Source organism: Heptranchias perlo, chromosome 1 (genome assembly GCF_035084215.1).
Source record: "Heptranchias perlo isolate sHepPer1 chromosome 1, sHepPer1.hap1, whole genome shotgun sequence".
Classification (NCBI taxonomy): domain Eukaryota; kingdom Metazoa; phylum Chordata; class Chondrichthyes; order Hexanchiformes; family Hexanchidae; genus Heptranchias; species Heptranchias perlo.
The window spans coordinates 27,743,548-27,887,726 of record NC_090325.1 but is presented as its reverse complement, the minus strand read 5'-3'; the positions used below and the strand labels follow the sequence as shown (position 1 = coordinate 27,887,726).

Sequence of the window (144,179 nt, the reverse complement as noted above, 5' to 3'; positions counted from 1 at the left end):
CACCCCCTCAAAAAATTCAATCAAATTAGTCAGACATGATCTTCCCTTGACAAAGCCATGTTGACTATCCCTGATTAATCCTTGCTTCTCCAAGTGGAGACTAATTTTGTCCTTCAGAATTTTTTCCAATAATTTTCCTACCACTGATGTTAGGCTCACTGGCCTGTAGTTCCCCAGTTTTTCCCTACTCCCCTTCTTGAATAATGGTATTACATTAGCGGTTCTCCAGTCCTCTGGCACATCCCCTGTGGCCAGAGAGGTTCTGAATATATGTGTCAGAGCCCCCGCAATCTCCTCCTTTGCCTCACACAGTAGCCTGGGATACATTTAGTCCGGGCCTGGGGATTTATCCATTTTTAGGCCTGCTAAAACCGCCAATACCTCCTCCCGCTCAATGTTAATATGTTCGAGTATATCACAGTCCCCCTGCCGTATTTCTATGTCTACATCGTCCTTCTCCATAGTGAAAACAGATGCAAAAAATTCATTTAGAACCCCTCCTACATCTGCCGGCTCCACACACAGATTGCCATTTTTGTCCCTAATGGGCCCTATTTTTTCCCTAGTCATCCTCTTACCCTTAATATACTTATAAAACATCTTAGGATTTTCCTTTATTTTGCTCGCCAGTGTTATTTCATGGCCCCTCCTTGATCTCCTAATTTCTTTTTTAAGTATCCCCCTGCACTTTTTGTACTCCTCTAGGGCTTCCTCCATCTTTAGCCTTTTGTATCTGCCAAAAGCCCTCCTTTTTTTCCTAATCCATTCTCGTATATCCCCTGACATCCAAGGTTCCCTGGAGTTCTTGGAACCACCCTTGACCTTTACGGGAACATGTTGCCATTGTATGGTCTCAATCTCCCTTCTGAAAGGCTCCCATTGCTCCGATGCGGATTTTCCTACAAGCAGCTGGTCCCAGTCCATTTTGGCCAGATCCTGCCTTATCCTATTAAAATCGGCCTTCCCCCAATTTAGAACCTTTATTTCCGGCCCCTCCCTTTCCTTTTCCATGACCATCTTAAATCTCACTGAATTATGGTCACTCTCACCAAAGTGCTCACCTACTAGCACTTCTTCCACTTGGCCGGCCACATTCCCTAGAATTAGGTCCAGTACCGCCCCCTCTCTTGTAGGACTTTCTACATGCTGGCTCAAAAAGCTCTCCTGGATTCACGTTAAGAATTTTGTACCCTCTAAGCCTTTTACACTCTGAGTATCCCAGTTAATATTGGGGAAGTTGAAATCCCCCACTATTATTACCCTATTATTTGCACAATTTTCTGAGATTTGCCTACATACCTGTTCCTCTATCTCCCCCTGACTGTTTGGGGGCCTATAGTACACTCCCATCAAAGTGCTTGCCCCCTTTTTGTTTTTAAGCTCCACCCATATGGCCTCATTAGAGGAACCTGCTAATATATCATCCCTCCTTATGGCAGTAATGGATTCTTTAATTAATATTGCGACCCCCCCTCCTCTTATACCTCCTCCTCTGTCTCGCCTGAAGATTCTGTACCCCGGAATATTGAGCTGCCAGTCTTTCCCCTCCCTCAACCATGTCTCTGTGACAGCAACAATATCATACTCCCATGTGTTTATCAACACCTTCAGTTCATCCACCTTATTCGCAAGACTCCTTGCATTAAAATAGATGCCATCCAGCCTTGCCCTCACATATTTGCCCTGTCTTCCAAGCTGACTTGTTTTTTTCTCTATATTTGGCTGCACATCACCCCCTATTGTAGCTCCACTCTGTATCCCATCCCCCTGCCAAGTTAGTTTAAACCCCCCCCCAACAGTGCTAGCAAACCTCCCCGCAAGGATATTTGTCCCGCTCTGGTTCAGGTGCAACCCGTCCGACTTGTACAAGTCCCACCTTCCCCAGAAGCAGGCCCAGTGATCCAGGAAACTGAAACCCTCCCTCCTGCACCAACTCTTTAGCCACGCATTCATCTGTTCTATCCTCCTATTTCTATACTCACTAGCCCGTGGCACTGGGACAATGCAGGGATTGTAATTAAGGAGGGATGATGCAGGGATTGTAATTAAGGAGGAGGAGTGTGAAATATTGGATGGGATAAACTCAGTGAGAGAGGAAGTATTAAGAGGTTTAGCATCTTTGAAAGTAAATAAATCGCCAGGCCCGGATGAAATGTATCGCAGGCTGTTAAAAGAAGCAAGGGAGGAAATAACGGAGGCTCTGACCATCATTTTCCGATCCTCCCTGGCTAAAGGCGTAGTGCTGGAGGATTGGAGGACTGCTAATGTTGTATCGTTCTTTAAAAAGGGAGAAAGGGATAGACATCGTAATTACAGGCCAGTCAGTCAAATTATTGGAATCAATTCTGAGAGACAGTATAAACCGTCATTTAGAAAGGCACAGATTAATCAAGGACAGTCAACATGGATTTGTTAAGGGAAGGTCGTGTCTGACTAACTTGATTGAATTTTTTGAGGAGGTAACAAGGAGGGTCGATGAGGGTAGTGCTTTTGATGTAGTCTACATGGATTTTAGCAAGGCTTTTGACAAGATCCCACATGGCAGACCGGTCAAAAAAGTAAAAGCCCATGGGATCGACGGGAAAGTGGCAGATTGGATCCAAAATTAGCTCAATGGCAAGAAGCAAAGAGCAATGGTCGACGGGTGTTTTTATGAGTGGAAGGATGTTTCCAGTGGGATTCCGCAGGGCTCAGTATTAGGCCCCTTGCTTTTTGTGGTATATATAGGGATGGGCAATAAATGCCGGCCTCGCCAGCGACGCCCACATCCCATGAACGAATAAAAAAAATTAATGATTTAGACTTAAATGTAGGGGGCGTGATTAAGAAGTTTGCAGATGATACAAAAATTGGCTGTGTGGTTGATAGTGAGGAGGAAAGCTGTAGACTGCAGGAAGATATCAATGGACTGGTCAGGTGGGCAGAAAAGTGACAAATGGAATTCAATCTGGAGAAGTGTGAGATAATGCATTTGGGGAGGGCAAACAAGGCAAAGGAGTACACAATAAATGGGAGGATACTGAGAAGTGTAGAGGAACAAAGGGACCTTGGAGTGCATGTCCACAGATCCCTGAAGGTAGCAGGACAGGTAGATAAGGTGGTTAAGAAGGCATATGGGATACGTTCATTTATTAGCTGAGGCATAGAAAATAAGAGCAGGGAAGTTATGCTAGAACTGTATAAAACACTAGTTAGGCCACAGCTTGAGTACTGCATACAGTTCTGGTCACACATTACATGAAATATGCGATTGCACTAGAGAGGGTACAGAGGAGATTTATGAGGATGTTGCCAGGGCTGGAGAATTTTAGCTATGAGGAAGGATTGGATAGGCTGGGGTTGTATTCTTTGGAACAGAGGAGGCTGAGGGGTGATTTAATTGAGGTGTATAAAATTATGAGGGGCCTAGATAGAGTGAATAGGGAGGACCTATTTCCCTTAGGAGAGAGGTCAATAACCAGGGGTCATAGATTTAAATTAATTGGTAGAAGGATTAGAGGGGAGCTGAGGAAAAATGTTTTCACCCAGAGGGTGGTGGGGGTCTGGAACTCACTGCCTGAAATGGTGGTAGAGGCAGAAACCCTCAACTCATTTAAAAAGTCCTTGGATATGCACTTGAAGTGCCGTAACCTACAAGGCTATGGACCAATTGCTGGAAAGTGGAATTAGGCTGGCTAGCTCTTTTTCGACCAGCACAGACATGATGGGCCGAATGGCTTCCTTCTGTGCCGTAATTTTTTTATGTTTCTATGCTTCTAATATACATGTGTTGTTCTGTTGGGACCCCAGCAGATTTTGAACTTTGCCATCTACGTTACAGCTCTTTTATAGAAGAATCGGTGCTTTATTTTGTAGATTCCTATCAGAAAGAAGTAAAAGAATTACAGGTTTGAGATGTAGCCGTTATACATAATGGCTGAACCATCAAAAAAATTACCTGGCCGCGGAATTCCACGCAGCAAGTTGCGGCAGATTTGCGCCAGGGAGTCTGGAGTTGTGCGGAGCTGTATCGACAATGTTTGCGGGACCAGCTCAATTAAATATTGGCTTTTCTCTAGTGCAGATCCTGTGTAAAATAGCACTACCTCGGTGGGGTGGTGGTGGGGGGCCCAGGGAGGGGGGTTTGGGGGGAGTTGGAAATAAGATTGCAGCCTTCAGAAGGCCAGGTTTGGATGTAATTGCAGCAGCAGACTGGAAAGTGTTTGGCTCACTGCGTTGATAGTCAGGTAACTGCACTGGATGGCTCATGTGTGATTTTTTTTCCTAGTCGAAGAGAGAAGGGCATCGCAAGGAGGAACAAAAATGAGCTCACAATTTCAATGAGACAACAACAACAACAACAACTTATATTTATATAGCATCTTTAATGTAGTAAAATGTCCCAAGGCGCTTTACAGGACCGTTATCAAACACAATTTGACACCTAGCCACGTAAAGCGATATTAGGACAGGTGACCAAAAGTTTGGTCAAAGAGGTAGGTTTTAAGGAGCGTCTTAAAGGAGGAGAGAGAGGCGGAGAGGTTTAGGGAGGGAATTCCAGAGTTTAGGGCCTAGACCAGCTGAAGGTACGGCCGCCAATGATGGAGCAATGAAATTTGGGGATGCGCAAGAGGCCAGAATTGGAGGAGCGCAGAGATCTCAGAGGGTTGTAGGAGATTACAAGTTAGGGAGGGGCAAGGCCATGGAGAGATTTGAAGACAAGGATGCGAATCTTAAATTGAGGCGTTGCTGGACCGGGAGCCAATGGAGGTCAGTGAGCACAGGGAGCGACGGGTGAACGGGGCTTGGGATCCGGCAGCAGACCAACTTCCAAATGTTCCATGCAGAGATTGAGCAGGGGAGTAATAGATTATTGGGTCTCTATGGGATGAAGCTGCAAAAAATGTCTCTCATGCCACATGAAGAGATGTGCCACTGGCACTGAATGCCAACTCTCCACATCATGAACTGTAGACCAGTGCTGCAAGAAGTTCAATGCCCTGACCAGGCCAGGCAAGATAACACACAACCCAATCTCTCACTTCTGCCTTTGTGCTTAATGCCGAAAAATGGCTTTAAAAAAATCATTCCCAGCTGCAGTAGATGCCTTATGTTTCCCTTTCTAACTTACCCCTAGTGCGCTGTGAGTATAAATACAAGAAATGCAGGGTTGCAGTGCAACTGTCAATTAAATATATTTAAATCAGCTGCATGGGGACTTGGCAGGTGGATCACAGGAAGAGCCAAACTGCATTTGGAAATTCAGGTACTTTGTTTTTAGGGTGGAAAACCAGTGTAAGCAACTTCTGCCCCAATTTGCTGGCTACTCAAGTAAATTGTTCCTGATTTCAGGCCCTAGAAACTCTGAAAATGGCATTGACTTTCAGGGCCCCTTTTGTTTTACTTACACAGGCCAGAGGAATTAATCTGGTAATCAATCAGATGGAGGGAGGGGGGCAGCAGTTCATTTTGATTTTAATTAATTGAAAACCTGTTTACCTAAAAGAAAAGGATTGGGGACTTGTTCAAAGAAATTCACTTAGTGAGGAAAGACAATAAGAACATTATGGCCCGGAAATTGCTCTGAGTGGTGAACAGACCTCGCCCACCGCTTGTTAGTTATAAACTCACCCACAAACTATTCGTGGGCTTTTGGGCAGCAACCTTCTTCACTGGAGACCTGCAAAACATGCAGCAATCTTTCCCAGGCTTCTGTGGGCTGTGAGAGTGGGGAAAGGATCTCTGTTTCCCCTCAACGCTTTTGACAAGGTCCCACATGGCAGATTGGTCAGTAAAGTAAGGGAGAGTGGCAAGTTGGATTCAAAATTGGCTCAGTAGCAGGAAGCAAAGGGTAATGGTTGACGGGTGTTTTTGTGACTGGAAGGCTGTTTCCAGTGGGGTTCTGCAGGGCTCAGTACTAGGTCCCTTGCTTTTTGTGGTATATATTAATGAATTAGAAGTTTGTAGATGATTCAAAAATTGGCCTTGTAGTTGATAATGAGGAAGAAAGCAGTAGACTGCAGGAAGATATCAATGGACTGGTCAGGTGGGCAGAAAAGTGGCAAATGGAATTATGAGGTAATGCATTTGGGGAGGGCAAACAAGGCAAGGCAATACACAATAAATGGGAGGATACTGAGAAGTGTAGAGGAAGAGAGGGACCTTGGAGTGAAATCCACAGATCCCCGAAGATAGCAGGACAGTTAGATAAGGTGGTTAAGAAGGCAAACGGGATACTTTCCTTTATTAGCCGAGGCTAAGAATATTAGAGCAGGGAGGTTATGCTGGAACTGTATAAAACATTAGTTCGGCCACAGCTAGAGTGCTGCATACAGTTCTGGTCACCGCATTACAGGACAGATGTGATTGCACTAGAGAGGGTACAGAGGAGATTTACGAGGATGTTATCAAGACTGGAGAATTTTAGCTATGAGGAAAGATTGGATAGGCTGGGGTTGTTTTCTTTGGAACAGAGGAGGCTGAGGGGTGATTTAATTGAGGTGTATAAAATTATGAGGGGCCTAGATAGAGTGGATAGGGAGGACCTATATCCCTTAGCAGAAATGTCAATAACCAGGGGGCATAGATTGAAATTAATTGGTAGAAGGATTAGAGGGGAGTTGAGGAGAAATTTTTGCACCCAGAGGATGGTGGGGGTCTGGAACTCATTACCTGAAAGGGTGGTAGAGGCAGAAACCCTCATCACATTTAAAAAGTACTTGTATATGTACTTGAAGTGCCATAACCTACAATGCTACGGACCAAGAGCTGGAAAGTGGGATTAGGCTGGATAGCTCTTTTTCAGCCGGCACAGATACGATGGGCCAAATGGCCTCCTTCTGTGCCGTAAATTTCTATAATTTAACCAATCAGCCTGAAGCATCCTTGACAAGCCGCGCAGAGGCAGAAGCAGGAAGTGAAAGCTACAACAGTGAATTCACTGTAAAATCAGCTAGAGAAAGCAAAATAAAGAAAGGGTAAGAAATATCAAATTAAAAGACAGGGTTAAAAGAGACAGACAGAAAAAGTAAAAAGAACATTACATTAAAAAAATTTCTTTTTAAACAACAATTTAAATGGGAAGTAATGAGACGCCACATTTTTAACAGTTAATTTTCAGTGCCAGCGAGGTTGTTCGGCAGTCATTAAGACTTACCACACCATTAAAAGTTAGCTTAGATCAAAAAAACCCAGCGTACCTTTTTTATGGAGAGATTAGTTCATTTCCAGCTGGACAGGAGAGCAAGTTGGCGCTGGTCCATTCATTCAGCCGGCGAGCTGTCCTTCCCATGAAGCTTTCAAACGAGCCGGGCAAATGGTAGAGCAATTACCAGATTTCCGCATTTGACCGCACATGTGCGCTCACCGGAACTTGCTGTTCCATCTGCCCTGAAATATCAGTGAGCCCTGTTAGCATCGCCATTATTTTATGTACAATTTTTGGGCTATAATGAAATATGATAAGAAGTTGAAGACATTGTGCGGGAATTTGTTGGAACGGGGCATCTCGCAGCATGCCTGGTTAGTTAGACTTTTCCCTGCACCCTTGAGCTCAACATTTTTTTGCCATGTAAGTTGCTGGAAGTGTGAGCTTATAACAACGCAGTAAGGGCAAGGAGGCTTCTGGGAACTTGGTGAACAACGGGACCAACAATGCATCGCAATAACCAATGAGATTTAAGGATTGAGAAATAAAGAGAGGAAGGACTGAGAAGCAGGGTAATTAGAGCGGGTGAATTCATAGTATCGTAGTATCATAGTAGGTACAGCACAGGGGGAGGCCATTCAGCCAATCATACCTCTGCCGGCTCTTTGAAAGAGCTATCCAAATAGTCCCATTCCCCTGCTCTTTCCCCATAGCCCTGTAAATTTTTTCCCTTCAAGTATTTATCTAATTCCCTTATGAAAGTTACTATTGAATCTGCTTCCACCACCCTTTCAGGCAGTGAATTCCAGATCATTACAACTCACTGTGTAAAAAAATGTTTCCTCATGTCACCTCTGGCTCTTTTGCCGATCACCTTAAATCTGTGCCCTCTGGTTACTGACCCTTCTGCCACTGGAAACAGTTTCTTCTGATTTACTCTATCAAAACTGTTCATGATTTTGAACATCTCTATCAAATCTCCCCTTAACCTTCTCTGTTCTAGGGAGAACAGCTCCAGCTTCTCCAGTCTCTCCACATAACTGAAGTCCCTCATCCCTGGCACCATTCTAGTAAATCTCTTCTGCTCCTTCTCTAAGGCCTTGATATCCTTCTTAAAGTGTGGTGCCCAGAATTGAACACAATACTCCAGCTGAGGTCTAACAGTGTTTTATAAAGGTTTATCATCACTTCCTTGCTTTTGTACTCTATGCCCCTATTAATAAAGCCCAGAATCCCATATGCTTTTTAGCAGCCTTCTCAACTTGTCCTACCACTTTCAAAGATTTGTGCATGTGCACCCCCAGGTCTCTCTGTTCCTGCAGCCCCTTTAAAATTGTACCATTTAATTTATATTGCCTCTCCTCATTCTTCCTACCAAATGTAATACTTCATACTTCACTGCTTTACATTTCATCTGCCATGTGTCTGCCCATTTCACCAGTCTGTCTATGTCCTCTTGAAGTCCGTTACTATCCTCTACATTGTTTACTACATTTCCGAGTTTCGTGTCATCTGCAAACTTTGAAATTATACTCTCTATACCCAAGTCCAGGTCATTAATATATATCAAAAAGAGCAGTGGTCCTAATACTGACCCCTGGGGGACACCACTGTATACTTCCCTCCAGTCTGAAAAACAACCGTTCACCACTACTCTCTGCTTTCTGTCCCTTAGCCAATTTTGTGTAATGCTGCCACTGTCCCTTTAATCCCACAGGCTTTAATTTTGCTAACAAGTCTATTATGTGATACTTTATCAAACACCTTTTGAAATCCATATACACAACATCAACCGCACTACCCTCAACAACCCTTTCCGTTACTTCATCAAAGAACGGAATCAATTTAGTCAAACACGATTTTCCTTCAACAAATCCATGCTGACTTTGATTTATTAGTCCATACTTTTCCAAGTGCCAATTAATTTTGTCCCAGATTAGTGTGTCTAAAAGTCTCCCCACCACCAACGTTAGCCTGACTGGCCTGTAATTGCTGGGTTTATCCCTCTCCCCTTTTTTGAACAGGTATGTAACATTTGCAATTCTCGAGTCCTTCAGCACTGTCCCCATATCTAAGGAGGATTGGAAGATTGTGGCCAGAGCCTCTGCAATTTCCGCCCTTACTTCCCTCAATATCCTAGGATGCATCCCATCTGGTCCGGGTGACTTTTCTACTTTGAGTACTGCCAATCTTTTAGGTACTTCCTCTTTATCTATTTTTATCCAATTCAATATCACTACTACCTCCTCCTTTACTGCTACAATAGCAGCATCCTCTTCTCTAGTGAAGATGGATGTGAAGTATTCATTTAGTACCTCAGCCATGCCCTCTGCCTCCACAATAAGATCTTTTTTGTCCCTAATCAGTCCTACTCTTCCTTTGACGACCCCTTTACGATTTATATATTTGAAAAAACTTTTGGATTCCCTTTTATTTTAGCCACTAATCTATTCTCATACTCTCTCTTTGCCCCTCTTATTCCATTTTTTACATCTCCTCTGTACTTTCTGCATTCAGCCTTGTTCTCTACTGTATTATGAACCTTACATTCGACATAAGCCTCCTTTTTCTGTTCCATTTTAATCTCAATGGGCACTAAATTGGGCTGTGTGGTGCCCGTTGTGTTGGCACTACATGGCCTCTCCGACATCCAAGATGGGGTCTTGGATGCGCACGCACGTTTCCAGCGTGACGTGCGCCAGACGCCATCTTGGTATAGGAGTTAGCGCAGGCGCAGATAACAAACGCTGGAATCATAGAATCATAGAAGTTACAACATGGAAACAGGCCCTTCGGCCCAACATGTCCATGTCATCCAGTTTATACCACTAAGCTAGTCCCAATTGCCTGCACTTGGCCCATATCCCTCTATACCCATCTTACCCATGTAACTGTCCAAATGCTTTTTAAAAGACAAAATTGTACCCGCCTCTACTACTGCCTCTGGCAGCTCGTTCCAGACACTCACCACCCTTTGAGTGAAAAAATTGCCCCTCTGGACCCTTTTGTATCTCTCCCCGCTCACCTTAAATCTATGTCCCCTCGTTATAGACTCCCCTACCTTTGGGAAAAGATTTTGACTATCTACCTTATCTATGCCCCTCATTATTTTATAGACTTCTATAAGATCACCCCTTAACCTCCTACTCTCCAGGGAAAAAAGTCCCAGTCTATCTAACCTCTCCCTATAAGTCAAACCATCAAGTCCCAGTAGCATCCTAGTAAATCTTTTCTGCACTCTTTCTAGTTTAATAATATCCTTTCAATAATAGGGTGACCAGAACTGTACACAGTATTCCAAGTGTGGCCTAACTAATGTCTTGTACAACTTCAACAAGACATCCCAACTCCGGTATTCAATGTTCTGACCAATGAAACCAAGCATGCCGAATGCCTTCTTCACCACCCTATCCACCTGTGACTCCACTTTCAAGGAGCTATGAACCTGTGCTCCTAGATCTCTTTGTTCTATAACTCTCCCCAACGCCCTACCATTAACGGAGTAGGTCCTGGCCCGATTCGATCTCCCAAAATGCATCACCTCACATTTATCTAAATTAAACTCCATCTGCCATTCATCGGCCCACTGGCCCAATTTATCAAGATCCCGTTGCAATCCTAGATAACCTTCTTCACTGTCCACAATGCCACCAATCTTGGTGTCATCTGCAAACTTACTAACCATGCCTCCTAAATTCTCATCCAAATCATTAATATAAATAACAAATAACAGCGGACCCAGCACCGATCCCTGAGGCACACCGCTGGACACAGGCCTCCGATTTGAAAAACAACCCTCTACAAACACCCTCTGTCTTCTGTTGTCAAGCCAATTTTGTATCCAATTGGCTACCTCACCTTAGATCCCGTGAGATTTAACCTTATGTAACAACCTACCATGCGGTACCTTGTCAAAGGCTTTGCTGAAGTCCATGGAGACCACGTCTACTGCACAGCCCTCATCTATCTTCTTGGTTACCCCTTCAAAAAACTCAATCAAATTCGTGAGACATGATTTTCCTCTCACAAAACCATGCTGACTGTTCCGAATCAGTCCCTGCCTCTCCAAATGCCTGTAGATCCTGTCTCTCAGAATACCCTCTAACAACTTACCCACTACAGATGTCAGGCTCACCGGTCTGTAGTTCCCAGACTTTTCCCTGCCGCCCTTCTTAAACAAAGGCACAACATTTGCTACCCTCCAATCTTCAGGCACCTCACCTGTAGCTGTCGATGATTCAAATATCTCTGCTAGGGGACCCGCAATTTCCTCCCTAACCTCCCATAACGTCCTGGGATACATTTCATCAGGTCCCGGAGATTTATCTACCTTGATGCGCGTTAAGACTTCCAGCACCTCCCTCTCTGTAATATGTACACTCCTCAAGACATCACTATTTATTTCCCCAAGTTCCCTAACATCCATGCCTTTCTCAACCGTAAATACCGATGTGAAATATTCATTCAGGATCTCACCCATCTCTTGTGGTTCCGCACATAGATGACCTTGTTGATCCTTAAGAGGCCCTACTCTCTCCCTAGTTACTCTTTTGCCCTTTATGTATTTGTAGAAGCTCTTTGGATTCACCTTTGCCTTATCTGCCAAAACAATCTCATGTCCCCTCCTGATTTCTCTCTTAACTCTACTCCGGCAATCACTATACTCTTCAAGGGATCCACTTGATCCCAGCTGCCTATGCATGTCATATGCCTCCTTCTTCTTTTTGACTAGGGCCTCAATCTCCCAAGTCATCCAAGGTTCCCTACTTCTACCAGCCTTGCCCTTCACTTTATGAAGAATGTGCTTACCCTGAACCCTGGTTAACATACTTTTGAAGGCCTCCCACTTACCAGACGTCCCTTTGCCTGCCAACAGACTCTCCCAATCAACTTCTGAAAGTTCCTGTCTAATACCATCAAAATTGGCCTTTCCCCAATTTAGAATTTTAACTTTTGGGCCAGACCTATCATTCTCCATAGCTATCTTAAAACTAATGGAATTATGATCACTGGTCCCAAAGTGATCCCTCACTAACACTTCTGTCACCTGCCCTTCCTTATTTCCCAAGAGGAGGTAAAGTTTTGCCCCCTCTCTAGTCGGGCCATCCACATACTGAATGAGAAATTCCTCCTGAATACACTCAACAAATTTCTCTCCATCCAAGCCCCTAATGCTATGGCTGTCCCAGTCAATGTTGGGAAAGTTAAAGTCCCCTGCTATTACCACCCTATTTTTCTTGCAGCTGTCTTTAATCTCCTTACATATTTGCTCCTCAATTTCCCGTTGACTATTTGGGGGTCTGTAGTACAATCCTATCAAAGTGATCTCTCCCTTCTTATTTTTCAGTTCTACCCATATAGACTCAGTGGGCGAACCCTCGGATATATCCCCTCTCACTACTGCCGTGATGTTCTCCCTAATCAAGAACGCAACTCCTCCTCCTCTCTTACCTCCTGCTCTATCTTTCCTATAGCATCTGTACCCTGGAACATTGAGCTGCCAGTCCTGCCCCTCCCTTAGCCATGTTTCAGTAATAGCTATAACATCCCAGTCCCATGTACCCATCCATGCCCTGAGTTCATCTGCCTTGCCCATCAGACTTCTTGCATTGAAATAAATGCAGTTTAATCTAGACTTCCCTTGGTCTTTGCCCTGCTTTCTCAGACCATCTGTCCGGTCATGTTCTGTACACTCTCCCTTACTGCCTTTTGTTTCTGTCACCGCTTTACTTCCCACTGACTTACTGCATCGGTTCCCATCCCCCTGCCACATTAGTTTAAACCCACCCCAACAGCACTAGCAAACACTCCCCCTAGGACATTGGTTCCAGTCCTGCCCAGATGCAGACCGTCCAATTTGTACTGGTCCCACCTCCCCCAGAACCGGTTCCAATGGCCCAGGAATTTGAATCCCTCCCTCTTGCACCATCTCTCAAGCCATGTATTCATCCTAGCTATCCTGTCATTCCTACTCTGACTAGCCCGTGGCACTGGTAGCAATCCTGAGATTACTACCTTTGAGGTCCTACTCTTCAGTTTAACTCCTAACTCCCTAAATTCAGCTTGTAGGACCTCATCCTGTTTTTTACCTATATCGTTGGTGCCTATATGCACCACGACAACTGGCTGTTCACCCTCCCCCTCCAGAATGTCCTGCAGCCGCTCCGAGACATCCTTGACCCTTGCACCAGGGAGGCAACATACCATCCTGGAGTCTCGGTTGCGTCCGCAGAAACGCCTGTCTATTCCCCTTACAATCGAGTCCCCTATCACTATTGCTCTGCCACTCTTTTTCCTGCCCTCCTGTGCAGCAGAGCCAGCCACGGTGCCATGAACCTGGCCACTGCCACCTTCCCCTGGTGAGCCATCTCCCCCAACAGTATCCAAAACGGTATACCTGTTTTGGAGGGAGATGACCGCAGGGGACCCCTGCACTGCCTTCCTACTCTTCCTCTGTCTATTGGTCACCCATTCACTATCTCCCTCAGTAATTTTTATCTGTGGTGTGACCAACTCACTGAACGTGCTATCCATGACTTTCTCAGCATCGCGGATGCTCCAAAGTGAGTCCATCCGCAGCTCCAGAGCCGTCAAGCGGTCAAACAGTAGCTGCAGCTGGACACACTTCCCGCAGGTGAAGGAATCAGGGACACAGGAAGGATCCCTGAATTCCCACATCCCACAAGAGGAACATGACACGGTCCTGGGATCTCCTGCCATGACTTAACCCTTAAGTTAGCTTAACAACAACTACAATGTCAAGAGAAAAAAAAGGAAAGAAAAACTACTTACCACTCCCTTTAAGGAGTTTACTCCTTTAAATTGTTCTTAATTTAGAGAATGTTAACTACACTAGGGACCTTGATTCACTAGAAAACGCTACTTGCTATAAGACCTGTAGACCTTCCCTTTCTTTTTACTTTAGTTACTGTAGATAAGTAGAAATACTCACCTGAACCTACTCACCAATCAGGCGCCTCCCCTGTGTCGCGTCCCTTTCTGATTCCTGACGTCACTTCGAACTCGGTCGCAGCTCCCTCTGAATCCCGCCTTTTTATGGGATGCTCCCTCTGCTCCGATCCGCTTCTCTCAGCTGTTCTCAGCGCTCTGAAATCCCGCCTTTTTATGGGATGCTCCCTCTGCTCCGATCCGCTTCTCTCAGCTGTAGGTAAAGTAGGGAGAAAATGGCTTCAATCAGTGTGCAACGCTGATTTAAAGTGATTGGATCCATTTTGGGACTTAACGCTCAACTCAATACAGAGTCTTAACCCTGCCCCCACCAGCACTATTTAAAGGGACCATGCAGGATTTATAGGTTAGTGACTGGATTATTGCTTCTGGCTGCCGAGACATTTGTAACTAATTTTGAAGGTCTCCTACACTTGAATACTAGGATGCGGGGGCATAGCCTAACATTTAGAGCCAGGACGTGCAGGAGTGAAGTTAGGAAATGCTTCCACAAGCAAAGAGTGGGAGATGTTTGGAATGCTCTTCTGCAGACGGCAGTTGATGCTAGCTCACTTGTGAATGTTAAATCTGAGATTGATAGATTTCTGTGAACCAGGGCATTAAGGGATATGGGACTAAGGCGGATATATGGAGTTATGTCACAGGTCCGCCATGATCTCATTGAATGGTGGAACAGGCTCGAGGGGCTAAAGGCCACTGCCAGTTGCAGCCTCCTGATATGCGCCACCTTCTCCTGCAAGAAAGTGGGACATGTCTCTGGGTGATGTGCCTGCCATGGTTTAATAGCTGCCAGTGTGTGTGGCCTGTGAATTGTGGGTGGGCGGCTTGAAACAGTGGTAATGTGTAAGGGTGAGAGGAAGCATCTGGTTGGAAGAGTTGAGCACTGATGGAAAAAGTGAATTTGTTGGTATGTGGGTGATGGGGGGGTGTACTGTGTGGTGTAGTTGGTAGGAGACGCCACTTGACAGTTGACCTCACTGACCTTGACCACTCATGTCAAAGCATTGAACTTCTTCCTGCACTGCATCCATGTTCATGATGCTGTGCGCCTGGCATTGACTTTGTCCCCCCGCTGCCTCCCACTGCCTTTTGGATATATGTCTGGAGGGCCTCTTGCCCCCCCCAACCCCCATGCGGATATAGGATGTCCCTCCTTCTGTCCACCTCTTGCACCAAGGTCTCTAGCGCATCAGCAGAGCAGGCCTGGTACCAACTCAGATCGGCAAATTGGTGAGGTCTGGAGTGCAGACTGGAGGATGTAGGATTTAGTAGTGTGCAACCTTTATTCAATGTTTTACCAAAACTCATCAGTGCGTAAACATAGGGATGGGTCCTGCATCTATGTTTTATGTGTGTGATATCTGATCTCTGTACAGACTCCGTCCAGACAGTAGGCTGTTATTTTCAGCAAATAACAGGTACTAGCTACCTTTAAGAGATTTCTAAGAAACATCCTCCCTTTAAGAGATTGAGCTCCCTTTGGTGGTGGAAAGTGCAAATTGCATTGATTCCATGTGCAAGGCCCAGAATGGAACGCTGATTGCAGGTAAGTCCTCGGGTGGGCTGAAACTTGCATCCTGCCTGTGCAGGGGTCATTGGGCGCAGGGTAATAGCACATCACGCTACCTACGCCCAGAAATGGCCTCAATCCAATTTTTCCCTAATATCTTTAGTCATCCAGGGAGCTCTAGCTTTGGATGCCCTTCCTTTCCCTCTTGTAGGAATGTGTCTACTATGTACCTGAAGTAACTCATCCTTGAAGGCCTCCCATTTGATTCCAATCCACCTGGGCAAGATCCCTTTTTAACTCACTGAAATTTGCCCTCCTCCAGTTAAGCATTTTTCACATTTGATTGTTCCTTGACCTTTTCCATAACTATTCTAAACCTAATGATATTATGATCACTGTTCCCCAAATGCTCCCCCACTAAAACATGCTCCACCTGCCCCATTTCATTCCTTGTTAGGCTGCAAACACACTGTTCCAAAAAGTTCTCTCGAACACATTTCAGGAATTCCTTCCCCTCTTTGCCCTTTACACTCTTACTGTACCAATCTATATTGGGATAATTGAAGACCCCTATTATCATTACTCTATAGTTAGAAGCATAGAACCATAGAAAAGATACAGCACAGAAGGGGGCCATTCGGCCCATCGTGTTCCTGCCGAGTTCTTGCATATTTCTGTAATTCACCTGCAAACTTGCTCCTCTATCACCTTCCCACTATTTGGTGGCCTATAGTGTACACCCAGTAGCGTAATAGCTCCTGTGTTGTTCCTTAATTCTAACCAAATAGATTCTGTCTTTGACCCCTCAACTACATCATCCCTTTCCAGTGCTATAATAGTTTATTTGATCAATACTGCAATCACCCCACCCCCAGCCACCTTTCTTTCCTTCCCTATCTTTCCTGAATACCTGTTAGCCAGGAATATTCAGTACCCAATCCTCCCATGCTTTGAGCCAGGTATCTGTTATTGCCACTATATCATAGTCCCGTGTGGCAACTTGAGCCTCTAGCTCACCATCCTTATTTATCACGCTACGTGCATTTATGCACATGCACTCCGATCTCAGCTTAGATTGACTTGCATTTGCCCCCTGTCTGATCCCTCCTATTTCTGAACTATTCTAGTGCTCCTTGTCCCTCCCAGTCCTCTGCGCACCTTGTTTCGTCTCTCTAATGTTTCATCCTGGTGCCCATTCCGCTGCCAAATTAGTTTAAACTCGCCCCCGCAGCACTAGTTAAACTTGCCGCGAGGACGTTGGTCCCAGCTCTGTTGAGGTGCAACTCGTCCATATTGAACAGATCCCTCCTGCCCTAGAACTGGTCCTCACTTGCGGCGGCGACCAGAACTAGGGACCATAAAGTTAAGATAGCCATTAATAAATCCAATAGGGAATTCAGGAGAAACCTCTTTACCCAGAGAGTGGTTAGAATGTGGAAGTCGACACCACAAAGAGTAGTTGAAGAGACAAGCATAGATACATTTAAGAGGCAGCTAGATAAACACATGTGGGAGAAAGGAATAGAAGGATATGTTGACGGGGTTAGATGAAGAAGGGTGGGAGAAGGCTTGTGTGGAGCATGAATAACAGCATGGATCTGTTGGGCCAAATGGCCTGTTTCTGTGCTGTACATTCTATGTAATTCTATGTAATCTGTCTTTAATGGGCCCACATTCCTCTTTACAACTCTCTTTCTCTTAATATATTCATAAAAAAACCTTTGCTGTTACTTTTGATATCTGTTGCAATTTTTTTCCCCATATTTCCTTTTTGCACCTCTTATTACTTTCTTTGTATCCCTTTCTTGATTTTTATAGCTATCCCAGTCTGCTGGATTTCTACTTTGCTTTGCATTTGTGTATACATAGGAACATAGGAACAGGAGGAGGCCATTCAGCCCCTCGAGCCTGTTCCGCCATTCAATTAGATCATGGCTGATCTGTATCTTAATTCCATCTACCGCCTTGGTTCCATAACCCTTAATACCCTCGCCTAAAATAAAAATCTATCATTCTCAGTTTTGAAATTTTCAATTGACCCCCAGCCTCAACAGCTTTTTGGGGGAGAGAGTTCTAGATTTCTCCTACCCTTTGTGTGAAGAAGTGCTTCCTGACGTCATCCTTGAACAGTTTAGCTCTAATTTTAAGGTAATGCCCCCTTGTTCTGGACTCCCCCACCAGAGGAAATAGTTTCTCTCTATCTACCCTATCAAATCCTTTAATCATAAGAACATAAGAACATAAGAACATAAGAAATTGGAGCAGGAGTAGGCCAATCGGCCCCTCGAGCCTGCTCCGCCATTCAATAAGATCATGGCTGATCTGATCCCAACCACAAATCTAAAGAACACAAGAAGTAGGAGCAGGACCCGACCACACAGCCCCTGGGCCCTCTGCGCCACCCACAGGGCATTGACCGATCCGAACTCAGCTTCATGTCCAATTTCCTGCCCGCTCCCCATAACCCCTAATTCCCTTTACTTCTAGAAAACTGTCTATTTCTGTTTTAAATTTATCTAATGATGTAGCTTCCACAGCTTCCTGGGGCAGCAAATTCCACAGACCTACCACCCTCTGAGTGAAGAAGTTTCTCCTCATCTCAGTTTTGAAAGAGCAGCCCCTTATTCTAAGATTATACTTCCCCTTCGTAAAGCCATGAAAATGCTTGAAGGGGAAAAGTTTGCAGGGCTATGGGGAAAGGGCAGGGATGTGGGACTAATTGGATAGTTCTTTCAAAGAGCCGGCACAGGTACGATGGGCCGATGGTCTTCTGTGCTGTATCATTCTATGATTCTATGATTAGTGTACAGAACTTTTAACTGGGTAATGGACCCTATCATGCCCTTATGCCCTGATGTTTTTAACAAACATTTTAACTTATCATACTCCTTTTTTTTTAGCACTTCTATTATATATTTATTAGTTATTTTGTTGTTATTACCTATATTTGTTTCTGAACCTGAAGTATTTATATTACCTTTAACACTATTGATGACTTGGACTTCGCTCTTAACCCTTTTTTTTAACCTTTTGGCTATTTTTAGTTCTAGTTTCACCCATCTTTGGGAACATCCTTACTGCATCCACCCGATCAAGCCCCTTCACAATCTTATATGTTTCAATAAGATCGCCTCTCATTCTTCTGAACTCCAATGAGTAGAGTCCCAATCTACTCAACCTCTCCTCATATGTCCGCCTCCTCATCCCCGGGATTAACCGAGTGAACCTTCTTTGTACTGCCTCGAGAGCAAGTATGTCTTTTCTTAAGTATGGAGACCAAAACTGTATGCAGTATTCCAGGTGTGGTCTCACCAATACCTTATATAACTGCAGCAATACCTCCCTGTTTTTATATTCTATCCCCCGAGCAATAAAAGCCAACATTCCGTTGGCCTTCTTGATCACCTGTTGCACCTGCATACTAACTTTTTGATTTTCTTGCACGAGGACCCCCAGATCCCTTTGTACTGCAGTACTTTCCAGTTTCTCACCATTAAGATAATAACTTGCTCTCTGATTTTTCCTGCCAAAGTGCATAACCTCACATTTTCCAATATTGTATTGCATCTGCCAAATCTCCGCCCACTCACCCAGCCTGTCTATATCCCCCTGTAGGTTTTTTATATCCTCCTCACTCTCCACCTTCCCTCCCATCTTTGTATCATCTGCAAACTTTGATACGTTACACTCGGTCCCCTCCTCCAAATCGTTAATATAGATTGTAAAGAGTTGGGGACCCAGCACCGACCCCTGTGGAACACCACTGGCTACTGGTTGCCAGTCCGAGAATGAACCATTTATCCCAACTCTCTGCTTCCTGTTAGATAACCAATCCTCCACCCATGCCAGAATATTACCCCCAATCCAGTGATTCTTTATCTTGAGCAATAATCTTTTATGTGGCACCTTGTCGAATGCCTTCTGGAAGTCTAAATACACTACGTCCACTGGTTCCCCTTTATCCACCCTGTACGTTATGTCCTCAAAGAACTCAAGCAAATTTGTCAGACATGACTTCCCCTTCGTAAAGCCATGAAAATGCTTGAAGGGGAAAAGTTTGCAGGGCTATGGGGAAAGGGCAGGGATGTGGGACTAATTGGATAGTTCTTTCAAAGAGCCGGCACAGGTACGATGGGCCGATGGTCTTCTGTGCTGTATCATTCTATGATTCTATGATTAGTGTACAGAACTTTTAACTGGGTAATGGACCCTATCATGCCCTTATGCCCTGATGTTTTTAACAAACATTTTAACTTATCATACTCCTTTTTTTTTAGCACTTCTATTATATATTTATTAGTTATTTTGTTGTTATTACCTATATTTGTTTCTGAACCTGAAGTATTTATATTACCTTTAACACTATTGATGACTTGGACTTCGCTCTTAACCCTTTTTTTTAACCTTTTGGCTATTTTTAGTTCTAGTTTCACCCATCTTTGGGAACATCCTTACTGCATCCACCCGATCAAGCCCCTTCACAATCTTATATGTTTCAATAAGATCGCCTCTCATTCTTCTGAACTCCAATGAGTAGAGTCCCAATCTACTCAACCTCTCCTCATATGTCCGCCCCCTCATCCCCGGGATTAACCGAGTGAACCTTCTTTGTACTGCCTCGAGAGCAAGTATGTCTTTTCTTAAGTATGGAGACCAAAACTGTATGCAGTATTCCAGGTGTGGTCTCACCAATACCTTATATAACTGCAGCAATACCTCCCTGTTTTTATATTCTATCCCCCGAGCAATAAAAGCCAACATTCCGTTGGCCTTCTTGATCACCTGTTGCACCTGCATACTAACTTTTTGATTTTCTTGCACGAGGACCCCCAGATCCCTTTGTACTGCAGTACTTTCCAGTTTCTCACCATTAAGATAATAACTTGCTCTCTGATTTTTCCTGCCAAAGTGCATAACCTCACATTTTCCAATATTGTATTGCATCTGCCAAATCTCCGCCCACTCACCCAGCCTGTCTATATCCCCCTGTAGGTTTTTTATATCCTCCTCACTCTCCACCTTCCCTCCCATCTTTGTATCATCTGCAAACTTTGATACGTTACACTCGGTCCCCTCCTCCAAATCGTTAATATAGATTGTAAAGAGTTGGGGACCCAGCACCGACCCCTGTGGAACACCACTGGCTACTGGTTGCCAGTCCGAGAATGAACCATTTATCCCAACTCTCTGCTTCCTGTTAGATAACCAATCCTCCACCCATGCCAGAATATTACCCCCAATCCAGTGATTCTTTATCTTGAGCAATAATCTTTTATGTGGCACCTTGTCGAATGCCTTCTGGAAGTCTAAATACACTACGTCCACTGGTTCCCCTTTATCCACCCTGTACGTTATGTCCTCAAAAAACTCAAGCAAATTTGTCAGACATGACTTCCCCTTCGTAAAGCCATGAAAATGCTTGAAGGGGAAAAGTTTGCAGGGCTATGGGGAAAGGGCAGGGATGTGGGACTAATTGGATAGTTCTTTCAAAGAGCCGGCACAGGTACGATGGGCCGATGGTCTTCTGTGCTGTATCATTCTATGATTCTATGATTAGTGTACAGAACTTTTAACTGGGTAATGGACCCTATCATGCCCTTATGCCCTGATGTTTTTAACAAACATTTTAACATTTTAACTTATCATACTCCTTTTTTTTTAGCACTTCTATTAGTTATTTTGTTGTTATTACCTATATTTGTTTCTGAACCTGAAGTATTTATATTACCTTTAACACTATTGATGACTTGGACTTCGCTCTTAACCCTTTTTTTTAACCTTTTGGCTATTTTTATTTCTGCCCCCTCCCTCACTTTATTGGTTTAAAGTCCTTTCTACAGCCCTATTTATCCTTCCAGCTAGGACTTTTTCTTTTAGCTTGATACTGTCTCTTACCTCTTTTGTTGACCATGTTACTTAACTACACAAGTGGAACATTTGCCTTTTAAGGGTATGTACTGGTTTTGTATCATACCAAATAATTCTTTGTATACTTCCCACTGTTTGTCTGTAGGTTTATCCATTAACAGTTCATCCCAGTTTACTGTGGTCAATTCATTTCTCATCCCTTCGGAGTTCGCTCTACTTAAATTTAAAACCTTGGTTTGCGACTTTCCCTTCTCCCTCTCAAACCTAATATCAAATTCAATCATATTATGGTCACTATTTGCAAGCTGCTCCCTTACCATCAGATTGTTAACTAATTCCGGTTTATTACTCATAACTAAATCCAGTGTGGCCTGTTCTCTTGTCGATTTTAAAACATACTGTTCTAGAAAACGGTTCTGAATACAGTCTAGAAATTCATTGCCTTTACTACTTGAGCTGTTCTGCTTCTCCCAGTCTACGTGAAAATTGAAATCTCTCATTATAACCACGCTGATTTCGTAATTTAACAAGAAATATATGGTCTTTCAGTATGGTGCTTTCTCCCCTAAAGGAGATTTGGTGTGGGGATCTTCTTCTACCTCTGGTGTAATCCAATAGCAAATGGTTATTGTTGTTCACCCAAGGCATGCCACAGCCCAATCACTACATGCAAAAGATTAGACTTCAGTTCATAAGAGGTGTGAACCTGCTCACAGCAGCTTCCTTTTGTGCTGGACACAAGTAAAGTATTGGGAGGCAGCCCAAATGTAACACGGCAATCAAGTAAGAGATCAGAGTATTGAATAATAGAACTGTTTCTTCCTAAATTTGTGTTCTATGAAAATACAATGTCACTGAAATTACACTGTGCAATATTAGTGGGTGAAATCTTAATGTATTGGCATTATTTTTTTGTCTGCCATTTTAATGAAGGTGGTAATACATTTAAAATAATGAGTTCAAACCTCAGTTAAAGTAACAAAGAAATTCTATACAAATGCATTAAGCTTCACAATGAAAGGCCAATCATTTAATTTTAATTGATGTTTTTTCCTTTTTAATGAAACATGAAAGTATTAAAATGCCCTGTCTCAGTGTGTATCAGGCTGTTTGTAACTGTGTTAAAACAGGGATCAACTTGGGGGCCATAGGTTCACTATCTTCTCTTTCCTCAGTGAGTTCAACTGCCTATTGATGCTATCATTGGAATACAATATTGTGGTGTCATTGCAGTGGAATTCTATCTTTTCTTTAGGTGTCTCTGATTCGCCCTTTCAAACCAGAGAATAGAGAAAGCGGTGTTAAAAGTTTACAGATATCGCTGTTTCATAGCAATTAGGTCTGTGTGGCCATTCAGACAAATGCAATGTATCTTTAAGAATTCTCTTATAAGCTTTTACCATAATTGACATGAGATGGCTTGCTCTGGAGCTTGCGATTAAGCAGAAAGCCTCCTTTTTGGCAGCAATACTGTGATGTTTCTCCTTCACTGCTTGGGCGCCTCATTGTTTTCGATGACATGCTGGCATATCTCATGGATAGTTTGCTGAATGAGTGCCCTACCATTTTTCAGCTGTGATTGACTAGCCACATCCTGCTGCTTTGCCACTTTCTCAATGACTTTCTTTGCATTATCTCGCAGGATTGGTCCAGTGTTGATCGGCATGTCACTGCAGGCTGGCTCAGGGTGGAAGGCTCTTGTGAGGTATCCAGCATTCAGTAGCTCAGAGATGTAGTGAGTGCCAAAGTGTTTACTTGAGATGTTGATTTGCTGGCTATCTCACCTCTTCACTTGGACTATTTTATATTAATTCTTTGTCTAAAGTGTGCATATATTTATTAATATTAGAAAACATTTACACCATAATCTTTAAAAGTACTTTAAAAACACATGCACATGAACCCAAGACTCATCACCAGTTCTCAGAAATATATACACGGTATAGTTCCTTTATCAGAATCCTGTAGGCAATTCAGAATACTCTAGACAATGAAACTCTAGATACAATCTCTTAAACATAACCAAACTGTTTGTTTCTTGAGAGTTACACTGAACAGTTATAGGAACATAGACCATTATTAAAGCCTTGAAAATAAAACAAGATTATTCGGAAATTAGTACATCGTCGCAAAATTGCCCATACTCTCCGCTCACCACCAACAAAAGAACACTGTCACACCTCTGTTCTTGCAATGGGGTGATATTAGTCCAACTTGTTCAAACATTTCTTAGGAGATGTACATTACTAGGATTTAAGCCAGTTCCTAGGTAGAAGCTGACTTCTGTGGTGAGCTGCTGAACTGTGTACATGACCCCCCTTGAATGATTTAAAAATCGACTTATTCATCACAACACTGGTACAGGGCATCTCAGTGTGCTTGTGGCAGAAATCTATCACCTCTCCATTAATGACGTGACAGATGCTATCAAAACTGATGCTGTTCACTTTGCTGATGACATTACCCTTGACATGTACCCAGAGCAGAAGAGTCTCCATCTGAAGGACAAGCACAGACCAAAATCACTGCAGCCAAAAATACACAGAATTTGATAGGGGGTGGTTACTGGTGTGTCATCTTCAGTGCTGAGAAGACCAAGTCAGTGAATCTATTAAGAAAGACTGACCACCATGTTACCGACCTCCACTTTATAAAGAGATGTGAATTCTCTTCAGTTTCAAACATTCAGCTTCTTTGTAATCGCATCGAGTCGATGCTGGATCAAACAAATGGTGACAATCACTGGAAAAAGAGTGAAACTTCTCAACAAAAAAAAAACTCAGCTCTACTTGTAACCATTGGCAACTTGAGTGCCTTACAAAGCCCACTTCTGCCCAGAGATGGAATGTTATAGTCCAGTTTGGCAGGCAGCAGAGAACACCCATCTCGTGTCTCAGACAGATTCCCAAACTAACAGAGAACAGATGCTTTGAATACATAACCATTAGATTACAAAGTAAACTGAATACTCCCTAATATAAATTGCAAATTGGTTTTAGTTTGTTGCAAACACTTATATGCCATATGGCTGGCATGGTAAGTGTGGCAAAACAGAAGTGAAGTCATAATGAATCTGATAGTGAAGTAGGAGCTGGACTTTCTCTTTCTGTGCACTTGTAGATAAGTTAGGTGCAGGACGACAGGGTCACAGTCAGAAAGAGCTCTAATAAGGCTTGTCATGTAGGATCTGAACACGTATTATAAAATAAAACTAGAGGGTCTCTAATTTTTTGGGGGGAGAGCAGATTGCTGGTGAATGAACTTTTCAGTATACTTTAAAGGAAGGATAATGAGCTTTTCTTCATGTCCTTGTCAACATTTGCTGACGCTAAACTTCCATTGAAGTTTTATTGGCATCATTACAGTTTAGGAGTGTAGTAAGTCGATAACCAGTTGTCATTTTACTACATGCACTTGTAACAGTGCATGTGAGAACTCTAGCAGTAGTTTATAGCAGAGGGTCTACAGCCTCCAAGCCTATTACTGCTATGATGAGGGGCTCCATCTACTGCAAGCATCTCAGAGAGCACCACACAGTAGCCCTGGATTAACTGGCACCAGTTTTTTCTTTTAGGAATAATTAAAATCATTTTTCTAAGTACCACTCTCTTAAACATGATGTTTTACAAAAGAACTCCCCTTAGGAAATGGTAATTTAATGAAAATTGGATTATTTGTGACACTGAGTGACATTTCATTCACTCTGCTGCACCTGTCGTTTAAATTACTTGCATTTCCTGTGTTGCTGCATTTTTTGCTGTCTTTAAATAGACATACAGATTTTGGCCCAATAAGCTTTCCTTTTGATGATGCAGGCTCCATCTTTTTAAAGGTATTTTCTGACTTTCGCCTTTCTTGGTCAGCTGTGGCACAAACCAATCCCAGAGTGGCTAGAACCCTCATTAGAGATGCTCGGCTAGTACCACCAGAAGTCCATGGCCACGTTCTCTCCATTCCTGCGGGAAAGTGCCAGCTATCCGTCTGTTACTTTGCCATGGCAGCATGACTGATACTGGAACCTTGTCATACATAAACCACTCCCAGCCGTTCCATGGTGCAGAGTATCACCTTTAGCCCACTAAAGTTTTAATGCTCTTGGTCCATTTGGATCAAAGTACTCACAGTGACATCTGTAAATATATAAACACTTTGATGTTCTGCAGAGTTTACCTGAGGTGTGTTCAGCTAGATTATTCCTGATTGCAGGAGGTCCATTGCTACTAGCTGACTCAAATGGGACATTGAGACCTGGTGGGGTGCTTTGTGGTGCAGTGAAGTTCCTGGCACTGCAAGGGATCACCTGAATTATTTAAAGATGGAGGTCCTCACCGGATCTGAAATCACAGTAAAATAATAAATCAGAGATCAAACCTGGTGGTGAATGGTGTCTGTCTAGGTTGCAGAACTTTCTTAGTTACTTTGGCACATTTGGTACCAACACTTACTTTGATTTGGTTTGGCGGCTTTCTGGGAGCATTTAAATAGAATCATGGAAGCTTACAGCTCACAAGGAGACCTTTTGGCCCATCATGTCTGCATCGGCTGCTAGAGCAATCCAAACTAATTTCACTGCACAGCGTTCTCCCCATGGCCCTATGTCTTCCAATGTGTAAAATATTTATCCAATTTTCTCTTAAAAGATGAAATGGTTCCTACCTTAATCATGGTGCAAAGCTCTCCATGCTTCAACAGCCCTTTGCACAAAGAAATTTCTCCTCACATCTCTCCTCACTCTCTTAGTGACAATTTTTAATTAATGAACACTCGTCACTGACTCCCCAACCAGAGGACATAGTCTATCCCTGTTCACTCTATCAAAAGCTTTCATAATTTTAAAAACCTTAATTAAATTTCATCTTAGCCTTCTCAGTAAAAATAGTTCCAATATCTTAATTCTCTGCTCAAAACTACAGTTTGTAATCCTTGGCATCATTGAGGTGAATCAGTGTACAGTCTCAATGGCTTTAAAGTCCTTTCCATAATGAGGCACCCAAAACTGCACACACGACTCTAACTGGGGCCTAACCATTACCATGTGACCATTTATCAGCACCACTCAGCTCTTGTACTCTTATTTCTGAAACACAGTTTGAAAAAACTCTCACCAAGGGCAGCTTAGAATGTGGACATCTTTGTGGGACTATAGCATTTTTCCTTGGTTGGGCAGCTAGAACTTAAGAGTGCTTGGATTAAGAATAGGCCCTTTAGTGCATCAAGGCCATCCCTTTCACAGATCATGTACAATTGATTCTAACACGCTTGTTCAATATGCTGAGGAAAATGACTTCCTGATCTTGAAAGGTAATCAAGGAAAAATCCCAAATGTTCATCCGTCCTTACATTACCATTATTCAGTTCTGGCCGGCCCTCTGCAGCTAACAATCTCTTGTTCTTCCCTATCCCAGCAGCGAAGAAACCATTGTGTCCTATGGAGTATTTGATCATCTCAGTCTATACTTATCCCTAAATTCTCCAATTCCATTCCCAATCAAATATTTAACCTATTCCTTTTTGAAGGGTTTAATAGACACAGCATTGGGCAGTTTTGATGGCTATCTGTTCCACATATCCACTAAAGAAAGAATTTGTATTTATATAGTGCCTTTCACAATCTCAGGATGTCCCAAAGCGCTTTACAGCCAATGAAGTATTTTGAAGTGTAGTCATTGTTGTAATGTAGGGAACTGTTTGCTCTGCTTTACTCTGTCAAATTGTTGTTTTTATAATTGCATGAGGCTAGCTGATTTTAAACCTGTGACATCTAGTTCGGGGCTCGGAGTTTAAGACAAACTGCCTGGTTAAATCTATCATCAATCTGGTTGAGATCAACTAACTCAGCACAGATCAAGGACGGGACCTGAAACTATCCTGCCCTGTATTCCATGTCATGCTGGTATTATAGCTGAGCAGTGGGAAAGAAATAATGTGTCATCACAAAGAAAAGTTCCACTGGACCATTCCTTTACCAGTCAAGCAGCCTCCAAACAAAATTTAAAATAGCCCGAATCAACTAAAGCCCTTGGGAACCAAAGATTTTTTTTTATTAATAGTGGCATAGCTTTGGTGCTGTGTTGGCTTCAAGGTGGCCTGATGATTAGGGCAAGTGATTTGGAATGGCATTAAACCTGGTCACAGGTGCTGGAAAATTCGACACACATAGTGCAATTTGAGGAGTCCCAGAGGCAGGGAACACGCTGGTCTCTGAACAGATCTGAGTGATAACGAGCTGTGTGCTGAATCAGTTCACTTGTTTTATCGATGATGATGTGGCACTTAAAAATACATTATAACACCAGAAAAATGAATGATGGCAGGACCTTGTCTGATACTGTCACGTTACTGCCCCCATCCCCTCCACTGTGAATCATTAATCAGAGATAATGCAGCACATAATTTGAATGTCACTAAACGCCAACATGTCTTTGCAATTTGGCACTAATGTTGTTGAGTGGTAGCGCTAGTTACTATATAAAACCTTAACTCTCGTTACATGGGTCATGACTGAAATGGATACAGGAGTCAGGCGAAATGAAACACGCATCTATGCTTAACTACAAATCTAACTTTATTGGCCTCAACTCAACCTTCTCACAAAGTCTCCAGTATTTCTAAGTAAACTGTAGTCTAACAGACTGCTGGTACAAAGGTGATTCATGATATTTATAGACTAAGTCATAAAAACTGGCAATGGAATTAGTCATTAAAAGCTGGCACTAAAAATTAGCTGGTACTAAAATGCAAACTGAATTTCTCACTCTGGTAACATGGAAATTTTATATCTTTTTTTTTAAAGAAGGTTCAGCAGAATTGACTCTTGTAGATTTTGTTTTTGAAACGTTTTAAGGCAGGTCAAATGGAAGAGGCCAAGGTGCTTATAATGAGTTTGCAAAATCTCTCTGTCATGCTGTGAACTGACTGCTCATTCCCATTATTGCAGAGTTCGAATTCAGGCTGTGTCTAGGACTCAGTGCAATTTATATGCTCAGTACATCAGACACGTGGACTATTTTTGCAGTATCAAATTTGAGTCTAAAAAACAACTAGCAATAAAAATAATCAACTTCATGAATCTAGTGTGATATCAATGAATATTTATTTGGCCATGAAAGTACTAAAGTGAAACTTATTTCAGGAATGTTTCATAGCATGGAGGGGGGTGGAGAGGGGGAAGGGGGTCACTTTCCATGACCCTACAGCACTTTACATGGTTCAAAACAGGGCGATAGTGGGACCAAACTGGTTGTAACGCTGACTTACAACTTGCTTCTTGCCCATTCTGATCTCGGTGGACCTCAATCCAGGCGGCTGGAGACGTAGTGACGACCCCCCTCGATGCCATCGTCGTTTCTGTCTGTCGGATTGCCACCGGTTCCTGCTCCTGCCGACCAAGCATGGGCAGTAGAAGTCGGGAGGTGACCATTTTGAGGATACATGAATGGGATCCTCAGCTACAGTCAAGAGGAAGCTTGACGTAGGTATGGCACACTTTTTTATGCCGGTTGCCTGTGGGTTTTGAGACTTAAAGGCTTCCGCAATTGATATCCTCGCCGCTGTAGATGCTGCAAATATTTTGCCAGTTCCTCAAAAACTGGTGCTTCCTTTCACTCTTGATGCTTCCACCTCTCCCTTTTAAGGCCCTTCAAAATCGACCGCACCGTCGGATTTCCTGCTGAGAGCGAGTTATCTAATCTGAGCTGGACAGCACCAAAAGCAGTACAGTTGGCACCAGGTTCGGAATGGGAAAAAAAATCAGCCAACGTTTCTGCTCCTGATCACTACCTGGTGACCACCTGCTGGAAAGTGTGCAGGTGTGGGCGTGGCATTAGGGCAGCTTTGGGCTTACCTGAAATGTCACTCCAACATCCCTTCCTCCCACCCATCATTGCCAAATAGACCACCAGCATTCACTGCCTAGGTTCACAGATGGAGAAAAGCCACTTGGTTGAGGTACTGAAGGGCAATTGATACCTTCAGGTGAGGAGGGGAGAAAAGGGTTAAAAAACAATTACAATCAAGTCTTGTGGCTCTTCTCCCAACACAAACAAAGGCTGCCACACACTTTCAGAAGATATTATGGGGTAGGTTTTCCACTGGGGTTCCCTGGCATAACTCCAAGTGGGTGGGGGTGGAAAATTGGGCAGGGCGCCATTCTGCTGGATCTCTCCCATCCACTGGCATTCCTGGCAATTCCGGCTGGAGGCCTTCAGCGGTGACTTCCCTCCTCCGAGGCAGGCTTCCTGACACAGATCCCGACTGGGATCTTGCTGAATTTATGAGCTGAGAAATCCCCTGGGGTCAGGGACACAGAGTTGGAGCAGGTGGAAGCCCCATTCCGCTGACAGTGAACTGGTGTAAGGGCTGGGAGTAAAACCGTTCCATACGTCATTAAAATGGACAAGTGGTTCTCCCCCCCTGCCATTTACAGGGTAGAGTACATGAATTCATACTCCCAGCATAAAGCTTTGCATGCTGGAAGCACATTCTGGAAGACGGATAGTGAGCCCCATGGGATTTTCTGTTGATTCATTTTAATGGATGAAACTTCCACGGAACCTGCTGATCTCATGCCTGAGTTCCTGATAACTGCTCCTGGAGTGCTAAACTCCACACTGCACAACCCCTCCATTTCAAAATTCTCATCTTCGTGTTCAAACCCTTCCATGGCCTCTCCCCTCCCTATCTCTGTAACGCCCTCCAGCCCTACAACCCTCCATCATTTCTGCGCTCCTCCAATTCTGGCCTCTTGCGCATTCCCAATTTTAATCGCTCCACCCTTGGCGGCCGTGCCTTCAGCTGCCTAGGCTCTAAGCTCTGGAATTCCCTCCCTAAACCTCTCTGCCTCTCTACCCTGCTTGCCTCCCTTAAGGCGCTGCTTAAAACCTACCTCTTTGACCAAGCTTTTGGTCACCTGTCCTAATACCTCCTCATGTGGCTCGGTGTCAAATTTTGTTTGATAATCGCTCCCGTGAAATGCCTTGGGACATTTTACTATGTTAAAGGCGCTATATAAATACAAGTTGTTATTGTTGTACAGAATGGTGAGACATTAATTGAACAGCTTTATAGCACAAAAGGAATTCAAAAGGCAGCACAATGAAAATGGAGGTATGGGGTCTACATGTGTAATCTATTTATAAACTATTTCTCCAGTACGTCTAGGTAATGTGACCCTCGCCCAGTGAAATCTCCCCCACCGCCTTTCTCCTCTGTCCCACTGCTCAAGTTATTAAAGGTAAATAAATACCTTAATTACTGGGACTGCATGGGGCAGATTCTCTCCTCCCTTCTCTATATCCTGTAGTATAGAACTCACTAGAGTTCTTTTATTGAAGACATTCTCAAGCTGGTATTTTAATAGCCTACGTTCCAGGTATGTATACAGAGATGACACATTAGGAATCAGGTTTATAAAAACTAAAATGCGCCAACTACATAGAATCCCATGTGCTGTGGGAATTTGAATTTGGATGGATTCGTCAGCACGGATTTAATGAGAAGCCTTTTAAAAGGCTCATTCTGAAAGTGTTAAACGTGTTAAAATGAATGAGTTCAGGAGCGAGTGGTTTGCACAAAGTTAAACTATTTTCGTCGCAGTGGGTTACGAAACAGATTTTGTTGGTGGCCCTGTGGAGGCATAAACCACTAGCGCATATCAAAGAATTCACCATGGACTAAGGACTCTCCTGGGCACTATGTATAGTGACACGATTTCAGCTTGGAGCTGGGAATCCAGCGCATCCACAGATATTCACGTGGGGAACCCGGAAGTGAAGTGAGTGCGTCGCAATCTGCGATCGCAACTCAATTGAAGGTAAGTATTTGTGCTTCCAGGATTCCCACGGCTGGCTGAAGGAGAGAGAGACCATGGGCCGTGGAAGAAATAGGAGGGGTGGGGGGAGGTGGGGCACGTGGACGACACGGATGGGTCTTGGAGAAGATCGGGGATCCACCATTGGGGGGGGGGGGGGGGGGGCGGGATTCGGCCGATCGCTAGGGTCTGATCACACCAGGTGAGCTTATTGGGCCTGGATGAAGCACTACTGCTCCTCCGGGCCCACAAACAGTGCGATAAAGGCTCACCTCATGGATCCGGCCCCTCCCGCCTGCTTTCACCTGACGTGAATCAGAAGCGATGGGAAACCCGAACAGGTTAAGGTTAAATTCGTTCGACATTTGTAATACACAAAAAATTAAGTGCCTCAACTATCGCAATGAGGTACATTGCCCCTTTAAGTATCGGCCCGCTGGCTTTAAGTGGGGGCGGGACTTCCAGGTTTCTGTTGCACGTGCATCCTAATGCACCTGGGTTAAACCTGAACACGTTGGAGCCGTGTGCAGTCCCGCTCCAAAAATCAACTTTTTTTTGTTACAGCCCACCTGCCCCCAACCCACCTGTTCTTTGGGGTTAAAATTACCCCCAATGCTGTTGTGAAGATTTGTCCTGTTCGGTATTTATGGCAATATCAAGAATCTGTCTTTTTCGAACATGCTTAAAACTTAGCTGGACAAAGACAAAGGCTTAGGCTTTCCAAGTGGGAGGGCGGTGGGAATTACCAGTGGGACAGGCCTTCCACCTGCACCAGGCATGCCTACTTGAACCCAGCGGTGCTTCTGGCCCCCTGGGATATCTGCACACCGAACGAGTCAGACTGGGGGCGGAGGCTTTGTTTGGCAGGCCTCGAGGGAATGTCTCAGAGAGAGGAAGAAGTCAACTGCTGAGCTACCATAGTATACTATGAGCATTTCCACAGGCTCCTCTTTGATTGAACCTCCCCAAGGCTCCCTGTAATGTATCATACTATATCATAGTAGATACAGCACAGGAGGCCATTTGGCCTGTCATGCCTGTGCTGGCTCTTTGAAAGAACTATCCAATTTGTCCCATTCTCCTGCTCTTTCCCCATAGCCCTGTAATTTTTTTTTCCCTTCAAGAATTTATCCAATTCCCTTTTGAAAGTTATTGTTAAATCTGTTACCACCACCCTTTCAGGCAGTGCATTCCAGATCATAACAACACGCTGCGTAAAAAAATGTTTCCTCATGTCGCCTCTGGCTCTTTTGATGATCACCTTAAATCTGTGTCCTCTGGTTATTGACCCTTCTGCCACTGGAAACAGTTTCTCCTTATTTACTCTATCAAAACCGTTGATGATTTTGAACACCTCTATCAAATCTCCTCTTAACCTTCTCTGTTCTAAGGAGAACAACCCAGCTTCACCAGTCTCTCCACATAACTGAAGTCTTTCACCACTGGTACCAGGTGCCTGAAGATAATAATTCTTCAGATTTTGAGCTGAGATGTTCCTTCTTGCTGACAGAACCTGTGCGTGCCCATTGCTCTGAGAGCATTTCCACAGGCTCCTCTTTGATTGAACCCTCCCCAAGGCTCCCTACGCTGTCCTTAGAACAAAGTACCCCCTGTGCCTAATAGGTTGTTCCTGCGCCCATTGCTTAATCAGGGCAAATGGCAGGAACCATGGTGGATGCCATGTTTCACTCATTTTAATTTCATAAGCATGAACCTGTCCATATGCGGGTGGGGGGGCATTTTAGCTCTGCGGAAAAGGGGGGAGGCAGAGATGTGGCAGAGTTCATCCCTGAGCACATATCTGGCCCTGTCCACTCCAGATCCACTAGAAAACTGGTGGGACAAGGCCAGAAAATCTAGCCCAAGGTCTTCACTATGTTTACAACATCCCTGTAGGGACCAGAGGAAATCTTTCCCCTTAGTGGCTGCTCCAGTAATCTTACTGCTGATCAGATTGACAAAATTCCTTCCACACAAAAAAAATTGTACAGCATAGCATTTTTTGATCATCAAAAACAGAACGCAATTTAACAATCTGTATCAGCATTTGAAGAGAAATCAGGCATCCGATAATGCGATTCAGATTCCTGGGTATAAATAGGATCCGGCAAAGACCAGAATGACCCCCGTCCCCCCTCCCCCCCCACACACACATATCTTGTCTGTGAGCTTCCATATCATGTATTGTAATTTGTAAAGTTACAGCTTGTTTGCTATGATCCAGCTTAACCCGTGATGCAAAGTCCTTTGGTAAACATGTGCTAATATTAGTTCTGGCCGCTGCCTAAGACTGTTTTGTGAAGAATAGTAGCTCAATTCATAACTGTGCCCAGTAGGAACCTGGAAAGGTAAAATACTGATCTCCTTATACCAGGCTTTATGAACTCCGATGGCAGCAATTTGTATCAGCAGTATATTATCGTAAATGAATGTGTGTGTGTTTTGGCAGTTTAGTGTGACTTGGGGAGGGTAGGGGGAGGGGGTGGATAGAGAAGGAGAAAGATGCTGTATGGAAAATGTCTGAGATCATTTTTCATAGCCCACTTCCTGCATTTCTGATTTACGTGCAGCTGGAACATTTACCAAATTAAACGGTGCTGTTAGTTCCAAGGCCTACAGGTTTGGCCGTTTGAGTTTCTAACCTCACTTTAAGTTGCAGACAATAATCTTTATGCAGGTTTTTAAATCCTTGCGAATCATGCATTTTAATTTGATGATCTGACCCGCATTTACTGATGGAAAATACAGTTCTATAAACGACGGAGGTTTTTCTTTTGCGTTTTCTTACCATTTCTCTCCATCAATCTTTACCATCCTCCCCGCCCGCCCTCTCCTCACTTCTGAAAGCAACGAATGCTTGCTAGGAGATGATTCTACGAGTGATTGCATTCTCTGATACCTTGCCCAAGTAGATATTATTCACATATGAGTTATTCACAAGGTTATTTGACTGTGCAGCAGGGCATAAAGGAAATAGAAAGACTTACATTGATTTAGTGCCTTTCACGTCCTCAGGGTGTCCCAAAGCAATTTACAGCCAATGAAGTACTTTTGAAGTGCAGTCACTGTTGTAATGTAGGAAACGTAGCAGCCAATTTGCGCACAGCAAGCTCCAAAAAACAGCAATAAAAACGGTGATAATGACTAGATAATGTGTTTTTAATGATGTTCATTGAGGGATAAATATTGGCCAGAACACCGGGGAGAATTCCCCTGCTCTTCTTCGAAATAGTGCCATGGGCTCTTTCACGTCCACCTGAGAGAGCAGATGGGGCCTCGGTTTAGCATCTCATCCGAAAGATGGCACCTCCGACAGTACAGCACTCCCTCAGTACTGCACTGGAATGTCAGCCTAGATTTTGTGCTCAAGTCACATAAGTCAATGAAAAGGAAAACCATGGCTGGTTGTATAATGGGCGGCCATTCTGCTAGCGCTTGTTTTGCATCCCTGTCGAAGTTGAATTTTACCCCCAATGCTTTCGGAAGAGCAGGGGAAGGGAGGGGTGTTAATTAGAAAGAGAAAAAAATACATATTTAAAACAGGATGAAAAAAGGAATGTGTAGGGATCATTTCTAAAAAAAATCAGTTCAAATCAAAGCTGCTTGGTTTACTTTGGTGAGCATAACAAGTCACCTCTATATTATTAACCTCTGCAGTGTAATAGTTGGCTGGCTCAAGCCATGCATTCTAATGGGGATTTAATGGAATTTTTCTCAAAGGCTCAGAAAGCATTACAGGTTCAGAATTCATGTTTGTTTCATCTAAACTCAAAGTCACTTGGTCTTGTAGTTAAGCCCCTGGAACTGCGATATCTGACAATATTTTAAGTGATATTGATTGAGGCTGTTATGTAGTTACCAAGGACTGAATTTTTCATTATTGAATGTGTTTGATCACTGCTGTCCATATAATTATGTGAATAACCGTAAATACTCTCCCTTTCAGTGGAGAGGGGTGGTGGTGGTGGTGGGGGTGGAGAAATGGCCTGGGCTGTGGAACTAATGCTCTGAAAGTCTCCACATGCAGAAAAAAAAGAACTTGCATTTATAAAGCACCTTTCATGACTTCAGGATGTTCCAAAGGGCTTCAGTGCCAACAAATTACTTGTGAAGTGTAGCCACATGCAGCAAAATCTCACAAACAGCAAATGAGATGAAAACCAATTCATTTAAAAGAAATGTATTCTTGGGATGTGGGCATCGCTGGCAAGGCTGGCATTTATTGCCCATTCCTAACAACTTTTTTTTATTCGTTCATGGGATGTGGGCATCGCTGGCGAGGCTGGCATTTATTGCCCATCCCTAATTGCCCTCGAGAAGGTGGTGGTGAGCCGCCTTCTTGAACTACTGCAGTCCGTGTGGTGATGGTTCTCCCACAGTGCTGTTAGGAAGGGAGTTCCAGGATTTTGACCCAGCGATGATGAAGGAACGGCGATATATTTCCAAGTCGGGATGGTGTGTGACCTGAAGGGGAACGTGCAGGTGGTGTTGTTCCCATGTGCCTGCTGCTCTTGTCCTTCTAAGTGGTAGAGGTTGCGGGTTTGGAAGGTGCTGTCGAAGAAGCCTTGGCAAGTTGCTGCAGTGCATCCTGTGGATGGTACACACTGCAGCCACAGTGCGCCGGTGGTGAAGGGAGTGAATGTTTAGGGTGGTGGATGGGGTGCCAATCAAGCGGGCTGCTTTGTCCTGGATAGTGTCGAGCTTCCTGAGTGTTGTTGGAGCTGCACTCATCCAGGCAACTGGAGGGTATTCCATCACACTCCTGACTTGTGCCTTGTAGATGGTGGAAAGGCTTTGGGGAATCAGGAGGTGAGTCACTCGCTGCAGAATACCCAGCCTCTGACCTGCTCTTGTAGCCACAGTATTTATGTGGCTGGTCCAGTTCAGTTTCCGGTCAATGGTGACCCCCAGGATGTTGATGGTGGGGGATTCGACAATGGTAATGCTGTTGAATGTCAAGGGGAGGTGGTTAGACTCTCTCTTGTTGGAGATGGTCATTGCCTGGCGCGAATGTTACTTGCCACTTATCAGCCCAAGCCTGGATGGGTGGGTTGCTAGGCCACTTCTGAGGGCAGTTAAGAGTCAAACACGTTGGTGTGGGTCTGGAGTCACATATAGGCCAGACCGGGTAAGGAAGGCAGATTTCTTTCCCTAAAGGACACGAGTGAGCCAGTTGAGTTTTTACGATAATCCAACATCTTCATGGTCACTTTTACTGATAGCAGCTTTTTATTTCCAGATTTTTTTGAACTGAATTCAAATTCTCAAATGATCATGGTGGGATTTGAACTCACGATCTCTAGGTTACTAGTTCAGTAACAGAACCATTACAATACCATACTGTACTGTTTTAGTGATATTGGTTGAGAGATTAATGTTGTCCAGGTCACCAGGAAAATTCCCTTGCTCTTCTTCGAATAGTATCGTGGGATCTTGTACATCCACCCGATAGGGCAGAGGGGCCTCGGTTTAACATCTCATCCGAATGACGGCACCCTCCGACAGTGCGGAACTTCCTTGTAGTGTTAACGTAGATTATGCAATTAAGTCTTGGAATGAGGCTAGCACCCACGACCTTTTGACTCAGCTGATACTATATTACTCTCACCAGTTTTTCCTATATTTGGCTACTGGAGCATTTCATCTGCTGACCTGGCAAAGAATTGGCAAAACTGGTGACAGGCAAATTGAGCTGTCAGCTGCGTCTGGGAGTTGAAATAGGAGCTTATGGCTGAGACTCCAACATATTCTCAGATGCAAATGCAGTATAATGTGGATAAATGTGAAGTTATCCACTTCGGAAGGAAAAACAGAAAGGCAGAGTATTATTTAAATGGTGATAGATTGGGAAATGTTGATTTACAAAGGGACCCGGGTGTCCTTATACACCAGTCATTGAAAGCAAACATGCAGGTGCAGCAAGCAGTTCGGAAGGCAAATGGTATGTTGGCCTTCATTGCAAGAGGATTTGAGTACAGGAGCAAGGATGTCTTCCTGCAGTTACACTGGGCCTTAGTGAGACCACACCTGGAGTATTGTGTGCAGTTCTGGTCTCCTTACCTAAGAAAGGATATACTTACCATAGAGGGAGTGCAACGAAAGTTCACCAGACTGATTCCTGGGATGGCAGGACTGTCATATGAGGAGAGATTGGGTCGACTCGGCCTGTATTCACTCGAGTTTAGAAGAATGAGAGGGGATCTCATTGAAACTTATAAAACTCTGACAGGGCTAGACAGACTGGATGCAGGGAGGATGTTTCCCCTGGCTGGGGGGTCTAGAACAAGGGGTCACAGTCTCAGGATATGGGGTAGGACATTTAGGACTGAGATGAGGAGAAATTTCTTCACTCAGAGGGTGGTGAACCTGTGGAATTCTCTACCACAGAAGGCTGTGGAGGCCAAGTCACTGAATATATTTAAGAAGGAGCGAGATAGATTTCTAGACACAAAAGGCATCAAAGGGTATGGGGAGAGAGTGGGAATATGGTATTGAGAGAGAGGATCAGCCATGATCATATTGAATGGTGGAGCAGGCTCGAAGGGCCGAATGGCCTACTCCTGCTCCTATTTACTATGTTTCTATGTTTCTCTTTGGACATCTCCTCGCCCCAACCCCTGACCAAATAAAAATATATATTTTTTTACAACATTCAAGGTTGTAATTCATAGCTGTTCCGATAAGGTCTTTATATGAACATTGGTATCTTGAATAAAACATCCCACAGTGCGGCTCATGTCCCCACATACAGGAAATCCTCTCAAGAACTTCTCTATCATCAGCACATTGTTCTACAGGATTGGTGCTGGGAGTATCATACAACCGTATCTTCTGATTTTAGGTGCTCATTGCATTTATTTTTAATGGGAATTTCCTGAAGCAAGAGTTGTCACTTCAGTCAGGACTTTAATAACTTAATACAAATAACATCAGGCCAGACATTCCTTATAGAACCATAGAAAAGATACAGCACAGAAGGGGGCCATTCGGCCCATCGTGTCCGTGCCGACTCAAAGAACCACCAGGTTCCCATTCTCATCCCACCTTCGGTCTGTAGCCCTGCAGCTTACAGCACTTTAGGTGCAGGTCCAGGTATATTTAAAAGAGTTGAGGGTCCCTGCCTCTACCATCAATTCGGGCAGTGAATTCCATACACCCACCACCCTCTGGCTAAAAAAGATTTTCCTCATGTCCCCTCTAATCCTTCTGCCAATCAGCTTAAATCTATGTCCTCTAGTTCTTGAACTCTCTGCTAGGGGAAACAGGTGCTTCCTGTCTACTCTATCTAGGCCCCTCATAATTTTGTACACCTCAATCAAGTCTCCCCTCAGCCTCCTCTGCTCCAAGGAAAACAACCCCAGCCTATCCAATCTCTCCTCATAGCTGCAATTTTCAAGCCCTGGCAACATTCTTGTAAATCTTCTCTGCACTCTCTCCAGAGCAATTACGTCCTTCCTGTAATGTGGTGACCAGAACTGCGCACAATACTCCAGCTGTGGCCTTACCAGCGTTTTATACAGTTCCATCATTACATCCTTGCTTTTGTATTCACATTGTATTATGTGGAGAGGTAGATCTATTTGGCAGATAACGTTGTAAATTTCAACTTCTTGCACTTTTGAATGAAGTAGCTCGCAGGAGTTGAATGAGCAAAAGGCCATAACTCAGCTATGTGAGATTAATTGTTACATTGTACAATCGTAAGTCTTTTAATGGCTTTGTAAATGTGTACTTTAGAAGCTGCTAAGAGGACGAGTGTTTGGCCAAATATTTTGTTGTAGGTGTGTATCCTGAGGATTGACTTGTGCTTCAGTGATAATAGATACTCTTCAGATTCCATGGTTTTCAGGTTGGCTCAGGTGGCATGCCTTACATCCCTGTGAAATTTGTCATTATCATTACTATGCCTTTTAATTAACGAAGCCCTACAGGACATCCAAATGTTGGTTTCCCCTAGTTTCGCAATTCATTTTGGCCTAAACCTCTGTTTTTCTGTCTCACCACAATGCGGTAGATTTTCAAACTAGCCGCCTAGGTGTAAAACTGGTAATGCAGGTCAACCTGCCATTGTAGAAACCGTCTGATTTTCAACCTGGTTGGCAGCCAATCCACAACACCAGTTTTAGGCCTGGGCAGCAAGTTGAAAAATCTGTGAGTTAATGGCATTTGATGTTATAGAACAGACACTTAACTAGGAAAAGTATGAAACCAACAGTGTTGCCACAACCAGATTTCTGGAACTAACAGTTAAGGTAAAATGAGCAAAACTTTTCTCCAGTGGAAAACAGGGGCGATTTTCCAACGACTGTTAATGTAAAATAATCCAGACATAAGTTCATTCACAGCCCTTCTTCTGAAAAGCAGAACATATGACTGTATCTCACTCCTGTACTCCTAACACCAGCCTGTTTACCAATCTGTAGACCAAGCTAACAAAGCCAGAGAAATGGCTCAAATGTTTTCTTAAAAGTATAGGCATATGCCCAACTGTGGAATTTTTTGGTTCAAAATACAGATGCTCATTCAAGGCTCCACTGGATGGATTTTAATTACAGCCACTGAATGTTTGGAAAAAAACAACAAAAATATATTTGTTTGGCCAGGTTGAGAAGTCCAAGGTGAATGCCCCTTTAACTCAATGGCAGGTCGTAAAAAAGAGTGACGCTGAGGACCTTTATTTGAAAACTCAGTTTAGCGACTAGATCACATACTTCTAAATGTTAGACAGTCTTGTTTTATCCTTGAGGTTAAATAAAAAAAACTGAAGAACCTGCACCCTTTTTTTCCCCCAATTAATTTCGGACAAATTAACAGAATCTGTTAACAGGAATCTATGCGTTTTTGTATATAACTGATGACCAGCATTACTCCATATTGAAATGCAATGAGGTAGAGAATTTATCACAAAATAGTCTAGAAATTACTGAATTAAAAGGCAGCCATCTGGCTCATTGTGTCTGTGCCAGTGCTGGCTCTTCAATTGGAGCTGCCTACATTTCCTTGCCCTTTCCCAGAACCCTATAACACCCTTCCTGTTCAAATATGTCACAATTTACCTTTAATGTTATTGTCTCTGCCTGAATACCTATTTATATTTGGGATATACCAATAGTTTATGTTGCCACCAAGCTACCACTAGACTTTTAGGGCTGCATTTTCCTCTCTTATCCTGCCTGAAAGCAGACAGGACAGTGGCAGAAAAGAGGCCAAAATTGGGCGGTGAGGCCTACTGTCGTCTCATCACCCAGACCTGAATTTCCCTCTCCCCCACCCCGGCTAGGACCACTGCTGGCCCTTCCTTTCCTGCTCCCCAGGATCGCCAGACGAAGCTTAGCGATAGGCCCCGGGGTGGCAGAGAGATGGGCCTAAAGTGCCCTGATGAAGGGAGATGTAGCGGCCTGCTCTCCCTCCATCTCGCCCCCAGCACATATCTGCTGAAGGTCTCAGTCTTGGCCGAGGCTTGTGGGAGATTTTATGTCATTTTCAGCGCTCTTCCGGTGTTGCTGCGTCCGAGATTTTACTGCCTGTATTTAGCTCAGGGGCACTGGTAGACTTCCACCGGGAGCCTACAATGAATGCTTGATGACCTTTGACCCAAGAAACTGGGCTGGGATGACGGCTGGGCTAGGCGGCAGGCGTAAGTCCTGGCCAGACCCTATACGACTTAAAAGAGGGAAATCCAGTTTTTAATCCATCACAATAGAAGTTTAATCTCGGTTTATCCACCCACTTTTGATGTATATCCTATTTAATTTAATATATTTATGGTACAAATGAGCAAAACTCATGAGTGCTGAAGATATGTGTTAGGACGTATTATTCATAACACTCAGCATTCAACCCTGTATCCTTTAATTCTTAAGAAGGTGTGCGCATGTATGTTTGTGTGTATCTACATGTGTGTACATATATGTGAGTTCATATACATGCATGTACATGTATTCATGCACATATATGTGTATGCATATGTATATGCGTGCTTTTTTGCTACACACATAAACAGAGTTCCTGTTTGTATTCATTGTGGATGAATTGTAACCCTCTCCTACCTGAAAGTTTCAAGAAGCCCGGTTATTTTTAACAAGACAATTCATTGCTACGCTGGATGATGTCAGTTAGAAAGCTGACCACACTAATCTTCATATCTGTGTATTGCTACTGTAAAGAGAATAGGAAAAGTAATTAATTTTAAAACAAAATTAACAGTGCAAATCTCTACAGCACAGCTTAACCCATTCAAGATCCCGAGTGTGGTTTTCACCAGTATTTGTATATTTATGCCTTCACTTAGTTGATTTCACTGCCATACAAATGAACTGGGCACAAGGAAAGAAAGTCCAAGTACTTGATTTATTCTTCAGGAAAGCACTGAGAAAGTGTAACAATGTAAATGTAACAATATTTAACTAGAGTATAAGAACATATGAACATAAGAAATAGGAGTAGGAGTAGCCCATACGACCCCTCGAGCCTGCTCCACCATTCAATAAGATCATGGCTGATCTTCTACCTCAACTCCACTTTCCCGCATGATCCTCATATCCCTTGATTCCCTTAGAGTCCAAAAATCTATCGATCTCAGCCTTGAATATACACAATAACTGGGTATCCACAGCCCTCTGGGATAGAGGATTCCAAAGATTCACAACTCTCTGGGTGAAGAAATTTCTCCTCTTGAGTGGGTTAGGCAGTATATGGAATATGAAAAGGATGTCAAGTCCGCCACAGACCACGTACAATCTACCCTATCACACACTCTACGACGCCCATTTAATCTCTCGATGGAAAGTTCTGCATAAAACACCCTGATCTCCAGTATGTTCACCCATCCCCACGTCTCCAGGATTCAACCATGGCCTAATGAACTCCACCCGTGAGCTTAATACTCACACTGGATTTTTAACTAACATTGGTGAACAGAGAAAGCTATAAATCTAGAATTCCTTTCCCAAAGAATAATAGTGATGTGCATTAGAATCCCCTCCAAAGCAATTGTGTCAAATAATTCCTGTCCTGCTCTGAATGTGGAAATGTCATCTGCCTGATACCTGATGTTTGGTTAGGTTACCTTGGGTGGGCTAAGGGGAAATTTCGCAGAACTTCATTGTCCTGGAGGGTTTACCTGAGAACATGAAATAAGTAGTGTACATCCAATGGCAATTCAAATTATACACTATCTATTAGAAGTAATAGGCTTGAGGGGCCGAATGGCCGTTTCCCATTCAATGTTTTCCTTTGTTAGCTTGTGTAAGTGAGAGGAAAATGGTTGTGTTATAGGTATTGAATCAGGAATAGAGCTGAATAGTGAATTCCACAGTTTAGTGGCAGAGCTGCAGAAGGAAAATTTGGGAATATTCTGCTTACCAAAGAGGAAGAGGAGAGAAGAATTACTGAAGAGATTTGAGAAGTGGCTTTGGGGATATGGGGGAGTGAAATGGGTGAAATTCCCCAAGTCCATAATTTTATCAAAGGACATTGGTGAGTAATCTGTTTTTGTGTTCACGGCATTAACATTATCACCAGGAGGCATTTCCCATGGAAGGAATTTGCATTTATATAATGCCTATCACTGACAGGAGTTGCACTGAGCCCGGCAATCTTTATTAAAAAGAAAGACTCGCATTTCTATAGTACTTTATCAAGTCTCTCAGAAACGTCCTGAATTGCTTCACATATAATGAATTATTTTTGAGCTCCAGTGATTGTTGTTATGTAGGTGAACATGGCAGCCATTTTGCAAACAGCAAGATCCCACAAACTACAATGAGACAAATGACTAGTTAATGTGTTTTTGGTGATGCTGGTTGAAGAGATATGTTATCGAGGCCACCAGTGGAACTTCCTGCTTTTCATCAAATAGTGCCATGGGGATTTCTAATGTTCACCTGAACCACCAGAAAAGGCAGATGGGTCCTGGGTTTAATGTCTCATCCAAAGGATGGCATCTCTGACAATGCAGCACTCCTTCAGTATACAATCCAAGATTTTGTGCTGAAGCCCTAGAGTGGGGCTTCAAACTACAAGCTTCTGACTCAGAGGTAAAATTGTTACTAAGTGTATGTCCAATAGAGTATGAACTCATTCCTAGGAAAGTTAAATCTGCCTAAACTACGTACAGAAAGGAGAGATTGATCTGGAAGATAGAATCATAGAATCTTACAGCACAGAAGGAGGCCACTGGGCCCGTCGTGCCTGTGCCGGCTCTTTTGAAAGAGCTGTCCAAATTAGTCCCACACCCAGCTTTCTCCCCCATGACCCTACAAATTAGTCCTCTTCAAGTACATGTCCAATTGCCTTTTGAAAGTTCCTATGGAATCTGCTTCCACCACTCCTTCAGTTTGTATGTTCCAGATCTTAATAACCCTCTGTGAAAAAAAAAGTCTCCTCATTTCCTCTCTAGTTCTTTTGCCAATTATTTTAAGTCTGTGACCTCTGGTTACCGACCCACTTGCCAGAGGAAACATTCTCCCTATTTGCTCTATCAGGTCCCCCCTTAATCTTCTCTGCTCGAAGGAGAACAATCCCAGTTTCTCCAATCTCTCCACATAACTGAAGTCCCTCATCCCTGGTATCATCCTGGTAAACCTCCTCTGTACCCTCTCTAAGATCTGCAATTTGAAGAATGTTTGTGAAGTTAATTTTCTGAATTGATTCTACTTTGCTGAGACTGGGAGAGAGAAAAAAAAACTGTCTTTCATGATGGGACCTGCAAGGGAACTGTAAATAATGGAGAGCAGGCATGAGGTAGGAGTGCTTAAGTAATCTGTTTATCATACCTATCCTTCTTCGAGCTTTCTTCAAGCTTCACTGATATGAAAAATGGTTTGACAGAATATAATACAAACTCACCATTGAAGATGGCAGCTAGCCATAACAGTCAAGTTTAAATTAATGGTGATGTTTTCTTTTTAAATTTAATGAATAAAAGACTGTTACACACAGAGAGAAAAGTGCAGCTTATTAAAAGGAGGCAGTGTGTAGACCGCATTTAGAATGACTTTCACATCCAGCTTGCCTTGGCTGCCAAATAAGGAATGTTGCCCTATTAAATAGAATACATTAAATAAATGTGAAGCCTAAACTGTGTCCGAACTAAAACCAAATAGGGGGAAAGTATGTGTTTAATGTAGAGCTGACACTTCATTTATATTAGCTCTGAATTCACAAAGCCTCTAATATGTGTGTAGTATAACAACACACGCACAACACACAGCAATCCTGTTATATGGAGGAGGTGAATGTGGACAAAGAAAAGCTGCATAGAACCAGACTTGTTTATAACAGAACTAATTATCCTATTAGTGACTGTGTGTGACCAAACCAGAGGGACTTACAAACAATTTTAATAGATCGGGATATTGGCAGGAAAGTTCTTATGTTAAGGCTGGATGCACGGTACTTTGATCTATTAATGTATCCTTTTTAAAAAATGTCTCAAAATCATGCTCGAGGAGCTATTCTTTAGCAAAAACAAGGTTCACATGAGATGCAATATTTATTTTGCACAGAGTGACTTTAAATGCAAATATTTTCATAAGTAATTCTCTTTATGGCTGGCATGCACACAGTCCAATTTCAAATCCATCTTAAATGTGTCGGAATGGACTTTCCTGCCTACACAGGCTCTCTCACATCAATCAATTTTATTAATGTAAAAGAAATGTTCTCACCCCACCTAAATAATAATAATAATGAAGAATCTTTTCTAGGTCCCCTTGTAGTGTACACTGAGCATGTAGGCTCATGATCTGCTCCTAGGCCTCTGCCAATGTTTTCACAGAAGCTTCACAGGAGCATCCCAGGTTTACCTCACCCTCTGAGTTTCCCCATCTCTCCCATGGGAAGTGCCTGCCCTCCCACTCAGCACTTCCCCCAATGGCCTGGCCAAAATCAGGAACTCGCTGTACAAGGAGTCAGCTGCAGAAACTGGATGGTTACTACTCCACGGCATGGTGTCTTTATATACAGCCCCCATCGCATATAGGGGGCATGTTCACGTCAACCCGATCTACCCGCAAAAAACTATGGATGGTAAAACCAACCTCCGATTCATTATATAAAAACTGATCACCAGGGCTTCATGTTTGAGACCAACAGCATATGCACAGTCTGAACCAATCAAACTCAAAACACTAACGTATTTTCATTCATCTCCCACCTTACTCCATCTCACCCTATCATGTGTTGATTGGGTTAGATGAAGTAAGGTGGGAGGAGGCTCATGTGGAGCATAAACACAGGCATGGACCTGATTTGTTCATTCGTTTATGGGATGTGGGCGTCGCTGGCAAGGCCGGCATTTATTCCCAATCCCTAATTGCCCTTGAGAAGGTGGTTGGGAGCAGTCTTCTTGAACTGCTGCCGAATGGCCTGTTTCTCTGCTGTAAAATTCTATCCTATAACGCCCAGGTCAAGTAAGCTCAGGATATGTTCTCCCGTCTACAAGTACGGTCCTGTTTTTGAAATGTGTGAGGTTCTAGTGATTCTTTTAGATGTTTTAATCCCCGATACCTTCATTTCTGTGACCATACAACTCTAGTTTAACTCGGAACAGTTTGTTACAGAAATCCCCAGTGCATAAAAAGTGAAGGGTGTTGTGAAACGGTGTGCAACTCGGTAAGTACAGAGGATTAACGAGGGGTGAAGAATTTATTGAATTGCCTGAAACAGCCGGTGTGCTTAATACATTTTAAGCGTTGTTTTTGCAATGAACTCATGTGGCAAATGGTTAGCGCTATTTGCCCGATATAGGCGGCTGCTCGTGATGAGTGTGGACGGTGTAAGTGGTGGGAACTAACATTTTGCACTACCAGATTACCATTTTGTTGATTCTTAAACTTTGTTTAAAAGGTGGCAGCAGTCCCTAAAAGTATTGGGAAACAATATATTGTATCGCAAACTAAAGCACTTCTTCACCAGAATCTAAACACTAGGGGGACAATTTCTTTCCCGAGATGGAGTTCTGGCTTTTCCATTCCTTGGAATGCAGCTCGAGTTTTTAAGAACATAAGAAACAGGAGCAGTAGTAGGCCATACGGCCCCTTGAGCCTGCTCCACCATTCAATCAGATCATGGCTGATCTTCGACCTCAACTCCACTTTCCTGCCCGATCCCCATATCCCTTGATCTATCTCAGCCTTGAATATACTCAATGACTGAGCATCCAGGGCCCCCTGGGGTACAGAATTCCAAAGATTCACAACCCTCTGAGTGAAGAAACTATCCTCACCTCGGTGCTAAATGGCCGACCCGTTATCCTGATACTATGCTCCCTGGTTCTAGACTCTCCAGCCAGGCGAAACAGCCTCTCAGTATCAACTCTGTCAAGCCCTCTCAGAATTTTATACGTTTCAATGAGATCACCTCTCATTCTTCTAAATTCCAGAGAGTATAGGCTCATTCTACTCCACCTCTCCTCATAGGACAACCTTCTCATCCCAGGAATCAATCTAGTGAACCTTTGTTGCACCCCCTCTAAGGCAAGTACATCCTTTCTTAGGTAAGGAGAACAAAACTGTACACCGTACTCAAGATGTGGTCTCACCAAAACCCTGTACAATTGTAGCAAGACTTCCTTACTCTTGTACTCCAACCCCCTTGCAATAAAGGGCCACATGCCATTTGCTTTGCTAATTGCTTGCTGTACCTGCATGTTAGCTTTCTGTGTTTTGTGTACAAGGACACCCAAATCCCTCTGACTACCAACATTTAATAGTTTCTTGCCATTTAAAAAATATACTGTTTTGCTATTCTTCCTACCAAAGTGAATAACCTCACATTTCCCCACATTATACTCCATCTGCCACCTTGTTTCCCACACACAACCTGTCAATATCCCTTTGGAGACTCTGTGTCATCCTCACAGCTTACTTTCCCACCTGTCTTTGTATCATCAGCAAGCTTGGATACGTTACAATCAGTCCCTTCATCTAAGTCATTAATATAGATTGTAAATAGCTGAGGCTCCAGCACTGATCCTTGCGGCACCCCACTAGTTACAGCCTGCCAACCTGAAAATGACCGGTTTATTCTTACTCTTTGTTTTCTGCCCGTTAACCAATCTTCTATCCGTGCTAATATATTACCCCCAAACCTCCTTAATAATGGATTCCAGCATTTTCCCGACGACTGATGTCAGGCTAACTGGCCTGTAGTTCCCTGTTTTCTCTCTCCCTCCTTTCTTGAATAGTGGGGTTACATTTGCTACCTTCCAATCCACGGGGACCGTTCTTTTCCTTCCCCCTGCAATAGAACTCTAGATTTCCCTTCCCTTCTGAGATGGAGCCCTAATTTTTATTTTCCCATGAGCTAGAATCATAGAATCTTACAGCACAGAAGGAGGTCATTCGGCCTATCGTGCCTCTGCCGGCTCTTTGGTAGCGCTATCCAATTATTCCCACTTATTGAAACATAGAAAGTAGGAGTAGGAGTAGGCCAATCGGCCCTTCAAGCCAGCTCTGCCATTCAATATCATAGCTGATCCTTTATCTCAATACAGTATTCCTGCTCTCTCCCCATACCCCTTGATGCCTTTTGTGTCTAGAAATTTATCTATCTCCTATTTAAATATATTCAGTAACTTGGCCTCCACAGCCTTCTGTGGTAGAGAATTCCACAGGTTCACCACCCTCTGAGTGAAGAAATTTCTCCCCATCTCAGTCCTAAATGTCCTACCTCGTATCCTGAGACTGTGACCTCTCGTTCTGGAAACATCCTCCCTGCATCCAGTCTGTCTAGCCCTGTAAGAATTTTACATGTTTCAATGAGCTCCCCTCTCATTCTTCTAAACTCGAGTGGATACAGGCCTAATCGACCCAATCTCTCCTCATGACAGTCCTCCCAGGAATCAGTCTGGTGAATCTTTGCTGCACTCCCTCTATGGCAAGTATATCCTTTCTTAGATAAGGAGACCAGAACTGCACACAATACTCCAGGTGTGGTCTCACTAAGGCCCTGTATAACTGCAGGAAGACATCTTTGCTCCTGTACTCAAATCCTCTTGCAATGAAGGCCAACATACCATTTGTCTTCCTAACTGCTTGCTGCACCTGCATGTTTGCTTTCAATGACTGGTGTATAAGAAAACCCAGGTCCCTTTGTACATCAACATTTCCCAATCTATCACCATTTAAATAATACTCTGCCTTTCTATTTTTCCTTCCGAAGTGGATAACTTCACATTTATCCATGTCATACTGCATCTGGCATGTATTTGCCCGCTCACTCAACTTGTCTAAATTGCCTTGAAGCCTTTTTGCATCCTCCTCACAACTCATGATCTCATCTAGTTTTGTGTCATCAGCAAACTTGGAAATATTGCATTTGGTTCCCTCATCCAAATCATTGATATATATTGTGAACAGCTGGGGTCCATGCATTGATCCCTGCTCTACCCCACTAGTCATTGCCTGTCACCCTGAAAAAGATCCATTTATTCGTATTCTGTTTCCTGTCTGTTAACCAATTTTCAATCCATGCCAGTATATTACCACCAATCCCATGTGCTTTAATTTTGCATACTAACCTCTTATGTGGGACTTTATCAAAGGCCTTCTGAAAATCCAAATACACCAAATCCACTGGTTCTCCCTTATCTATTCTACCAGTTACATCCTCAAAAAACTCCAGTAGGTTTGTCAAACACGATTTCCCTTTCATAAATCCACGTTGACTTTGTCAAATCCCGTTGACATTTTCTAAGTGTCCTGTTATCACATCCTTTATAATAGACTCTAACATTTTCCCTACTACTGATGTTAGGCTAACTGGTCTGTAGTTCCCTGTTTTCTCTCTCCCTCCTTTTTTAAATAGTGGGGTTACATTTGCCACCCTCCAATCTGCAGGAACTGTTCCATAATCTATGGAATTTTGGAAGATGACAACTAATGCATCCACTATTTCCATGGCTACCTCTTTTAGTACTCTGGGATGCAGATTACCAGGCCCCGGGGATTTATTGGCTTTCAGTCCCATTAATTTCTCCAGCATTATTTTTTTTACGAATACTAATTTCCTTTAAATCCTCCTTCTCACTAGACCCTTGGTTCCCTAGCATTTCTGGGAAGTTATTTGTGTCCTCTTCCATGAAGACAGAGCTAAAGTATTTGTTTAATTGCTCTGCCATTTCCTTGTTCTCCATTATAAATTCTCCTGTTTCTGACTGTAAGGGACCTACATTTGTCTTCACTAATCTTTTTCTTTTTACATACTTGTAGAATCTTTTACAGTCCACTTTTATGTTCCTTGCAAGTTTACTCTCATACTCTATTCCCCTCTTAATCAATCTCTTGGTCCTTTTTTGCTGAATTCTAAACTGTTCCCAATCCTTTGGCTTGCTACTTATTCTGGAAACTTTATATGACTCCTCTTTGGATCTAATATTATCCTTAATTTCTTTTGTTAGCTATGGTTGGGCCGCTTTTCCTTTTGTGTCTTTGCGCCAGAAAGGAATGTTTAATTGTTGCAATTCATACATTTGTTCCTTAAGTGTTAGCCATTGCCCTCCCCCCCCACCCCCCACCCACCCCCACCCACCCCGTTATTTAGTGTAAAGCCCTATCTACCTCCCTAGTTATTCGATTCGCTAGAACGCTGGTCCCAGCACGGTTCAGGTGTAGTCCGTCCCAACGGAACAGCTTTCTCTTTCCTCAGTACTGATGCCAGTGCCCCACGAATCGAAATCCACTTCTCCTACACTGATCTTTGAGTCCAGAGATTATTACCTTTATGGTTCTGCTTTTTAATTTAGTCCCTAGCTGTTCAAACTCTCAGCAGAACCTTTTTCTTAGTCCTAGATTAGGTGAATGGGCAAAATTGTGGCAAATGGAATTCAATGTAGACAAATGTGAGGTCATCCACTTTGGATCAATAAAGGATAGAACAGGGTACTTTCTAAATGGTAAAAAGTTAAAGACAGTGGATGTCCAAAGGGACTTAGGGGTTCAGATACATAGATCATTGAAGTGTCATGAACAGGTGCAGAAAATAATCAATAAGGCTAATGGAATGCTGGCCTTTATAATCTAGAGGACTAGAGTACAAGGGGCAGAAGTGATGCTGCAGCTATACAAAACCCTGGTTAGACCGCACCTGGAGTACTGTGAGCAGTTCTGGGCACCGCACCTTCGGAAGGACATATTGGCCTTGGAGGGAGTGCAGCGTAGGTTTACTAGAATGATACCCGGACTTCAAGGGTTAAGTTACGAGGAGAGATTACACAAATTGGGGTTGTATTCTCTAGAGTTTAGAGGTTAAGGGGTGATCTGATCGAAGTTTATAAGATATTAAGGGGAACAGATAGGGTGGATAGAGAGAAACTATTTCCGCTGGTTGGGGATTTTAGGAGTAGGGGGCACAGTCTAAAAATTAGAGCCAGACCTTTCAGGAGCGAGATTAGAAAACATTTCTACACACAAAGGGTGGTAGAAGTTTGGAACTCTCTTCCGCAAATGGCAATTGATACTAGCTCAATTGCTAAATTTAAATCTGAGATGATAGCTTTTTGGCAACCAAAGGTATTAAGGGATATGGGCCAAAGGCAGGTATATGGAGCTAGATCACAGATCAGCCATGATCTTATCAAATGGCGGAGCAGGCACGAGGGGCTGAATGGCCTACTCCTGTTCCTGTGTTCCTATGTTCCTATGTCGTTGGACCATGACAACTGGATACTCCCCCTCCCACTCTTAGTTCTTCTTCAGCCCGGAGATGTCCTTAACCCTGGCACCGGGTAGGCAACATAGCCTTCGGAACATATGCTCCTGGGTGCAGAGAACAGTGTCTATCCCCCTAACTATATTGTCGCCTACTACAACCACCTTCCTTTTTACTCCGCCCACTTGAACGGCTTCCTGTACCACGGCACCGAGGTCAGTTTGCTCGTCCTCCCCGCAGTCCCCACACTTGTCCACAAGAGTTGCAAGAACCTCGAATTTATTGCACAAGTGCAGGGACTGAAGCTCCTGCAGTGCTACCTCCTGGACCCCCGGACCTGCCTCACTCGCAGTCACACCTCCTGTCCCTGACCACGTGTCGAGTCTAAAGTATTTAATCTAAGGGGTGTGGCTGCCTCCTGGAACAAATGTCCAGGTAGCTTTCTCCCTCCCTGATGTCTCGCAATCTCCACAGCTCGGACTCCAGCTCCTCGACTCGCAGCCAAAGTTCCTCTAGCCGCAGACACTTACCGCAGATGTAGTCACCTTGGACAAAAAATGTCCACAAGCTCCCACATATTGCAGCAGCAACACATCGCCTGTTCTCCCATTATTTTATTTATTTAATTCATTAGTTTAGTGTTAATCAAATTTTTTACCTCGTTTAATTCATTAAATTAATTAAATTAAGTTTAGTTTTTAAAATTTAGTTATATGCCAAATGTTAACTTAAAACTTAGCACGCAGTCACTACCAATCACTTGCCTGCCTCACCTGTGACGTCACATTGCAGTTTTCTCTTCTTGTTGCAGGTCTGCTGCTGCTTGTATCCCTGCTCTCGGGCCTCGGTCTGTTGCTTTTATCCCCACTCTCGGGCCTCGGTCTGCTGCTTGTATCCCCGCTCTTGGGCCTCGGTCTGCTGCTCGTATCCCCACTCTCGGGCCTCGGTCTGCTGCTTGTATCCCTGCTCTCGGGCCTCGGTCTGCTGCTGCTCGTATCCCCGCTCTCGGGCCTCGGTCTGCTGCTTGTATCCCCGCTCTCGGGCCTCGGTCTGCTGCTGCTTGTATCCCCGCTCTCGGGCCTCAGTCTGCTGCTGCTTGTATCCCCTCTCTCGGGCCTCGGTCTGCTGCTGCTTGTATCCCCTCTCTCGGGCCTCGGTCTGCTGCTGCTTGTATCCCCGCTCTCAGGCCTTGGTCTGCTGCTGCTCGTATCCCTGCTCTCGGGCCTCGGTCTGCTGCTCGTATCCCCGCTCTCGGGCCTCGGTCTGCTGCTTGTATCCCCGCTCTCGGGCCTCGGTCTGCTGCTGCTCGTATCCCTGCTCTCGGGCCTCGGTCTGCTGCTGCTTGTATCCCCGCTCTCGGGCCTCGGTCTGCTGCTGCTTGTATCCCCGCTCTCGGGCCTCGGTCTGCTGCTGCTTGTATCCCCGCTCTCAGGCCTCGGTCTGCTGCTGATTTTATCTACGCTCTCGGGCCTCGGTCTGCTGCTGCTCATATCCCTGCTCTCGGGCCTTGGTCTGCTGCTGCTTGTATCCCCGCTCTCGGGCCTCGGTCTGCTGCTGCTTGTATCCCCGCTCTCAGGCCTCGGTCTGCTGCTGCTTGTATCCCCGCTCTCGGGCCTTGGTCTGCTGCTGCTTGTATCCCCGCTCTCGGGCCTCGGTCTGCTGCTGCTTGTATCCCCACTCTCGGGCCTCGGTCTGCTGCTTGTATCCCCGCTCTCAGGCCTCGGTCTGCTGCTGCTTGTATCCCCACTCTTGGGCCTCGGTCTGCTGCTGCTTGTATCCCCACTCTTGGGCCTCGGTCTGCTGCTGCTTGTATCCCCGCTCTCAGGCCTCGGTCTGCTGCTGCTTGTATCCCCACTCTCAGGCCTCGGTCTGCTGCTGCTTGTATCCCCACTCTCGGGCCTCGGTCTGCTGCTGCTTGTATCCCCGCTCTCGGGCCTCGGTCTGCTGCTTGTATCCCCGCTCTCGGGCCTTGGTCTGCTGCTGCTTGTATCCCCGCTCTCGGGCCTCGGTCTGCTGCTTGTATCCCCGCTCTCGGGCCTTGGTCTGCTGCTGCTTGTATCCCCGCTCTTGGGCCTCGGTCTGCTGCTTGTATCCCCGCTCTCGGTGATCGGTCTGCTGCTGCTCTGCGGAAAAAATTAGGAAAAGCAAGGCAAAGCAAAGGAGCACCTCCTTCCCCCACTTCACCGAACACCCACACTTACCAAACTCCCAAATTGTTCACTCTGCTCTTTCCCCATAGCCTTGCAAATGTTTCCTTTTCATGTATTTATCCAATTCCCTTTTGAAGGTTATTATTGAATCTGCTTCCACCACCCTTTCAGTCAGTGCATTCAAGATCATAACAACTCCCTCTGTAAAGAAAATTCTCCTCATCTCCCCCTCTGTTGTTTTGCCAATCATCTTAAATCTGCATCCTCTGGTTACTGACTCTTCTGCCACTGGAAACAATTGTTCCTTATTTACTCTATCAAAACTCATGATTTTGAACGCCTCTATTAAATCTCCCCTTAACCTTCTCTACTCTAAAGAGAACAATCCCAGCTTCTCTAGTCTCTCCGCATAACTGGTACCATTGTAGTTAATCTCTTCTGCACCCCCTCCAAGGCCTTGACATCCTTCCTATAGTGTGATGCCCAGAATTCAACACAATACTACATGTAACTCTAGTTTGTCTTTCCCCCTGAAATGGGGCTCTGGTTTTCCTTTCCCTGAGATGGTGCTCTAGTTTTTCCTTCCCCCTGAGATGGTGCTCTAGTTTGTCTTTCCCCATGAGATGGAGTTCTAGTTTTTCCTTCCCCCTGAGATGGATCACTAGTCATTGTGATCATGATGTCACTGGGCCAAGACTTTTCAATGCTAACTAGGTCCCTGCCTGCCTTATGTGGGAGCCTCCTCAATGGCCTGATTTGGTCTTTGTTAAATTTCGAACAGGTGGGGGGTTAAAATCGAGGCCGCAGGCAAACATAACAGACATTTTGTGCACAGCAAGATCCCACAAACAGCAAACAGATGAATGACCTTGTTAGCCTGTTTTTGTTGATGTTGGATTACCACAGACCAGAAAGGTGCCACCCCTAAAATCTTATGTAGCAAATGGAGGCAGGTTATGAGCTAATATCACCTGTAGTCAGCTATATAAAAATAGACTGTAATGATTTTACTGAGGTACTGTTTTTGGGGACAACAATGAGATGACACGATTGAGACTAAAGGGGTTGAACTTCCGCTGAGATTCTCCCGATCATCCTCCATAACCTCGGCATAAGATCCATGGAAGCCCTGGAGAAACAATGGAAACACTATTGGGTCTTCCACCGAAATTACAGCAGTCAATTGGGAGAACCACCGTGGATATTCAACTCCTTTACAGTAATAAGACAGATTCTTGTCTGTGTTGTAACTCTGTTGTTTTATGATAATGATGATGTGGAGATGCCGGTGATGGACTGGGGTTGACAATTGTAAACAATTTTACAACACCAAGTTATAGTCCAACAATTTTATTTGAAATTCACAAGCTTTCGGAGGCTTCCTCCTTCCTCAGGTGAATGGTGTGGAAATGAAATCCGCGAACCCTTCGCATTTATAAATCACAGGACAATACCTGGTGATTAAAGACAGTCTTTCCAACTGCCCGTTGCCAAGGCAATCACAGTGTGCAGACAGAGAGGTGTTACCTACAGGGCCACCGAATATACAAACAACCAAAAAAAAAACAGAGAGAGATAGGCAGAAACATAGAAACATCCGGAAGGAAGAGAAAGACAGCAAATGACCCGTTATATTAAAAACAGATAACTTTTGTTCGCTGGTGGGGTTACGTGTTGACATCCTTCAGGAAACAGGAAAGGATGCCCCAGAGCATGGTACATTGGCGAAACCATGCAGACACTGCGACAACGGATGAACGGACACTGCGCAACAATCGCTAGACAGGAGGGTTCCCTCCCAGTCGGGGAACACTTTAGCAGTCAAGGACATTCAGCCACCGACCTTCGGGTAAGCGTACTCCAAGGCGGCCTTCGAGACACACAACAACGCAAAATCGTCGAGCAGAAATTGATAGCCAAGTTCCGCACCCATGAGGACGGCCTCAACCGGGATCTTGGGTTCATGTCACGCTACACGTAACCCCACCAGCGAACAAAAGTTAACTGTTTTTAATATAACGGGTCATTTGCTGTCTTTCTCTTCCTTCCGGATGTTTCTATGTTTCTGCCTCTCTCTCTCTGTTTGTTTTTTTTTGGTTGTTTGTATATTCGGTGGCCCTGTAGGTAACACCTCTCTGTCTGCACACTGTGATTGCCTTGGCAACGGGCAGTTGGAAAGACTATCTGTAATCACCAGGTATTGTTCTGTGATTTATAAATGCGAAGGGTTCGAGGATTTCATTTCCACAACATTCACCTGAGGAAGGAGGAAGCCTCCGAAAGCTTGTGAATTTCAAATAAAATTGTTGGACTATAACTTGGTGTTGTAAAATTGTTTACAGGTTTTATGATAAGGTGCTTATGAAGTGTTCACTCAATTTTTTAAAAATAAAAATGATTTACAGCATTGAATATGGAGGAGAATCCCAAGTGGGGTGAAACAACACCTTGTGTTATTGAAGTATGAAGATTTAAAGTGCTCGTATGAAATTCCTTTGCCGCATTTTTAAATGTTTGTTTTAAATGGCCTTAAGCCTATGTTAAAATAGCAAACAACGGCATTTCATACGAGTGCTCGGCAAAGCTTTGCTCATTTGTTTACAAACACATGACATTAAGCTTGCCAAAACTCACCATCACTCCACTTGTGTGCGACACCCTCGAGCTGAAAACTAAGCAAGCCCTGCTGCACTTTTCCCCAAGGAAACAAGTGCCTGTTTAAAATCAATTTTAATTTAAAATTTAAACAGATCAATCCTTCTGTGAAATGAAGCACAAAGGAATGGGAGCTATGGGTCAGGGCAGCTTTAAGATACCACAGTGTTCAAGAGTTAGGCTTCTGATTCCAACCTTCACTGAGATAAAGTAGCAGCATCCAACCCCGAGAAGATCAAAAGGTGCATTTACTCCACGGCTTTAGCATCACTGCCGAGTGGTTTTGCTCCAAAAAAGAGGGCCGTGGAAAAGCGAAGGATCAACTTTGCTCTTTTATTCAAACATTGCAGATCATCAACTGCCTATATTGGCTGTAAAAATAAAACCTTGTCGCACGTCAGCAGTTTTTAAACTTAATGACATAAAATCATTTCAGGGAGAGTGCTATGAACTTCAATCCATACCATGAGATTCTCTGATTGATCAATTCCCCACCAGAGCTGTTAATAAGCGTTTTTGACAAAAAAACACGTGTCAGCTGTAGTTTGCTGTTCATCGTTTGCTCTCTGGAAGCAGAAATCATCATGGATTGCCAACAAATGTGACAGGGACCAGGGAGCAGGATTCTTTTTTTCCCCTGTTAAACCCCCCCTCCCCCCCATCATTATCCTGTTCTATCAATGTCCGAACAGTCTGGAGAATCAAAACACTTGTTCAAACACACTCTACACACACCCCATGGAAGTCCAGGAAAAGACCATCACCCGTGACAATCAATCAATTACAGCCTCAGCATTGAAAGAACACAGCTGGAGGGGCCAGCAAGAATGGGACATGTAGCAACATCTCAGAGGTAACCCCATACTCCTCACTGCAAGAAAGATTCCAACCTTCAAGAGTTTTGTTTTCAATTTGAAATCACGCTGTTTAAAGCCATACTAAATCCACTCCAATAAATGAACTTTTACTGATTAATAATTAAAAGTGTTAACTATTGTTGAATGGTCTAATGCCTGGAACTGTGATTAGGAAACAGTAACTTTAGTTAATATTGATCTGCTGACACAATCCTGGCAGTAAGATTGTGTAAATTCTACAGGTAGCATTCCTCAGACCTCAAGCACTATCAAGCATATTGCTAAACATCAGACCATTTCTTTCCTCCAGGTTGGGACGTCCTGTGGTCGTGAAAGGCACTGTATAAATGCAAGTCTTTCTTTTCTTTCCTTTGTTCTTTATTTCTCCCATTCTCTCCTGAATCATTGTATCGTGCTGGGATATGGTTTCCCAGGTGCCAGCAGCTCTCTCCGATACCTCACTCAAGTGTCCATTCTTGCTGCGTGAACCTAGACAGAGAGTGCATGTGGGCCGTGAGGGTGGAGGCATCATGACCAGTGTTCACACATGCAGACTCTCCAGAAGGATAGGGACCAACAACAAGAACCCTGGCTGGTTCATTCCTCCCACCCTCCAGTTGAGGGACATTTGGGCTAATTGTATAATTGCTGCACCTTTGCTGCTACCTACTGCATTTGCTGAGATCAGCTATTCAACACAGACCAGGATCTAACTTTGGACCATTTTGATCTGTTTGGTGTAGTACTACGAGGCACATCTCCCCACTGATCCGTCTAGAAAGCAGGATGCTTTTAATACCTGCTTTTCTTCAGTCTGAGCACAATTATGCCAAAAGCAGTCAATATTTTAGTAGGAGGGCTGTGTGTTGCGAACTGTGTTTGCAACAGGATCTGTTACTGAGATCGTTGACATTTTTATAACGTGGGATTGAAATGTCAATTCAAACTGGAAACTTTGGCATTGTCAACATCTGACGGAATATGATAGTGGCAATCAGAACTCCGAATGGCCAGGTGGACCCTACGGACTGAGAGAACACCCATCGGATTGAGTGACCCACTCATACAAGCTGCCGTTCACAGGCTACTCCAGCGTTGAAATCACTGTGGTCGTATCATAGTATGGTACAGCAGAGAACAAGGCCATGTGGACCATCGTGCCTTGACGGCTCTTTGAAAGAGCTATCCAATTAGTCCCACTCCCCAGCTCCTTTCCCACAGCCCTATAAATTTTTTCCCTTCAAGTATTTATCCAATTCCATTTTGAAAGTTACTATTGAATCTCCTTCCACCACCCTTCCAGGCAGTGTATTCCAGATCGTAACAACTCGCTGTGTAAAAAAATGTTTCCTCATGTCACCTCTGGTTCTTTTGCCAATCACCTTAAATCTGTGTCCTCTGGTTACCGACCCTTCTTTATTAGGACACATTTTTCGCCTTATGTTATCCATCCATCTAATGCAACATACGTATTAGGATATTGTGAAATCATTTGTTTGAGAGCCCATTTGTTAACTTGTGTTAGTGTTCCCTGTCAAAGTGCCTGAGAATGCTCAGTTCTCCAGGGATTTGCTGGGGTCCGTGAGGGTGGCCTTCTGCAGGTGCAAGCGCTGGGTAGCCATGTAAATTCGGTGATGGGGTGGGGGGGTGGTGTGGATGCCCTAGCGAGCCTCATTAAGGTGCAGGTACCCTGGGTGGGTGCCCATTGCGATGGGCACCCAGAAGGAGTAGGCTTAGGCCTTGCATCAGAGGACATGGGCGGGGCCAGAGATGGTCTCCTTCTACAGGGGCAGTGGAAATCGGATCCAGGCTGGAGGCCTTCTGGCTGCTATTTTTGAAGCTGGCAGCCATTACTGCAGCTGGAGGTCGGTCAGGCCTCCAGCAGTGGTTGGTTTTCCACCCCTGAATCTGGGGTGCAGAGCCCAGCGTGTTGGGGGCTGGGGGGGGGGTAAGGGGTGGGGGAAGCCTTCACTGGGGCATCTCGGGATCACCTTGGAGCTATATTAATGATCTGAAATCATAAATCCAGGTCACGTCAGGTGACGTGCACTTTGGCTGAACTCTGTCTGACCTGTGCCCAGGTCGGGGTCGGGGGGGGGGGGGGTTGGAAAGAGAACTGGGGCCGTTACATAAATGAACAAGTCAGCGAATCATCAAAATTACAGTGTGAAATGAAGTCTTTTCATGAGACCATCCAGTCAAATACACATTAAAGAAGAAATCAAAAATGGATATGCTGGAAATCCAGTTAGAAAATGCTGGAATAACATGTCAGGATTGTCAGCATCTGAAAAGAGAAAAGGCAACTTAATGTTTCGGTGGAACCTATCATCAGGACTCTGACCAGTCCGTACAAAGTTTCTAACGCTGACCCATCTCTCCTCTTTACAGATGCCAATGGACTTGGTCCGTTTCCAACATTTCACTCAATCACACAGCTTGGCATCTGCTGTCTGACTGTGAGCATCCTATTAATGGATGCTGTCTCATTTAAATGTGTTTGGCAAGTCTACACAAGACATCAATCTGTCCACTTACCTGAGAATCATGTTTTTCTGAGGAACCCTTTTCGCTCTCTCAGCTTTGTACAAACAGGACTGAATGAATTTTAAATTCGGGAGTGCCCACAAATGGCGAAGTTCGACAAGCACTGGATATTAAGCCTCAGACATCATTACAATGAAGACGGTGCTGTAGGGGGCAAGCAGGGGACCTGAAGCAGGCAATAGGCCCCTTATTTGGATATGCAACAGGCCCAACGTCTGCTTCAGGCATGGGTAAAGGCCTCTTGTTTGTCCTTACCCAATATGGCGGGCAGCGCACTTCCAGTTGGAAAAATGCGCGCGCTTCCTGCCCGCTATTTTGGGGCCTTAGGAGGCTGCGTAGTACCTGAAAAATGGGTGCAACGCGGCCCAATTTAACCCCCAATATTTCTATTGCATACACCCAATTATTTGCAAATCATTTATCTTGATTTATATCCATGGGATGCCACAAGACCAAAAACAGCAACTGTAGTAAATCAACCAGCAATCCATACATTCACCACCACAATGCGGATGCGGTGTGTTAAATTTGCTGCAGGAATGCCCATTTTGCAATGACTCGCATTGTTCAGTTCAATTACCTGGGAGCGAGCCACTTGACCTTTGTAAACAAGTCTAGCAGTGTGTTTGCAGACGGTAACAATTAGAAAATGGAGTCGCAAACAACAATCTTGAAAACCACGCTTCACAGAGACTGACTTGGAACGTCTGGTAGAAGGAGTCTTAAATCAACAGGAAGCCTTTTGTTTTTTGGCTCTCAGACCAATGCCCACACTGTGTAGCTCATATTGAGGGGGGTAGGGGGGAGGAAGGGGGGGGCGAAATAACTAATGTTCAATTGCTGTTTCCAAGAACAAATCTAATTAGGATGACTTACCGTGAAAGGCTTAATTATGTCAAAACGTCAGACAAAAAACAACTTTGCCAAACAAGTGAGAGGAGCTATAGGAGGCAGGACTCAGAAGCCCCAGAACGTTGAACCCCACTGAAAGTAATGTGGCTCAACTGGTTTTCATGGCAGTTTTAGTGATGTTAGTGGTTTCTAACTTGGAATTAACACTACAAGTGAGTTTGCACATTCTGGGATGCCATTGCATTTATAATAATATTCCACAGAAAAAAAAATATTAATGAGTAGTCCATGCATTGTCAAGTATATTATTATTAGACAAAAGTAGATTATATTAGAATCGTAGAATTATAGAATCTTACATCAGGGATGGAGGCCATTCAGCCCATCGTGCCTGTGCTGACTCTTTGAAAGAGCTTTCCAATTAGTCCCACACCCCTGCCCTTTCCCTGTAGCCCTGCAATTTTCTCCTCTTCAAGTATTTATCCAATTCCCTTTTGAAAGTTACTATTGAATCTGCTTCCACCACCCTTTCAGGCAATGCATTCCTGATCATAACAACTCGCTGCAATCTCACCTCTGGCTCTTTTGCCAATTATCTCAAATATTTAATTTTAATTGTGGATGGTCTCTCACAGTAATATTATACAAACTGTCCTACTATCTCCTATTCTCTGATATTATAACTTTAATTTTATTTTTAATTTCAATTCAAGTTTTATTTGATAACGCTCCTGTGAAGCGCTTTGGGACGTTTTACTACATAAATGCAAGTTAATCAATTATTTCAATGTTTGTAACCATTGCAGCTTTTTCAAACCACATTTCTTTTACACGGTCTTTTTTATTCAATATATATAGCTAAGTTTAAGAGTGTCTGCATTACCGCCGAAAGTCAACTACACACGTGGTGGGTATGAGGTGTGGATTTTGCTGTTATTTGACCACACTTTCAGAGGACCAACTTCTGCTCAGCTATAATTTCCTACCACACAATAACGGAAGGGACCGTTCCCACAGCCCTCTAAACAGGGATTCCTGAAACAAAAAACTGGGAAAATAAACCTGCTGTACTCGGGAGACTCTGTTTGCTGTAGTTTCGGTCATGAATTCGGAGACTCTGTAAATTAAAACCACAAGTCCCGCCCCTGCCTCCAACTCATTGGCTGACACAGTGGTGTCAATATTCACTCTGGACAAGATTAACTAGCAAGGACATCATTTAATCTGCTTTCTCTAAAGTGCTCCTGAAGCTGCAGGAGGGAGGGTACGTGGGCATGTCTGTGTTACACCCAGTTGTGTCGACAGGACTGACAGACTAACCTGGCACTATAGGCGAAACGGCTGCAGCGAAATTTGGAAAACTATTTGAAGCAGCAGTTCAAATTTTTCAGATACTGCGTGGGCTGGCCTCCCCCTGATGGGCAGTATCAGTTCAAGTTGGTTTTGGGGAGACAAACGACTGAAGAGGTTAGCTTAATGGTCAGCTTCCTGATGACATGTGGCACAAACTAGACATCATCCTCTTCTGAGTCACCAGACGGCCCAAACTAAAATTCAGCTTGTCTCTCCTTCTCAACTGAGGTCCATGTTCTTTTTGGCAAGTTCAATCGTTTCCATTTCTGATAGAGTTGCCGAGCTGTGAGGTGATCCAAGGTTCTAATTTCCTGTGAGTGGTCTTTCTGTTGTGATTTACCCTTTTGTTATATGTGGAATTCCTTCTCAGGTTAATGGAGGTTCCTGTATGTATACTGCTCATTCACTGCATTATTGCTTAATTATGCCACATGGGCATTATTTTCTATTTTTTTGGAAAGGAAAATGTGCTTGGATTATATTGTCAGAGCGCTGGCTTCAGCAAGCTATTGACCTCAATGGACATGTAAGCCTAGATTTTCCAAATGTGGTTATTTCAATGCCTTATATTCAGTGACTTGGCTTCCACAGCCTTCAAAAAAAACTGAATATATTTAAGAAGGAGCTAGATAGATTTCTAGACACAAAAGGCATCAAGGGGTATGGGGAGAGAGTGGGAATATGGTATTGAGATAGAGGATCAGCCATGATCATATTGAATGGCAGAGCAGGCTCGAAGGGCCGAATGGCCTACTCCGGCTCCTATTTTCTATGTTTGCACATGGTAACTTTTACTGATTATCAGCTTTTTATTTCTGGACTTTTTAAAACTGAATTCAAATTCTCAAACTGCCAGGATGGGATTTGAACTAATTTTTTCCGGCTTACTAGTCCAGTAACATAACCATCACATTACCATACCCTAGTGTAAAAATTAATGATGTACAGAAAATCTAGGCCCTGCTCTAGCATCATGATGCGATCAAAGAAGCCGATCCAGATAAATTGTTTATTGCGGTGAAGGGTTCAGATACCTGGGAGACAAGTTAAAAACAGGAAGTTAGGAGTGAGAGTGGAAGGCATGGGGAAATTTTTCACCCCAACGGGTAATAGCATTGTGGAAGAAATTACTAGAGACTGAAGTGAACAATGTAAATGGTTTGAGAGGCAATTAGATGGGTTTCTGGAGAAAGAAGGGATTGAGGATATAGCAATAACGCAGAAGTTGGGGTTGATCAATCAAAGAGCTTATTGGGATTAATGCTCTTTCTTGTTCCCAAAAGTTCTTATGTTGCCACTTTGAAAGCCAGTGTTGTGTTATTCGACATATTGCAAGCAATTTGCAGGCCTTTTCAGAGACTTAATGGAAACCACTGTCCAATCTGTTAAAACATTAGAAGTGCATTTTCATTAGGTTTTTAATAACCATATGAGTAGTTCTGTGCTTTAAAGGACTGTGAGGATTGATATAAGGGGGTGTCATTTTGTAGCACTAGTTAGTATCGCCCATGAAACAACCAAGTTTTTCTTTGGTCTAAGACACACGGGACACAGATTGAACTTCCACTTCTATAGGCATGTAAACAGTAAACAGATAGGAAAAGGAGGGATGGGACCGATTAGGTACCAAAAAGGAGATCTATGCATGGAGGCAGAGGGCATGACTGAGGTATTAAATAAATACTTTGCATCTGTCTTTACCAAGATGCTGCCAAAGTCACAGTAACAGAAGAAGTAGTTGAGATACTGGATGGGCTAAAAATAGATAAAGAGGAGGTACTAGAAATGCTGGCTGTACTTAAAGTAGAAAAGTCATCCGGTTCGGATGGGATGCATCCTAGGTTGCTGAGGGAAGTAAGGTGCAAATTGCAGGCCATAATCTTCCAAACATCCTTAGATACGGCGGTGATGCCAGGGGACTGGAGAATTGCAAATGTTACACCCTTGTTCAAAACAGGGTGTAAGGATAAACCCAGCAACTATAGGCCAGTCAGTTTAACCTCAGTGGTGGGGAAACTTTTAGAAACGATAATCCGAGACAAAATTAACAGTTGCTTGGACAAGTGTGGATTGATTAAGGAAAGCCAAATCATATTTAACTAACTTGATTGAGTTTTTTGATGATGTAACAGAGAAGGTAGATGAGGGCAATGCGGTTGATGTAGTGTATATGGACTTTCAAAAGGCATTTGATAAAGTGCCACATAATAGGCTTGTCAATAAAATTGAAGCCCATGAAATAAAAGGGGCAGTGGCAGCATGGATATGAAATTGGCTAAGGGACAGGAAACAGAGAGTAGTGGTGAACGGTTGTTTTTCGGACTGGAGGGAGGTGTACAGTGGTGTTCCCCAGGGGTCGGTATTGGACGACTGCTTTTCTTGATATGTATTAATGACTTGAACTTGGGTGTACAGGGCACAATTTCCAAATTTGCAGATGCCACAAAACTTGTAAGTGTAGTGAACAGTGAGGAGGATAGCGATAGACTTCGAGAGGACATAGACAGGCTGGTGGCATAGGCGGACACGTGGCAGATGAAATTTAATGCAGAGAAGTGCAAAGTGATATATTTTGGTAGGATGAATGAGGAGAAGCAATATAAACTAGAGGGCACAACTCTAAAAGGGGGTGCAGGAACAGAAAGATCTGGTGGTATATTTGCACAAATCGTTGAAGGTGTCAGGGCAGGTTGAGAAAGTGGTTAAAAAAGCATACAGGATCCTGGGCTTTATAAATAGATGCATAGAGTACAAAAGCAAAAAAGTTATGAATCCTGGTTCGGCCACAACCGGAGTATTGTGTCCAATTCTGGGCACCGCACTTTAGGAAGGATATGAAAACCTTGGAAAGGGTGCAGAAGAGATTTCCAGGGATGAAGGACTTTAGTTACATGGATAGACTGAAGAAGCTGGGATTGTTCTCCTTAGAACAGAGAAGGTTGCGAGATTTGATAGAGGTTTTCAAAATCATTAAGGGTCTAGACAGAGCAGATGGAGAGAAACTGTTCCCATTGGCGGAAGGGTCAAGAACCAGAGAACATAGATTAAGGTGATTGGCAAAAGAACCAAAGGCGATATGAGGAAAAATGTTCTTACACAGTGAGTGGTTATCATCTGGAATGCATTGCCTGAAGGGGTGTGGAGGCAGATTCAAACGTAGCTTTCAAAAGGAAATTGGATAAGTACTTTTTTTTATTATTTGTTCATGGGATGTGGGCGTCGCTGGCGAGGCCGGCATTTATTGCCCATCCCTAATTGCCCTTGAGAAGGTGGTGGTGAGCTGCCTTCTTGAACCGCTACAGTCCGTGTGGTGAAGATTCACCCACAGTGCTGTTAGGAAGGGAGTTCCAGGATTTTGGCCCAGCGATGATGAAGGAACGGCGATATATTTCCAAGTCGGGATGATGTGTGACTTGGAGGGGAACGTGCAGGTGGTGTAGTTCCCATGTACCTGCTGCTCTCGTCCTTCTAAGTGGAAGAGGTCGCGGGTTTGGGAGGTGCTGTCGAAGAAGGGAAAAAATTTGCAGGGCTACAGGGAAAGGGCGGGTGAGTGGGAGTAGCCGGAGTGCTCTTGCAGAGAGCCAGCACTCAATGGGTCAAATGGCCTCCTTCCATGTTGTAACCATTCCATGATTCTATAATTCTAACTATATGTGCTACAGAAAATACATGGGGCATTATATTCTCTTCCATTTTTGTGAGCATGCATGCTATAAATAGATTCTGAGGTTTTAGTTATGCGACCATGGGTGATTAATTTGGCTGATTACAAGACAAAGGAATGCAAGGTCACCCCCTCATGCTGCACCTCTGAACGGATTGACATTCAGCTCAGATCAAGGTGACCCACACTGAATGCAGTCAGTCTCCCAGTCTTTACACTCAGGGTTACCATGACTCATTCCGTGCAGCAGACAGAGTCAAGTTACCAGCCTGACGCATACGCTCACCCTTCTTTTCCCACAGAAATCAGCTGGAGATTCACCTTGGCCACCTCTTCCAACCCGAAGGTGAGTATTCTTGTTGTCGCCCAGGCCAACTCTGAGGTTAAGAGCTGGCAGCTTCTATTCCAAAACCATGACCAAGCAATGTTTGTACTTGACCAGTGGTTGTCAACTACAAATCCACAACGAACTTCAACTTGCAGCTCAAATATAGACAGGGCTTTATCTCACTGAAGGCACAGTGCATCTAACTTAAAAAAAAAATAAATGCTTGAAATGGTATGCTCTGGAAATAACTGGGGAAAATCTATACATATTAAAGAAAGAATGACTTGCATTTATATAGCGCCTTTCATGTCCTCAGGACGTCCCAAAGCACTTTACACTCAATGAAGTACTTTTGAAGTGTAGTCACTGTTGCAATGAAGGGGAACATGGCAGCTAATTTGCACACAGCAAAGTCCCACGAACATGAGATAATGACCAGATAATCTGTTTTAATGATGTTGGTTGAGGGATAAATATTGACCAGGACTCCCCTGCTCTTCTTCAAAACAGTATCATGGGATCTTTTACATCCACCTGCAAGGGCCTTAGTTTAACATCTCATCAGAAAGACAGCACAGCAATCCCTCAGTACTGGAGTCTCAGCCTAGATTTTGTTGTCAAGTCTCTGGAGTGGGACTATGAACCCACAACCTTCTAACACAGAGGCAAGAGTGCTACCGTTGAGCCACAGCTGACACTTGAAGCAAACTTGGTTTTGCCGGGCTTGCTCTTAAGGATCACAACTAATGTTTAATCACTGTTAAAGAGTTAGGGTTGGATATTACAGCTTGGAAATTCCAGTTGGGCAGCTGTGCTGCTGGAGGTGTGGCAGAGCCCAAAGCCCAGAGATGGGGTCATTTGCATAAAAGGGCAGGTGCTTGTGCCATTTATGGTGCTCTCTGGGTGTAAATCCTGTGGGGAGATTGGAATTTTGGGGTGGCACCTTTAATGCTCCGTTGGATGGGAGGAGGTGGGCTGGTCTTGTCGAAGTGACTGAAGATAAAAATTGGCAAAATGAGCTGTTCCTTTGATGATTATCCATTTTTCCAACAGCAACCTGTCACTCTGAGATTGATTACCATTGGGAAACGGCACTACGGGCCCCATTCATGTCACTTGTACGGCAAGTACGTCTGCATCATGCAGGCATACTTTCCATTAGCCGTACGCTGAGTGGAACTGGTGGAAGCTGCCGCCCGCAACTTGGATGTCCGGCATAAACGGGTTCCATCCCAAATTCCTCCGGCTCACCCAGAGTGAGTGGTATGGCACAATGGACTGTAGCTCCAAGATACTGTGGAGTAGGTTGATAGGACATGGTCATGCAGTTTTCATCCTTAGTACTTCGAGTTTCGAGCCTTAGTACATTAAATTTTCATTCTCACTACGTGCACCTTCCACCCTTGGTACATGTGGTTTTCATCCCTAGTACATTCAGAATTTCAATCCTTACTTTCCTTCTTTGTTATTTCTTCCTTTTCTTTCCCAGTTTTCTTTAACTTTCTGTTTCTCTTATTTTTCCTTTTTTCCCCCTCTTTCCCTCTCTTATGTTTTCAGATTTGGAAGCTACATGCTGTGGGTTTCACTATTTAGATCCTTAAATTTCCCACATAGGCAGTTGCTTGGTTTTATTTAATGCCTTGCAGATATGACTTGGATTCATTAAAGTCTAACAGTTCCTAAAATGGCTGCGATTTAAGTTTCGTCACAAGAAATTTTTAAAAAACGAATTAACCTGAACTTGTTTATGACCTCCATTGCCTGATGTAAAGCTGCAAAAGGGGGCACTTGAATTTGCAAGTAAAATGACAAAAATGAATAACTGCTCGTTTTAGCAAAGTTTCGCTGGAGTTGGTCGGGAGTATTTCAAGATCATCGTTGTGGATTCCTAAAGATCTATGGAGATGCAGTTTTCTTATCTATAGTTACTTATAGATGCACTTAAGGGGAAGCTAGATAAGTACACGAGGGAGAAAGGAATAGAAGGATATGCTGATTGGGTTAGATGAAGTCGGGTGGCAGGAGGCTTATGTGGAGCATAAACGCCGGCATAAACCAGTTGGGTCGAATGGCCTGTTTCTGTGCAGTAAATTCTATATAATATAATTTCCAAATGATGAAAATGGAGATTATACACACACCATAGACTCGAGAAAAGTTACATCAATTTGCTAACCTCTTGCATTTTGGGGGGCTTTAACCCATACTTTTCAGCAGCAGTCCTACAAAAAGCTGTTTGAATTCATTCAGTGATTTATCTCTCCACTGACACTGAAATCTAAAGAGCAGGCAATAGAGCATCGTGGTTCTTTTTCTTTTGACTTTTTTTCTATGCCTAAAAACAACTCGACCTTTTCCCACACCAAAAATGACCTGGACGAAGAGATCTGGGTGAGGGGAGGTGGGGGGGTGCAATTGGATTACGCTTGAGAAAGACCTGGCAGATTTCTTTAAAGTAGCAAGTGGTTACGAGGGTTATAATCTATGTTTCTATTTGAAGAATTCTGAAGAAAGGAGAGGACGTGCGGAGAGGGTACGTCAGTCATACACTGACCATCAGCACTTTGATTCTTGGTCAGATTTAAAGTGACACAGGCCCATGGAAACTGAACTGTGTAAGGAAAGGTATAAAGGGCAGAATGTATCCCAGTAATTTGTGCTTGCCTCTTTTACCGACCTTGAAGGCTAGCTGTGATGTCATGGTGTTAATAATTAATTCTATCTCTCTAAACAAATTGAACTTTGCACTGAGACCGCCTGAATACGTATCAGTTACCATATACTTTTGATGTACTTTCACATTAATGTGGATAGATTTGGACCAGAAAGCTGATGTGGAATGACAACAAATACTAGTATGTTTTAAAGCAATGACTGAAATGTTGTGAAAAATGTCAAATATTTGATTGAAAATGGCCAAAAGCCATTCAGAACCCAGACAGGTGACCAAAACTGTCTTTTTTCATCATTTGGGTTTCTCTCTCATTTCTGTCTTCATTCCTGTGAAAAAAAATCATACAGGAACATAGGAACAGGACTAGGCCATTGAGCCCCTCGGGCCAGCTCCGCCATTCAATTAGATCATGGCTGATCTGTACCTCAACTCTATTTACCCACCTTAGATCCATATCCCATGGTACCCTTACCAAACAAAAATCTATCCATCTCAGTCTTGAAAGCTCCAATTGTCCCAGCGTCCCACAGTCTTTTGGGGAGAATTCCAGATTTCCACTACCCTTTGTGTGAAAAAGTGCTTCCTCCTAAATGGCCTAGCTCGAATTCTATGATTATATCCCCTCGTTCTTGATTCTTGATACAGCATTGAAGATAAGAATGAGGCAGGTGAAAGTAGCCTAGTGGTTATGTTACTAGATTAGTAACCCTAGTGGTTATGAGTTCTAACTCATCCCTAGCAAGTTGTGAAATTAAATGCAATTTTAAAAAATTCATAATTTGTTGGCTGACCTTAGAAAAAGTGACTATTAAAGCTGCCATTGTCGTAGAAACCCAATTGGTTCAGTAATGTCCTTCAGGGACTGGAGCCTGCCATCCCTACCTGGTTTGGCCTACATAGTGTTGTTGACTTTTAATGTCCTCGGGGCAACTAGGAATGGGTAATAAATGCTGACAAGCTTTGTTACAATGTGTCACCGACATCTCAAGAACAAATCAAACATCTCATTAAAGTCTATAATCCTGAGTGAAGCACACTCTTTCAACACATGCACAAGCAGAGGCAAGTACAGCAAAACCAATTGCTCAGGGAAAGTTATAAGAGACAGCTGAAGAAAACATTCTACACAGGCATGGTCATAATTTAAAAGATCACAAGATAGATACAGATGAGCACATCGACACAGCCCATACTTGAACCAGGTGGGCCTGCAGTACTCCAGTTGATTGACCAGCTAGTCTGACTCACTAATGGAGGGATAGGCCTGTGACAGGGAGCTGGGATTCTTTCAACTCTACTCCAGAGGCTAAGCCCATAACAGGTAAGTTGGTCTTAGCTGGACAAGCAGCAGGAAGCTTACCAGTATGCTGTGCCTTCCTTACAGGAGAGCTGTCCAACTGCATGGAAGGTGATGCCTGAAAGGGTCAGTGAGATGTTCGAAAGGGCCAGTGAGATGTCCGATATTCAGCTGCATTGGAGGAGATGGCCGAAAGGGCCAGAGAGATGTTTGATATTCAGAGGACATGGAGAGGGTGGGAACATAGGAAGAGGACCCCTCAAGCCTGTTCCACCATTCAATTAGATCATGGCTGACCTCTATCTTAACTCCATCTATCTGCCTTGGTTCTGTAATCCTTAGTACCCTTACCCAACAAAATCTATCAAGCTCAGTTTTGAAATTTTCAATTGACCCCCAGCCTCAATAGCTTTTTGGGGGAGAGAGTTCGAGATTTCCACTACCCTTTGTGTGACGAAGTGCTTCCTGACATCACCCCTGAACGGCCAGCTCTAATTTTAAGGTTATGCCCCCTTGTTCTGGACTCACCCACCAGAGGAAATAGGAGGCTCGATATTAGGAGGGCTGCGGGTTCGCGGTGGGGGGGCGACTGGGCGCGTGGGTAACGCGCCCGGTGAAATCAGTCTGCCCCGCGCGCGATCGCAGCCTAATTGGATCCACTTACCTGTTGTTCCGGGTTCCCCACTGCTGATCTGCGCGTCGGGCGGACTGAGCATGTGCAGTAAGGTCTGTCAGCTGGAGGAGCACTATTTAAAGGGGCAGTCCTCCACTGACTGATGCTGCAACAAATAGGAAAAATTACAGCATGGAGCAGCCCAGGGGGAAGGCTGCTCCCAGGTTAATGATGCCTCACTCCAGGTATCATTGGATGGGGTGAGGAGGAGGGGGAGAACAGAGATCATCCCCCCGGCGGGCAGGAGGAAGCGGCCTGCGTCTGCCACCAAGAAGGCCTGGCTCGAGGTGGCAGAGGAGGTCACCTGCACCACCAACATATCGCGCACCTGCATACAGTGCAGGAGGCGCTTCAATGACCTAAGTAGGTCAGCCAAAGTGAGTACACTTACTCATTCCCCTTCACTCTGTCTGCCACATCACTGCCCCCACCCCACATCTCCTTCTGCACTGCCAACACTACTCTGTCACATCACCCCTCATACCCACTCAAATCTCATCCTCATCTTACCTGCACTTACTCACCTCGCCAGTACTCATCCCACCACTACCACTCAACCCAATCCTCATACAATCTCATGGCTCTATCTCATACTCACCCTCTCATGCATCTCTTTCACGGTCAGCCTCACCCAACCTGCCACTACCTGTGCTGCAACCACAGGGCATGCATCACATATGTGTAGTAGGAAGCGTAAGACAAACATGTTGTGAGCATGAAGGGGATGCACAAGGGTGTTTGAGGGTTTGTCATGGTTTTTACTTATATTTAATTTCTGACCAACTCACCTTACATATTATATTGGCACCACTACTGCCTCGTCTTTGCGAATCTTGTCTGGTTTGTGCAATAATGCCCTTTCCTGAGGATCACAATGAAGACCCACACCTGATGCCACCCATTGTGTCACTGCAGAGTGGGTGTAGGTGTATTTGCAGGGCTCTTTTGTGCAGACGACTGAGAGACGTCTGCGATGTCCCCGGTGGCACAGTGGAAGGATGTGGTGGAGAAGTTGTTGAGGGCAGTGGTGACTTTGACAGCAACAGGTAAGAAGATGGTGCTCGGGCCAGCCGGGAGCAGCTCGGCATGAAGGAGGCTGCAGATGTCCACGACTACATGTCGAGTGACTCTGAGCCTCCGTGTGCACTGCTGCTCAGAGAGGTCTAGGAAGCTGAGCCTCGGTCTGTGGACCCTGTGGCGAGGGTAGTGTCCTCTGCGAAGCATCTCTCTCTGCGGTTGCCCTCCCTCCTGCAGTGCAGGTGGATGTGTCACAGCACTGTGTTGTGGAGCTCCACATGTCAGAGGTGGACAGCGTGGCCGGCAAGGCTGGTGATGCTGTTCGTCCTCCGAGGAGGTCATGACTGCAGCTACGGCGGCCCCCATCCGGAAGATGTACATCCGAGGGGGTCCGCAAGGTAGGTACATGTGTCTGGACCCCGGGGTAAGTGTGCAAGTTTGTGAATTTGATTGTTAGGAGGAGGGTGGTGGAGGCCAAACTTTGTCCCAAGTGACAGAGTGGCCTCCTGCAATGAGTGAGGGTCTCCCCCACCCCCCCACCTGTCAAATGGACCTTTGCAGCTGCCACAGGCTGATGGCTGCAACACGTCCATTTCAACTGGGAGTGCTCCCCCCAGTATGGGAAACAGTCCCAGTTGTTTCTAAAATCCCACCCCTCCTGACATATTCCCTTAATCAGGTCTGTTAACGACCTGAAATACCACAATAAATACTGTCAAGTGGAACCCCGCCGGCTTTAATTGCCTGCGGGAGTCCCACAAGCGGGGGCTGCGCGCGCAAGTCAGCGCGTCTGTGGGGAACCCGGAAGTGGGCGGGTTGGAGCCGGGCTCCCCGATTTTTGGAGCCCGCCCTGCCAGGAATGCACCCGATAGCGGGTGCTAATATTGGGCCCAGTTTCTCTCTATCTACCCTATTGAATCCTGGGAAGGAGTAGGTTGGTGCTTGGGGTTGGGACTCTCCCTTGGGACCAACTTGCTCTTTTATTTAACCAGCTCCTCGGCTGCAGGGGTCTGCTCTGTTTTGCCAGTTTTTCTGTTTACTTGCTTCGCCCTCACCTATTGAAGCTATTCACACATCCTCCGTGTCTCGTATATGTCTCTATTTCTTTGATTATGTCTCCTATTGTCTCATGCTAATATCACTTTCGCCATCTCCTGTTTTACAAGTCATTCTATTTCTGTTTGCGTGTGCGTGTGTGTGTGTGCGTGCGTGCGTGTGTGTGCGTGTGTGTGTGTGTGCGTGCGTGCGTGTGTGCGTGCGAGCGCATTTTCCCTCTCTCTTCCCTTTGTTCTATTCCTTTGTTCTATTTCTTGGTGATATTCCTCAGTTTTGACAAACCCAAAATGTTTGTTTTCTCCACATATACCAACTGCCATGCTGGATGATTCCAACATTTTCTGTTTTTGTTTTTGTTTTTGAATCAAACCTGAGATTTATGCTGTTGCAGGAGTTTCAAACATCCTGGAACTTCATGCATATATCCATCCAGCAACATTCAGCGAATGAAGATCTACTGGAATAGGCAAAGGATTACCCTGAAAATTTTGCATAGGACACCAAGTGCAAAATTATAAACCTATAGCAGCTTGACTCATCCAGTGTCCTAAACATCCACTCCCTCCACCACCGGCTCACAGTGGCTGCAGTGTGCACCATCTGCAGAATGCACTGCAGCAACTCGCCAAGTCTCCTTCGGCAGCACTTCCCAAACCCGTGACCTCCACCACCCAGAAGGACAAGGGAAGCAAGCGCATGGGAACACCACCACCTCCAAGTTCCCCTCCCAGTCACACACCATCCCGACTTGGAAATATATCACCGTTCCTTCTTCGTCGCTGGGTCAAAATCCTGGAACTCCCTACCTAACAGCATTGTGGGAGCACCTTCATCACACAGATTGCAGCAGTTCAAGAAAAAGGCCCACCACCACCTTCTCAGGGCAACTGGGGGTGGGCAATAAATGCCATCCTTTTCACCAATGCCCACATCTCGAGAATACATTTAAAAATAAGTTTTTAGCACCTTTGCCTTTGGTTCAGATGTGTGTAATTTCAAAACCCTCACTAATCAACATAGGCTCACACTGGAGTGCAGTACTGAGAGAGTGCTACATTGTTGCAGGTCCTATGGATAGGACAATAGGGTTGATTCTACACATGTCAGCTATCAATAGGGAGCTCTGGCTGCACGTATCTGGAAATCGTGGACAGTGAGTCTGGGATTTTTCTATACGTGCGGCTGACGTATATTTGTAAAAAGAGGCCTATTAAACCAAGGTTCTAGTGGCAAAATTGGGAGTATTGCAAGTGTTCTAGCCAATATTTCTCCCTTAGGCAAAACTACATGAAAACAGATTAACTGGTCACTCATTTAATGGCATTTTATGGGAGGTTTCTGGTGCACAAATACAGCTGAAGTTGCTCACACAAGTGACTGCACTTCAAAAATAATTCATACTTCAATATGAAAGGTGCCTTTTATTCTTCTTCTCAGGCAACTCATGACTGCTTGATATATTTGGAAATCAATTAGGCATAAATTGTGGAATGGGTGGTGCAGCAGGTTGGGAAATTATCCTTTTGCCTCTGGGACCTGGGTTTGAATCCAGCACTGTCTGATAGGATATAAGTTGTTCTGTATGTAAGGATCCTAGATGAAATGAACTTAAGCATTTACAGTCTCGTTCTTAATAGGCGTAACTCCAGAGCATAAAATTTCCCATAATTCAATTTTAACTGGCACTAACTTGGCAGTATCACTCAGAGAGGCCACAAGACTGGTATAGAAGCAGAAATGGTAATATTTAACTTGCACTTAAGAGTTCTCTTTTGTTGTTGAGATAAAGGCAATTTGGAGTCTATTCCAAAGTTCCATCTCAGTAAAATGATCTGACCCACCTGAGTTTGGGAGGTCAGGTCATTTAAATAACCAGATGTGGTGACTTAAAGGTAAGTAGTCAGATGGGGGAAAAAGTCTTCCCGCCTTTAGAAGAGCTGAAAATATTTTTTTCAATATTTGTCAGCCTTTTCTAAGGCTTTATTGGAGGCCAATAAAGTGGTTGGCCAAACTCAATGTCAAGGCATGAAACGCAATCTGCCAGATTGGCAAAGCCCCAATGCCTGTTTATTAAGGATATTAAGGGATATGGAACCAAGTTGGGTAAATGGAATTGAGGTACTGACCAGCTAATTGAATGGCGGAATAGGCTCGAGGGGCTGAATGGCCAACTCCTGCTCCTATGTTTGATAGTCGGCAAAGTGGAAGTGCTGCTGCTTGAGGTGTGTGGGAGGAGGGTTTGCCTTGTTTGGTACTCCAGAGCAACTTCCCGTAAGATGGTAGTACACCATATCTGGCAAGAAGTGACAGCCAGGCTCAATTTTGTATTTATGTGCAGGACCCAGGAGCAGATGTGGGCAGTCAGCATGCTGACAAGTTAAGAATACCCAGCAATATAGTGTATCACGCAGGTGGCCCAAGATTGCATGACACAAAATATTGCCCACCAACATTTACTGTTCATCATGACAAGCCCTCACTCTCCTTCCAGCTCTTTCATTGTATTTCATGCATGCCCACACTTCAGCAGGGTACATGATTCAGTGCGACTTACAATTGAAAGCCTTGCCATACTAACATCTTCCAAAGGCTCACACAAATGTGGTCACATGCTGATACTGATGGGCTTGAAGTTGGGCACATGGCAGCCATCAGTGACCCCTTATCATTGGGAAGTGCACGAATGTGATGTCATTGGGCAGCTGTGTCATGCTATCCTATGCGGAAGGAGTCAAAAGTGCTGACTATGCTGACTGATGTATCAGTCACCTATTTGATACATGTGTGAGCACCACATACATAGAAATACATAAAGTTACAATATGGAAACAGGGCTTTTGGCTCCAACTAGTCCATGGGCCCGATATTAGGAGGGAGGTGGGTTGCTAGCGGGGGGCTGACTGGGCGCGTGGGTAACCCGCCCAGTAAAATCGGAGGGTTCCCACGCGATCGTAAGTAAATTGAAGCCACTTACCTTGGCTTCCGGGTTTTGCGCTGGAAAGCTGCGCAGCGGGTGGACTGCGCACCCGCATCATAGGCTGTCAGCTGGAGGAGCCCTATTTAAAGGGACAGTCCTCCACTGACTCATGCTGCAGAAAGGAGCCAAAATTACAGCATGGAGCTGCCCAGGGGGAAGGCTGCTCCCAGGTTTAATGATGCCTCACTCCAGGTCCTACTGGATGGGGTGAGGAGGAGGGGGAGGACAGAGATCTTCCCCCCCGGCAGACGGGAGGAAGTGGCTTGCCACCACGAAGGCCTGGCTCGAGGTGGCAGAGGAGGGCACCAGCACCACCAACATATCACGCAACTGCATACAGTGCAGGAGGCGCTTCAATGACCTAAGTAGGTAAACTCCGTCTGCCACATCAGCGCCCCCACCGCACATCTCCTTCTGCACTGCCAACACTACTCTATCACATCACTCCTCACACCCACTCAAAGCTCATCCTCATCTTACCTGCACTTACTCACCTCGCCAGTACTCATCCCACCACTACCACTCAACCCAATCATCATACAATCTCATGGCTCTGTCTCATACTCACCCTCTCATGCATCTCTTTCACGGTCAGCCTCACCCCACCTGCCACTACCTGTGCTGCAACCACAGGGCATGCATTACGTATGTGTAGTAGGAAGCGTAAGGCAAACGTGTCGTGAGCATGAAGGGGATGCACAAGGGTGTTTGAGGGTTTGTCATGGTTTTTACTTATATTTGATTTCTGATCAACTCACATTACATATTGCATTGTCACCACTACTGCCACGTCTTGGCCATTCTTGACTGGCTTGTGCAATAAGGCCCTTTCATGAGGTTCTCCATGAACACCCTTGATGCCACCCATTGGGTCACGCTACAGTGGGTGAATGTGTAGTTACACGACTACTTTGTGCAGGTGCCTGTTGCGCAGCTCTGTGTTGTGTAGCTCCACGTGGCGGAGGTGGACGGCATGCCTGGCGAGGCTGGTGATGTTGGTCGTCCTCCATTGGAGTGATGAATGCAGCTATGGTCCCCCCCCCCGCCTCCCACATCCTGACGGTCTGGGTTTGAGGGGGTCCACAAAGTAGGTAAATGTGTTTGGACAGCAGAGTTTAGGGTATGATTTAATCATCTGGAGCATGGAGACAACGGTGTAGTAGGCAAAACTTTGTCTGAGGTGACAGAGTGCCTTACTGCAATGAATGAGGGTTCACCCCGCACCTATTCAATGGACCTTTGCAGCTGCCACTGGCTGCTGGCTGCAACACGTCTGTTTAAACAGGGAGTGTTTCCCCCAGCATGGAAACACGCTCTGGGTGGTCCAAAATCCGAATCCTCCTAAAATCTCCAACTAATGAGCTCTGTAAACGACCTCAAGTACCCAGATAATGATCTTAAGTGGGATCCCGCTGGCTTTGATTGCCGGTGGGAGTCCCGCATGCGGGGGCTGCGTGCGCACCAATTCGCGTCTTTGGGGAACCTGGAAGTGGTCAGGTTGGAGCCGGGCTCCAGACATCCCCAATTTTAGGAGCCCCCTCACCCCGAACGCACCCGCTCGGCCATCTGAAAATTGAACCCCATGTCTCTGTTTATCCTCCATGCGAGCAAATAGTTCCAACCACATTTACCCGCCCTGTTCCCGTATCCCTTCAAACCCTTTTCCACTATCCACCTACCCCATTTAACCTTGAATGTTGAGATAAATTCTGCCTCAACCACTAATCCTGCAAGTGAATTCCACAGCCTCACCACTCCCCAGGGTATAAATTTGGCCGGCAGCGCAAAACAGACGATAGCGAATCTGCAGCCCGTCCGCACTCTGCCCGATTTTGTTTCCCATTGAAGTCAATGAAATAAAAATCGAGCGGAGTTCAAAATGGGCTGGCGATTCACTATCGTCTGTTTTTGCATTGAGGCCTGAGACAAATTTATATCCTTCAACCACTGGAAACAGTCTGCATCTATCAATTTTGTCCCACCCTCTCAGAATTTTGAACACTTCCATCATATCACCCTGGATTCTGTGTCGTTCTATTGGAACAACCCCAATTTTTCAAGTCTTTGTATTTGTTTTTTCTCACAGTGGCCATCTGGTGTGGCAGTGCTAGAGAGGAATGAACCACAAGGCATCGATGTTTAGGCCAGTAGTGACCTTACCAACCACTGGCAGCGCCACCTGCAGGTGATCTCCCTACGGATGGCAAAGTTCTGCAGCTGGTTCCTTGCTGACCTGAACAAGCTGAGGTACTTGTCACTGGTAGGTAGGAGTGCCAAAGTCTGTAGATATGGTCTGGTATCTGATGGCCTCCTTTCATCTTATATTTAGGACGGTTTAAAAGCAAATTTACCAAAGGAGTTCAATAAAAAAGGCTCTCAAAAGCTTTTTTTCTCCCAAGAATAGTATTAATAAAAAGGTCAGAAATATGGAAAAAATGTCTAATAGCAACACAGTACTAAAAAAAATTCAACCTCTGAAAAAAAAACCCTCTATACAGAGCTTGTTCCCCTTTCTTCCATTCCAAATAGCTGCCGAAGTGAAGAAAAGGCAATCTGAGACAACTGTGCTAGGTTTTCATTTAAATATTTTTCCTTCAAATCTGGGGCTTTAATGGGGTAAAATGGGTACAACCACTGTAGTCCTCGAAATTGATCATAAGTGATCATAATATGATAGAATTTCACATCCAGTTTTAGAGTGAGGATCTTGATCCTGAAACTACTGTGTTAAACCTAAATAAGGGCAATTACAATGTTATGAGGACAGAGTTGGCTAAAGTGGACTGGGAAAACAGATTAGAAGGTATGATGGTAGATAAGCAGTGGCAGACATTTAAAAAGATATTTTATGACTCTCAACAAAAATATATCCCAGTAAGGAGGAAAGACTCCACGAGAAGGAGGAAAGACTCCACGAGAAGGATGTACCGACCATGGCTAACTAAGGAAGTTAAGGATGGTATCAAGTTAAAAGAAAAGGCATACAACCTGGCAAAGATTAATGGTAAGCCTGAAGATTGGGAAAACTTTAGAAACCAGCAAAGGAGGACTAAAAAAAATAATAAAGAGGGAGAAAATAGATTATGAGAGTAAACTAGCAAGAAATATAGAAACTGACAGCAAGAGCTTTCACAAGTATATAAAAAGGAAGAGAGTAGCTAAAGTAAGTATAGGTCCCTTAGAGGGTGAGACTGGGGAAATAATAATGGAAAACAAAGAACTGGCAGAGGCATTGAATGGATATTTTGTATCTGTCTTCAAAGTAGAAGATACTAAAAGCATAGCAATAATAGTAGATAATCAAGGGGCAAAGGGGAGGGAGGACCTAAAAACAATCACTAGAGAAAAAGTACCAGGCAAACTAATGGGTCTAAAGGCCGACAAGTCCCTGGACCCGATGGCTTGCATCAGAGGGTCTTGAAAGAAGTGGCTACAGAGATAGTGGATGCATTGGTTGTAATCTTCCAAAATTCACTAGATTCTGGTAAAGTCCCAGCAGATTTGAAAACCGCAAATGTGATGTCCCTATTCAAGAAAGGAGGGAGACAGAAAGCAGGTAACTATAGGCCAATTGGCCTAACATCTGTCATTGGGAAAATGCTAGAATCCATTATTAAGGAAGTAGTAGCAGGACATTTAGAGACTCAAAATAAAATCAAGGAGAGTCAACATGGTTTTATGAAAGGGAAATCATGTTTGACAAATTTATTAGAGTTCTTTGAGAAAATAACGAGCAGGGGATAAAGGGGAACCCTTTGGATTTTCAAAAGGCATTCGATAAGGTGCCACATAAAAGGTTACTGCACAAGGTAAGAGCTCAAGGCGTTGGGGGTAATATATTAGCATGGATAACACTTCATCACATCAAAATTTCTCAAAGTGCTTCACACAATTAATTACTTTTTGGAGTAACAATAGTGGCTGTTGCTAAGTAGGCAAAAGAAGAGATCAAATATTTTATGGATCACAATGGTTCCTGTGCTTCTGAGACTAGGGAAATATCTTTTGTGGCAAGTAACTGACCAGATTGAATAGTGCAGATAAATAGATTCATAGAATCATAGAGCACAGAAGGAGGCCATTCAGCCCATTGTGCCTGTGCCGGCTCTTTGAAAGAGCTATCCAATTAGTCCCGTTCCCCTGCTTTTCCCCCATAGCCCTGTAAATTTTTCCATTTTTTTCCCTTTGCAAGTAGATTCTCTGGAGTTTGCTTGGAAAGGGAGGAGAAAATAGAACATTCTTGCAGGGGATTAGGTAAACGAGGTAGATTGCACATGATCTATGGAAAGATGGATTCAATTTTTTTCTAGCTCCATGCAGCCTGTGTGTGAAAGGGCTTTTGGCATTTCAAAGTTGCCTCTCAACTGTCTCAGCCAATCAGGTAGTTACTTGCAAACCAAGCTTAGTTCTCATGCTTGGTTCAGTTCAATTCGAATGTGAAATGTTTTTAGTATTTTGTCAAACTGAACTGGGCTCCGTTGGAAATCCCATGGCCAAATAATGAATACTCAGGTTGGATGGCCCCAAGAGGGCTTTCTGCATCCTTAAAGTTGCAGCTGCAGATCTTTGTGCAAGCACAGCTGTGATTTTGTTGAATTTTAAAACCTTCTTCCGAATCACCGATGACTGTGTGCAAAACGTTGCATATTTACGTTTTATCAAATGAGCCCGAACAAAAATAAAGCCAATAACAATTCAGGTTTGTCTGGGGCCCACCAGGCCACCAAATTTAGGAGCAACTTAGTGTCCATTCCAATCCAATACAAGGTTAAAAAAAGATTCAGATAAAACTCTGTCAGTTCTGTGGAGAATCTTGCCTCTTCTAAAAACTGGCTGCCACCCAAGAAATGGAGACAGACTTGGATGCGAGCTAAGAGATTTCCATCTTCATACAATACAGGCTCCAATGTAAATTTGCAGATTCCTTGAAGCCAAGTCCATAGCCGAGCTGGAAATTGTGCAGTACACGTAATTTATAGTGTCTTTTGTTAGCAGATAGCATAGAAAAATTGTCGTGACCCCACGAACAATTTACAGAGCGAGACTCACAATAATTTGAGGGAAATAAAACCAGATTTATTATCTGACTGAAACAAAGGATTCAATAATGTAAGTATTTTGTAATTTTAAACAAACCTTGGCATTCTCCTCTCACCCTCCTCCAATAATCACAAGATAACAATTTGACTGCGTGGCCTGAGGTTTAATGTTTGTCTTTGTTTCTTGCTGCGTGGCTCTCAGCTGCACGGTGTGACAGCACATACCAGGTTGGATCAGTTTGGGCTAATGACTTAAGGGTCAGGAGGGAGCCCAGGTGATTCACAAGATCACAAGATAGATATGAGAAAGACCCATCTAAGCTAAATCCTACAGTAACCACCATTCCCCCTCCCCCCCATCTCAACACAGCATCCAACTGGTTCTTAATTTTTTTTATTATTCATTTTATTTTATGCATTAATTTTATCTATTTGCACGTTAGTGAGGAGGGACTTGGTGTGGGACAGGATATGTACGGCAGAGTTTTAGATAGTAGGAGTTTATTGAGGGTGAATAGTGGACGGCCATCAACGAGAGCATTAGAGTAGTTGAATTGGAGGTGACAAAAGCATGTACAAGGGTTTCAGCAGCAAAGAGGAGCAATGTCACAGAGGTGGAAGTAAGTGGTTTGGTGATGGATAGGATATGTGGTTTAATGCTCAGCTCAGGGTGGAACAAGATGCCGAGATTGCAAACGGTTTGGTTCAGCCTGAGAGCTTGGTCTGGGGGTGAAGTTGCAATCAATGGTGAAGGAGCGGAGTATTTTGTGGGGATTGAAGGTAATGGTTTCGGTCATCTCGATGTTTGAGCTGGAGAAAGTTGTGACTCATCCAGGACTTGATTTCAGACAGACAATCTGACAGCACAGAGGCAGTGGTGAAGGGGCAGAGATTGGTACCATCAGGGTGGGAGAGATGAGTTCCAAAGCCCGAGGATGATGCCACCGAGGGGCAGCGTATAAATTAGGACGACGAAGAGCCAAGAATAGAACCTTGGGAGACCCCGGAGGTGATGATGTCAGGGAAGGATGAAAAGCCATTGCTGGAGGTGCATTGGCTGCCTTTGGGAGGTTAGGAACGGAACCGAGCAAAATCAGTCCCACAGAGCTGGATGATGGAGGAGAATGGTATGGTCGACTATATTGAATACTGTAGAAAAGTCTAGAAAAACAAAGGAGAGATAATGTACCGCAGTCACAGTCATGAAGAATGTCATTCATGATTTTGTTTAGGACTGTTTCAGTACTGTGAGAAGTGCAGAAGCTGGACTGGAGAGATCCAAGCAGAGAGTTTTGGGATAGAAGGGCATGGAGCTGGGAAGTGATGGACATACTTAAGAACCTTAGAGAGAAAAGGGAGGTTAAAGATGAGATGGTAGAGAGTGTTGGATTGTTTGATACAACTGAGTGACTTGCAAGGCCATTTCAGAGAGCAGTTAAGAGTCAACTAGGTTAGTGTGGGACTGGAGTCACATATAAGCCAGACTGGTAGGTTTCCTTCCCTAATGGACATTAATGAACCAATTGGGTTTTTATGACAATCCATTAGTTTTTATGATAATTCCATTAGTTTTAAGATAGCTATGGAGAAGGATAGGTCTGGCCCAAAAGTTAAAATTCTAAATTGGAGAAAGGCCAATTTTGATGGTATTAGACAGGAACTTTCAGAAGTTGATTGGGAGAGTCTGTTGGCAGGCAAAGGGACGTCTGGTAAGTGGGAGTCCTTCAAAAATGGTCATCTGTGGGACTGATTTTGCTCGGTTCCGTTCCTAACCTCCCAAAGGCAGCCAATGCACCTCCAGCAATGGCTTTTCATCCTTCCCTGACATCATCACCTCCGGGGTCTCCCAAGGTTCTATTCTTGGCTCTTCGTCGTCCTAATTTATACAACAAGGTCATCAAGGTCATCTATGTGCGGAACCACAAGAGATGGGTGAGATCCTAAATGAATATTTCGCATCGGTATTTACGGTTGAGAAAGGCATGGATGTTAGGGAACTTGGGGAAATAAATAGTGATGTCTTGAGGAGTGTACATATTACAGAGAGGGAGGTGCTGGAAGTCTTAACGCGCATCAAGGTAGATAAATCTCCGGGACCTGATGAAATGTATCCCAGGACGTTATGGGAGGTTAGGGAGGAAATTGCGGGTCCCCTAGCAGAGATATTTGAATCATCCACCGCTACAGGTGAGGTGCCTGAAGATTGGAGGGTAGCAAATGTTGTGCCTTTGTTTAAGAAGGGCGGCAGGGAAAAGCCTGGGAACTACAGACCGGTGAGCCTGACATCTGTAGTGGGTAAGTTGTTAGAGGGTATTCTGAGAGACAGGATCTACGGGCATTGGGAGAGGCAGGGACTGATTAGGAACAGTCAGCATGGTTTTGTGAGAGGAAAATCATGTCTCACGAATTTGATTGAGTTTTTTGAAGGGGTAACCAAGAAGATAGATGAGGGCTGTGCAGTAGACGTGGTCTACATGGACTTTAGCAAAGCCTTTGACAAGGTACCGCATGGTAGGTTGTTACATAAGGTTAAATCTCACGGGATCCAAGGTGAGGTAGCCAATTGGATACAACATTGGCTTGACGACAGAAGACAGAGGGTGGGTGTAGAGGGTTGTTTTTCAAATTGGAGGCCTGTGACCAGCGGTGTGCCTCAGGGATCAGTGCTGGGTCCGCTGTTATTTGTTATTTATATTAATGATTTGGATGAGAATTTAGGAGGCATGGTTAGTAAGTTTGCAGATGACACCAAGATTGGTGGCATCGTGGACAGTGAAGAAGGTTATCTAGGATTGCAACGGGATCTTGATAAATTGGGCCAGTGGGCCGATGAATGGCAGATGGAGTTTAATTTAGATAAATGTGAGGTGATGCATTTTGGGAGATCGAATCGGGCCAGGACCTACTCCGTTAATGGTAGGGCGTTGGGGAGAGTTATAGAACAAAGAGATCTCGGAGTACAGGTTCATAGCTCCTTGAAAGTGGAGTCACAGGTGGATAGGGTGGTGAAGAAGGCATTCAGCTTGCTTGGTTTCATTGGTCAGAACATTGAATACAGGAGTTGGGATGTCTTGTTGAAGTTGTACAAGACATTAGTAAGGCCACACTTGGAATACTGTGTACAGTTCTGGTCACCCTATTATAGAAAGGATATTATTAAACTAGAAAGAGTGCAGAAAAGATTTACTAGGATGCTGCCGGGACTTGATGGTTTGACTTACAGGGAGAGGTTAGATAGACTGGGACTTTTTTCCCTGGAGAGTAGGAGGTTGAGGGGTGATCTTATACAAGTCTATAAAATAATGAGGGGCATAGATAAGGTAGATAGTCAAAATCTTTTCCCAAAGGTAGGGGAGTCTATAACGAGGGGACATAGATTTAAGGTGAGAGGGGAGAGATACAAAAGGGTCCAGAGGGGCAATTTTTTCACTCAAAGGGTGGTGAGTGTCTGGAACGAGCTGCCAGAGGCAGTAGTAGAGGCGGGTACAATTTTGTCTTTTAAAAAGCATTTGGACAGTTACATGGGTAAGATGGGTATAGAGGGATATGGGCCAAGTGCAGGCAATTGGGACTAGCTTAGTGGTATAAACTGGGCGACATGGACATGTTGGGCCGAAGGGCCTGTTTCCATGTTATAAACTTCTATGATTCTAAGATTCTATGAATCCGATGTGAGAGAAGTGACCAATGGTCACTTTTACTAACACCAACCTTTTATTTCCAGATTTTTAAAAACTGAATTCAAATTCTCATACTGCCAGGGAGGGATTTGAACTCACATTCTCTGGATTATTCGTCCAGGCCTCCGTATTACTAGTCCAGTAACATAACCACTACACTACCCCCACCAGAAAGGGCAGTACAGCCTGTGCCCTGGGCTGCTGGCACAGCTGACCCATGAGTCAGCTTAAGGCCATTTATGTCGGTCTTGAAAAATCAGGGCTTGACTGTTGATATCAAACACTCTCAGTGTCAGGTATAACACAGGCCAAATGCAGTGTGAAGCTCCCACTAATCTGTTCCAACAATCGGGTAGATTTTCTGAATTTGCACTGCCGGCACAGAGCCTCATATGCTGGAGGCACATATTGGGAATTCAAACACAGAGGTCTGCACCCGTCACAAGGATTTTCCCTCCAAGTTTGCAGCTAGTTCAAGCTATGCACTCATGGAGGATGAAGCTCTATGCCAAGGGGGCAAATTTACCCTAATACATGTTTACTTTAATTTCACATTGGTGGCCTCTTGAGTGAAATTGCCAATTTGTAAGCATTGGACTCACACCAACTAAGAACTGGGCTGAGATTGTCCAGACACGTCTTGCATATCAGTCGCACAGCCAGCTGAGTCGATTTCCATCCTGTCACTCTGAGTTGGATTTGAACCCAGGCCCCAGAGGTGAAAGGACAGTGTGCTAACCCACTGCACCCACACAGTCATTAGGCTGTAACTCAAGAATAGTTTGTTTTTCTTAGCCACAGAGCCCTGCTGTAAACTAATCTCAGTGGAGTTCCATTGACCATTTATTTGCAAAAGTAGTGATAAATATATAAATAAATGTGTAGAATCATCAGTTACTATATTTAAAGTTATTTCTTTCCAATTTTTAAAAACCAATTTGCAATGATAAATTCCCAGATTTTAAAATTATTCCTTGTTATCTTTGTGATTCAGTGAAAAAAAAATTCTGTAAAAAGTGTACCTGATGTGTATGATTTTATGAACAGAGACAATTCAGCTCTTTGTAGAAAAATATAATTCTTGTATTGATATAGTCAAAATCAAGGCCTGTTGATGTTTTCACTTGTGGGGGAGACCAAAACTAGGAGCCATAAATATTAGATTATCACTAATAAATCCAATAGGGAATTCAGGAGAAACCTCTTTACTCAGAGTGGTTAGAATATGGAATTCGCTACCATAAGGAGTATTTGAGGTGAATAAGATAGAGGCATTTAAGGGGAAGTTGGATAAACACATGAGGGAGAAAGGAATAGAAGGTTATGCCCATAGGGTTTGTTGAAGAGGGGTGGGAGGAGGCTCGTGTGGATCATAAACACCAGATTGAACCAGTTGGGCCGAATGGCCTGTTTCTGTGCTGTCCATTCTATGTAATTCTATTATTCAAATCCTATTGATTATGATAGGACTCGCAGGAAAGGCTTGGAGAACTAGATGGCACAATGGCTTTCCAAACTCGAGTTTTCTGCAGCCCCCCCCCACAACCCCCAAACTGATTTCCTGGAGGTTGGTCCCATCGAGGCAGATCATGCCCGCCAATATATGAGTGAGTGTATGTAAACTGTATGCAAATGAGGGAAATGCAGCCTCTGCCATGTTTCCTGCCATTTCAACACTGGCTGCTCGGGTGTCCAGCATTCGATGGTCATCAGTGGAGGGAGAAAAAGTTTTCCTCACAGCCAGGGCCTGTGTAAGTGCTCAGGGAATGTGGTCTTACACAGGCCACAGAACAGATGGCAACATTTATATAGGAGTTCAACCCCATACTAATGATGGGCCTCCCGAGGTCTCCTGTGTCAGAACAGACGGCGCTCTCTAATGGAGGCCGTGGAGCTCACCACAGGTGTGCTGATGACCTCATGGCTGGACAGTAGGCTGGGGTTGGGGAGCATCTCCATGTTGGGTAGATGTTCCACACCACCTCCCCACCCCCGATGATGCACTTCATTCTGCTGGGAGGCAAAAAGCCTATCCCCATGTGCTCAAGTATCTGAGCTGGACTTGAATCCAACCCAAAGTAAGGGCCAGATGAAAGTCTTCTCTGTCTGAAGAGTATTAAGTGTCCTCAGTAAAAATTTTGGCCAATTTGAGCCTACTTCCCTCTTCAACTAGACAGCACAAGACTGTCTATAATGAAGAAATAACCTGGCAGATGTTCATTCTTAGAGAAGTGATGACCAATGCATGGAAAATTGAAGTTGGCCTCCCACCGTAGACAGGCAATCGGAAGAAGTTCATTGGCTTTCAGCATTCAATTTTGAAGATCTTTGATCTCCTATTCTCTTTAGGCTACCTGCTAGCCCAGGCAACATTCCCAGCACCTGACACTGCTATTCTTGATCTGGCCTCTAGGAGATGACTTAGGTTGAGTACTGCCCAGAGTACCTCCTTCCATCCATACGAGGAAGTGCTTTGCCTCTAGTGGTACCTTCTTTGATTGGAAGCTCTGTGTCTGGAGAACTGTAGCCACCTCAGTGTGCTACTGTGACACTTAAACCTTTTTGTATGCAGGGACCATCGTAGCTAATCTGGTACTGGGCCAAATCCATGTGGATTAGAACAAACTTAAAACTAGTGGCTTTTGCTGAACATCTCAAAGCCTGTTGACCACACACTCAAAGCTGACTAATGTGCTTGATGTTGGAAAACTCTAGTTTCCTACATTACAACAGTGACTACACTTCAAAAATACTTAATTGGCTGTAACGTGCTTTGGGACGTCCTGGGGTCATGAAAGGCGCTATATAAATCCAAGTCTTTCTTTTTGCATCAAATTTATGCAATGCCTCATTCTAGTCCCTGGATACAAAGGGGCAATATATGACATTCCTTAATGCTGTCATTGTTTACCTTAATGAGCCCAAAATTCGTTTGTTTTTACTTGCACCACAAATTTGGTTAAGAAGCATTTTCAGAGCGCCTGAGGATCAGAGACCTATAAACAAACACTCATGAGGAAAATGAATGGGATTCTGACTCACAGAAAATAAAAATCACTATGTCTGGGCTGCAAAGCAGCATATCTGTGACAAATTGGTACAAAGCCCCTAAGCAAATCTGCAGACTCTAATGGTAAATCAGAGCTCAGCGTATCAGACAGCTCATTTAATATCTGGTGAACTGACTCAGGCCAACATACATCAATCCTGGAGAAAACTCTCACTCCTTTGGGCTTGAACTGGGTCGGTAACCAAAGGATACAGATTTAAGATAATTGGCAAAAGAGCCAGAGGTGAGATGAGGAGAAATGTTTTTATGCAGTCAGTCAGTTATTATGATCTGGAATGCATTACCTGAAAGGATGGTGGAAGCAGATTCATAGAATAGAATCATAGAAAGGTTACAGTGTGGAAGGAGGCCATTTGGCCCATCGAGTCCGGGACGGCTGGTAACTTTCAAAAGGGATGGAGATGTATTGAAAGGGAGAAAATTGCAGGGCTTTGGGGAACGAGCAGGGAGAAAAGTGGGACTAATTGGATAACTCTTTCAAAGAGCCAACACAGGCACGATGGGCCGAAAGGCCTCCTTCTGTGCTGTAAGATTCTATGATTCCACGAGCGCACTCTCCATGGATCTAAACTAAACCAGAGCTTGAAATATTGGTAAGAAATATTTAGAGGCAGTGATATGGAATGCTGGAAGACTCAGTAAATGTTTTCTGAATGGTAAAAAGGTCAAGTTGGAAGTAGACCCCACTCTTCTAATGAAATCTCCGCTCTCAAAGAGGACAAAAAGAATCATTGCACCTATAACAAACAGTAATCATTTTCAGTGAATTATTTAAGCCCTATCACCTAGCAACACTTTATTGAAATCTGCTTCTAGACAATAATATAGAAGCCCCACAACTCAGGTCAGATGAAGAGAGGAATCTTATGTCTGGCTTCTGAAAGAATTTTACTGTCAGTAGTTTTAATTAATTCTTCGAGCTCCTTTAAAGTACCTCGAGTTTAATAATGGCCTCAGCCTCTTAGCCTAGATTGGCATCTATTAAATTTTGCCTGTTTGGCTGGGAAAAAAAGGCTGATTTCTTAAGCGTTGTCAAACAGACTGGCGTGGGTCTCCGGGTTCTCACATTACTTGTTGAGGATTACACCATTCTACATTAGCAGGGCCTATTAAACGTGAGCATTGGATTGAACAAGCCAATCAGTGTAATTAGTTTAATCAGATTCCGTCACTGGCTGGATTGAACTCCCTTTCATTTGACGAAGGGAGGCGAAAGAAAGGAACGTCGTCGTGTTTAGGCTGCGATGAGGTAATTAAAAAAAAATCCCTGGTGAAATGCTAAGGCAAGTACAAGAAGACAATACCAATTAATGAGCATGACATGTGAACGTGAATGGGGACAATGGGTGGCTATGTGGTAAACAAATTCATCGGTGCCACTCTCTCCCTCTTGAAACCCTTTAAAATACGTCAATCAAATGTTGCTGGAAAGGTCTGTCAAAAGTAATCAGCGACCTCAACTTCCTCTTCCCAGGTGTAGACCTTTATGCTCGTTCTTCATGGTCAAAATAACCCAAAGAGGGAATTCCAACTTCTTTCATCGGCTTCTCCATTAAATAAAACAGTTCTTTTCTGTCCTTCCTGCCCCGGCGCAGACTCAAAAAACAATGCCAACGTCTAGTGTGCGCAGAATGAAAGGGTGCACGAAAGGGAAAGCACAAAGGATCGGCTCCTAATGAGCAATTAGGAAAAGGGGATTTTATTTTTTGGCCTTTTCTTCCCCCTTTCTTATCTCTCCTTCACCCACCCCGACAGCACAGCTTTTCGTTAGTGGGGCTTTAATCTCACAACATTTCCTGTCAGTGGAGGAAAGTACTAGCAATCGCCATGGAGCCAGGCAAATCCAGTCCTGCTTCCTCAAGGGAATGCTGGGGCAGCAGAACAAGTGAGCTGCACAATCTCTACTTGAGTTCCTACAGGCAGACCATAATACTCAGAACACATCACTGCTTCTTCGGAATATTCAGCTGGTAACTGAAATTAAATGGCAAGACCCTGTACTGCCATTTAATTATAAACAATGGTAAACTACTGTGAAGTACATCTAAGGTCATAAGAAATAGGAGCTGGAGCAGGCCGTACGGTCCCTCGAGCCTGCTCCGCCATTCAATAAGATCATAGCTGATCTTCGACCTCAGCTCCACTTTCCCGCCCGATCCCCATATTCCCCTAGAGTCCAAAAATCTATCCATCTCAACGACTCTGAATTCACGGCCCTCTGGGGGAGAGAATTCCAAAGATTCACAACCCTCTGAGTGAAGAAATTTCTCTTCAACTCAGTCCTAAATGGCCGACCCCTTATCCTGAGACTAGGTCAGCCCCAGCAAGTGCACAGAACTTTCCGGATGGCCTCGGTATTTTGCAGCAGCCACGGACGGCTGGGTCTGGAACCTGAGCTGAGGGCCTGACCTGCCATGGTGGGTCCACGCTGCAGCAGACACTGTAGGATGGATTTTTTTCGAGGTCTCCTGTCACGTGTCGGAAAGTTGCGGGCCGCGTGTGCGTGGGCCCTCTGGCAGTACAGGGCCCTGCATCATTCACCCTAATAGCCTGAACGTTGCTGTCGGCATGACGCGTTGGCTGGTGGCAATTGCATCACACTGGTCAGCAATTTGAGAGATTCTGCAAAATGTTGTGATTCCTGCATTGTGAACGATTGCCATGAAATTGCTGTACAGTTTTTGAGCTGGCAGCGCGCGATAGCACACAGAAAGAAAAAGACTTGCGCCTTTCACAACCTCAGGACGTCCGAAAGCGCTTTCGATGACCTTTCATCAGAACTGGAAGAAGTATGAAGATTTAATAGTTTTTAAGCAAGTACAGAGCCAGGGAAAGGTGGGGGGTGGGGGGGAGGAGGAAAGAACAAAAGGGAAGGTCTGTGATAGGATGGAGGGCAGCAGTGATTAAATGACAAAAGGGATGATGGTGCAAGACAAAGGGGGTGGTAAAGGGACAAGTGAAGAAACAAGAAGATGGGTCTCGAGGAGCTGTAAATGTATTACTAGCACCTGGGGCAAAGTTTTAACTCCGAGCCGGGAAGATATTGCCCGGGGGGAGTAGTGGGGAATTCCTGGTGGGAAACCCGGAAGTACGGATTCCTGGACATCCTCACAATTTTGACATAAGGATGTATTTATTTTCTTTTTTGATGGATTCCTGCCCGACAGGCCAGCCTGGATTGACAGGGGGCTGGGTGTTGGGGTCAGGGACAGGAGCCATGGTTGGGTGGGGTGTCAGGAGACATCAGGGTGGGGTCAGGGTCAGGAGCCATGGGTGGGGGTCGAGAGACATCAGTGGGCTCAGTCATCGCAGTCATCAGGGGTTCGGGGTCGAGAGTCATTGGGGGGCTCAGTCGTGATGGGGGGGGAAGATCGTGGTGGGGGGACGGACATTGTGGCTTGGGGGGGGTCGGATATCGTGCTTTGGGGGGGGTCGGACATCATGATGGGGGGGGGGGCAGATATCGTGATGTGATGGGGGGTCGGAGATCGTGATGGGGGGGTCGGAGATCGTGATGGGGGGGTCGGAGATCGTGATGTGATGGGGGGTCGGAGATCGTGATGGGGGGGTCGGAGATCGTGATGTGGGGGGGGGGGTCGGAGATCGTGATGGGGGGGTCGGAGATCGTGATGTGGGGGGGGGGGGTCGGAGATCGTGATGTGGGGGGGGATCGGAGATCGTGATGTGGGGGGTCGGAGATCGTGATGTGGGGGGGGGGGGCGGAGATCGTGATGTGGGGGGGGGTCGGAGATCGTGATGTGGGGGGTCGGAGATCGTGATGTGGGGGGGGGGATCGGAGATCGTGATGTCGGGGGTCGGAGATCGTGATGTGGGGGGGGGATCGGAGATCGTGATGTGGGGGGGGGATCGGAGATTGTGATGTGGGGGGGGTCGGAGATCGTGATGTGGGGGGGGGATCGGAGATCGTGATGTGGGGGGGGGGGTCGGAGATCGTGATGGGGGGGGGGGATCGGAGATCGTGATGTGGGGGGGGGGGTCGGAGATCGTGATGTGGGGGGGGGATCGGAGATCGTGATGTGGGGGGGGTCGGAGATCGTGATGTGGGGGGGGGATCGGAGATCGTGATGTGGGGGGGGGGGGTCGGAGATCGTGATGTGGGGGGGGTCGGAGATCGTGATGTGGGGGGGAGATCGGAGATCGTGATGTGGGGGGGGGGGGTCGGAGATCGTGATGTGGGGGGTCGGAGATCGTGATGGGGGGGGGGGGGGGTCGGAGATCGTGATGTGGGGGGGGTCGGAGATCGTGATGTGGGGGGGGTCGGAGATCGTGATGGGGGGGGGGGGTCGGAGATCGTGATGTGGGGGGGGGGTCGGAGATCGTGATGTGGGGGGGGTCGGAGATCGTGATGGGGGGGGGGGGGTCGGAGATCGTGATGGGGGGGGGTCGGAGATCGTGATGTGGGGGGGGGGGTCGGAGATCGTGATGTTGGGGGGGTCGGAGATCGTGATGTGGGGGGTCGGAGATCGTGATCGGGGGGGGGGTCGGAGATCGTGATGGGGGGGGGGTCGGAGATCGTGATGTGGGGGGGGGATCGGAGATCGTGATGTGGGGGGGGGATCGGAGATCGTGATGTGGGGGGTCGGAGATCGTGATGTGGGGGGTCGGAGATCGTGATGTGGGGGGGGGGGGTCGGAGATCGTGATCGGGGGGGGGGTCGGAGATCGTGATGGGGGGGGGGTCGGAGATCGTGATGTGGGGGGGGGATCGGAGATCGTGATGTGGGGGGGGGTCGGAGATCGTGATGTGGGGGGGGGGGGTCGGAGATCGTGATGGGGGGGGGGGGGGATCGGAGATCGTGATGTGGGGGGGGGGTCGGAGATCGTGATGTGGGGGGGGGGGTCGGAGATCGTGATGGGGGGGGGGTCGGAGATCGTGATGGGGGGGGGGGGGTCGGAGATCATGATGGGGGGGGGGGGGTCGGAGATCGTGATGTGGGGGGGGTCGGAGATCGTGATGTGGGGGGGGGGTCGGAGATCGTGATGTGGGGGGTCGGAGATCGTGATGGGGGGGGGGGGGTCGGAGATCGTGATGTGGGGGGGGGGTCGGAGATCGTGATGTGGGGGGTCGGAGATCGTGATGTGGGGGGGGGGTCGGAGATCGTGATGGGGGGGGGTCGGAGATCGTGATGGGGGGGGGGGGGTCGGAGATCGTGATGTGGGGGGGGGGGGTCGGAGATCGTGATGTGGGGGGGGTCGGAGATCGTGATGGGGGGGGGGGGGTCGGAGATCGTGATGTGGGGGGGGGGGGATCGGAGATCGTGATGTGGGGGGGGGGGTCGGAGATCGTGATGTGGGGGGGGGGTCGGAGATCGTGATGTGGGGGGGGGGGGGTCGGAGATCGTGATGGGGGGGGGGCGTCGGAGATCGTGATGGGGGGGGGGGGGGCGGAGATCGTGATGTGGGGGGGGGGTCGGAGATCGTGATGGGGGGGGGGGGTCGGAGATCGTGATGGGGGGGGGGGGTCGGAGATCGTGATGGGGGGGGGTCGGAGATCGTGATGGGGGGGGGGGGGTCGGAGATCGTGATGGGGGGGGTCGGAGATCGTGATGTGGGGGGGGGTCGGAGATCGTGATGTGGGGGTCGGAGATCGTGATGTGGGGGGGGATAGGAGATCGTGATGTGGGGGGTCGGAGATCGTGATGGGGGGGGTCGGAGATCGTGATGGGGGGGTGGGTCGGAGATCCTGATGGGGGGGGGGGGGTCGGAGATCGTGATTGGGGGGGTCGGAGATCGTGATGTGGGGGGGGGTCGGAGATCGTGATTGTGGGTGCTTGCCGCAGGTAGGCTTGTTGGGCCTGGGGAAAGCACTCGGGCTCCTCTGGGCCCACAGGCTGTGCTATGAAGACATTTATCTGCCGTTCCAGGCCTTCTCGCCTCCTCTCAGGTGGCGTGAAGGAGAAGGCCCGCAGCCTCCTCGAAAGCTTGTAGTGACTATCCCGCCTCCTGAGAGCAGATTGGTGTCTCCCCTCCATTAAAACCGGCAATGGGCGGGTAGGAGGCGAGTTGAGGGCCGGTTTTAGATTTAAAAAATTTTTACTGCCCCCCCTCCCGCCCGTTTTTCCAAGTTAAAATCCTGCCCCTGCTGTCCAAAAAAATGGGAGCAGTGGTTCTGATCTGAAGTTATTGAAATCAGTGTTGAGTCCTTTTGAAGTGTCGTTGCTGTTGTAATGTCGGACTCTGCAATAAGCTGTTATCGATGTAAATTCAGGGATTATTGCTCTTTAGCGAGGGGGCCCCACAATGTTGCTGTCTCTGTGCTTTCCTCAGATCAGCCCTCTTCTTCCTTACCTGCACACAAGTCCATTGGTTTATACAGATAGCATCAACTGCCTGCAATCCGCTGCCATGTTTGCTGTGCAGCTCCTTTTGACAATGATACCCTTCTGTACCAAGGAGGAGCTCGAGGATGGCACCATCAGACAACATTCCTCATACAGGCAACCGCCATTTGATAGTGATACTGAGCACATGTAAAACTTTAAATGTAACTGTTGCTCAGCTGCCCTCTTGTGCTCAACATTTCGTTGGCCAGGTGTGTGTGTGTGTGTGCGTGCGTGCGTGCGTGCGTGCGCGCATGTGTGTCTGTGCGTGTGTGCGTGTGCGCGTGTATGTCTGTGCGTGTGCGTGTGTGTGCGCGTGTGTGTGTACGTGCGCATGTGTGTGTGTGCGTGCGCATGTGTGCGTGCGTGTGTGCGCATGTGTGCGTGTACGTGCGCATGTGTGCGTGCGTGTGTGCGCATGTGTGCGTGTGCGTGCGTGTGTGCGAATGACTTGCATGTGCTGCTCAAAACAGCAACATTGACAGTTAATTCAAAAAACAAACCTTTAATAACCCACCATTTCACTCTGAATAATGCACAAACAGCAATATCCAGGCTGATAAATCTGCAGCAGTGTGCGCTTCTGACATTTTGGTTTTTTTTGCCCCTTTGAGGCTTTGACATTTACATACATGTGAACAAATTGTACATTTGTATTGCATGGTGCTTGTGGAAGACTACAGTGTATGTCCAAGCTCAGCTGTACATGTGCTAGGAGCAGTGCAGTAGATATTATTAGGCTTCCTGTGCATTAAGGGGCTGCTGCTTACGTAAAATGGATGGTGCTTTTCTCGTGCAGCGAGATTGTTTGGGCCTGAAATTGCTTGGCTATCCTTACAGATTCCTGTTGTAACTCAGGAGGGAGTCCTGAGCAAAATGGCTGCAGACTCCACCGGGACGTAGATGTGTCGGGTTCCAGACTTATGCTGGAATTTCCCTTGTTTTGGGGGTGGAGCCTCCATCTATCCCAAAATTCACGGGGGGTGTGAGGTGCATAGAATCATAGAAAGGCTACAGCAAGGAAGGAGGCCATTCGGCCCATCGAGTTCCTGCTGACTCTATGCAAGAGCAATCCAGCTAGTCCCACTACCCCACCCTATCCCCGTAGCCCTGCAAATTTTTTCCTTTCAAGTACTTATCCAGGTCCCTTTTGAAGGCCATGATTGAATCTGCCTCCACCACCCCCTCAGGCAGTGCATTCCAGATCATAACCACTCGCTGTGCAAAAAAGTTTTTCCTCATGTCAACTTTGGTTCTTAAATCTATGTCCTCTGGTTCTTGACCCTTCTGCCAATGGGAACAGTTTCTCTCTACCTACTCTGTCTAGACCCTTCATGATTTTGAATACCTCTATTAAATCTCCTCTCAATCTTTTCTGTTCCAAGGAGAACAACCCCAGCTTCTCCAGTCTATTCACGTAACTAAAGTCCCTCATGCTCTACATTCTAGTAAATCCCTTCTGCACCCTCTCTAAGGCCTTCACATCTTTCTTAAAGTCCGGTGCCCAGAACTGGACACAATACTCCAGTTGTGGCCGAACCAGTGTTTTATAAAGGATAATCGTGACTTCCTTGCTTTCACATAGAAACAGAGAAAATAGGATCAGGAGTAGGCCATTCGGCCCTTCGAGCCTGCGCCACCATTCAATGTGATCATGGTTGATCCTTTATCTCAATACCATATTACGGTCTCTCCCCATACCCCTTGATGCCTTTTGTGTCTAGAAATCTATCTAGCTCCTTCTTAAATATATTCAGTGACTTGGCCTCCACAGCCTTCTGTGGTAGAGAATTCCACAGGTTCACCACCCTCTGTGTGAAGAAATTTCTCCTCATCTCAGTCCTAAATGTCCTACCCCATATCCTGAGACTGTGACTCCTCGTTCTGGATCCCCCAGCCACGGGAAACATCCTCCCTGCATCCAGTCTGTCAAGCCCTGTCAGAATTTTGTATGTTTCGATATAATCCCCTTTCATTTTTCTAAACTCGAGTGAATACAGGCCGAGTCAACCCAATCTCTCCTCATACGACAGTCCCACCATCCCAGGAATCAGTCTGATGAACTTTCGCTGCACTCCACTCTACGACAAGTATATCCTTTCTTAGGTAAGGAGACCAAAACTGCACACAATACTCCAGGTGTACTCTCACCAGGGCTCTGTATAACTGCATTAAGACATCCTTGCTCCTGTACTCAAATCATCTTGCAATGAAGGCCAACATATCATTTGCCTCCCTAACTGCTTGCTGCACCTGTATGTTTGCTTTCAGTGACTGGTGTACAAGGACACCCAGGTCCCTTTGTACATCAACATTCCCCAATCTATCACCATTTAAATAATACTCTGCCTTTTTGTTTTCACATAACTTCACATTTATCCACATTATACTGCATCTGGCATGTATTTGCCCACTCACTCAACTTGTCTAAATTGCCTTGAAGCCTCTTTGCATCCTCCTCACAACTCACGATCCCACCTAGTTTTGTGTCCTCAGCAAACTTGGAAATATTACATTTTGTTCCCTCATCCAAATCATTGATATATATTGTGAATAGCTGGGGCCCAAGCACTGATCCCTGCGGTACCCCACTAGTCACTGCCTGCCACCCCGAAAAAGACCCATTTATTCCTACTCTCTGTTTTCTGTCTGTTAACCAATTTTCAATCCATGCCAGTATATTACCACCAATCCCATCTGCTTTAATTTTGCACACTAACCTCTTATGTGGGACTTTATCAAAGGCCTTCTGAAAATCCAAATAAACCACATCCACTCCCTTATCTGTTCTACCAGTTACATCCTCAAAAAACTCCAGTAGGTTTGTGAAACATGATTTCAATTTCATAAATCCATGTTGACTTTGTCTAATCCCGTTAATATTTTCTAAGTGTCCTGTTATCACATCCTTTATAACAGACTCTAGCATTTTCCCTACTACTGATGTTAGGCTAACTGATCTGTAGTTCCCTGTTTTCTCTCTTCCCTCCTTTTTTAAAATAGTGGGGTTACATTTGCCACCCTCTAATCTGCAGGAACTGTTCCATAATCTATAGAATTTTGGAAGATGACAACTAATGCATCCACTATTTCCATGGCTACCTCTGGGATGCAGATTATCAGGTCCTAGGGATTTATCAGCTTTCAGTCCCATTAATTTCTCCAGTACTATTTTTTACTAATACTAATTTCCTTTAATTCCTCCTTCTCACTAGTCCCTTGGTTCCCTAGCATTTTTGGGAAGTTATTAGTGTCCTCTTCCGTGAAGACAGAACCAAAGTATTTGTTTAATTGCTCTGCCATTTCCTTGTTCCCCATTATAAATTCTCCTGTTTCTGACTGTAAGGGACTTACATTTGTCTTCACTAATCTTTTTCTTTTTACATACTTGTAGAATTTTTTACAGTCCACTTTTATGTTCCTTGCAAGTTTACTCTCATACTCTATTTTTCACCTCTTAATCAATCTCTTGGTCCTTTTTTGCTGAATTCTAAACTGCTCCCAATCCTCAGGCTTGCCGCTTTTTCTGGCAACTTAATTTCTTTTGTTAGCCATGGTTGGGCCGCTTTTCCTTTTTTCTTTTTGCGCTGGAAAGGAATGTATAATTGTTGCAATTGATGCATTTGTTCCTTAAATGTTAGCCATTGCCTATCCACTGTCATGCCTTTTAACGAAGCTTCCCAATCTATCATAGTACTCTACGCCTCTATTTATAAAGCCCAGGGTCCGATATGCTTTTTTACCCACTTTCTCAACCTGCCCTGCCACCTTCGATGATTTGTGCACGTATATCCCCAGGTCTCTCTGTTCCTGAACCCCTTTTAGAATTGTGCCCGTTGAATTGAGGTCAGGGATCCTATTCACTGGGGCTTCCCCTGTCCTCATGCCTCCCAGGGACCCAGTATTAGTCTGGAGGCCATTATGCTGAGTGAGAAGAAGTGTAATTGGCGCAATGGCCTCCCGATGAGCAGAAGTGAGCCCCACTAGGGGTGGGGGGGGGGGGGGCGGAGTGTGGGGGATAGGGCTTGGTCCATAGCCTAGACCCCTGCAAAGGAGGTAAGGACACAATTCAAAACAACCCCCTTAGCATGGAGCCGTTCGGGGCACAGGCTAGTGTTTTTGGGAGGGGGCCCCTTCCACTTACTCCTTCAACTCAGACACCAAAGCCATATTTTTTGACCTCCCGGAGCAGGCAGGCAGGCACCCGAGATGTGCCCCTAATGTTGTACCCATGCAAATAGGTTGACCTCCCAATAACTCTGCCTACTTGGGCAGGGTCAAAGGCTGAGGTCACCAGCAGGCATGATCCTGACGTAACTGCCGGGATAACGTCCCCGAGCAATTTTGGGTCCAAATTTGCCTCTGCTGCAACTAGTGATTGCTGTTTCTGCAGTAAGTTTTCCCTGGCAAGTTATGTGCACGCACCATTTACCGATGGTGCCTTGGAGGTCCCCCCAAAAGGCTGTGGACGCTGGGTCAATTGAAATTTACAAGGTTGAGATTGATAGATTTTTGTTGGGTAAGGGCTTCAAGGGATATGGAACAGTGGCGGGTAAATGGAGTTGAGGTACAGATCAGCCATGATCTGATTGAATGGTGAAGCAGGCTCGAGGGGCTGAATGGTCTACTCCTGTTCCTATGTTCCTGAATTCCTTGGTGCAGCAAACAAGAGTGGCCTTCTTTGGAGCAGCCCCTTTAAAAGCAGAGGTGGACCTGGGAGCAAATGAGGAAGCAGTTTGGTACCAGGAGAAGTGCCAAGTGGTAGGTGTGCCCACCGTTTCACACATTATTACTATTGAGGCCCTGCACGCATGGCACAAACCAAAAACGTGAGCTGCAGCACCCTCAGGGAGGAATCTGGCTAAGCATGGAGTCAATCTTCCCCCTTTTCTTCAGACTTTTATCGCCAAAAAGTTGTAGGGCACATAAATATTATGCATAAATTGGGGTTGTATTCTCTAGAGTTTCGAAGGTTAAGGGGTGATCTGATCGAAGTTTATAAGATATTAAGGGGAACGGATAGGGTGGATACAGAGAAACTATTTCCGCTGGTTGGGGATTTTAGGAGTAGGGGGCACAGTCTAAAAATTAGAGCCAGACCTTCCAGGAGCGAGATTAGAAAACATTTCTACACACAAAGGGTGGTAGAAGTTTGGAACTCTCTTCTGCAAACGGCAATTGATACTAGCTCAATTGCTAAATTTAAATCTGAGATAGATAGCTTTTTGGCAACCAAAGGTATTAAGGGATATGGGCCAAAGGCAGGTATATGGAGTTAGATCACAGATCAGCCATGATCTTATCAAATGGCGGAGCAGGCACAAGGGGCTGAATGGCCTACTCCTGTTCCTATGTTCCTATGTTCCTATAAATGATATCACACATTAAATGATGAAACGGATGCTCAGAACCAATGCTACTGACGGAAACTACATGCATGCTGCAATGGAAAGTATTCTGACAAGGAGGAATGTTGGCTGATCAAAGGGGTGACATCTACTACACCCTGCACTCTTGGAAATCCTTGCCACTCAGTGAAAGTTCTTTGTCTTCTCCAACTGATGCCTCCATTTTGCACTGAAAATGACAAAGGTGTTACTTTTTGCAAACACAGCATCTGTCACTTGCTTAGTAGATCTACGGAAATCAGACTAGCTGAATTGGCAGATATCACCCACTTGGAAGGATTTGGTAGCATAAAAGCTTAATGATGTGGTTATCTTCACAGCTACGGGAAGAGCTGTCCCTGTTCCAGGAGTTGTCTGCAGGTCAGCCTGCAACAGTTGGCATTGCTGTGTAGTGAATTGCCAATGGCAGTCAAGGTCACCCTGCTCCATTAACTTTTTTTGCTATCGCTTTTGGTCAGGCACGCTGCACTGCTGTGCTCAGGAAAGTGCCAAACAGGAGACCTCTCACTGCACTCACCTCATCCAGTAGCACCTTTACTTCATCAGCCATCAAACAGGGGATTAAGGTGCTGCCTTGCTACACCACTTGCTGACGGGTTCCACTTGCTGCCTCCACGTTTATTTTGCCAGCTACTTTTTGTACCCCAAATACTCTTTTTGCCCCCAAAAGTACATCTGATATACTTACTGTCTTTGTAAAGGCCAAAATATCTTTTTTGCGCTACATGCATCCATTTACCTTTAAGTGCTTATATCCCTTTAACTTTTTCCCAGCAGCCCTTTAAGAGCTACTCTCTTACACAAATCGTCTGCCCCCTTTAGTGAGCTTCCAGTATCTGGCCCAATATTGGTGTGAGTTTGCACTAAATATTTAATTAGGGCCAGCCCTGGGAATTTGAAATTGGGAAGTATTAAGTTACGAGTTTTGTTTCGAATTGCGGAAAATCTATCCTTTCTTCAGGTTGCGATATGCCCTTAAAAGGACAAAGACCTCAGAATTTCAGGTTTGCAAGTCAGAAATCCCTGAACACAAAGCAAACTGTTTGTCAGCAATGGTAGCAGGGATGTAAATTAAACTATAAAATAAAACGTCCCTGGTTGTTTTTCAAAGGTTTTTTTTTCCTTTTGGTTTAAATCATCAACTTGAAACTACCAGAAAATAGAGAATTTTTTAATAAATGAATGTCGAGCTTGGTGTTTCCATCTTCTGAATTGGGTACTGTTTGTACACAAGAGACGTTCTTGATCACTGTATCTCTTTAATATACAGGACACGTGGAGGTCCCAAAAGTGGTCATTGAGTTCCCATTGAAAATAATGGAAATTGCTGAAAGCAGTGTACGGGAGTTAGTTCAGTGCTCGCATTAGAACTGTAAAAAGGCCAGGCCAAATCACAAACAGAGATTAATTCATGCTTTTTGGAACTGAGGCCTTTTACTCCAGGATGTTGTTTATTTGTTTTCATTAAAAAAAAATTCAAAAATTAGGGAAATTACTTAAATACGCATGTTACTTAATAACTTGAAGCACTCAAAGCTCCACTGAAGCCTTACAGTGGCTAAGTTCAAAGTCCATCTCCTTGTCACTGCCAAAACAGTAAATCAGTGCTCAGTGGCCTGGGAAATTCCACCCAGACTATTACCCCTTTTGCACTGCCAAATCTGCTCTTTTGTGAATATTGAACGCATTCCGCTCTACAGCAACTCCCCATCTGGAGTACTGCGTGCAGTTCTGGCCCATGGAAGAATATTACTGCTCTTGAAACTGTGCAGAGGTGAGCAACAAGGATGATTCTGGGTATCAGGGATTATACTGATCGGAAAAGGTTAAGGACATCGAGCTTGTTTTCTTTGGAAAAGAGGAAAGACTTCGAATTGACCTGATGAAATCCGTTGGAGAGATACACCAGGAATTTCCTCGGGACTTATCCCGCTCCGCCACCACATCTTCGGTGGAAACCCCGTTTGCGTGGCGCCGACCAGGTTTCTGCCGAACCTCCGCCAAAGGTGCGTCGGCGGAGCCAGAGAAAGCCCCGAGGAAATTCCCGATGCATGAAGAGAATTGACAAAGCTGATCCTACAGATTGTTTTTCACGTGAAGGGTTTAAAGACCAGGTTATAAAGGTTTGGAAAATTCAGAGGTTTGAAGTAAGAAGAGAAGTCAGGTGAAACTTTCCTAGCAAAGAACAATAAAGAACAGTGACCATTACCAATCGAATGGGCTATCTAAGTGAGTTCAAAAGGCAGTTAGGTGCATTTCTGGAGAGAGAAGAGATTGAGAGATATGGTGAGAAAGTGGGCATTTAGGGTTGTCCTATCAAAAAGGGAACGCATTTCTAAGCCTTTTTCCTTTCCCTAAAAATTATGTTCTTAAACTTAGCAAAGCAAACCTATATTCTCTGCCTCTCCAGCCATCTTTTGCCTGTGAATTTCATATTGACATGGTGATATTGGCACCTTGTAATAATAATAATAATAATATGGACTTGCTATGACAATAGATAGGGGCACCTGTAATGAGAGCAACAAAGGAGGGCAATGTGATGACTTCAAGTCCTGGCACTGACATCCTCACAACGAACCTGCACAATTGGATTTCAAAGTCCCATGGCCTGTAGACCTTAGACTTATCAGAGGAGTGATCCCAGCAGCGTCCCATCACACGCACCAGTGTATCTGCCACATACACACGTCCTCTGCATAGCTACAACATGATTCCTGCAGCAAGGCCCCAACTGGATATTAAAATCCTACCATCAGAGTAGATGTCGGGATCTACACAATCTTATCATTTAACAATTAATCAGGAGAGACGACATGCAGTAGATCAAATAAAAGTTCCAAAAATACGTTATTCTTGCCTCAGTCACTCTTTAGCCTCGATTTTAACTCCGAGTGGGAATCGGGCGGAGGGAGAGCTGAGGCAGGGAGTGAACTGTCCTAACCTCAGCAATGTGAGGCTCGGGAGATTTTAACTCCTGGGCCTGATCTGCGTGCTCCCAGTCAGTTTCCCGCCCGAAGTCGGTGGGAAGCGACAGCTGGCCGATGGGTGGGAGCGCAATGTCGGCTGGCAGGAGGCCACTGTCAGGGAATTGAAGGAACTGTCCACTGCACTCAGGTAAGTTGATGGGGGGTGGGATGTGGGGGGGGGGGGAGAAGGGGGTAAAACTGGGGCATTGGGGGGCCTCAACTTTCTATGTGGGGCCAGGCAGATGAGTCCTACTCCTTCTGACCCCACAAGGAAAGTTAAAATAAAAAGAAAAATGAGAAGACTTACCTTTTGGGGCCTCTTCAGGCCCCGACTCCGCTTCCCACTAGCTTGACCAGGTGAGAAAGCCACAACCACTTCCCCATTCAGGCCCACGGTTAAAATAGCAATCCGGCCTTGGTGGCATCATCAGAGCGCGATCTGCATATTTAAAGACCCCCACTGTCTTCTGGTGGGTGTCCCTCTTGCCTGCTCAGAAGAGCAGGTTCAAATTACAGCCTGCATGATCGGTGTGGGACATCCCATGGGCAATGCGTAATGCCTGCCCGGTTTCCGCTGGGCAACATTAAAACAGCCCCTTTTATGTTTCATATCAGGCAGTAGGTGGAATGGATCCAGACCACACTGCATACTGACAGGGCTGACATTAAGGAATTCAATAGAAAAATTCATTAAGCTCAGTGTTACACATGTCAATGTGACCAATGATTATATGGGCAAGTTTTGGCGCACAAACTGCAAGATTGAGTATCATTCAGGACTCCATTCAATGTTTTACTTCACACTGACCTACATTATGAGTGATGGATTTATGATGTGCCACAGGTGTTTGCTCCAGTAACAAGACTGTAACGTGTCTGCTGAAGGCGTTTCTTTGTAATTAGAATTTGTGTTTGCACTGTAATGTAATATTTAGGAATAGATTGTGATATACTGTACTCTCATATATACAGATATAGGGTGTGATATACTGCACTGTAATATATAAGTGCAGGGTGTGATATACTGTACTGTAATATATATAGAAAAATGACGTGATACACTGTACTGTAATATATAGATATAGGGTGGTATCTACTGTATTATAGATAAAGGGTATGATATACTATACTGTAATCTTCAGGGTGTGACATACTGTAGTTATATATATAGGGTGTGATATACTGTACTGTAACATAAAGGGTGTGATATACTGTACTGTAATATATATTGGGTGTGATATACTGTGTGACAATATATACAGATGGAGGCTATGATATGCCATATTGTTATATATATATGGGGTGAGACATACTGTAGTGTTATATAGGGTGTGATATTCTTTACTGTAACAGATATAGATATAGGCTGTGATACACTACTGTAATATATATGTATAGAGTGTGGTATACTGTACTGTCATATATATAGATATAGGGTGTAATATACTCTGCTGTAATATAGGGTGTGATGCATCGTACTGTAATATATATAGATAAAGGATGTGATATACTGTACTGTAATATATATATGGGGTGTGACATACTGTGCTGTACGGTGTGATATTTAGCCATGACATGCAGTGAAATAAATCCAGGCATCGCTGCTGGTTAAATCACATGGTTCAATATTAATGTTGATCAGTTTTGCAATTTTTTGCAGAAGGCCGTCTGTCACAATCCACCATGAAACCTGCCACCAACATGCGAACATACGCAAATGATGGGCAAGAAAAGACCAGCTGCTCTAACAAGCCTGTCCCACACTCATGATGACTGGAGCATCATGACAAGACACTTCTGTGCTGGCGGGACGATATTTAAAGGGCCAATTAAGTTATTTAAACTATTTAAGGATGTAATTTTTTGTGGTTTGAACTACACAAGCCATTTTAACTGCTTTTGAACGTGTCTCCCGTGACCTCTGAAACACACCATGGAAACGGAGGTGAGTTGCAGCCAGCACACATTTGGACCTTTAAACCAGTGATTGAGACGTGAAGAAAAAGTGAGTTATTGCAGCAGGGCAATCAGTTCTCTCAGACAAACCTTTGGCTGGGAGTTCTTTGTGTTTAGACTGAGATTTCTTTGTTCACACTCAGAATTCTTATGTTCAGACATATTAACCTACATTTTGGACCCCCTCAAACTGACACCATCAGGATGGGGGCTGCAATGGATTTATTCAGCAGTACACCTGAGGAGGAGGCACATCACCATCTGCGGCAGGCACGGCGTGCTGTTCTGGGAGTTGCAGCTCCACAAGACAGAGGTGCGCCACAAGGACCTGCAGAAGAGCAGAGAGGGGACCAACAGAGAGGCCGAGGTCGCAGGAAGCACTACTCACGTGAGGGGGTCTACAGACAGAGGCTGAGCTTCCTGGACCTCTCTGAGGAGCAGTGCCTACGAAGGCTCAGATTGAGTCGCCAGTTGGTCGCAGACATCTGCCTGCTCCTTCATGCAGAGCTGCTCCCGGATGGGCCTGGTGGCCACCCATTGCCCATTGCAGTTAAAGTCACCACTGCCCTCAATTTCTTCACCTCTGGATCCTTCCAGGGCGCCATTGGTGACATCACCAGGATCTCTCAGTCGGCTGTACATAAGTGTATACGACAGGTCACAGATGGCTTGTTTGCCAGGGCATCCGACTACGTTAAATTCCCCATCGACGACATCAGCCAGACTGAGAGGGCAGTGGGTTTCCACTCTCTGACTGGCTTCCCACAGGTACAGGGTGCAATTGATTGCACACACATAGCAATCTGAGGACCTGCACATGAGGCAGGACTGTTCATCAACTGAAAGGGCTATCATTCCATCAATGCGCAGCAGGATTGCAACCACTGGAAAAGGTTTCGGCAGGTGTGTGCCAGATTCCCTGGCAGCTGCCATGAATTCGCACCCCAATACGCCAACATTTTCATGCACAAGTTTGAGCACGACTTCTTCACTGCACAGGACCTCCAACCAATGCTATACACCAGATACATCGACGACATTTTCTTCCTATGGACCCACGGCGAAGAATCACTGAAGAGACTACACGATAACATCAACAAGTTCCATCCCACCATCAAACTCACCATGAACTACTCCTCAGAATCAGTTTCTTTCTTGGACACACAAATCTCCATCAAAGACGGGCACCTAAGCACCTCACTCTACCGCAAGCCCATGGACAACCTCACGATGCTCCACTTTTCCAGCTTCCACCCTAACCATGTCAAAGAGGCCATCCCTTATGGACAGGCCCTACGAATACACAGGATCTGCTCAGACGAGGAGGAACGCGATGGACACCTACAGACGCTGAAAGACGCCCTCGTAAGAACGGGATATGACGCTCGACTTGTCGATCGACAGTTCCGATGGGCCACAGCGAAGAATCGCATAGACCTCCTCAGAAGACAAACATGGGACGCAACCAACAGAGTACCCTTCGTTGTCCAGTACTTCCCCGGAGCGGAGAAACTGCGGCATGTTCTCCGCAGCCTTCAACATGTCATCGATGACGACGAACACCTCGCTAAGGCCATCCCCACGCCTCCACTCCTCGCCTTCAAACAGCCACCCAACCTCAAACAGACCATCGTTCGCAGCAAATTACCCAGCTTTCAGGAGAACAGCGTCCACGACACCACACAACCCTGCCACAGCAACCTCTGCAAGACATGCCAGATCATCGACACAGATACCACCATCACACGAGAGGACACCACCCACCAGGTACATGGTTCATACTCCTGTGACTCGGCCAACGTTGTCTACCTCATACGTTGCAGGAAAGGATGCCCCGGAGCATGGTACATTGGCGAGACCATGCAGACACTGCGACAACGGATGAACGGACACCACGCAACAATTGCCAGACAGGAGGGTTCCCTCCCAGTCGGGGAACACTTCAGCAGTCAAGGATATTCAGCCACCGATCTTCGGGTAAGCGTTCTCCAAGGCGGCCTTCGAGACACACGACAACGCAAAATCGTCGAGCAGAAATTGATAGCCAAGTTCCGCACCCATGAGGACGGCCTCAACCGGGATCTTGGGTTCATGTCACGCTACACGTAACCCCACCAGCAGGAAAACAAAGTTATCTGTTTTTAATACAACTGGAAATTCTCTCTCTCTCTTTCTGCCTTTGGGGTCTCTTTCTCTCTGTCTGTGTAATTTGACCCATTGTGTATTCAGTATACTGGGACCCACTGTTTTCCGTGGCTAACCTGTCTGAACACCAACGACACCTTTGATTGGTGTGATGGTGCCCCAGCCTAATATAAGATATGCGATTTGAGAACCTCTCATTCACGCACTCACCTGACGAAGGAGATAATCTCTGAAAGCTTGTGATTTTAAAATAAAATTGTTGGACTATAACCTGGTGTTGTAAGATTCCTTACATGATTCCTTCAATTTGCATGAATCCAACATCCCGGCCCTCTTCCACTCACAAGACAGACTTAAGGGCTGACTCCTTGGAGACAAGGGATACCCCCTGCAGATGTGGCTCATGACACCTGTGAGAAACGCCACCAATGAGGCACAGCTGTGGTACAATGACAGTCACATCACCACCAGGTCTGTCACTGAACAAGCTGTAGGAATGCTCAAGATGCGCTTCAGGTGCCTGGATTGATCTGGGGGATCCCTTCAGTACTCGCCGGCGATGGTGTGTAGAATAATAGCGGTGTGTTGTGTCCTGCACAACATCGCTCAACAGAGAGGGTGTAGGGGGTGGTGGTGTGTGTCAGCTTTGCCTCTGACTTCTGAGTGGTTCGAATTGCTCCCACTCCCTGGGTTCTAGACCTTGGACTTATTTGGGGGTTGTGACAAAGTGCAGCAGACAACTGGTTTTGGTGCAAGAAACTTTGACCTTTATTCAAGAGAGAAAATACAACACAACAATCTTAACACTCTAATAAAATGGGGAACACTTCGGTACACATGAGGGAAATTACAGTAGAAAGATACCTTACCCCTCCCAATCCCACTGTACTAGCTAAGTTGGACTCTAAAGGGCCAGAGATAATGCTCACCAAACGAATCCTTGACAGTAATTCACCCAGAGGTAAGTCAGAAATAGATTGTAAAGTGGAAACTTTGCGGGTCTTCGGTTTTCTCCCGAGTTGGTTTTCTTTGGTCGCGGTGACCCAATATTACCCGGTTGGTTGGTGGCAATATTCGGTTGGTTGTTTCGTAAGGCCCTTGTTGCCGCGAGGTGTCTGATGGTCACTGGGACTGTTGCTCTAGTTTCTTCTTGTGTGTTGGCCTGCTTCTAGAGCTGCTGACCTTCCCTGTCGAACTGCTTTCCTGTTGCCCCCTCGCCTTGTTGTTCGCAAGAAGCTGCTCTTCCTTCCAGAGACAGGCAGAACAAGAGAAGCAGAACACCAGCGCAAGCAAGAGCCAGAGAGAGAGAGAGCGAGAGAGGTTTCGAGTTTCCACTTCTATATCCCTCTCTTACAATGGTTTTCGTCACTTTAAAAAAAAAACCTTCATGTCTGTTTAAACAGTTCTTACAAAGTCCTGAAGAATCTTTGATGGCTTTTTGATGGTCCCTCATCATGTTGCAATTGCTTCTCCCGATGGGTCATTGTTAATTCCGATTTTTAGAGCTTGTCACACAAGGCTTCCTTTTGTATCCAACGTCCTAGGTGTTGATCGGTTTTGCTTTAAAACAAAGACATGGCCTCACCATGTCTGGAGCAGTTGCCTCTTTCAATGGCAGTGAGTGTTGATCACCTGCTGTAGGTTTTGCATTAAAACAGAGACATGTCTGAAGCAGTAATTCTCCCACATTCCACTGTGTGTGTTGTTGAATTCGTCTGGTGACCTCTCACCTATCCTTCCATCTTAGGATTTTGGTCAATGGCCAAAGTTTTCCATACTCAGGGAAAAGGTGAATTTCTTGAGGGTTTTTCTCCAAGTTTTAGGGGATCTGTGAATTTTGAGAATCTTACACTCCCCCCTATGATACTTTAACCTTGCTTCAAGTATCATACTGGTAAAAGGTGAGCAAAATTCTCGATCCTCGAGAGCCAACCTTCCCCTGTAGTTTACCTATCTAAGACCCAAAACATGCATTCCCCTTTAGGTGTAGTGTTCAGAAGCGGACACAGGTAAGAATTCAGTTGCATTCATATCCAAGCACGGAGGGGGTCCAACACCCCTGCACCAGGCAGAGGTTGTAAGCAGGTGTTAAGCGGTTGAAGCAGAGTTTAAGCAGGGAGAGGTAGCTGAGCCAAGCGGAGGAAGGAGATCTGGAGGTTTGCAGGCCCACAGGCAACATCACGGAGAGGGGCACGGCGTGGCAGGCTCAACCGAAGACAAGGCCGCAACCGCAGCCCTCCACGAAGATCGACCACCCACAACCGTGCCTTACCGCATCAGCGGACTCCACCCAACTGAAGAACCTTTGCAGATTCCACAGACCAGGACCACGTGGGGACGGCAGGCCCCAGAGGACACAAAGAGCGTACCCCAAAACTGCAACCGGCTTACCTGGCTGGATTTTGAACTGTCAAGGAACCCTGGTTGGTGAGCATGATGCCTGACCTCTCCTAGTTCAATTTAGTTAGGTTTTGGGGGTGGGACAAGGGTAAGGGGATTAGTAGCGTGATTTTCCCTCGTTATGCCGTGTGTTCCCCATTCTTAACTAAATGTACTTTGTAGGTCTGTATAATCTCAGTGTAATCCTAATGTTATAAGTTCATTTGTGACTTCAATAAACCCAGTTTTTTTCTTGCACCAAAACCAGTTATCTGCTGCACTTTGTCACAACCCCCAAATAAGTCCAAGGTCTCGAACCCAGGGAGTGGGAGCGGTTCGGACCGCTCAGAAGTCAGAGGTGAAGCTGACACACACCACCACCCCCTACAAGGGTTACCGGTGGATGAGGTCCCATGTGCTCATGAAGCATCTGCACCTGCCATCGACGCTGAAGAAGACAAGGAGGAGGAGGAGGATTACGATGTGCAACCCATCGGCAGAGCAGCGGCACACCTGGCTGCTCATCATGCCAGGGAGTCACTCATACTTGATAGATTCTCACAGGGAGATCTGCAAACTGAAGATAGTGAAGTACTCTGACCACCTGGAATGACCATCAACACCATCGCCCCTGCCCCCACTACCCCTCCGTTTGCACAAACAGTTCTACAACCACGCATACACCAATTGTAAACTTGGCCAATGGGTGGCAACAAGTTTTGCCGGTCATGATGAGGGACATGCAAGGGCGCTTTGACGAAACGGACTCAAGATTGGACAAGATGTGGCAGTGGTGGTGACGAGCGTGACATTTATTGTGAATGTTAAAAAAAAGAGAAATGAAAAACATGACATTGTGTTACACACCCTTGTGCATATCTTTGGTGATCACAAAATCTTCACCTTCCTCTTCCTACTACTTCTACGTAGTACACCCCTTGTGGCTTCAGCAGAGGTAGTGGTAGATTGCTCAGGTCCCTGCCCTGACTGAGATGCTTTCGGCCTAAGCCCTCTGGGTTTGGGAGCCCATGAAGGCCCTGCCAAAGGCTGCTCCACCTGTACCGGTGCAGGGCCATCGAGAGAGGAGGCAGCATTGCGGGAACCGGTTCAGGGAGGGGGCAACGGGTGAGACGTGGGAGCGCTTTGAGTGGAGTCCCCATTTCCATGTCCCCTTTCGCCATCACCCTTCTCCTGGGCTAGGGCCACATCACTCCTACCACCCTGATGGACAACAGCTTGTAGCAGATCTGTGATGCGTTCTAAGGCCTAGGCTAAAGTATCTGTCTGCCCGGTTAAGGCAGCAAACATGCTGACATCCAGAGTCTGCACAGCCATTGTCAGGGTCTGAATAGACTCATTTGAGAGTTGTGCTTGAAGCTCAATGGGAGCTGCCATTCTCTCCAATGCAGACATTCCCACACTTACCTGCACCACTGTTCCAATAATGCTGGAGGTGGACTCCTCCAGCCTCTCCGCTATTGTGGAGTGTGTGCTTGGCATGTCTTCCAGTACCTCGCAAAGGTGCATCAGTACCTCGATCATTCTTCTTTCAAGGATGGCCCTCGGGGATCAGCATCTGCGTCCAGCTGAGCAGAGCTTGGAGAGGAGTGTGCCCACTGACATGGACTCTCCACAGCTGTCCCTGCCATCAGCGTCTGCTCGTGCTCACTTGTGAGTGGTAAATCACCAAGTGACAACCCAACTATTTGGCTAATAGGACCCACCGAGCTGTGAGTAATGTGCTGGTGCATGGCTCGCTATGATGTGATGGTGCGCCCTCAGAGGCGTGGAGCTCCTCTGAGGAATCACCCTCGTCCATGTCGTGTGCCTCTTCAGCACTCCTTGAGGGCCCTGGAAGAGAACATTCGGCAATATTAAGAATCATCGCAGAAGTGATGTTGCGATGAGCATCCTGAGGTGTGCAACAGGTCAATCATTGATAACCTCAATTCATGGTTGCAATGTCCCTTTAAATACTCCAGCTCGCAGCATGTCATTCGGGTGCACAGTGCACCCACTGTGCAGCTTGGAGATGCGATACCTGGAAGTCATGTTAAGGGCCTTCAATTGAGTCGCGATTGCTCGAGAAAACGCACAAAAAATCTTTTCGGGTTTCCCAGGTGCATATTGGTCCACCCCCTGCTGAGATCCGGCCGATATGTTAAAATTTACCCCAACGTTTTAGGTCAATGACCTTTCAACAGAACTGGACGATGTTAGAGATTTTAAGCAACTACAGAGTCAGGGGAAAGTGGGGAGAGGGTGGGGGGATTGACAAAAGTGATGATGGTGCAAGGCAAAAGGGGAATAATGGAGTTTGTTTCAAGGCAGTAAAGATTTTGGGGCTGAGATTGAATGATAAAGGAATAACACCTAGATCTATTATGGTTTTAAACAACTTTTTCTGATGACTTCCATCTTGTAGACTGATTTACTTCTGCTCTGGCTTCCACTGGTTGCTTAATCAAAATATTGAGAATATCTCTAAATGTTCGTATGCAAACTGATGTACCATTACATTGACAAACTACTGTCGAGCTTTATGACAGTGTCTTAATACCCTCAATGTCTTATTGCTGTGTAACTCACTACAGAGCGTGGGTTATCCTGTATGCAGCATGCACCACACGGTTCAACAGCTAAACTGCACACCAGTGGTACTGCAAAATGACAGTGCGATCAAGAGCTAATAGAGACCACAGCCGGAGGAGCAATAAAAAAAATCACATACAACTTTTAATAATTAATTAATAATTAAGTTTAGGCTGGTCTTTTAAGCTGGTCGGAGCTCTATAGCAATACTGCCAAAAGAACATCCCACTCCTATTTCTCATGCAGCTGTGAATCAGCAGGAAGGGGGAAGTGGAGAAGACTATATCCTACGAGCAGAATTCACTGGGTTAGGTTCAATTACCTATCTGTGATTGTAAAATAAGGCTTAATGTCACATTAAAGCTACTTTTACATTCAGCCGACGGTAGGCTCCTGGTTCTCCTGCTTTCAGTCTCACTCTTATATATAAACAGTGGAGGCTTCTGGTGAATGGTGATGTAAAAGTGGGTCTATTGCTCTGCTGTGAGGTTACCATCACTTGCAAAGTAAACAGGGGTGGTCAGGCCTCTGCATTTGCACTTTAAATGATTGGACCGTGATGCCACCGGAAAACATTTCTCCATTAGTGTTGCTGATCTGTTAATCATTTTATAATTCAACAGCAGATTCATACTTGTTATTTTGACCACTTGAAAGAATAAGACTTCTAAAATGTCCAAGCAGAATAAGATTTTTCTTGTGTCCTCTAATGAGGAAGATCAGAATTGAAAGCCCTGGAGAAAGACAAATATTCCTCCCTCATCCAATACCACCAAAAAAAAAACTGGACATTCATCTCGTTGCCGTTTGTGGGATATTGTTGGTTCAGCGTGACTGCTGTGTTTACCAACCTAACAATGGAGTGCACAAACGTAGTTCACTTTGTGAAGACACATTTTTCTTTAGATAATTTCAGTCAGCCAGAAACGTTGACAGACCAAATGTCACAGCTGTCAGAAGGGACCACTCAAATCAGAATATAATGTTTTTAATATTTTCAATGTCAGAAAGAAAAAAAATATCTAAAGGCATTTCTTCTCTGATAACAAAATGATAGATAGTAGGCTGTCTCAAGACAGGCCCCACAGTTTGAAAGGCTGGCAGCATGATGTTTTAGAATGGTGTCTATAATAGATCAAAAGATTTTGCAAACAAGCTCTGAGCATGGAATAGAAACCGAGGGCTTCACTAAAAATGCGTAGGATGCTTTATGGGAATATTTTTTAAAAAAGATATTTCATTATTTATTATATTATTATATTATGTATGATAGATTATATTATTGTAGTCTTGTCATCTGTATAATGTCAGGATACATATTGATAATCAAGCAATCATTTCTGCAGAGCCTATCTACTCTGCTGCTTAAGAAGCTCTTAAAGTCCTTTTGATGAATATTATATTGGAAGTGTTGTCCTACTTCTAATCAAAATGTAACTTATAATTTCTTCTTCAGATTCCCCTCCTCCTTTAAAAAAATATTTTTCTCTTCCTCCTTTCAGGTTCTCTGTGTCATTATCCCATATTTCCTGATTTCATCTGTGCTGCTCGCTAAGCAGAATCCAACTGCTTTCTCCGCACGGAAAGAGGAAAATTTGGGGCAGATAACCGACGGGAACAGCTTCCTCTCCATGGTGCTGCCCAAATAAAGATACCTGATTTTACAGAGGAGGAGGAGAATCGGAGGAAGAAATTATAAGTTACATTTTGATTAAAAGTAGGACAACACTTCCAATATATAATTCATCAAAAGGACTTTAAGAGCTTTTTAAGCAGCAGAGTAGACAGGCTCTGCAGAAATGATTGCTTCATTACCGATATGTATCCTGACATTATACAGATACAGATTTTAAGATCTCCTCTACCCTCAGTTTTTATGCCATGGGTGCATTCCAGACTTCATAAGAGTCAGCTGCTATTCAGTGAACTGCTGCATTAGGCATGTGCCTGAAACCCTGAAGGCACAAGATTACATAAATTTCAGCAGTGATTACTAGCATAAGCAGTCAGCCCAGGCGACTGGATTCAAGTCCCACTCCAGAGACCTGAGCACATAATCCAGGTTGAGACTTCAGTGCAGTACTGAGGGAGTGCTGCACTGTCGGAGGAAATGTCATTCAGATGAGATGTTGAACTGAGGACCCGTCTGCCCTCTAGTGAATGTAAAGGATCCCATGATACTATTCAAAGAAGAGCAGGAGAGTTCTCTTGGTGTCCTGGCCAGTCATTTATTTCATTGCTGTTTCTGGGACTTTGTTGTGTGCAAATTGACTGCTGCTTTTGGTTACATTACAACAGTAACCACGCTTCAAAAGTACTTAATTGGCTGTGTAGCGCTTTGGGACATGCTGAGCTTGTGAAAAGCACAATATAAATGCAAGTTATTTATTTTCTTTCTTCTTTCTTTTGTCTGCCTATCTTCCCCAAATTGGAGGGTATAATTGATGGCCTGTACTTAGCCATTTGTACCCCTCCTCATAAATGTAGGCTATACATGAACATGAAGGGCTTCTACTCCCTGAATGCCTAGATGGTCTATGATCCCATTTGAAACTGAAAATTATAAATGCCAACATGCAGTACTGAGGGAACACAGATGACTCCTTCATATTGAAGCAACCCCCTGTGATATTTTTCATGGGGAAGGAAAGATGGAAGGTGACACATGGGAAGCAAGGAATATGCTGATGGATGACGACACCTCTGCTCATCTTCCGTGCTTAAGCTGCATTTACGTATAATGAAGCCTACACAAGAGCAAGGATGCTCATAGAGCAAGTTTTTGGGGTAATGATTTTGATGCTTGGAGCACACGGGAAGGACTTCATTATATTCCCCATTCCTCTCAAATTCCACTCTGACAGCTGCCTCCATTTCCTGTGTGCTGCATGCTTCACAACACTGCAATAGCAAGAAGCCTTAGAATTGGAGATCCATGAGAGGCAGCAGGAAGACAGGGAGCCACAGCATGATGAAGGTGTCAAAGAGTCAAGAGTAGGCATTGCAAGCTGGGAGAGAGGAGTGGGAGGATGTTATAGCCACTTCTTACTGATGCTCTGCTGGCCGGCATCCCACCTGGCACCCTCCGTAAATGTGAGCTCATCCACAACTCTGCTGCCCATATCCTAACTCTCACCAAGTCCCGTTCACCCATCACCCCCGTGCTCACTGACCTACATTGTCTACCAGTCTAATTATGCCTCAATTTTAAAATTCTCATCATTGTTTTCAAATCTTGGTCTGCATCTCCATCCAATTCACCTGCCTCTCAAAAGAAATGCCTTCCACTGTCACATCAGTGAAGGACAGCACTCTGAAGAGTGTCAGAGCCGTTCACAGAGGGACCACCACCCCTCACACCTCCCTCAACCCCCACACCTCCCCCCACCCCCTTCAGTGGCAATGCTGGCCCTCAGGTTGTAAGCCAACATTTCCTGGAAAAAAGTGAGAGGAGTGGCCTTTGGCACAGGTTGAGTTGCATAAAATATCTTTACAGTCCACATTTCGGCAGGAAGCATTTGCAGATCTATGTTTATTTTACCTGTTTAGTTTGTCTCACGTGGTAGAACTTTTTCTGATGTCCTTCCAATACTCTGAGCCGAAGCTAATCCGGACTCCACATGCAGGCATCCATCACTGTGCTGGATTAGGGATTCACCTTCTTGACCTGTAAAGGTCATCCTGCTTATCAAGCACGGCAGTTAATGAAGATGCTCAGGGCACAGTCTGAAGACCTGGGTTTGTAACCAATGCCTGCGGCCATTGCTGGAACCTTCTGTTTTTCTGTCCAAGTGCAGCTGGCTGATAATAATACCCGTTAAAGAGCTCGTTAGCTGCTTGAGAAATATCAAGCCTGATCATCATAGAATCACAGAATCATAGAAAGGTAAGAGCATAGAAGGAGGCCATTCGGCCCATCGAGTCTGCGCTGGCTTTATGCAAGAGCAATCCAGCCAGTCCCACTCCCCCACCCTATCCCTGTCGCCCTGAAATTTTTTTCCTTTCAAGTACTTATCCTGTTCCCTTTTGAGGGCCATGATTGAATCTGCCTCCACTACCCCCTCTGGCAGTGCATTCCAGATCCTAACCACTCGTTGTGTAAAATAGTTTTTCCTCATGTCACCTTTGATTCTTTTGCCAATCACCTTAAATCTATGCCTCCTGGTCCTTGGCCCTTCCATCAATGGGAACGGTTTCTCTCTATCTACTCTGTCTAGACCTTTCATGATTTTGAATACCTCTATCAAATCTCCTCTCAACCTTCTCTGTTCTAAGGAGAACAACCCCAGCTTCTCCAGTCTATCCACGTAACTAAAGTCCCTCATCCCTGGAATCATTGTGGGAAATCTCTTTCACCCTCTCTAAGGCCTTCACATCTTTCCTAAAGTGCAGTGCCCAGAACTGGACACAATACTCCAGTTGTGGCCAAACCAGTGTTTTATAAAGGTTCATCATGACTTCCATACATCAGTGCAGGGATGTGTCGATTGACCAGTTTCTTATGGGTGAAACTACCAGAGGGAAACCCCCCAACTTGATTGATGGGTCCTGAATACGAGCAGAAAACTGGATACTTTCCAACTTTGTATGGCAAGGGTAAAATTTACCTTGATGTTTGAAACAGTGGCATAATCTGGCAATAATTTAGCTGATTGAAATAACATACTGGGCATATCACAATAACACTTGGCAAGGAAATACCTTTCTATCTGACCCAGCTTATTCAGCAATCTCACCCTACAAAAAAATCTAAGCCAAAACCAAGTTGGAGGCAGGGTCACAGGACAACTGCTGTCCAGACTGACTTCACCCAGTTTTGAAGGCTTAATCGTACATAATCTTTGAAAGTATTCAAATCATGACTACTGTGAAAATGATGCCAGGTTCTATCTTAAAAATCCTTATAATTTTCCTTTTGTATGTGGCAGAAATTTTCAAATGATACTCTTTGATCTGAACAAGAGATATTTATTGATACTACATAAAGCTGTGGTTTGATAACTGAACACATGTAACAGTAATATTGGTACAGCACTGGAGCCATGTTCAAACGTATAAAGTGAACAATCAGAAATGAATGGAAGGTAGAAGCCTTTGCTCAGAGCCTTCTGACTCTGCAGAGCTGCGTATTAAGGGATTAACTGAAAAGTGTCCCGGTGACACCATTCGTTAAATAGCCAATTAAGCTGCATCAGCGAACGCCTTGTTAGCTTCTAAACCATTATTTGATGTGGAGTAATTATAGAGTAATTATTCTCCATAGCTATTATTATTCGCCTTTCTCTGAGAAAATGTTACTTTGGTAGATCTTGTGAGCTCATGTATCTGCTCCTAGATGTGGGAAAATGCACCACTTTGAATATGAATTTCCCTTGCAGGTTACAGCAAACAGCACACTTTGTAACTTGAAGTAACAAGAGTTATTCCTTTGTAAATGAAAATCTATTGTGAGGAATGGAAACAAAACCAGAATATACTGCGGTCACTTTCGTTAATCAGAATATCTGTATTAGCAGCAAACCCCTAAAGTCTTTTCCTCATTGGGATTGACTCAGCTGAGATCTAGTTAGGTTCAGATACCATGAGATGACGTGGGCCATTGAGCTCAGGTGAGCATAAGAGAAGCAGATCTAATAAACTTGACACTAGCTGTTCTGCAAAAAGCAGATAAGAGGCAACAAATTGGATTCAGAAACTCAAAGCAAATTGGTCAAATTTAAGAAAGAAAGAATTTGAATTTATATAGCGCCTTTCATGACCTCAGCATATCCCAAAGCACTTTACAGCCAATGAAGGACTTTTGAAGTGTCATCACTGTTGCAATTTGGGAAACATGGCAGCCAATCTGCGCACAGCAAGGTCCCACAAACTGCAATGCGATAATGATCAGATAATCTGTTTTCGCGATGTTAGTTGAGGGATGAATATTGGCCAGAACACCAGGGAGAACTCCCCTGATCTACTTCGAAATAGTGACATGGGATCTTTAACGCCCATCTGAGAGGGCAGATGTCTTGTATGGGGAGTGAAATTTTACATGGGTGGGGACGCAAAACAGGCAGTACCGCATCTGCTGTCCGTTATACATACTGACTTCAATGAAACTGAATATCGAAGTCGGGTTTCACCCCCATGGAACCTAAAATGGTTCTCAAACAGGTGCTAAAGAATTATATTGAATTAATCTTTATTAGTAGCTCACAGTCATTGGAAAAACTTGTCCTTAAGGAGAACTAAATTAAATTCCGAAGGTTACCGATCTTGGCCATTTCTAATTCCAATTGCCACCCAATTTATATATCTTGTATAGGGTTACATTTTAAAATCACTGATATGATTTTAGAATTACTGATATGATTTTAGAATTACTGAATGTGTAGCACACCCTGTGATTGCTGTAAGAGTGTGAAAATGATCAGGTAGGATTTGAAATTTCTGATTATTTGAGAGAATCCTAATAAATAATTAAAGAAATGAAGAAGTTGGTGTTTTTTTTCCTTTTGCGTTGCCAATTTTCTCCCTGACTCCCCTCTTTTCTCCTGAAGGTGTTAACTCTCTGCTGGGATGTGGTTCCCTAGATACCAGTTGTCCAACTAGACATCAATCATGTGTGAGCTTTGACAGAGAGTGTTGATATGCTATTTACCATTGAACACTGGGCATTGCAGATGAACCCAATCATAGATGGCGCCTTCTGGTAGGGTTTGTTGGCTAATAACCAGGAGAAGGAACATTGGACAGTTTCCCCCTTCCTAGGCTAGGAGTGCTGATGCCAATTATAGACCTCCAAGCAGTGCCTCCCATGAGATTAGCTAACTCAGCACGGACCAGAGACCTTCTTGTGTGGCTCATCTACTCACTGGCTAAATCCACCGAGACTTTGTGGTGGCTTGAAAATTGGCTTTTTTAATCATTTTAAAGGGAAACGTAGTTGAATGGTCAAGGTATGTAGTGCCAGTCATCAGAAAGACTGAAAACAATAGGAGAGAGCAAGTTAAATCAAGAAATGGTGGTTCAGTGACACCAAGCTTGGGTTCTGAAGCTTTGCAGACTGGGAGGAAGCAAGGAGCTCAATAATCTTGAAGTCCTGGCCTGGCCTACAATAATTCATTTAATTACATTTACATTTCTGAAATGCAGCTCAAAGCAATTCAATCAAAAAGCAGATTTGGGTTTATTATTTAATTGTAAATATATTTTGTCCCTTCTCTAGTTACATGGGCTGTCCAAAATCTCTGGACGGATTCCATGTCTTCTGATCTCTGAACTGAGCGAGGCTGCTAACTCATCAGCCTGATCCTCCATGGCTTTGCTGACTCCCTTTTTACATTATTACTGTACTTCAGAGAACAAGGGGGGCAAAGCTGTGTTATTACAGCCTTTGTCCTGTTGATCCATGGCTGGTGGTTTAAAAAAGAGACAATGGCCTCCCAATCCCAGAAGTTTTTCTATAGTGTGTGTGGTCCTCATTCTCTTATATTAAATGGCTGACTCAGAATATTAGGTATTGTGTGCAAAGATGTCAATAACAACCTTCAGAGACTGGAGAGCCGTTTTGCTCAAATTTATATTTTTAACAAAAATAGAGACAGATGTATATCTGAGACTTGATGGTTAAAAAAAAAGTACTAGTGAGTTATTTGTCTCAGCAAAAGTTTTATTGTACACTAAGAAAGGATAAAGATTACCTGCCAGTCAGTGGCCCTTTATCTGGCAACCATTCAGAGCATCTAACTAGGAATACGTGAACACAAATGTAACTATCTTGAATATTTGAATAATATCTTTCCTAATTCACTTCTCCTCCAGAGTTAGCAATCCCAAGTGCTTCAACTTCCCCTCATAACTCAGTTGACTTAAGCTGGTATTAGTTTGCTCGCCCTTTTCTGCACTGCTTCCAATAGCTGGCTGTCCTTGCTGTACTAGAGCGACCAGAATCATACGGTACTACAGGTGTGGCTGGACCAAGGCCCATACAGGCTCATTATCACCTCTTGGAATTTGTCCTCTGACTATAGATTCCACGATCCAGTTATTTTCCCTACTGCTGCTGCACACTGCGCTGTTAGTTTTAGTGAGCCATCTAACAATATCCCTATGCCCTGCTGTGTTCTGTAGGCAATCCTCCTGGACCATCCCTGCATGGAAGTCCTGTTGTCAACAATGTCGGTCATTTCCTCAAAGAGCTCCAGTAAGCTTGTTAAACAAGACCTCCCTCCCATTAACCCATGCTGTCTCCCTCTTACTGTATCTATCTAGGTATTTTGTTATGCCCTCTTTCAGGATGCCTTCTAATGCTTGACCCTCAACAGTGGCCTATAGTTTCATGAGTTGTCCCTGTGCCCCTTCTTCTTTTAATATTCCCTGTTATCTTAACCACATTTTCTATTTAAGCTTTCCAGACCGATTTCTTAACCTCCTTTACCTTGGGGCTGAAATTCCAATTAGCCTGCTCTACAGTGGAGCGGGCCGTAAGTCAGCCGAAGCCCAGGATATAGGCCCTGTCCCTGCAAATAGCATAGTCAGGATCAATTATCTTTGTCTGGAAGATTTCTGGGGCCTTGGCTGAGGACCTTAGTTGGTAAGAGTTCTGTTAAGGTTTACCAGGGGCAGAATTCCCCCCCAGACCAGCCCCCTTGACATGAGGACGGGCATGATTAACACAACCCCCCCTCTCCCCCACTGGGTTCCACCCCATTTTTCAGCCCCTCGTCTGGAGATCCATTCCGTTTATGCCTCGGCTCCGAACGGAATCTCGAACCCCCTTGTTTGTGGACTTGTCCCGGGCCACCGTGCTAAAGCTAGCTTTGTTCCTGGTCAACGATTGCTTGCTTTTGTTTGATTCCCCTTTAGTTGCCCCACTTTGCTGCCACTGGTGCCTGAGACCTGGAGCAGCCATTCTCCTCCCCACTACTAGGTGGGCCCCCAGCACAGCTGGGAATCCGCCAGGAGCCCGTCACAAATAGGAAAACAAGGCTGATCCTGGGAAATCCACCAGGGTGACTGCTGGGCCAAATGGCAGCAAGGAAAATCCCAGCCAGTATTTCCCTTCTGCTGTCCAGCCCAGTCTCCTCAGCTCATCCTTCATCCCCTCAACACCCCCTTTCAAAAGTTGAATGTCCTTATTATACTCACGCTCTTTTCCATCATAAACCCAACCTTAAAACTCCATTGTATTGTGGTCACTACTGCCAAGGCATTCCCTGATGCTAACTTGCTTATTGTTTTATAATATCAGGTCAACTAGCAACGCTGCACGAGTGGGTTTATTCATACGATGATTGCTTCATACAGCGTTCCAATATTGTGTCCACAATCATGAGTCTCGATATGAAACCTCCCACGACAGGCAGGAGCAGGCCGGGGCATGGGGGTTTGAACCCTAAAAAAACGGGGAACGTGCCCCCAGCCCGATGTGCACGCGCCCATTGCCGTTTTTTAAAGCAGTGATTTGCGAGGCATGCGAGTATCCCATCTTGGAGAGGCGGGACATTTCATTAACATGCCATTGGGAGCCTGATTTAAATTTAACAGTTGCTGGCCGGGTTTCCCAGAGCTGGGAAAACCCGGCAGCGAAATGGAGGCAGGAGCTGTCGGCTCCAGAAGGTAGGTGCTTTACACAGCACTCCTTGTGGGCCAGGAGAAGTGGGAGTGCTCCCCCCGGCCCCTCAAGCAAACCTTCGGCCTCCTTTCTGACGATTGTAGCCTTTCTCTAGGCCCTGCTGCGTTTTACCTCTCTGATGTCCTGAATGGATGTGGTTGAGTCATAGAACTGAATTTTCTGGGGAGACCAGAACTAAGGGCCATAAATATAAGATAGTCACTAATAAATCCAATAGGGAAATGTCTTTGCTCAGAGAATGGTTAGAACATGGAACTCGCTACCACAAGGAGTAGTTGAGGTGACTAGCACAGATGCATTTAAGAGGAAGCTAGATAAACACATGAGGAAGAAAGGAATAGAAGGATGTGCTGATGGGGTCAGATGAAGAAGGGTGGGAGGAGGCTCATGTGGAGCACAAACACCGGCATAGACCTGTTGGAGCGAATGGCCTGTTTCTGTGCTGTACATTCTATTTAATTCTATGTAGCTGTGATACCAAACAATTTTCCTGGGTTGCAGCTCATTAATTAGATAGGGCAGAACTCTGTTTGGATCCCCATCACAAAGATGGTGCCCATCGCTGCTGCCAAGGAAAATTTAGGACACTCACTACAGCGCCTCAAGGAGGAGCAGGAAATCTTAAAGGGGGCGGAAGTGTCCTGAAGAGATACATTCATAGACCTCCCCACTCTATTTGCCTTCATTTTTTTTGTCACTATAGTGGATGAAAATTCAGCTCATATACTTTGAGTGGCATTGCTGGCTCTCCAGTGTTTTGCTTTTCCCTGCGGTATTTTACTTTCTGATCTTATCTCCTTGGTTATTCAAATGTTCAAGGTGATGAGTGGAGAGGATTAGCCCTCTAGGTGAGTCTGCTAGCCACACAATATCATCTGCAAAGTACCTCCATGCTGCATGTCAAACCCAACTGGCTAACTAATACCCTTTAGGAAAGGAAACCTGCTGTCCTTACACAGTCTGGCCTATATATGACTCCAGTCCCACTCTTAACTGCCCTCTGAAGTGTCCTAGCAAGCCACATGCTTGTCTTGAGATGGGCAATAAATGCTGGCCTTGCCAATGACACCTACATCACAAGATGTTTTAAAATATATGTAATCACACCCACTATGGGCCACACACTGACACATGGATATCGCTGCTCATCTTGCTGACAATTTAAAGTTGTCATTTCTTCTACTTTATTTGCAGGAATCCTTGTTTAACAAGAGGGAGAGAACTTGCACAGCAAGGGCCTCCCACTACCAACGCCCTCTTACCTATTTGAGGGGGCAGCACAAAAAATTCTGGGCTGAGATATACCATTGAGAAAGCAGGAGAGCGAGAAGTAGGAGATCTGGCCCAGGATCAGAGTTCATACTGCCTTCTCCTGCTTTTTCTTTCCATCCAAATTACTCACTGGCATCAAAGGGTGCCTGAAGCTCATTATTATTTGGAAGTAAAATCATGGGAAGTGTGTGACTGGAATCCTAATATGAGCTCTTGGTGGACAAGGCAAAAGCCTTCTTCATTTCAACCTTCCTTAAGGAATATGTCTAGCATGTAGAATGTCTCAGATTGCAAATCTCTCCTTGTTTTATACTTTCTCAGGTAGTGCCTTTACTTCACGAACATTATAAAGATCAGATATTCTTATGGGTCATATACTCTTGTTGACCGTACAATTATGAAAACAATAAAAGCCATTTATTTATCTTCTTTAAAAAAATGAATGATCTTGTAAAGTGTCTTGGGAAGGCAGTTGACCCTGATGACTGTTCCCCTTTAAAGGAAACAAAGTCTCTCCATGAAGAAAGCCTTTGAGAAATGATGCAATGGTGCGAATCATTTGAAATACATTAATGCATCACTTGTGAATGACACATCATCATGATGAAAGATGACACTCAGTATCTTTTCCCTCTGCAAACAAGACAAAAGTTTAGCCAAGGACAATGCCTTGGCTAATAGAGCAGAAAATAATCTCTGAGAACTCCCATTTTACACTACTGGAGAACAGCTGCTAGATGTACATGTACGGGTGGACCCTGAAACTGCACATTTTGTGGATATTTGAATTGTTCCTGGAGTTAAAAAGCCTGGGTCAGATAAGCACCCAAGAAATGGAGATTGTCAACCGAATATAGAATCAAGAATCATAGAAAGGTTACAGCACGGAAGGAGGCCATTCGGCCCATCGAGTCCGCCCCAGCTCTATGCAAGAGCAATCCAGCTAGTCCCACTACCCCGTCCTATCCCCATAGCCCTGAAAATGTTTCCCTTTCAAGTACTTATCCAATTCCCTTTTGAAGGCCATGATTGAATCTGCCTCTACCACCCCCTCAGGCGATGCATTCCAGATCCTAACCACTCGCTGTGTAAAAAAGTTTTTCCTCATGTCACCTTTGGTTCTTTTGCCAATCACCTTAAATCTATGTCCTCTGGTTCTTGAACCTTCCGCCAATGGGAACAGTTTCTCTTTATCTAGACCATTCATGATTTTGAATACCTCTATCAAATCTCCTCGCAACAGCCTCTGTTCTGAGGAGAACAACTCCAGCTTCTCCAGTTTATCCACGCAACTAAAGTCCCTCATCCCTGGAATCATTCTAGTAAATCTCTCCTGCACCCTTTCTAAGGCCTTCACATCTTTCCTGAAGTGCGGTGCCCAGAATTGGACACAATACTCCAGTTGTGGTCGAACCAGTGTTTTATAAAGGTTCATCATGACTTCCATACTTTTGTACTCTATGCCTCTATTTATAAAGCACAGGATCCTGTATGCTTTTTAAACCGCTTTCTCAACTTGCCCTGCCACCTTCAACAATTTGTGTACATATACCCCCAGATCTCTTTGTTCCTGTACCCATTTTAGAATTGTGCGCTCTAGTTTATATTGCCTCACCTCGTTCTTCCTTCTGAAATGTATCACTTCGCATTTTTGTGCGTTAAATTTCATCTGTCACGTATCCGCCCTTTCCACCAGCCTGTCTATATCCTCTTGAAGTCTATCACTATCCTCCTCATTGTTTACTACCCTTCCAAGTTTTGTGTCATCTAAAAATTTTGAAATTGTACACTGTACACCCAAGTCCAAGTCATTAATATATATTAAGAGAAGTAGTGGTCCCAGCACCGACCCCTGGGAACACCACTGTACACCTCCCTCCAGTCCAAAAAACAACCGTTCACCACTACTCTGTTTCCTGTCACTTAGCCAATTTTGTATCCATGTTGCTACTGTCCCCTTTATTCCATGGGTCGCAATCTTGATGATAAGCTTACCATGTAGCACTTAATCAAACGCCGTTTGAAAGTCCATATGCACCACATCAACTACATTGCCCTCATCTACCCTCTCTGTTACCTCATCAAAAAGCTCTATCAGGTTAGTTAAACATGATTTGCCTTCAACAAATCCATGATGGCTTTCCCGAATCAATCCACACTCGTTCAAGTGACTGTTAATTCTGTCCCGGATTATCGTTTCTAAAAGTTTCCCCACCACTGAGTTTAAACTGACTGGCCTGTAGTTGCTGTGTTTATCCTTACACCCTTTTTTGAACAAGGGTATAACATTTGCAATTCTCCAGTCCTCTGGCACTACCCCGGTGTCTATGGATGTTTGGAAGATTATGGCCAGTACATCCGCAATTTCCACCCTTATGTCCCTCAGGAACCGAGGATGCATCCCATCCGGACCGGGTGATTTATCTACTTTAAATACAGCTACTCTTTTTAGCATCTCTTTATCAATTTTTAGCCCATCCAGTATCTCAACTATATCTTCCTTTACTGAGAGTCTGGCAGCATCTTCTTCCTTGGTAAAGACAGATGCAAAGTATTCATTTAATACCTCGGCCATTCCGAGGCCCCATATTATTTTATATTCTGTGCTGCGCAAGGGATTCACTACGCAAATTAAATTTTTGCTTTTCAGATAAGCAGCACAAATCTTTTAAAACTCCATCCTATATTGTCTGTAACAAATAGACCATTCGTACAAATCAGTGACCTTACTCTTCCTGTTCAATTTATCTTGCTTCATCTTCGAAGGAAATGTTGAGTTGGTGCAACTGAGGCTTGCATCGTCCCATTTGCCAGTGTCTTGCGTCTAATGACCTGAGAAAATTTAATTTCCCCTTTGATTTCAAGATCAAGTAAGAAACAGCCTGCGAGAATGATAATAGTCAACGGCAGGGTTAAATCTCAAGAACTTGGGAGCTGGTTGCATTTACCAACAGGTTTTATACCCAAACCTTTGCACAAATCTCTGATTGACTCCACATTATGTATTGTTCTGGAGCCTGTTTCTGAACCTTCAAATCTTTAATCCCTCAAGTGATCCTACCTTAGGAAATAGACTCACAGCAATAGATGGTAAAAGCAGCTCCAGTCATTTTTAATAAATGGACATGGCAAATGGGAGGACCCTAGGCAAGACAGAGGGTCAGAGGGATCTTGGTGTGCAAGTTCACAGATCCCTGAAGGCGGCGGAACAGGTAGATAAGGTGGTAAAGAAGGCATATGGGATACTTGCCTTTATTAGCCGAGGCATAGAATATAAGAGCAAGGAGGTTATGATGGAGCTGTATAAAACACTGGTTAGGCCACAGCTGGAGTACTGTGTGCAGTTCTGGTCGCCACACTACAGGAAGGATGTGATCGCTTTGGAGAGGGTGCAGAGGAGATTCACCAGGATGTTACCAGGGCTGGAGCGCTTCAGCTATGAAGAGAGACTGGGAAGATTGGGTTTGTTTTCCTTGGAGCAGAGGAGGCTGAGGGGGGACATGATTGAGGTGTACAAAATTATGAGGGGCACAGATAGGATGGATACTATGGAGCTTTTTCCCTTCGTTGAGGGTTCTATAACAAGGGGACATAGATTCAAGGTAAAAGGCGGGAGGTTTAGAGGGGATTTGAGAAAGAACTTTTTCACCCAGAGGGTGGTTGGAGTCTGGAACTCACTGCCTGAAAGGGTTGTGGAGGCAGGAACCCTCACAACATTCAAGAAGCATTTGGATGAGCACTTGAAATGCCATAGCATACAAGGCTACGGACCAAATGCTGGAATATGGGATTAGAGTAGACAGGGCTGATGGCCGGTGCGGACACGATGGGCCGAAGGGCCTCTATCCGTGCTGTATAACTCTATGACTCTATGACTCTAAAGCATTCTGCAACTGGCTGCCCTTTATTTTGTTACTTGGGATATGGCCTCCGTCACATCGACTCATGTCCAGAATAACTAGTCCCCGATGGTTTTAAAATACAGTGAACTAATGACTTCTCCCCTAACAAAAACGCACAGTGCAGAGAGGTTCTTTCTAAAAAATCTTCAACACGCACCTCAACTTGCTTGAATTTTTTTTAAAGTTTGCTAGAGCAGGAAAGATAACAGCAGCTGTGAGAGGCCCTTCTACACCCTACAGACAGAACATGAAAATAACACGTACTCTTTTGATAGGAGGTTTAAATATTCCTCCTTGGAGAGATAGTTCTCTTGCTTCATTATTTTAATAGGCACAACTGTCAAGTTGGTCAGTGCATTCAGACAACTAGACTTGACAATTGCAGCTCATACAACTGTGAAGATTTACAGAGGTTACTTACCCACCCTGGTGCTGCCGGGAGTTGATAGGTCCCAATCTTAACCTGCTCTACTGGGCAAGGGCTCCTGCCCAAAGCCTTTTTTTACATATGCATGAAGGGAAATATGAGGTCATTCACTTTGGTAAGAAGAATAGAAAAATAGAATAATTTTTAAATGGTGAGAAACTATTAAATGTTGGTGACCAGAGAGATTTGTGTGTCCTGGTACAAGAAATGCAAAAAGTTAGCATGTAGGTACAGCAAGCGATTAAGAAGGCAAATAGCATGTTGGCCTTTATTGCAAGGGGGTTGGAGTACAAGAGTAAGGAAGTCTTACTACAATTCTACAGGGCTTTGGAGAGACCTCAGCTGGAGTACTGTGTACAGTTTTGGTCTTCTTATCTAAGGAAGGATATACTTGCCTTACAGGCTTGCAACGAAGGCTCACTAGATTAATTCCTGGGATGAGAGGGTTGTCCTGTGAGGTGAGGTTGAGTAGAATGGGCCTATACTCTCTGGAGTTTAGAAGAATGAGAGGTGATCTCATTGAAACATATAAGATTCTGAGGGGGCGTGACAGGGTAGATGCTGAGAGGTTGTTTCCCCTGGCTGGAGAATCTAGAACTAAAGGGCATTGTCGCAGGATAAGGGGTCGGCCATTTAAGACTGTAATAAGGAGGAAGTTCTTCACTCATAGAGTTGTGAATCTTAGGAATTCTCTACCCCAGAGGGCTGTGGATGCTCAGTTGTTGAGTTTATTCAAAGCTGAGATCGATAGATTTTTGGACTCTGGGGGAATCAAGGGATATGGGGATCGGGCGGGAAAGTGGAGTTGAGGTTGAAGATCAGCCATGATCTTATTGAATAGTGAAGCAGGCTCGATGGGCCATATGGCCTACTCCTGCTCCTATTCCTTATGTTCTTATGTCCCAATAACACCATCAGGATCACAATTGCAATTTTAATTGGACAGACTGAGCGAGTAACCTCAGTGGCTTTCCCTCCGGGCCCCACAAGAAAAGCTTTGGCCTCCCCTCCTGCGGAATCGTGCCCTCTCCCCCACTTCTTGGTCACGAGATCCCCATGAGACGGCCCCGGCAGCCGAACCTGTCCCCTATCTGGTGTTGGCGGCTGGCCTCCGGACCGTGCAATTACCCCCAGCTTCCCGCCAACTTCCCACTTGGGAACGGGAGGGAAGTTGGCTGGCGGGGTTTAAACGAGGCTCATTCTGCTGTGGGTGGACAGGAAATTGAATTGCCAGCGCGGTTAAAATCCATCTTGTCGATGAGTCTGTTACAGACTTGCAAAAGTGGAAAAGCACGATCTGCTGGATGTAAGGCCAAGATGATACTCTGATCAGAGTCGAATATCTTGCCTGGGTCAGACAGCAGTGGAAGCAATGGGTTGCCTCATTTGCCACTAGGCACAGGCGACTCTAACTACTGAACTAACTAAAAAATGGGTTCGAATGCAGCCTTGACAAATAGGGTGTATGTTGCCTCTGCTGGCTGGAAAGAATTAAATTACGTTTACTTTGGGGGAGTTTCAACTCATTTAGCAGGCTTTGTAGTCCAACAACATAAAATTAAATTGACAATCTCATTCAGAGACAACATAATGATGGCTGGTGACATGTGTGTCCAGAACTCCACAGGTTTTGACGTGAGTCCATGAACCATGAATCAGCAATTCTGAGGTAAATGTATTAGAAAACACAGTGACTATTGACAACGATACAGTGCATGGGCAACTCCGCAGTTCATGGAGTTCGTGCATGCGCAATCCGTCCCCCAGCAGACTCCTTTCAAGTCGTCATTCGAACACTCCGTTGCACGTGCACCATGTCTGCGCCAAATTCGCGCATGCACATTGGGGCGTGCCATCATGTTCGTGCCTGCGCAATTCGGCCCTAGCGCAGTGACGCCAGCATGCGTGCACAGACGTCCAATGCTTTGGTGTGATCTTTAAACACTTTGATTTGCAGGCTCCACGAGGACAGCATCCCTGAGGAACAGCGAGCATCTTGGTTTAAATGTACTTTCTAAATATCTAAAGTTTATTGTATTAATATTTCTTTAGCATGGTTAATATCACAATGTTTTACTTTTTTTGTGAGAGGTTACACAGCTCCAGGGCGCTCCTTTTTGCTCTGCAACTCTATCCTTGGCCATCTGTTGCCATCCATTGCCCTTTCTCCCCCAATCTCCTCTCTGCCACTGTTTAAGTTCCCCTGGCTCGAATAGTGGGTGTATTTTACCCCAAACTACAAGTTCAAGCTGCAAGTTTAAAATTACCTGGGCCCACTGCCCATCCTCCAACCATGGCCGCTCTTTGCTTCCAAATTCCTGGACTTCTCTGCCGTCAAGACTACACTACTCCATTGGGACTCAGCTGCTGTGACTCTGATCTAGCGATTTAGTTGCTAACTAGACACCTTATGGGCCACAATGGAAGAAAACATGAATTTAAACTCATCTGTGTTGTGAAAGAAAATAGAATAATTTTATTTTGATAATAAAGTTTGCGGGGGTTTGTCGTCCCGATAAGAACATTCACACCAGATAAGTGCCAGGCAATGACCATCTCCAACAAGAGAGAGTCTAATCACCTCCCCTTGACATTCAATGGCATTACCATCGCCGAATGCCCCACCATCAACATCCTGGGGGTCACCATTGATCAGAAACTTAACTGGACCAGCCACATAAATACTGTGGCTACAAGAGCAGGTCAGAAGCTGGGTATTCTGCGGCGAGTGACTCATCTCCTGACTCCCCAAAACCTTTCCACCATCTACAAGGCACAAATCAGGAGTGTGATGGAATACTCTCCACTTGCCTGGATGAGTGCAGCTCCAACCAACAACACTCAAGAAGCTCGACACCATCCAGGACAAAGCAGCCCCCTTGATTGGCACCTCATCCACCACCTTAAACATTCACTCCCTTCACCACCGGCGCACTGTAGCTGCAGTGTGTACCATCCACAGGATGCACTGCAGCAACTCGCCAAGGCTTCTTCGACATCACCTCCCAAACCCGCGACCTCTACCATCGAGAAGGACAAGGGCAGCAGGTACATGGGAACAACACCACCTGCACGTTCCCCTAGTCACCATCCCGACTTGGAAATATATCGCCGTTCCTTCATCGTCGCTGGGTCAAAATCCTGGAACTCCCTTCCCAACAGCACTGTGGGAGAACCTTCACCACACGGACTGCAGCGGTTCAAGGCAGCGGCTCACCACCACCTTCTCAAGGGCAATAAATGCCGGCCTCGCCAGCGACGCCCACATCCCATGAACGAATAAAAAAAACATGTATTTTCCTTGCCCAGTGAGCAGCCCCATCCCATTCCATCCCCCACTCCATTATTTTTGGCCCCGATATTAACTCAGAGATGGGAACAGAGCGTGGGTTTGGGTTACTCAAAGTCTACACTTTAACCCCTCGGGGGCGGTGGTGGTGGGGGGAGTGGGGGAGGGGGGTGGTGTGTGGTTTAAAATCGAGGCCTTTGTATCTAAACTGGACTTTGACCTGTCTTGCATCCCACAGCAAAGGTCAGGAAAACTTGTGTCCTATCTTTCGGAAGGTTTAACCCACCACACTCATCGAGCTCACAACCATTCCATAAGAAACATTTACTTCCTTTTCCCAAAGCTTGGGTCTGTTTGGTATGGACAATAGCTGCATACCAAACAGACCCAAGCATTGGGAAAAGGAAGTAAATGTTTCTTATGGAGTGGTTGTGAGCTCGATGAGTGTGGTGGGTTAAATGTTTAATTTTTCTCAGTTTGTTTCAGTGATGGGCAAAGAGGCCTGCTTAGATTATTGCAGCCCGGCTCCCTAGATGCAGAAACTGCACCATGTGACGTATTTGGATCCATTATGTATTGGGAATCTCTTCCTCATTATGTGTCTAAGACAGTTTCTCCAGAGATTTGCAAGACCAAGCAATTTCTGGAGAATGTCAACAAGACAGCCTGAAACGCCAAGGCCCATTACAGGGCTGGCACAGACAGTCGTTATTTAGGGGGCATTCTGAATCCTTGTACCTATCTAACCTTCAGATACATACGTTTATCTGTTTGACCACTACATAAGAAACAGACATTCAAGTGCTGGAGGCAGTGCAGAGGAGGGCCATCAGGCTGATCCCCAGTGTCACTGAAATGAGACAGGACTGGAGAAACTTGGGCTTCTCAGCCAATCTCTCACATCCCACTACCCTGCTGCAGGTCACAGAGACACTATACCTATCCAATTCCCCACTCACTGAACACCGCTTCCAATTGCAGCAGGACTCGGGCAGGAGCATCATGGAGCAGAGAGGGGCCCAGTCTGCATTGCTTTTTGTCAGCAAATGTGGACCAGGCCTTCAGAGACACTGGTCTCAGTTAATAACAAACTCAACCTGCCTATGAAAATTGTCATCTAGCTGTTTCAGTGCTACAATGGGCTCAATTTTAAAAAGGTGACGGGATGGCAGCGGAGGTGGGTTGGTGGGGGGGGGGTTGGGGGGTTGGGGGGTTGGGGGGGTCAATGGGCGCGTGGCAAACCCAAAAAATGAAAACTTACCTTTCTCCGCGCGATCACGAGGTAACTGATTAATCTTGTTTCCGGGTTTCGCACCTGTCAACCAGCCTGATTTTAAGCCTAGCCGATCTGGTTAAACCGAGTGGGTGGCCAGTTAAAATGCGTCATGGGACTTAGCTGCACTGATTCCACTGCTGACCTGTGAATTGTGCTCTTCTGAGCAAGACCGACGGACACCTACTGGACGGCTGTGGGATTCTTCTTTAAATATGCAGATTGTGCTGAGATGACATCACCATGGCCTGACTGCGATCTTAACTGGAGGCCTACGCAGGACAGTGATTGTGGCTTCCCCGCCAGGCCAAACAGGCAGCACAGAGGAACCAGGGCCAGAAAAAGCCCAGAAAGGTAAGCGGATTCGATTGTTTTTTTCAGTTTCCTTGTGGGCCAGGAGGAGCATGAGTGCCCCGCTGATCTCCACACCCCCCCCCCACCACCCCAGGCTTCCCTCCCCCTCCCTTGACGAGAAGGCCATCCTGACCTCCCTCCCAACCACTTACTTGAGTACCAGGAGCCGTTTCTTCCGGTCCCTGGCAGCAGCCTTCTGCCCTACGATATTCCCCTCCCGGGCAGGGAACTAACTGATCTAAAATTTGCCAGGCCTCACGCTGCGGAGGGCCAGGTGACTTGCTGTCTCCATCGACCCCGCCCTTCCCTCCCTCCACCTCACCCCAACCTCCACGATTCCCAGTGGGAGTTAAAATCGGCCCTAGAGAACTCCAGAGAAATTTTGAAGGAGAATCATGACCATCGCTTTAGCTCAGTTGGTGGCCTCTTACCTGTTGGTGAAAAGGTTGTGGGTTCAAAGTTGTGACTTCTTCCAGTAAATTGGCTGACATTTCTGCCTCAAGCATTACACAGAAAACAGATTGGCCCAGAATTTAACTGTGAAAAGTGAGGTGAGGATAACGGTGCTCACCATTATTTATTCGCAAATCAGATAGCAACTTCCGGCGAGCGCACATGCGCAGTTAAATGCGAAAATCCGGAAGTTGCTGTCTGAGATGCGCTGCCCCTTCGTCAGCTTTGCGAGAACGGGATCTTGTCGTCTGACACACCATTCATGAACGGCATGAAGTTCTTGTACTAGGACCGTAGATATGGACTAAACTCACCACAAAAAGATAGGGCTTGTCCATTCCACCCTTTTAACAATGTGGTAAGTCTTAATTATTGCCAAATAACCTCTCTGGCACTAAAAATTAACTTTTGTAAGTGTGGAGTCTCATTCCTTCAGCTTTTAATTGTTTTTGGAGATTTAAAAAAACAAATTAAAATATTTTTTTTACTTTTTCTTTGTGTCTCTTTTATCTCTCTCTCTTAATCCAATCTTTCTTTCCCTCTCTTTATTTTGCTTTCTGTACTTGTTTTGACATTGAATTCATTATTCTAACTTACACTTCCTGGTTCAGACTCTGCGTTGTTCATTCTTCAATCTGATTGGTTAAGGAGGTACTCAGTTGCTTGCCCTGTTCACACAGGCCCCAGATGCCCTGTAGATGGTGCTGCGCCATTTGGATCTCCAACTTACGGCAACTTCCAGTGCAAAAGCTCATGGAAATTCTATGGGCAAGTGCAAGTCTAAGTTCACCACTCACAGTAAATTCTAGCCCTGATTAACCGGTCATCCATTTCCTTACTGTTTGTGAGATCCTGCTGTGTGAAAAATAGCTGCTGTGTCTGACTCCACAACAGTCACTGTGAATCATTGCATGTGAAGCTGAGAGACGTATTAAGATCTAAAAGTAAGCCTCTCGTTCAACGTCGTTCTTTAAAAAATGGCAGTGGAAAACTATCACCCACTGTAACAGTTTTTTTACTTTATAATCTAACGTTTTGTGGATTTGTTTTTAAAATGCTCCTGTCTTTATTAAAAATCGGTTGTCAAGTCTTTCTGTTCTGTGTTTGCCAAACATGCCGATAACAGGAAATCACATCCAAACCTATCGCATGTTACACAAAACATCATGCTGTGGGAGTCCCGATCGCATGTGATACCGTTTGCAACGAAAGCAGTAAGCAGTGTGCTGCTGTTCTCCATCACCAGGCACAAAGACAGCATCTGTCAACAGTGATTACTGAGGACATCAACAGGGAACAAACTTAGAGCATTACTGAGCCTGACATACCAGGGAGCTGAATTAACATCAGCTGACACAATCATTAACCCATCTATGTTAAGTCAGCTCATTGATAACTCATGTACAATACAATGAAAGTAGTCCTTTACTTTAATCTGGTAGCCTTCCTGCCCTGTTTATGCTGTGGGACTGATTTGGCATCAATGGAAAAATTGTGCATGTGTAAGAAGGCAGTTACAGACAATTTGCAAAAGGGACTTTCAGGCATCCGTGCAAATCTTGCAAATCTGCATTCACTAAAAAAAATGTTGCATTCAAGAATGTGTCAGTGTAACCATGATGTCTGTACAAACTGGTTAGACAGATGCATTCTTGAATGCAACTTTGCACTGAATACACATGAGCAACATTTGCTATCAAGACAGCATTACCAACTGGGTTTTGCCTGGTTTGTTTGGTAGTACTCTCACATCTTGAGTCAGAAGGTTGCAGGTTCAAATCCTTCTAATTTAAACTGACACTGCGCTGCTATACAGTACTGAGGGAGTGAGATGTAGTTCTTTGGATTGTATGTTAGGAACATCGGAACATTAGGAAAAGGAGTAGGCCATTCAGCCCCTCGAGCCTGTTCCGCCATTCAATTAGATTAGGGCTGATCTGCACCTCAACTCTATATCCTTTGATCTCCTTACCTAACAAAAATCTATCTATCTCAGTCTTGAAAGCTCCAATTGTTTTAGCATCCACAGACTTTTGGGGGAGAGAGTTCCAGATTTCAACTGTGAAAAAGTGCTTCCTGATTTCACTCCTGAATGACTTTTTTTATTCATTCATGGGATGTGGGCATCACTGGCAAGGCCAGGATTTATTGCCCATCCCTAATTACCCTTGAAAAAGTGGTGTTGAGCCGCCTTCTTGAACCGCTGCAGTCCGTGTGGTGAAGGTTTTCCCACAGTGCTGTTAGGTAGGGAGTTCCAGGATTTTGACCCAGCGACGATGAAGGAACGGCGATATATTTCCAGGATGGTGTGTAACCTGGAGGGGAACGTGCAGGTGGTGTTGTTCCCATGCACCTGCTGCCCTTTACCTTCTAGGTGGTAGAGGTCGCGGGTTTGGGAGGTGCTGTCGAAGAAGCCTTGGCGAGTTGCTGCAGCGCATCCTGTGGATGGTACACACTGCAGCCATGGTGCGCCGGTGGTGAAGGGAGTGAATGTTTAGGGTGGTGGATGGGGTGTCAATCAAGTGGGCTGCTTTGTCCTGGATGGTGTCGAGCTTCTTGAGTGTTGTTGGAGCTGCACTCATCCAGGCAAGTGGAGAGTATTCCATCACACTCCTGACTTGTGCCTTGTAGATGGTGGAAAGGCTTTAGAAGTCAGGAGGTGAGTCACTCTACCTAGCTGTAACTTTGAGATTATGTGGATAATTTTAACCCCCTCGGGTAGGTGGGAAGTTAACAATAAAAAAACGAGAAACCCGACCCAACTGCCCACTTCCGGTTTCAACGGAGGCGGGTTGTGGGGTGGGTGACCAATCTGTTCTCAGGAAGCAGGTCGGTCAGTAAAATATTTTAAGGGGGTTGCATGCATCCATTTTAACTAATGTTATATTTTTAACTTCAGCAGGTCAGGCTTCCCAGGCCTTGTGAAACCCGGCAGATGAAAGGAGGCGAAAGTGCCGGATCCATGAGGTAAGTGCCTTTATTGCACTGCTCGTGGGCCAGGAGGAGCAGGAGTGCTTAGCCCTGGCCCAACAAGCTAACCTTTAAAACACCCACCCCGATGTCGGCCGACTTCCACCCCCCACCCTCCGATGTTCGATTCCCCCCACTGATGTTCGATCCCCCCGTGATATTCAATTCTCCCCCGATGTTCTTTGACAACACTTCCCAAATCTGTGACCTCTACTATCTAGAAGGACAAGGACAGCAGACGCATGGGATTGACACCACATGCGTATTCCCCTCCACGTCACACACCATCCCAACCTGGACATATGTCGCTGTTCCTTCATCGTCGCTGGGTCAAAATCCTGGAACTTCCTACCTAACAGCACTGTGGGAGAACATTCACCACACGGATTGCAGCAGTTCAAGAAGGCGGCTCATCACCAGCCTCTCAAGGGTGCCAGCGACCCCCTCATCCCATGAATGAATTTTTAAAAAATGTTCGATGTTCTAAACTGGATAGCCAGGTGGTGAAGGATGGAATACTAGAGCATGGTCTTCAGTTGCATCCAAGCCTTTATTCACGGAGCTCCATATTACAGGCTCCACACCCGAGATTAGCTCTCATTCAAATAGATACCAGAGAGTCCCCAATTGATACTTACAATTAATAACACTAATTGATATAAATCTCATGGATACAATTAACAGATTCCCTTCTCTCTCTTTAAATAAATAAAAAAAATTAAACTTGATATGTATACAATACAAACAAAAATTTCCAAAATTAAAAGCTCTGTACAACTTATACTATTCAAAGCATTACATTATAAGGCGACCCTTCTCCAGAACCCCTAATAATTTCTTCATACATGTACTCCTTTTAGTAAAACAATCTGTCAGTTGATGGGCTTGATTCCACCCATTTAATTTTAGAGATTTCCTTTCTCTCCAGCATTTGCTTCAAATCAACTTGGTCAATCTGTAATCTTTTCTCACTCACATTTTTCATAGAGTTTACATTATCCCAAAATGAACGATTATCTAAATAACATTCAATGGGTATACTATCTTCAGTACTCCCATTGTACAGGATGTCACTCAAAATATTTGCCAAATAGAATCCACATCCACTGCGTCTACAAGAACCGGTTTTACAGCAGCCAGAGTACTTTTAACAACCCTTTTTATTTTCTTAGTTTCCCAAGCTAAAGGACAACATTTCTCATTCTCACCCATAAGAAACACTATGAAACCAGCTGCACTAGAATACCCATCAAGAAGATTAGCATGTGAAGCATCGCTAAAGATAACTAGCTTCATTTTCTTCGGGTCACCGAAGGATGAGAACTTAAGTGTGCATTTATCTATATTTAATTTTCGTAATGTTTTATTTACCCTTAAAACATTCTCTACCACGAGGTGTTTCATTCAAGTACTTAACTCCAACACATCAAAACTAGCATCTGGTCCAGTCTGAGTGCACAACCAGTTCGACAGACAAATCAAGATCCGTAATTGCTCTGTCTCTTCTCTAGATATAACCTCACCTTTCTGTGATGACCGAGTACGATTAACTGAGATGGGAGTAACATTCTCTAAATAGGACTGTTGATTTAAAGTTATACCAGACCCACTCTGCTTAATATCTAAACCAATATATTCAAAAGCCCCACAGACCTGACTCCCAATTTTAAATTCTACTCTAATCTTATTAATGACGCATTTCTCAAATTCCCCAATACTACCCCATAAGAAGTCATCAACATGCATCATGAAGATGTCTGAAAGTTTTCCATTATTGTACCAATAAAACATTGTGGGATCTGCTTTTAGTTGAACACAACCTATTTTCAGCAAAACAGATCTCACCAAAAAATACCATACCCTGGAAGCGTCAGTCAGCCCATAGATGTATTTGTTTAGTTTCCATAGTTTTCCTTCCCCATCTGCTGCCTCTTTAGGCAGTTTCAGAAACACTTCTCTCTGAAAAGTATCGCCCTGCAGAAATGCGGCTTTTATGTCAATTGACCGACTCTCCCATGAAAATGTTGCCAAAAGAGCCAAAAAGATTTTTAAGATTACCTTTCCAGCAGTGGGAGAATCCACTCGAACATCTGTATCACCCAGTTTCTCTTCAAAACCCTTAGCGACCAACCTCACTTTAGCCTTATATGTCCCATCTGCAAGGACTTTTTCAGTACAAACCCATCTATGCGACAAAGCTGGTTGATCCTTATCTGTTACCCCAGAGTAAACTCCAAATTCTTTCCAACTAACTAACTCCCTTTGTTTTGCCTCTCTTACTCGTTTATCCTCAAGTTTATTGTTGCATCTCTCCATTCATTAGTCCCTTCTGGAACATATGTCACCTGTGTACCCACTTTGGGTAATTGTTCTGTGGATGTGACAGCTCTGTCATGTGTTTCTTGATCACTGACATTATCATTGTTCAGTCCTTGATCTATCTCAGTCTGTTTCTCAGGAACCTCATCAAAAAAATCATGAACATCTGAGGCACAAGATGCCTCGTTTACTGCTATCAACTGCTCAGAGTCAGAGATTTTATAATTAATTCCAATTAATCATGAGGCATGAACCGTAACAGTTTGATTGCCATGTTGGATAACACCATTTTACCATCATGACCCATTACTTTACCAGAGCCTTTCCATTCCCTATGACCCTCTCTTTTATAGTATACCAAATCTCTTGAATTGAACTCTGTCTCAGATGGTCTACTATGATGCCTCAGTGCTCTATGAATTTTCTCTGATACCTCAGCCTTGACAAAAGCCTGTCTTCCTGCATGCATAGCATTTAAATGCTCAGAAAAAATGGCATTAATTGTAGTACCTTCTAGAGCAGGAAGATTATCACAAAGAACAGAAGGTAATTTGGGATTGCGCCCATATACTAGTTGGTAAGGATTATATCCTCCAACCATCTGAAGAGAATTCTTTGCATGAACTGCCCATGCTAGGGCAGTTGACAATTTACACTCTGTTTAATTAGCCAAAATTTTATGCAGCATGCTATCAATCACAGCATGATTCTTTCACAAGGACCATCACTAAAAGGTCTCTCAGCTGCTGTATTCATGACAATTATATTCATATTCTCACACATATTTCTGAACTCCGTGTCACCTCCATTATCTGTAAAAACTTTGCTGGTGTCCCAAGTCCAGTCCCTATCCATTTTTCCTTAATTTTATGTAGAATAACTTTCTTCTCCTTACTATATATTAGTGTAGAAATACAAAATCTCGTAGCCAGGTGAATAAAATATAAGATGAAAAAATTTCTGTTCTTGTCCTGTACCTTTAGATCCATGGCAACTACCTCATTAAAGTCACGTGCTAATGGAACACTCATAATAGGATGTGGGGGCATCTGTCTATACTTCTTACAGATTTCACAGTTCTCACTAATCTCTTCTATTAGCCCTGTATACTCCTTATCAACTGCACCTGCATCTTTTAGCAGTTTTAAACATTGACAAGTTGGGTGGGCAAATTGTCTATGTAACTTGTAAATTGTCTCTGACTATATATGCTGTGCCTATATGCATCTCTTCACTTCATCTGATGAAGGAGCAAAGCTCCGAAAGCTTGTGATTTCCAATAAAGCTGTTGGACTATAACCTGGTGTTGTGCAACTCCTTACATTTGTCCACCCCAGTCCATCACCGGCATCTCCACATCATAACTTTAAGACAATTTGTTTCTTGTCTCTCTTATCCATATCGCCTGATGCCATTGAAACTTGCCTAACACGCTGATGAGAAACATCAGGTTTTATTAAGGGATACAGTAATGTCCTGACTGAGTAAACTGCAGATCACCCGATTTCCCAGAAATGATTGCCTCATCGTGTTCCATGTCAAGTTTCATTTTTGCCTTTCTCGTGGAAGGTTTACTCAAAAGCATAGATATCTCACTGGAGACGACAACTGTACTTACAAAATGGCTCACTCCAGCTATCTTACATGGAATTACCACTCTCTTGAGTGACCTCAAGGTTTTGTCATCTCCAAACCTAAAATATGTAGAACTTTTATATTCCTTAACCTTGCGACGATCCTCACTACTTAGTGAATCAAGATAACATTTTAACCAATCTACCCCGCATACAGTTGAAGTAATATATTATCTAACGCGGCACAATTAATGGAATCCGTGACTAATACATTCATCAAAGGATCAAAACTCATTGTAACCAGTTTCATGTTTTCAGATTCATCATTATCCTCATTCTCTTTGTATTTATCTTTATCCTCTTCCTCAGAACTACTTTCTTCATGTGTCAATTCAAAGACCCTGCGTCTTTGATCTGGGCAATTCGCCTCATAATGATACTTAGAGTCACATCTAAAGCATCAACTGTCTTTTCCTTGGGCATTCCTGGGATTCATTCGCCCGTTATTACTGTCCCAAGTTTGTCTTCTGTTGATATAATTGGATTGGCTGTACCTGCTTTCATCACCAATCTGGCTGTCTTTAATCTCTCCATCATATTGGTGCCTGCGGCTGGTCTCTTGAAAATTTTGAAACCTGGTCTGGGGCCTGTATTTAATATGTGGATACGGTAGCATAGTGGTTATGTTACTGGGCTAGTAATCCAGAGGCCTGGACTAAAATCCAGAATCATGAGTTCAAATCCCGCCATGGCAGCTGGTGAATTTAAATTCAATTAATTAATTAAATTCAATTAATTAAAAATAAAAAAATCTGGAATTAAAATACTAGTATCAGCAATGATGGCCATGAAACTACCGGATTGTCGTAAAAACCCATCTGGTTCACTAATGTCCTTTAGGGAAGGAAGCCTGCCGCCCTTACCCGGTCTGGCCTATATGTGACTCCAGACCCACAGCAATGTGGTTGATTCTTAATTGCCCTCTGAAATAGCCTAGCAAGCCACTCAGTTGTAAAATCTCGCTACGAAAAGTCATAATAAGAATAAAACCGGACGGACCACCCGGCATCGGACCACTAGGCACCGGACACGACAACGGCAAAACACCAAGCCCAGTCGACCCTGCAAGGTCCTCCTTACAAACATCTGGGGACTTGTGCCAAAATTGGGAGAGCTGTCCCACAGACTAGTCAAGCAACAGCCTGACATAGCCATACTCACAGAATCATATCTTTCAGCCAACGTCCCAGACTCTTCCATCACCATCCCTGGGTATGTCCTGTCCCACCGGCAGGACAGACCCACCAGAGGTGGCGGTACAGTGATATACAGTCAGGAGGGAGTGGCCCTGGGAGTCCTCAACATTGACTCTGGACCCCATGAAATCTCATGGCATCAGGTCAAACATGGGCAAGGAAACCTCCTGCTGATCACCACCTACCGTCCTCCCTCAGCTGATGAATCAGTCCTCCTCCATGTTGAACACCACTTGGAGGAAGCACTGAGGGTAGCAAGGGCACAAAATGTAATCTGGGTGGGGGACTTCAATGTCCATCACCAAGAGTGGCTCGGTAGCACCACTACTGACCGAGCTGGCCGAGTCCTGAAGGACATAGCTGCTAGACTGGGCCTGCGGCAGGTGGTGAGCGAACCAACACGAGGGAAAAACTTACTTGACCTCGTCCTCACCAATCTACCTGTCGCAAATGCATCTGTCCATGAGAGTATTGGTAGGAGTGACCACCGCACAGTCCTCGTGGAGATGAAATCCCGTCTTCGCACTGAGGACACCATCCAATGTGTTGTGTGGCATTACCACCGTGCTAAATGGGATAGATTCAGAACAGATCTAGCAGCTCAAAACTGGGCATCCATGAGGCGCTGTGGGCCATCAGCAGCAGCAGAATTGTATTCCAGCACAATCTGTAACCTCATGGCCTGGCATATTCCTCACTCTACCATTACCAACAAGCCAGGGGATCAACCCTGGTTCAATGAGGAGTGTAGAAGAGCATGCCAGGAGCAGCACCAGGCGTACCTAAAAATGAGGTGCCAACCTGGTGAAGCTACAACTCAGGACTACATGCATGCTAAACAGCGGAAGCAACATGCTATAGACAGAGCTAAGCGATTCCACAACCAACGGATCAGATCAAAGCTCTGCAGTCCTGCCACATCCAGTCGTGAATGGTGGTGGACAATTAAACAACTAACGGGAGGAGGAGGCTCTGCAAACATCCCCATTCTCAATGATGGTGGAGTCCAGCACGTGAGTGCAAAAGACAAGGCTGAAGCGTTTGCAACCATCTTCAGCCAGAAGTGCCGAGTGGATAATCCATCTCAGCCTCCTCCCGATATCCCCACCATCACGGAAGCCAGTCTTCGGCCAATTCGATTCACTCCACGTGATATCAAGAAACGGCTGAGTGCACTGGATACAGCAAAGGCTATGGGCCCCGACAACATCCCAGCTGTAGTGCTGAAGACTTGTGCTCCAGAACTAGCTGCGCCTCTAGCCAAGCTGTTCCAGTACAGCTACAACACTGGCATCTACCCGACAATGTGGAAAATTGCCCAGGTATGTCCTGTCCACAAAAAGCAGGACAAATCCAATCCGGCCAATTACCGCCCCATCAGTCTACTCTCAATCATCAGCAAAGTGATGGAAGGTGTCGTCGACAGTGCTATCAAGCGGCACTTACTCACCAATAACCTGCTCACCGATGCTCAGTTTGGGTTCCGCCAGGACCACTCGGCTCCAGACCTCATTACAGCCTTGGTCCAAACATGGACAAAAGAGCTGAATTCCAGAGGTGAGGTGAGAGTGACTGCCCTTGACATCAAGGCAGCATTTGACCGAGTGTGGCACCAAGGAGCCCTAGTAAAATTGAAGTCAATGGGAATCAGGGGGAAAACTCTCCAGTGGCTGGAGTCATACCTAGCACAAAGGAAGATGGTAGTGGTTGTTGGAGGCCAATCATCTCAGCCCCAGGGCATTGCTGCAGGATTTCCTCAGGGCAGTGTCCTAGGCCCAACCATCTTCAGCTGCTTCATCAATGACCTTTCCTCCATCATAAGGTCAGAAATGGGGATGTTCGCTGATGACTGCACAGTGTTCAGTTCCATTCGCAACCCCTCAGATAATGAAGCAGTCCGAGCCCGCATGCAGCAAGACCTGGACAACATCCAGGCTTGGGCTCATAAGTGGCAAGTAACATTCGCGCCAGATAAGTGCCAGGCAATGACCATCTCCAACAAGAGAGAGTCTAACCACCTCCCCTTGACATTCAACGGCATTACCATCGCCGAATCCCCCACCATCAACATCCTGGGGGTCACCATTGACCAGAAACTTAACTGGACCAGCCATATAAATACTGTGGCTACGAGAGCAGGTCAGAGGCTGGGTATTCTGCGGCAAGTGACTCACCTCCTGACTCCCCAAAGCCTTTCCACCATCTACAAGGCACAAGTCAGGAGTGTGATGGAATACTCTCCACTTGCCTGGATGAGTGCAGCTCCAACAACACTCAAGAAGCTCGACACCATCCAAGATAAAGCAGCCCGCTTGATTGGCACCCCATCCACCACCCTAAACATTCACTCCCTTCACCACCGGCGCACTGTGGCTGCAGTGTGCACCATCCACAGGATGCACTGCAGCAGCTCGCCAAGGCTTCTTCGACAGCACCTCCCAAACCCGCGACCTCTACCACCTAGAAGGACAAGGGCAGCAGGCGCATGGGAACAACACCACCTGCACGTTCCCCTCCAAGTCACACACCATCCCGACTTGGAAATATATCGCCGTTCCTTCATTGTCGCTGGGTCAAAATCCTGGAACTCCCTTCCTAACAGCACTGTGGGAGAACCGTCACCACACGGACTGCAGCGGTTCAAGAAGGCGGCTCACCACCACCTTCTCGAGGGCAATTAGGGATGGGCAATAAATGCCGGCCTTGCCAGCGACGCCCACATCCCGTGAACGAATAAAAAAAAAAAAAAAAATTTTTGAAACCTGGTAACCATTGAATCTTCTATTATTTGTGAGACAGCGGAAGGTCTCATTTATTCCATGAAGGCTGAAGGGAATGATTGTTCCCCCAGGAATTTTTTTAAGGCTGTAGACATTTGATCCAACGGAGTCTCCTTTTCTGAAAACTGGACGCCAGTTAGGACCAGTTGCCTGTCCATATGAAACACCTTAGCACAATCTAGTAATTTAAACACTCGTACTAATCCAGGGAGTCCCAATTTGAACTTTGTCAACCTTTTATACAATTTGTTAAAGTCCATGATGTACTCTTCCATTGAATGACCGTCTGTTTTCTGAAATCTATCAAATGCTGACCAGGCCTCATCGGCACTTAACAGGTCATCTTTCTTGTAGATTTGATCCAGAAATTCTATCAGAAAGGTAATACCTTCATCATTATCCACAAGATCAGCATCCCTCTCAAAAAATACCTTCCTTCTGATTTTACTTTGTTCAAGAAGTGACAATGCCAAGGCCATGCCTTGTTTTCTCTGTGGCAGAGTAGTAACCTGTGTCCACATATCAACCTCATTCTTCCACTGGTCATACGGTCCAAACTCTGAGAATATCGGAGGGAAATTGTACCTTGATGATTTAAACTTGCTTTCTGCCTTTTTCCATCTGCCATTTAGGTCACTAGGCTTTCAAGTTTTGTTTTAAGTCCAAAAAAAAAATCGTAGTTTCTAACCTCCACCTTGAGGCAACCATCCTCTGCTACCTTGTTCTAAACTGGATAGTCAGGTGGTGAAGTATAGAATAGTAGAGCCTGGTCTTTAGTTGCATCCAAGCCTTTATTCACAGAGATCCATATTACAGGTTCCACACCCTAGGTAACATTCCATTATTTTGTACCTGTCCAGTGGCTTTTAATGATTTGTAAACTTGGACTCCCAAATCTCTGAGCACCTCTACGGTTCCTAGTTTCTCACCATTTAGAAAATACTTCGATTTGTCTTTCTTGGATCCAAAGTGGATGAACTCACACTTGCCCACATTGAAGTCCATTTCTCGATAGTATTGCCCACTCCCATAATCCTTCTATGTCCCTTTGTAACTTGCTCCCACCTGCACTACTTACTGTCCATCCTAACTTACTTTTATCTGCAGATTTGGATATACAACTCAATATTCCTTTATCCAAGTCATTAATAAATATGGTGATAAGTTGAGGCCCCAGAACAGATGGGAACATAGGAACATGGGAACAGGAGTAGGCCATTTAGCCCCTCGAGCCTGTTCCGCCATTCAATGAGATCATGGCTGATCTGTGACCTAACTCCATATACCCGCCTTAGCCCCATATCCCTTAATACCTTTGGTTAACAAAAATCTATCAATCTCATTTAAAATTAACAATTGAGTTAGTATCAACTGCCGTCTGTGGAAGAGAGTTCCAAACTTCTACCACCCTTTGCGTGTAGAAGTGTTTCCTAACTTCGCTCCTGAAAGTCCTGGCTCTAATTTTCAGGCTGTGTCCCCTAGTCCTAGACTCCCCAACCAGCGGAAATAGTTTCTCTCTATCTACTCTATCAGTTCCCATTAATATCTTGAAAGCTTCGATCAAATCGGCCCTTAACCTTCTAAATTCCAGGGAATACAACCCTAGTTTGTGTAATCTCTCCTCGTAATTTAACCCTTGGAGTCCAGGTATCATTCTAGTAAATCTACGCTGCACTCCCTCCAAGACCAATATATCCGTCCTCAGGTGCGGTGCCCAGAACTGAACACAGTACTCCAGGTGTGGTCTAACCAGGTCTTTGTATTGCTGTACCATAACTTCTACCCCCTTGTATTCTAATCCTCTAGATATAAAGGCCAGCGCTCCATTAGCCTTTTTGATTATTTTCTGAACCTGTCCATGACATTTTAATGATCTATGTACATGGGGAACATCACTTGTCACATCCTGTTAAACAGAGGATTGCCTCATGAGGAGGTTTTAAAAGCCTCATGGCATTATTAACAGGTGATGCAAGGAGCTTTCCCCGTTAACATTCATCTTTCCACCTAAACAGAATGACTGCTTGTTTATCTTATTTGCTGCTTGTGGGATTTTGCTGAGTTAGCTGCCACAGT

At 44.9% G+C, this 144,179-nt stretch overlaps 1 protein-coding gene across 1 annotated transcript; it reads left to right on the top strand.

Annotated features, from left to right (window-relative positions):
* The first annotated feature begins 61,274 nt into the window (after window positions 1-61,274).
* On the top strand, window positions 61,275-105,901 carry LOC137324445 (uncharacterized). The gene is made up of 2 exons (XM_067988769.1): window positions 61,275-61,661; window positions 103,201-105,901. The coding sequence occupies exon 2, from the start codon at window positions 104,460-104,462 to the stop codon at window positions 105,603-105,605; it is 1,146 nt and encodes a 381-aa protein (XP_067844870.1). The 5' UTR covers window positions 61,275-61,661; window positions 103,201-104,459; the 3' UTR covers window positions 105,606-105,901.
* The last annotated feature ends 38,278 nt before the right edge of the window (window positions 105,902-144,179 follow it).

Coding starts and splice junctions, on each gene's coding strand:
- LOC137324445 (XM_067988769.1), top strand. CDS start 104,460: ATGCACAAGTTTGAGCACGACTTCTTCACTGCACAGGACCTCCAACCA.